This window comes from Microcebus murinus, chromosome 8 (genome assembly GCF_040939455.1).
Source record: "Microcebus murinus isolate Inina chromosome 8, M.murinus_Inina_mat1.0, whole genome shotgun sequence".
In the NCBI taxonomy this organism is placed as follows: Eukaryota; Metazoa; Chordata; class Mammalia; order Primates; family Cheirogaleidae; genus Microcebus; species Microcebus murinus.
Genome location: NC_134111.1, coordinates 80,747,417 through 80,891,595, shown reverse-complemented (window position 1 = coordinate 80,891,595; position 144,179 = coordinate 80,747,417). Strand labels below are relative to the sequence as shown.

Below are 144,179 nucleotides of genomic sequence, written 5' to 3'. Positions count from 1 at the left end.
ACACAACCCAACTCATGTTTCCTCTCATACTTTACCCATTTGGGTTTGTCAGTGTGTACAGCCTTCCTCCTGTTCTAAATCACAGACATCAACTCAGAAGCTTAACTGTAAGTTAATTGTTCCATATGGTAGATGCTGTCTACCAGCTGCTGTTACAGCAACACTAAATACCCAACTGCAGTATGAGAAATCATTTAATACTCTCTAAGTTATATACGGTTCATTTATAGTTTGTGACATTTCCCAAACTCCAGCTCCACCAAAAAAAAAAAATTATAATAATAAGGGTTGAGATGTCCAGCATACATAGAAACATAAAAGTTGTAATTTTTAAGAGAATAAAACTTCTTACCTTTATCTTGTGTGCACACCGTACAACCTTTCTATCCAGACATGTTATTGATCTCTGAAAAGAGGTTTAAGCTCTCTGCATCAAGAATGAGGCTGAAGAGAACATCCTATGTTAGGAAATCATTTGGTTTCATCCGAGAACTATCTGTTCTGTCTACCACCAATGCAGCCTCATTATCTGAAAGGTCCAAAAGCATTTTTATGACCTTATCAGTGTAACACAGGAAAGTCCTTTTGGAATTCTGAGATGTATCTTTAGTTTGACCATGTTTAAATGCAATTTTGAGTAATCAGAGGAGTTCATTCATCTTTGAAGAGCTTTAATTAATTTAACAATTAGAGAGAAAGACTTGGAGAAAGAATTTTAAAATGTCATACAAGGAATTAATATTTGAATCTCTGTCAAATTATTTGGCTTGTATGTAATATTGCTTAAGGCCATGGAGGTATCATATAATTGCTTGGAATTGCTTCTAATCCACCCCACAGAATTGGAAATGCTTCACTGGCAGTTTGATAAAGAATATTACAAGCCAAAAATCAAACTTTCTCTACTGGCTTATATCTAAAGTATGACTTTGTTTGGGGGTTTTTTAATGTTCTTAACTTTTCACTTTGTAAAAACTTCAGACTAACAAATAAGTTGTAAAAATAGTACAAAGAATCCCTACATACCAAAGATTCCTCAAATATTAACATCTTATATAACCATAGTATAATTATCAAAATAAGGAATTTTATATTGATGTGATAACAACTGGTCTAATTCAAAGACTTCATTCAAAGATTTCTAATTGTCCCACTAATGTCCTCCTCTGTTCTAGAATCCAGTCTAGAACCACCCATCTCATTCGTGTCATGTCTTTTCTTTTTCTAACCTGAAACAAATCTCAGTTTTTTCTTTGTCTTTCATGACCTTCACACTTATGAAAGGTACTGGCTAGTTATTTTATATAATATTCCTCAATATGTATTTGTCTGCCATTTCATCATTATAAAATTCAGGTTATGCATTTTTGGCAAAATATCACAAAAGTGATGTTGTGTCTTTCTTGGTGCATTCTATCAGGAGAACATAGTGTCCATTTGTTCCATTACTGGTGATGTTAACTTTAATCACTCATTTAAGACTGTGTAAGTTTTCTAGAGCTGATGTAACAAAGTACCACAAACTGAGTGGTTTAAACAATAGAAATTTATTCTCAGAGATCTGGAAGCTAGAAGCCTAAGATCAAGGTGTCAACAGGGTTGGTTTCTTCTGAGAGATATGAGAGAGAATCTGTTCCATGCCTCTCCCCTGGGTCCCGTTGGTTTGCTCGCTATCTTTGGTATTCCTTGGCCTGTAGAAGCATCACCCCAATCTCTGCATTTTCACATGTGTTCTTCCTGTGTGCATGTATGTATATGTGTCCAAATTTCCTTGTTTTATAAGAGCACCAACCATATTGGATTAGGGACCCACCCTACCCCAGTATGACCTCATCTTAAATTAATTACATCTACAATGACCCTAATTTGAAATAAGGTCATATTCTGAGGTTCTGGGAGGTAAGCTTTTAACATATGAATTTGGGGAGGGAGAACCCAATTCAACCCATACTAGGTGGCATCTGTCTGGTTTCTCCCTCATAAGATTACTCCGTTTAGCTTTGTAATTAATATATATCTTATGGAGAGGTAAATTGAGACTACATGGTCTCAATATCCAGTTTTCTGTCACATTTTCAGTCACTAATTTTAGCATCCATTGATGTTTCTTGCCTGAAGTAATTATTAGTATGATGTTTGCCAAATGAAAATGTTCAGTTTTTACCATTCTTTTATATTTATTCTTTGAGATGCTACTATAACGAAAAGCTTGCTCTTCTCTCCAATTGATTCTTTTAAATTATTTATGTCACTATGGACTCATGGATTTCTGTTTTATTCAATGGACTGTAATCCATTATTATCACTATTTTTTTGTTACTGATTGAGTCATTAGGATCTACTTCAAGTTGGTTCCTATATTCTTTAACAAGTCTCCATCATTTTTTGAGCATTTTCTTATTTTCTGGCACTACAACATGAACCAGACTAATTTTTTACATTCCCTACTCCACCCCTGAAATCAGCCATTTGTCAAAGGAGTCCTGGTTTTTATTGGAGAGTGGTATTAATATTTAGAACTCAGATCTGGGTGTCTCTAGCTTTCATAACTAGTTGATTAGTCCTCTAATTGCCACTCCTCTACTAAGCTATTACTTCTTCCCAGAAGAGTAGCATGGTACATTCATTATACAACACTAGAAGCCTCCTACCCTGAATTTCAATTTACCATTAAAAAAGATAAATTAAGGCAATGCCTCTCTCTTTAAAATAACAATATTTACTAACTTGTTTGGCAAACATGCATATTATAATCATGAGTAAAGTATGAAACGGTGTAAAATGGAAATAACTTAGCCTGTTTGTATAACTCTAGCTTCATCTGTTTGCATCAGAAATGGGATCTTAAGTAAAATTCAAAAAGATTGATTGTCACAGATACTAAAAGGCAAATGTATACTATTTGACCAGGATGCAAGACCAGTGGTAGCCACTGAATTTGTAGACTCTCTTCACCTCTAATTTTCAGTAGCTAGTAAGCATCAGCATTAGATCTTATTGGCAATCCTGACTTCTGGTCTGGCAAGCCCTTTTGAATTAAATATGAAAGTGCTAACCTAATTTCCCAGACATTTGGAAAGTATCATTATCTTGCTGCTTTCTAGTGTACATGGCTGTAATAAATTGCCCCTTTAATTGCTGTCCTGCTGCTTTGACTAGCAGATTGCTTCTGTGAGAGCCCTACAGGATAAAAGCAGGCTTGAGAACTTAAGCTTTGGCAATTTATGACAGAAGCTTAATTATTCCACCATTAATCACAAATGATTTCTGGTTTTGAATCTAAAGCAGGACAGATATGCCCATTTATTCTTAGGTTGCCATGCAGAACTGCAGTGCAAATTACCCTGAGCATCCTGCCCATGTGCATCAATGAAGCTGTAATAGTCACTGCAAAGTCCTTTCTCCAGAGAAACTGTGAGGATCAGAGATAATAGCTTCTTGCTAGTTGTAGGAACTAATGAGATTTTCACTCTATCCTTTTCTGCTGGGAAAGGAATGTGGTATAATTCTCTTTCTCCATATCTTTGCTACTTACAGTGGGCAAGGCGGGGGGAACTCAGCATTATTGGCATCAACTTGGGTTCCAACGTAGATGAACTGAATCAGAATCTGCACTCTAACTAGATCTCTCAGTGCTTCTTATACACATTAAAGATTCAAAAGCAGTGCTCAGTGGGTCTCAGGAAGCTATCAACCAGCTCTGATTCTAATAATGATTATTACCATAGAACAAGTATAACTATTATACATATAATTGTTTTCTGAGAATCTGTATCCCTTAAGAAGGGCACACAGAGAGGGTGATCTCTTCAAAGGCTCAGACCTGAAGGTTTTCAAGGGTTATTCAGCTTTGTCCTCCCTTCTCAGGGCTGGAGACAAGGAGCAGTCCATCACCTAAGGCACATAAAGGAGTGAATTTTTCTATAGCTCCTACTAGAACCATCTTTCTCCATATAATATCTTCCCTTGGTGTTTACCCTGCAGCATTGAGGCTCCTACATTACCAAGACCTCCTGGGCATTTGTGGAGACTGCTCGGGGAGGAAGAGCAACCCTGAACCAGCTTGGCTGAGCTGGGTCTGGAGAGCTGGAAAGGACTGGTGGCTCACAAATCTTCCTGCCTTAAAAGGCATGAATGTCACAGAGCTGGATGCCTGGGTGCATGCACATCAACTAACATTTCCCATTCCAGAACTTATAGTTCCTCTCCATCTCATGTTTTATTTTCTTCCAAGCAAAGGACCATTTTAAACTCACTATAATAGTTGGATATATCTCAGCTTAACTGTGAAGTGGATAAAATAAACTAGTAGATAAAATAAAGCCTATTCTTTCCTACCTCACCAGGACTCTTCCTACTTCAGGATAAGGTCTCTCCTATTGCTTTCCTCCATCCCCCACCAAACATACCCTGAACTTGCACATTTACATTAATGAATACATGTCTGCTAAGTATCAGTGCCTTAAAACAGCGGTTATCAAACTTCAGCATCAGAGTTACCTGGATGGCTTGTTAAAACACAGACTGCTGGACCCCACCTACAGAGTTTCTGCTTCAGGAGCGGGGTCCCAAATTTTGAATTTCTAATAAGTGTCCAGGTGGTGCAGATGCCACCATTCTGGGCACCACACTTTGAGAATCACTGGTATCAAAGTGGCATTCCAGGCATTAAGAGCAGGGTGAGAAATTTTGGAGTAGATGTGTACTATACCAGTGTCTCTTCTATATATCAGGTTTACCTGCTGGTGTCCCCCCAGGTCAGCAAAGGTCTGGATAGTCCAGGTTTTATATAGTTAGGGCAGTGATGTGCAGAAATATTCCTCCCACAACTGGTCTCTTCAACTAGATAACCCTTTTTCTAGCCACTTTATGCAAAGGCAGTAAGTCACTTGTGCAAACACATTTTACAGACACGGAATCTAACAACCACCCTACTACTATTTATGTTTGAAAGTGACACACCCAGTAATATGGATATTTAGTGGTCAAGGTTGGCATGCCAATGGCAGGAAATGGCCACCTGAGTTGAAAGAGCACCATTTGTTTATTGTCTACTTCACCTCTGAGATCCACATATATAACTAAACCATTTCTCACTTTAGCAAAGAGAATTAAGAGGGCTGATATTTTATGTCATCTAAAATTGGTATTTTGAACTGTTATATGTTCATTAAATTTTGTCAAGTTTTCTTTAATAGCATAAGAAATTGTGCTTAATATAAAAAATACAAAGTTACACATGTAATATGAGCGTGACAAAAGTAAGATTGTGTGCATTCATTCATTCACTTATTTAACAATTATTTACTGAATGTCTGGTATATACCAGAAAATGTGCAAAGTTCAGAGACAATAGATGTAGGAAGTCAAGAGTGATATTTGCTCAGTACTAGGATATTACTTTTGTCAGGGATCTGGTACTGCCTGAATTCATTCATCCCTGTAAATCTCCCCTCCTTTACTGGGAAATCTACATACTATGTTATTAATGGCAGTGCAACTGCTTCACAGATTTACTCTTAAAAAAACTGGCTTCATAACTTCATCATTCATGGTCCTGGCAGGAAACTCAGGAAATGTACACAAAGAGTTGAGCTGAATTGGATGAAGGGGCTATCTACAGAGAGGTACAGACTAGGTTAAGGAAACAAGGGAAAGCAAAGCACCCAGGGACCAGCAACAGCAGGAAGCCACCCCTTAGCCTGATGATCCAAGGGAAACAACAGGTATTAATAGAATCTAAGGAGAACTAGAACTTTGTGAAAGGGACTAACTGCAGTTGGAGGAAAGATAGCCAATACCCAAACTATGGCCAAGCTTGGAAAGGATAGAAAATTATTCTAAACTCTCTTTGTTCCATTCTCCAACCCCCTACCACTGATTCCCATTAACTGAATCCAACCAGAAGCCTAAGGGATATAATTTGTAGGATCAACCTCCCGAAGCATAGAGCAAGGCTCAGAATAGATAATTTATACACTTACAGCCTCCTTCCTCCTCAACTTTAAATTATACAAATGGAAAAGAGAGGAATTCCCCTGAGGACAGAATGAGAAACATGCCTTAGTTTCCAAAACATGGAAACTGACTTCCTTTGACAATTCTGCTGCAACAAATGGAAGATGCATCACAACTAAATGGACATCCTTCTCTGGGGAATTAGGTATTACCTAGGAATGTGACAAGCAGCAATGTGCAGTGCAGATATGTAACACAGAGACCATGCTCACTGTAAACCACTGTAAATCAGTGGCTTGACTCAGACTAGAAATCCCTCCTCCCTTAGGAGTTTGGAGCTGGGGAATGCATGAGCACAGGGCTACTGACATGATTAAGGCACATGTGTTCCTCTTCCTGAAGATTAATATAATTAGTTACCTGGGTTTATTTATGTAAAATATATCAGTCATCCAGATTTCAGAAAAAAGAAAAGTATGGCTATTTTTTGAAAAGACACATAGCTCAAAATACATGGTTTTTTTTTTAATTCTCTCTCTAAATGTTGCTGGGCTAAGTTTCTCTTTGGAAATAAAACAAGAATCTAAATAGTAAAGTAGTTTTTTAAATTGTTTATACAATATGATCACAAATTAGGCAAAAGTCTGCGGTAACTATTCAGTAGACTGATTTTCAAAAATAAACAATTTTGAAAACAGCAGAGCTAAGCTGGTCTACATACAGAATAACTAATGGAAAGTGTTCTTTTTCACAATGGGTTCTTGATCCACAGAAAACCATCAGTTATGTATCACAGCCAGTAAATGTAGTAATCAAAGATGAAGCATAAGAATAGAAAATTAACTGATCTTTGCTATTGCCAACTCAAGCATGATGCTACAATTTACTCTCCCAACAACACATTATTATAAGCAAGAATGATGTGGAGTGAGCAAATTTAAAATTCTACTGAAAAGGAAGGGGCTCTGCTCTTGCTCTAGGTCCACAGGTTTAGAAGGATTTTTGGCAGGTAGGAGAGAGTCAAGCAATGGCTTACAAGTTCCCTCCCTTAGAGACCACACTCAGGTTGTAAAGGAAAGTATATATACACAGATGGTTTGTCCTTGATGCCCAGGATGGAGATCATTACCTACTTCCTTTAATTTTGGTGATGAAACTTTGGAAAGAGAAGGAAGACAAGGAGCAGTGGGGAAACTGACCAAAGCAAGCCGTGAGGGGTCTTCCTTTTGACTGTCTCTGGGTCAGTGTCTGATTTGCATCTAAAGCCTCAATTATTTAAAATAGTCTAAGAGTATTTCTAGCTGGGAGGTGAGGCAGTAAGAATGAGGATGAAGAATGCCTCTCTCTCCTATGAATCTTCATCAGACTCCTAGGATCCTCACTGGCCCTCCATCTTTAATCCATGAATTAATTTCTAATAATGGAACCCAATCCAATGGTCTTAGTGTGATTTCCCCAAACTCTTGAAGTCAAGGACTAAGTTTGTAAAAACTGGTGGATCCACTCATCCCCCACCAGAAAGCTTAATTGGTCCTGAATTGTGGAGTGTATAGAAGCATATTAATTTGTCATCAAGGAGCAACTTTTCTCTTCTGGAAGTGCTTTCACATCATTTTCATAGCAGTTTATCTATAATTTAAACAAGAAAACCACAAAGGCATTGAATCTTAGGAATTACTGGTATTAGCCCTGTACACACACGTAACATATTATTACACACTCATAACGCATAGTAGTGAAGTGCTTTTTATTCTTGAGCTTATTAAATACTTTTCTTCAAAGTTTAAAGATTTTGGGGGGGTAGATAAAAATTTTTAAATTTTCTTCATTTCAATTTGGCTACTATATTTTCTCTTCACCTTAATAGCCAAAGTGTAGTTTAATTTCTTCATTTTCCTTTGGTATAAATTCAACCAATGCTTCCCTGTTGTAAGCAAGACTTTGTTCCGGGTCTCTGAAAAATAATTCTGTTGCTTGTTAGGAGCTGAGCAGAGCTAAGCTGAGAGACAGCTAAGCTGCCAGGTGTTGAAGCAGCTGATTAAAGCAATAAGCCCTAAATGAAGGTGTTAAGCCTTAAATCACTCACAGCAATGGTTTAAACAAGAGTCTAAAATTGCAGAAGGCACCAAGTCCTCCTGTTTCATTTTCCCCCATGATTGACGCACCCTGTGAAGGGTCAAGTGGATCCGCACAGAAGTGCAGTCTTCTGACTCTTGAGGGAGTCCCAAACACAAAGCTCCTGCAGTTTTATAAAGAGACCTAGGAAGGAAGGCAGTGGGGCTAGGAATGTAAATGTGCAAAGTACATGCCTGGCCAGAGGGCCTGAGTCATGACTGCAACTCCCTTTGGAGACTGCGATACATTCCCTGTGCACAAGCCTGTGCTCCTGCCTGAAAAATCACACGCACATTTTGAACCAGGAGCCAAACTCCTCATTACTGACGTCTTAATGAAAGTCCACTTTGTCATTTTCCGGCCAGCCCTAATTTTGGTGAGATTCAGCCATTCCTGAATGGATTTCTAGTTCCTCTTTCTTTACATTGTCTTTGACCCAATATTGACAGGGCTAGGGTGAAAATGATGGTAATGATAATAGCCATAGTTGGAAATAAAAATAATGTGTGTTCATAAATGTCAATCTGTTTAAATAATTAAGAAATTGCAGAGCTGGAGAGGAAACGATAACAGGTTCTCTTCCTATTTCTTTGTGTGCCTTCTCATATTTACAGATGAAACACAGACCAAAGCATGGTTAGAAACACTGTTCTAAATATGAGAGACGGGGACCGGGTGGTCATCTGAGTTCTTATACACCAACACGTGGTGTGTGAGGAAGAGATAAAAATCCCTATAAATGTTATAAAAACAGAAGGGCTTTGCCCTTAGACTTAATAGTTAGGGAGATAACATGTGTGTGTGGAGGGCAAAGCCTTAGAAACTTTTCAGAAATCCTAAATCAGTTCATGCTATTTGGGCTACAATCAGATACTTAGGTTATTTTAGCACCGGGTCCAGATGACTTGGATTTAATAGTTTATGAAAGTTTCTGGTCCAGTGTCATATTAGTAATTCTGTTGTATTTAATATGTAATAAATAGATCATTCTGCCTTTGTGAAATGTCAGACATCCTTGCCTGTATTAGTCGGGATAGGCTATGCTACTCTGCAGTAACAAGTAAACTACCAATCTCAGTGGTTTGATAATTGTTATATTTCTGGTTCACATCACAATCTGATTTGGGTTGGTTAATCCTCTTAAACCACTTTATTCCAAGTGGTTGTTCACCAGGTAGCTCCCTTCTTACAACTCTGTAGGTTAAAATCCTTCTCATTCAGCCATCTGGACAAGAGACAGCAGGAAGGCAGCATGTGCACTCTTTACTGCGTCAGATTACTTTGACCCATTCCATTGGTGAGGATGAGTCATGCCATCCCACCTTGGTATGTGGAGGAGCACATGAAACTCTCTGAGCAATAAAACACTCAGCTACCCTCACAGGATCATTTCCTTCCAACGTGGTGCAGCAAAAAGCACTGAAGGGCCTACAAGTAGCTGGTCTACAGTAGCCCAAAAAGAGAACCTGTTTTACATTTTAAAATGTGATTTATAATACAGCACAGTTTGGGTTTGCATTGGGTTACACTGTTTATTCCCCTCTGCCCTTCCTTCCTTTGCTATTGTCTTACATAAATCACGTCTCAGGCCCATTGCTGCTCCTTTGTTCAGTGTTTGCTCAATGTTCTAAAGCCTGTGTGCTCATTCGTGTGTGCATGAGTAAGCAATAAAGTGGGAACAGACCGACACAAAATACAGTGTTGGGAAGACGTAATTACAAACAAACAAAATCTCCTGCCAATCCAGAAAAGCCTCTCCACAAAAGTAGAAGAGAAAGAAAACAGTTTTATTATTGAATAAGCATTTAACCAGCATGAGATGTGCATCACAGGCAATCTTTTAGAGAGGTTGCAAAAACAAAGAATTCTAAACTTTTTATACAGCCAGAAAAATACGGCATCTCACATATACGTCCTCGAGACAATAACTACTCAAGTAAGAGGACTTGACAGCACCGCTTACCCGTAGTTCATATTAAATTCAGCTGCTAATTGGGGTGCCCATTTGTGTTTACTAATTGCCTTTATCCAAAGGAATAATGAAAGTTCTCACGTCACTATCACAGGTAGGTAGTTACAACGTGGAGCCAGCACCCTAAGATAAACACCCATGAAGGTGAGGAGATATCAATAGAAGTTAATCTTCCTTGATATTTACATTTCAAAGAGATGGTTTCCAGGTCCTAGAGAAAGACATTCACCAGCTGAAAAGCTGCCAAAAAGGCTTATTTATCTTTTTAAGAAAATTCCATACATATCAAAAGAGGAGAGAAAGAATGCATAATTAAAGGTTTTCTAAAGTAAACTCTCTTAAAAGAGGAAAGGGAGGAAGCCACTTTCCTTTTTCATGCCAGGGAAAATTCAGGTTTTTTTCTTTTTTAGATTTGTATTTACCATGCAAAAGCAAATGGGATTTTTTTTTTTTTTTTTTTTTTTTTTTTTTTATTTTGGCATATTATGGGGGTACAGATTTTAAGGTTTCAATAAATGCCCATTTCCCCCCCTCCCCCCAAAAGTCTGAGTCTCCATCATGACCATCCCCCAGATGGTGCACATCTCACTCACTATGTATGTATATACCCGCCCCCCTCCCCCCTCCCACCTGCCCAATACCCTATTACTGTAGTACCTATGTGTCCACTTAGGTGCTACTCAGTTAATACCAGTTTGCTGGAGAATATATCTGGTGCTTGTTTTTCCATTCTTGGGATACTTCACTTAGTAGTATGGGTTCCAGCTCTAACCAGGAAAATATAAGGTGTGCTATATCACCATTGTTTCTTAGAGCTGAATAGTACTCCATGGTGTACATATACCACATTTTATTAATCCATTCTTTGATTGATGGGCACTTGGGCTGTTTCCACAGCCTTGCAATTATGAATTGTGCTGCTATAAACATTCGAGTGCAGGTGTCTTTTTTGTAGAGTGTCACTGGATCATTTGGGTAGATGCCCAGCAATGGGATTGCTGGATCAAATGGTAGATTCACTTGTATCGCTTTAAGGTATCTCCATATTGCTTTCCACAGAGGTTGAACTAGTTTGCAGTCCCACCAGCAGTGTAGGAGTGTTCCTCTCTCTCCGCAACCACGCCAGCATTTATTGTTTGGAGATTTTTTGATAAAGGCCATTCTCACTGGGGTTAAGTGATATCTCATTGTGGTTTTGATTTGCATTTCCCTGATGATTAGAGATGTTGAGCATTTCTTCATATGTTTGTTGGCCATTCTTCTGTCTTCTTTAGAAAAATTTCTGTTCAAGTCCTTTGCCCACTTTTTAATGGGGTTATTTGATTTTTTCTTCCTAATTTTCGTGAGTTCTAAGTATATTCTAGTTATCAGTCCCTTATCGGATGCATAGGATGCAAAAATTTTCTCCCATTCTGTAGGTTGTCTGTTTACTTTCATGACTATTTCTTTGGCTGTGCAGAAGCTTTGTAGTTTGATCATGTCCCATTTATTTATTTTTGTTGCTGCTGTGATTGCCTTTGGGGACTTCTTCATAAACTCTTTGCCCAGGCCGATGTCTAGGAGAGTGTTTCCAACTTTTTCCTCTAGAGTTCTAATAGTTTCATATCTTAGGTTTAAGTCTGTTATCCAGCGTGAGTTGGTTTTTGTGAGAGGTGAAAGGTGTGGGTCCTGTTTTAGCCTTCTACAGGTGGCTATCCAGTTTTCCCAGCACCATTTATTGAAGAGGGATTCTTTTCCCCAGCGTATGTTTTTGTCTGCTTTGTCAAAGATTAGATGGCTATATGAGGATGGTTTTATATCAGGATTCTCACATCTGTTCCACTGGTCAATATTCCTGTTTTTGTGCCAATACCATATTGTTTTAATTACTACAGCTTTGTAGTATAGTTTAATATCTGGCATATTAATGCCTCCCATTTTGTTTTTGTTGCCTAGAATTGCTCTTGATATTCGGGGTCTTCTTTGGTTCCATACGAAGCGTAAAATTATTTTTTCTATATCTGTGAAGAATGCTGATGGGATTTTAATAGGTATTGCATTGAATCTGTAGATCAGTTTGGGTAGTATAGACATTTTGACGATATTGAGTCTGCCGATCCACGAGCATGGTATGGATTTCCATCTGTTTACATCCTCTGCTATTTCCTTCCTCAGTGTTTCATAGTTCTCCCTGTAGAGGTCTTTTACCTCTTTGGTTAAATATATTCCTAGGTACTTTAATTTCTTTGTTGCTATTGTGAAGGGAATTGAGTCTTTGATTTGGTTCTCAATTAGATTGTTGTTGGCGTATATGAATGCCTCTGATTTCTGTGTATTAATTTTGTATCCTGAGACTTTACTAAATTCATTGATCAGTTCCAGGAGTTTCTTGGTTGAATCCTTGGGGTTTTCTAGATACAATATCATATCATCAGCAAACAGTGAAAGTTTGATCTCTTCTGCCCCTATTTGGATACCTTTGATTCCATTTTCCTGTCTGATTGCTGTAGCCAAGACTTCCAGCACTATGTTGAATAGAAGTGGAGATAGTGGGCAGCCTTGTCTGGTTCCAGTTCTAAGTGGGAATGATTTCAGTCTTTCCCCATTCAGTATGATGTTGGCTACGGGTCTGTCATATATGGCTTGTATCATTTTTAGGTATGTCCCTTCTATGCCTATTTTCTTAAGTGTTCGTATCATGAAAGGGTGTTGAATTTTGTCAAAAGCTTTTTCTGCATCTATTGAAAGAATCATGTGGTCTTTGTTTTTGCTTCTGTTGATGTGGTGAATTGCATTTATAGATTTACGTATGTTGAACCATCCCTGCATCCCTGGGATGAAGCCCACTTGGTCGTGGTGGATTATTTTTTTGATAAGTGTCTGGATTCGGTTAGCTAAGATTTTGTTGAAAATTTTTGCATCTATATTCATTAGGGATATTGGTCTGTAGTTTTCTTTTTTTGTTGCATCCTTTCCTGGTTTTGGTATCAGAGTAATATTCGCTTCATAAAAGGTGTCGGGGAGGTTTCCGTTCTTCTCGATGTTGTGGAATAGTTTCTGCAAGATAGGTACTAGTTCTTCTTTGTAAGTATGGTAAAATTCAGGTGTGAAGCCATCTGGACCGGGACTTTTCTTTTTAGGGAGATTTTTAATTGCTGTTTCTATTTCAGCTGTTGAGATTGGTCTGTTCAGGGAATCTATTTCTTCCTGGTTGAGCCTAGGGAGGCTGTGTGTTTCTAGAAATTTGTCCATTTCCTCCACATTTTCCAGTTTGTGTGCATAAAGATTTTTGTAGTATTCATAAATTGTATCTTGTATCTCTTTGGGATCAGTTGTGATATCTCCTTTTTCATTCCTGATGGAGCTTATTAGAGATTTCTCTTTTCTGCTTTTCGTTAGCTTAGCCAATGGCGTGTCAATTTTGTTTATTTTTTCAAAGAACCAACTTTTTGTTTTATTAATCTCCTGAATAGCTTTCCTGTTTTCAATTTCGTTTAGTTCTGATTTGATCTTGTTGATTTCACTTCTTCTGCTGGGTTTGGGGTTGGTCTGTTCTTCTTTTTCCAGCTCTTTGAGTCGTTTCATTAGATTGTCTATTTGTGATCTTCTTGCCTTTTGGTTATAGGCATTTATGGAGATAAACTTTCCTCTCAGAACTGCTTTAGCTGTGTCCCAGAGGAGTTGATAACTTGTCTCTCCATTGTCGTTTTCTTCATAGAAGTTTTTTATTTCCGTCTTGATTTCTTCATTTACGAAGTAATCATTTAGTAGGAGGTTGTTTAATTTCCACGTTTTTGTGTAGAAATGTGAGTTTCTGTTAGGGTTGATTTCTAGTTTTATTCCACTGTGATCTGAGAAAGTACATGGTATGATTTCTATTTTTTTAAATTTCTTGAGATTTTCTTTGTGTCCTAGGATATGGTCAATCTTAGAGAATGTCCCGTGAGCTGATGAGAAGAACGTATATTCAGTGGATTTGGGGTAGAATGTTCTGTAGATGTCTGTCAGACCCAATTGTTCTAGAGTTTTGTTTAAGTCCATTATTTCTTTATTAATTTTCTGTTTGGAGGATCTGTCTCGTGCCGTCAGTGGGGTGTTGAAATCTCCGGCGATTATGGAGTTGCTATTAATCCATTTGCTTAGCTCCAGTAAGGTTTGCTTTATGAATCTGGGTGCACCTAAGTTGGGTGCATATATATTTAAAATTGTTATCTCCTCTTGTTGGACTGTGCCCTTCACCATTATATAATGACCCTCTTTGTCTTTTACTACTTTTGTTGGTTTAAAAACTAAATCGTCTGAAATTAGAACTGCCACACCAGCCTTCTTTTGGTTTCTATTTGCTTGGAATATTGATCTCCACCCTTTTATTTTTAGTCTATGTGCATCCTTGCAGGTTAAATGTGTTTCCTGAAGACAGCATATACTTGGCCTGTATTTTCTTATCCATTCAGCCAGCCTATGTCTCTTGAGTGGAGAGTTTAAGCCATTCACATTTATTGAGAGAACTGATAGGTAAGGTAGATTACTGATCATTCTGTTGGGTTGGATGTTGTTGCTATGATTTCTGTCTTGAGCCATTGTAATATCTGGCCTTTAATATCTTTGGGTTTTGGTTGTTTTTATATCCGTGGATTATTATTATGATGTTCCGTGCGTAACGCTGTTTTAAGTACTTCTTGTAGGGCTGGTCTTGTCTTGGTGAATTCTCTGAGCCTTTGCTTGTCTGAGAATGTTTTTATTTCTCCTTCATATATGAAGCTTAGTTTTGCAGGGAATAATATTCTAGGCTGGGCATTGTTTTGTTTCAAAAGAGTGAGAATGGGGCCCCAGTCTCTCCTTGCTTGTAAAGTCTCATTAGAGAAGTCTGATGTTATTCGAATTGGCTTTCCCTTGTATGTCACTTGCTTCTTTTGTCTTACAGCTCTTAGAAGGGCCTCTTTAGTTGATACTTTGGTCAGTCTGATGACTGCATGTCGTGACGTCTTCCTGTTTGCATTGAATCTCCCAGGGGTCCTCTGGGCTTCTTGAACTTGTATATCGAGCTTTTGAGCAAGGCCTGGGAAATTTTCCTCTATTATATCTTCAAAAAGCTTGTCCAGCCCTTGAGTGTTGTCTTCCTCCCCTTCGGCTAAACCTATGACCCTCACGTTAGGTTTTTTCACATAATCCCACAGCTCTTGTAGGCTTTGGTCTTTTCTCTTGTTTCTCTGCTGTATTTCTGTGACTGATTTATTTAATTGGAAGGTGTTATCTTCAAGCTCTGAGATTCTTTCTTCTGCTTGATCTACCCTGTTCTTGAGACTTTCCACAGTATTTTGTAGTTCTCTGAGTTGATTCTTCATCTCCAGGACTTCGGTTAAAGTTTTCTTCACTGTGTCAATCTCTTTGTTGAACCTTTGTTCCATTTCTTGGAGGTTTTTTGTGTTTTCTTGGTGTTGGTTATTGAGTTGTTGTTGCAGCTGGGTGAGTGTTCTTATGATCCACATACGAAATTCCTTTTCTGTCATATTGGTTGCCTGATTTTGGTCGGTGTCCGTTTCTAGGGGGCTGGTGCTCCTCCTTGGGGGTGTGTTTTCCGTTTGGTTCTTTATATTTCCTGAGTTCTTTCGCTGACTTCTTCCCATGTCGATCAGTTGTTGTTTCTTTCCTTAGGTTATTGTTTGGGTATTCACACACCTTGTTTAGTTTCTGAGGCGTTAGGTGGTGCCTGTGGGTGAAATTGGACCACTCCCTGTATATTGAGTCAGTGGATGCCGTGGAAAGGCTGTGCAAGATGCCGCCCCTGTCAGTAGGTGGCGTTTGCTTGGAGGAACAGGCTATGGTGTTGATTTTGAGTCCTGTTATCAGCTCTCGTTCTGGGCGGAGCTGGGTTGGGTAAGCCTGCCCTCAGGCCGTTAGCAGGGGTCAAAGTTCTGTTCTCAGCTTACAGGGAAAGCTGTCAGGGCAGGGCTGGAATGGTCCCGCTCAGCCAGAAAGTCTGGAGGTGGGGGTGGGGCTGTCTGAGACCTGCAGTCTGCAGCAGGCCTCGCTTCTTTCCACCCTCCCCAACTCTGCAGCTACTCCTGGGCCTCTGCCAGCAGGCCAGACCACAAGCCACCAGGCCTCCCCGGACTGTGGTGCCGGCGGGGAGGTTCCCTGCACAGGAACGCCACCTGGGTTGGGCGCACGGCCACCTCCTGGGAGGAGGGTTGCCCTCTAGGACGCCGATCCGCCCCTGGAGGCACACAGCCCTCAGTAGGCTGTTCGCGTATAATCCTTCTGTGCCCGGGGCAATGCTAGCCCTCGGTGCAGGGGATCTGGTCTGCAGGTCCGACCTCTGGGTCCCAGAGTTCAAACTGTATTCCCACCAGGGAGAGGATTTCCGGTCCTAATTCACCCACAGGGAGCCCAAGCTGGATCTATGTCTCTCAGCCTCTGAGTCGGCAACGTTTTCCTGGGAACACGGTGACAGCAGCACCTGGGAGGGCGGGCGGGGTCCCAAACGGGAAGGTCCCGTTCCCTGGAGGTGCCTCCGGCTGGTGGCTGTATTGTCTCTCTGGGCAGCCGCGGGTAGGGTCGGCGGAGGGGAGGAGGAGGCAATATGGCGCCTGTCGCGCGGCTCGGGTCCGTGCACACGGAGGTGCCCGGAGGAAGTTGGGAACCTGGTGCCACGTCTGCTACAGGCTCACCGTTGGCAAGCGGCGGCAGTCTCTGGGCTGATGTCCGCAGGTCTCTCCACCCACTGGGGAGCCCACCAGCAGTCCCGAATGCAGGGGAGGGGGAACAGCAATTCCACCTACTCTTGCCGCTGGTCTCCGGGCTGCTCCGGTGGTCTCAGCCTCCAGTTCTCCTCCGCAGCCTCCTCCCGTGGAGTCTCCCGGGGTCTCAGGTACCCCTCCTTCCGGCCCTTGTCCGCTGTATGCTCGTCTTCTTGCTTCTTTCCTCTAGTTTCTGCTAGAATTGGTCTTTTCTGTAGAGACCCTCTGTCTGGCGGTGTTATTCGTCCGCCATCTTGCTCCGCCCCCGCAAATGGGATTTTGAAGAAATTCATTTCCATTCTATGATGAGGGAGTGGTACTAGAAAAGAAAGGAAAAAAAATGCTGCCTAAAATTAAGGGAGGAAAACCCCTTTCCACTACATAAGAATTTTATTCAAACAGCTTAATTTTATCCTCCTCTTTTGATCAACATTTACTATCTTCTTTTTTCCTTTATCTCTTTTCCTTTTACTCTATGAGGAAAAACATTAAGATTTCCTGAAGAATTGGAACAAGAGTAAGTCCAAAAGGAAGTCAGAGGACTTAGGTTAAATGAAGCACAGGGAATAGAATGTTGTTTATAAGCAACATAAGGGGACCTAAATGACAGTTTACAAGGTAGCCCCCTCCCATATGCTCACTCACTCATCTGTAATAAATTATTAAATTTAAATAAATTATTAAGTTTAATTAAATTATTAAATAAACTATTATTTAATAATTATTAAATAAATTATTAAGTTTAAATAAATTATTAAGTTCCTTCTTAGCCCAATCTTGGACTCATTCACATTTAAAGAAACATCTTTCCAAGGTTTCAAGTATTTGAAATGTAATTTCAAACTATGTCTCTAGATGTAGATTAATAGACATCCAATATATAAGCCATGCAGTATTTTAAACATCCTCTTTTCTCTGTTTTCTTATCCTCTCAAAGTCCAATGGGTGCTCCAGAGTATCTCTCCCTCTCACCCTCTCACTGTCCACATTCTGCCACCAAATCACCTATAAGCCCTATTTCAAAAGCTTCTATTCTTACGTTTTGTTTCTGCCTCTTTCTCCCAGGTCGTATATATGGTGGACTTCTCCAATACACACCGTAGCAGCCCCAGCAGACCAGCCTGGCCCCAAAAACTCACATCACAGACTGTGGCCAGGGTCTCTCCAGCCAGAAAGCTGGGCAAGTGCATGTTCAGACAGCCTCACCCACGGTCTTTAAATGAATCTCCAAAGTCACAAAACCAATATGTGTCAGATCTGGGATTTGGACCCCAGGTTTTTTGACTACATATCTGCTATGACTAAAACTGAAAAGCTTTTCTGTCTTTCTTATCATATATTGTATAAATTTAACACATTAACTGCCACATTAGAAAAAAATTTTTCTTTCCTTGGGTCCACAGTGTTTTATTATGAAAATAGAATAAAAACTTCAAAAACAAAATGATCCTTTCCAATTTAATGAAAAATTTATTTTTATTGTTTTCTGTGCATGAGTTATATGCAGTGCAATCCATGTTTTCGGAATTAAATTGTCAATATTAATTGTAAGGTCATGCTGGAGACTCAGACTTGTGGGGGGAGGGGGGCAATGGGCATTTATTGAGACCTTAAAATCTGTAATATGCCCCATAATATGCCGAAATAAAAAAAATTAATTGTAACAATAAGAACATCAATAAGTAAGATTTTTCATTAACCAACTTCAGGGTTTTGCCTAGGGGGCCACCCATCACGTGACATGTGTGCTACAGCATGGCAGCATGAGTTACCTGTGCACCACCTGGCTCCCAAGATAAAGAGAAATGTGAGTTATATGCTTCACAAGGCCCTTGGCTCAAAACTAGCATGAGTTAAATACAGCTCACATGGCAGTTAATGTGTTAAGAACTGTGCAAAAAAATATAAAAAATGGAACTCAAATCATAAAAATATTACAGGTATACATACATGTGATGAAAACACAGGTTTTAGAGTGTGTTTCTTCTCTTGTAAAGTTCTTTAAACAGTGCTGTATTTTCAACCATATTACAATGAATTAAACTATGGAGTCATATATACTTGCTCTTCCCTGTTTTACATTTTGATGTTACTAGTAATCCTTTGAAAAGATCTGTATTGCTAAAATAAGAATTTAAGAAGAAATGACATGGCCAGGTACGATAGCCCACGCCTGTAATCCTAGCACTCTGGGAGGCTGAGGCAGGCAGATTGCTCAAGGTCAGGAGTTGGAAACCAGCCTGAGCAAGACCAAGACCCTGTCTCTACTATAAATAGAAATTGATTGGTCTACTAACATATAGAGAAAAAATCACCCGGGCATAGTGGCACATGCCTATAGTCCCAGCTACTCAGGAGGCTGAGGCAGCAGGATTGTTTGAGCCCAAGAGTTTGAGGTTGCTGTGAACTAGGCTGACGCCACGGCACTCACTCTAGCCTGGGCAACAAAGCGAGACTCTATCTCCAAATAAAGAAATAAAAGAAATGACAGAAAAACGGCACAATTAAATCTGATATTTACAATCCAAAATTATGTGTGTGAATGATTAGTAATTTGGAATAAATACAAAACTCTCTGTGATCATGAAACTGTAGGGAGTATCACAGGAATCAGAGGATACCAAGAATTTATAGCTAATTTACTCTTTTTAACTTTCTATTACTACATTTGTAATACCTAGCAAGTGGTATCCAACTGAGGTGCAAATCACAATGCACCTAGGGACAGTTGTCTAAATGCCCAGAGTTCTCTGCTACCATGTGAGATTTTAGAAGTACTTCAGGTTACTGCCAAGAGAGGAACCAACAAAAGGCTCAAAACCTAACAAGCAAGACTCACAAGCAATTCTGTGTTCTTTTCCTTAGGACCAAAGACCTGTTTGAGCAGTGCAGTTAACTGATTCATATTATTATGAGCGGTCAAGAGCTCTTCCTGCCAAATAAATAATACCCCAGGTCCTGGATCTCTCTGTGAGGTACAGCTCTTTATAAGCTGCCAGGTAAAAGGGCTCCTCAAATGTTGCTCTCAGAGAGCCACCCTCTGGAGCTGCTATCTCATTCCTGACACTGATTTATGCTTAACCCAGGATGAGGTTCTGCCATTAGGCTTGAGGGAAATGCTGGCAATTATCTATGCCAAAAGGCAACAATTGTGAGAATTTTGTCTTTGTGCAGTTTCTTACATTCCTTACTGTGCAAGGGGACTCCTACAGTTCTCCCCTGCTTCAGACTTTTGTGATGTAGAATATGGGAAAGGGGAAGGAAGGGGCAGAACTGTGGAGTGCAGAGAACAGGGAGAGAGAGGAAAAGTTCTAAATGGCATGTCTGGGCTCCCAAGAGTGGAGGAGGAGAATTAACAGGGAGCAGTTTGAAAGAGAAGCAGCCTCTACAGCAGCCTAAGGAAGTGAGAGACTGTGAGGGAGAGGGGTGGTTTCAGGAGGTATTGCTGAAGGTTATGAATGAGACACGTTTGATGTTCTTTAAGAGAGATGCAAGTCATGATGCATTTCCTTAAACGCAACATTGCTCTGAATGGTCCACATAAAACCTGGGCATAATTCTAGTCGAAGATTATTTTCTCATTGTGCAGAATATAAGGTGTTGATCACTGTACTGAAACACTTCATTAGATTGTGCCCTATGGAGGGGCAGAGAGTGGACCTTAATCTTCTCTTTTATTCCTAGTACAGCTGCAAAGAAGGCAGCTCAATAAATGAGGGAGAAAGAAAGGAAGAGAAGTATGGAGGGAGGGAGGGAGGGAGGGAGGGAGGGAGGGAGGGAGGGAGGGAGGGAGGGAGGGAGGAAGGCAAGAAGGAAAGAGGGAGGGAGAGATAGATGTGAAGAAATATTTGGAGATGAACATGATAGCCCTGAACCAGCAATGTAGCACCTTGGAAAGATCTCAGTCTTCAGTCAGAAGTCCTGGTCAGTTCAGCCTCCCTCTAACACTAATTAGTCATGAGAACAAGAACAAAGGCTCGCTGGTGCTCAGTTTTCCCATCTTTAAATTGGAATAATAACATCTACCCTATTTATTCACTTATTGATTTTGAGGATCAAGTAAGAGGTTTTGAAATTCTCTGTAATTCATATGAGTGTATATTTGGACTAGAAATGCTAGAGGGGATAAACTATAAAGTGCTTTACAAATAGTCATTATACTTGCAATGGGCAAGAGTTAATTTTCAAAGTTTAAAAGGTGGCATAAATGTTGATATTATTAAAAATTGATTATATCCATCAGGCACACTTTATGAAATTAACTTTAACACTTTATGAAATTAATTATACTTTATTGAAATTAGCAGTCTCCTCTGTAAAAACATACATGGCATTATTCTTTGCCATCTTGACTAATATATATGTGTGTGTATATATATATTAAAAATATGTGAATGTATATTTTCTAAAGGTCAATATTACAGTTTCTAATATTTTTGATTTTCTGGTATTCACTAGACAAATGTAGTTTTGCCTGGGAAATTCCCAGGTCCCAGGCTGACTATTGCTTTTGCTGCCCAGGAGCAAACTCCCACTCCCTGCTTACTTCATTTACAGTAATTTAAATATTGTTGAGCCTGATTTTTACAAAATAAAGGGGTAAATTATGTTTAACATTGTTTTACTTTTTTTTAATTTAGCAAAGTTGTCCTAAACATCTTCCATGTTAGTACTGAAGGAGCTCAGAAAATTTCACCCCAAAATATGACTCTTTGGTATAAAGAGTATTTTGAATTAAAGGCCTTGAGAGATCAATAGGCTTTGGAAAAGGCTTTCACTCTTTCCTCATAAAAATAAGACCCACCAAAAAGAACAATTGACTTTTCTGACCTCCCACTTTTCTCAATATATTTCTAGAAAGAAGATCAAGAATGCAATCAAACCTGGCCCACATCATTTTAAATATAACACCTGTCTTCAGGTTAATTTAATTTCCAAAGGGAATCATTTATAAATCAATTTGTTTCCCCCATCCATTCATTCTCCCAAGTATCTATTCATCCTCCATACTAACTACTTATTGCCACTCAACAGAATTACCTATATTCTTCATCTCCCCTTCCCTCTAAAATGAGAGTATATAGACTTCCGGACCCAATTGGGATATTGGGTAATCACTCTGTGATTCTCCCTACATGGTAAATAAATCTCTTTCTCTTATTAATCTACCTTATTGCAAGTTGATCTTTCAGCAAACCACCTAGGGCAAAGGAGAAGTTTCCCCTTACCCCTACAAGATATAGAATTATCTATGTCTAGTTAATGATCAAACAATTTCATTATTGAATGATTCAAATTTAATTAACCAATTCCTTATTGTTGAACTTTTTTATCTTTTTTTACACTTTCTTGTTATTACAAATAATATAACAGTAAACCATATAATAAATTCTTGGTTTGGGATACCTAGATCAATTAAGATACTTCATTTGCAACTAACAGCATCATATACAAAAATATATTAGTTAGTTATCTCTCTTTATAAGAAATTTGGAGGTGGTACATCATAAAACTTCTGGTCAAGGCCTTTTTAAGGCCTAATTTTGAAGAAAGGCCACTTTCTCTTATCTACATAAAGTCCTCATATGAGTTAGGAGTGGCCTTAGAGCAGTATCTGCCACAAACTTCATGGATGGTTTCAAACTGCCATCCTAAAATCATATAACCCCACCCACTACCACCAATGCCATATGAGAATGCTATCTTCTCCACACAGTTGTCAACACTAAGTATTATCAATCTAATATGTGAAAAAGTCACTGTTTAATTTACGTATTTTTATTATTCATAAGGTACATATGTTCTCACATTAATGCTACCAATGTTTCTTTCGTGGTTTGCCAGTTTATATATTGTGATTCTCTACTCTTTGGGTTTTTGTTTCTGACCATCCAGGGACATCACTTACTTTGATTCCTGTCTCCAGCTTCTTTATTCAAGATTATGTAGGGGCCAAGGGGAATTTGGTCCTCTGAAGTTTTGCTGAAAAATCAACTTGCAAAGGACAAGTATGTAACTTACATTTCATGGTTAACAAATGAGGAAACTACTAAAATCTGTCCATTTTTATTTTTTGATATGGAGAATTCTAAGATACATTTTCAGATAACTCATAAAGATGCCTTTTAAAATCTTCCTAAAAGTTTTTGTACTAATCAAATAATGAAATAGGAATTAACTTAATTTGGTTCATTTCTGCAAAGATCATGGAAAGACCACTTTTAGGAAAGTGTAGTTAAATCCTGTAGAAGTATCAAATTCCAAAAATGATAATTTTTATTAGCAGGAATGTTAATGATCTTCTAATAGTATTTTCTTATTAATATATTTTAATAATATCAGAGAAATGAGGTTATTGTAAAGACACACATTTACATGCTGATAATAAGAAATTATTCCTAATCAGGCTTTATTTGTAGTTTGGTAAGTTTTGCTTTGATTTCTCGCAGGGTGGACGGGCTTTGGTAGGGGTAAGAGAACATATTTACAAATACATTATTTTTTAGTGAAAATGACATTGTCTTCATCAAAACACTGGTTATTGACTTGATTCAATATTACTTCCCCACTTTGATAAGTTGATGAACAACTAAACTCCTTTACAAATCCTTAAAAATTGGCCTTTGGTGTAAAATGTATCAAAAATGTGGCTGAAGGGCAAATAATCAAAAGAAGAATTATTCATCAAATGATCGCCACTGAATAGTCATGGACTGCACTGAAGTATAAAATTGCATGCCTGAGTGTGTGTGTGTGTGTGTGTGTGTGTGTGTGTGTGTGTGTGTGTGTGTGTGAAAGGGAGTGTGTATGTATGCAAAGTAAAATATAATAAATAAATTAGATACCTGTTACATTAGCTTAGGCTGCCATAACAAAATACCACAGACTGGGTGGCTTAAACAACAGAAATTTATTTTCTCACAGTTCGGGAAGCTGAAAGTCCAAGATCAGGGTGCCAGTGTGGTTGATGTGCTGGTGAGGGCTCTCTCACTTGCTTACAAATGTCTGTCTTCTCCCTGTGTCCTTACATGTTCGTCTTATAAAGGGCACTAATCCCATTATGGGTGCCCCACCCTCATGACCTCATCTGACCCTAATAGTCCAAATACTATCACATTGGGGATTAGGACTTAAATGTATAAATTTGGGTGATGCAAACATTTAGTTCATAATACATGTTAAAAGGGAATTTTTAACTTTTTAAATAAAATGTCAGATTAAAAAATGTTTTTTCTCAAAGGTACTTTAGAAATGTATTTGATCTGAGTTTCACTTTGTGGTAGGCAGAATTTTAAGATGGCCTTGGAGATTCCCCCACACTCTTGTCTTCATTCACCCTGTATAATCCCTCCCTTTGAGTGTAGACAGAACCTACAAACATGATGGGATTTCACACCCATGACTAGGTTACTAATTAATTGACTTTCAAGAGATCAGATGGGAGATCTATCTAATCAGAGGAGCCTTTCAAAGAGGGTGAAGTGTCAGAAAGATGCTCTCCTGCAGGTCTCAGAGAAGAAGCAAACCGCCCCAAGTTCTACAACTGTAAGGAAATCTATTCTGCCACATAAGCATGGAAGAGAACCCAGTCTCCAGATAGGAACTCAACCTCCAGGCAGCACCTTGACTACAACCTTGTGAGAGCCCCTGAGGCAGAGGACCTAGTTAAGCCATAACTGGATTCCTGATCCACAGACACTAGGAGACAATTAATGTGTGTTGTTTTAAGCCCCTAAATTTGTGATAACTTGTTATGAAGCAATAGAAATCTAATACATACGTCAAATTTAAATGTTAGATTTGATAAGAGTAGCAGCCTAAAGTTGAAAATTTTAAAAGGTTATGATTCCATCAGGAAAAAATAATTACTATTATGAAATGTTAAAAACTAATTTAAAGTTTAGATCAGTCATTTAATGGATATTTTCACCATTGATTAGGCCAAATGGAAAACATCAGTCTCTTTCCATTTTAAATTTTTTAACAAGTTTTTAAATGCTCACAGCAGGTAAAATATTTTAAAAGCCAATTAATAAATCACACTTCATGCCTCTAACTAATCAGCATGGCAATGAACTCATTTTTAGTTAAATGAATTCAAAAGTATTATAGATACAATTGAATATTGAGTAACTAATTAAACTCCTTATAATAACTTTGTGAAACAGGGCATCAGGGAAGATACACCATTCCAGGACTAAAAGAATCAGCTATTTTTGCTAGTAATAATTCTCTTTTGGTGGAATTTACATGAGGATTCTCACCTGGTGGAAGGTCAACCCAAAATGGCAGGCATACTGGACTGAATTATAATCCTACTTCTAATTTAAAGATTATAATTTGTAACAGGTCTCCCTTCCAATAAAGTCAGTTTTAGAATTACATAATTATGCATAATACAGTGCATGTGATAGACATTACACCCTGCAAAGGTTTTTACTTCCTAGAAGACTAGAGTCAATTAGGATCAACAAAGAAGCTAAGTTTGACAGGCTGTCCAGATTCTAGCTGTGACCTAATCACAGGTGTTATTAATGACCCAGCTCTCACATTCCTTAGACAGTTCTCAGAAATGACTCCTGCTGAGTCCATTCAATTTAAGACAGGCTGACTAAGTAGTAATGACACAAAATAATTTTAGAGAGACTAGTCATAAAATAGCACTGTGATTCTGACTTTTTCCTTTTAAAATTTCCCCTCTTACTTTAGTCACTTTTCTGTCTTCGTACTGGCTATGGATGGATTCACATGTGAAAATAAGTCTTTATGATTTGTTCTCAAGTCTTTAAATTACTTGTGATTATTTAATTAATCACTTAAAAATATTTACTTATCATCCATCTTCTCAAGGACTTGGTCAGGTCTGCATGTCTAGGGTCTGCCACAATTTCCCCAGTGCAGAGCAAAACAACCAGCACACAGGAGATATTCCATAACGACTTATTTATGGACTAGTCTTTAAAAGCTGTTTTTCTATTATTCAGTTTTCCATTCTTGCTTTCCCCTGATTTCATCTCTATAAAAAATTTCAGCAAATGGGAGGAAGCACAACAGTGATTTCCTCTGGAACTTAAATTCTTCTAGGTGAGTGGTTCTGAACTAGGAATGATTTTTTAAAAATACTAATGCCCAGGCCTCATTAAATCAAAACCTTATGGTGGGGGTGGGGGGGGAGGGTAGTGAGACTTAGGTATTAGAATTTTTTAAGCCCCAGATAATTCAGCTAGCATTTAGGACCACAGCTCTAAGCTTGTGGTTCTCAAATTTTAGTGTGCCTAGAATTACCTGGGGTGACTGTTAGAAAGTCCTATTTCCTAGTCTCATTGCATAGTGGTAAAGTACATAAATATTGCAACTCTTCTTTCCCTCCACCCCTTTGCCATATAAGTATGTGGTAGCTTCCCACTATGGGAGGGGCATACTTTCCCACCCCTTGGTTTGTTAGGCCACGTGACCTGCTTTGACCAATGGGAAGTTACCAGATGTGGCAGAGGCAGAGACTTGAAAAGCACTTGTGTAATTAGGCCTGCACACTGGCTCGTCTGCCATTGCCATGAGAACAACATGCCTGGCTTAGCTGGCAGGTCTCAGGAGAAGGATGGGAGACATGGAGCAGTGCCACATTAATCCAGCCAAGTGTTCAGCTGACCTCCCACACCCCTACTCCCATATGAGTGAAAAAGCCTAGCCAAGATCAGCAGAGCTGCCCCCCCAATCTTGACCTAGATCAGGTAACCCCCGTCAACCTGTAGATATGTGAGCAAAATGCTCACTGAAATTTTGTGGTTGTTCGCAACATAGCAATAGATAACTGATATACTCTACACAAGAAACTCTGATGTGGTGACTAATCAGGTTTCTTTTGTTTACACTAATACAAAGCTAACCTAAACTCACTTACGAAGAAAATGTTCTGAATTACAAAATGACTAGTATGGGAGTCAAAACAATCCACAAGGACTGAGAGTGTAGAGGGCAGTTTCCATGCAGGGGTAAGAGTTTGTAGCGTTACTTCTACATTTTCTTTGGCACAAAATGTTGATGAGTTTGACAAGAAATGGCTGTCATGGGAAGAATGAAATTCTTCTGTTGCTAAGGAGATAGCAACTGAATCTCAGATGGGAGAGAACATTTAGAAACACATCTAATGCTTCACAAGGATAATTCTTAACCATTTTGAGGGTCACATCCTCCAGGGCAGATTTTCAATGTGAATGTTACTGTGGATCAGCAATGTTTCTAACCCATCTACCTCCGACTTCAAGAATAAGGAAAAAAGAGAAGGAGAAAAACTAAGAAGAGCCATAACATATGTTTCTAAAAGAGAATTCAAGAGGGAGTTTGATCAAAAATATGGCTTTATCTCAAGCCTCAAGAAGCTGCAAGACCTGAAAAAGAGGTTAGCTACAAATGTGTGTTAAAATACATGGTCTGCTAAAGTGCTGAAAGATTTCCAACCTCCCCCATAGTTACATGTCTTTAGAATGAGAATCTGCTGCACCTGGCTCCACATCTCAGATGAACCCTGGGATTTGAGTACTTGGTCTTTATACTGTTCCCTTATCTAGACATCATACCTTCAAGACTTCTCTCTTGGGATTTTGTGGGTTCCCCCCTCCCACCAGCATCATGGGAAGAGGTCCACTTCCCCTTCCCTGGATTTCCCTCCAGACCTAGCTACCCTTTGCTCAGCTCCTATCTAGAGAGTTGTAAGATCAGGCAATTAACTCTACTGAACAAATGAGAAAATAGTTTTGTAGAGGGTAATTTTCCCTCGGATGTTCTTATTTTTATACCTATCATTGGAGATCGTTTGAAAGGATTGGTATCACGTGCGGGATTTCTGCCATCCTCAGTGCAGCGGAGCAAAGCTTGTTCCTCTTCCGCTCTGTTGCACAGGTTGAATTGACCAAAGCAATGGTGATAGAGAAGCCTAGTCCCCTGCTGGTCAGGCAGGAATTTGTGAGACAGTATTATACACTGCTGAACCAGGCCCCAGACATGCTATATAGGAAATCCATAGGAAAGTGATGTCACAAAACTTCGCCAACTGCCACACCAAGATTCGCCATGTTGATGCTCATGCCACTCTGAATGATGCTGTGGTGGTCCAGGTGATAGGGCTTCTCTCTAATAACAACCAGGCTTTGAGGAGATTCATGCAGACGTCTGTCCTTGCTCCTGAGGGCTCTGTTGCAAATAAGTTCTATGTTCACAATGATATCTTCAGATACCAAGATGAGGTCTTTGTTGGCTTTGTCACTGAGCCTCGGGAGGAATCTGAGGAAGAAGTAGCGGAACCTGAAGAAAGACAGCAGATGCCTAAAGTGGTTATTGATGATTCTGGAACTTTCTATGATCAGACTGTTGTCAGTAATGACATGGAAGAACATTTAGAGGAGCCTGTTGCTGAACCAGAGCCTGATCCTGAACCAGAACCAGAGCAAGAACCTGTATCTGAAATCCAAGAGGAAAAGTCTGAGCCAGTATTAGAAGAAACTTCTCCTGAGGATACTCAGAAGAGTTCTTCTCCAGCACCTGCAGACATAGCTCAAACAGTATAGGAAGACTTGAAGACTTTTCCTTTGGCATCTGTGACCAGTAAGAACCTTCCACCCAGTGGAGCTGTTCTGGTTACTGGGATACCACCTCATGTTGTTAAAGTACCAGATTCACAGCCTCATCCAGAGTCTAAGCCTGAATCTCAGATTCCACCATGGAGACCTCAGAGGGATCAAAGAGTTTGAGAACAATGAATAAATATTCCTCCCCAGAGAGGCCCCAGACCAATTCGTGAGGCTGGTGAGCAAGGTGATGTAGAACCCCGAAGAATTATGAGACACCCTGACAGTCATCAACTTTTCATTGGCAACCTGCCTCATGAGGTGGACAAATCAGAGCTTAAAGATTTCTTTCAAAGCTATGGGAATGTGGTGGAGCTGCACATTAACAGTGGTGGGAAGTTACCCAATTTTGGTTTTGTTGTGTTTGATGATTCTGAGCCTGTTCAGAAAGTCCTTAGCAACAGGCCCATCATGTTCAGAGGTGAGGTCCGTCTGAATGTGGAAGAGAAGACGACTTGAGCTGCCAGGGAAGGGGACCGTCGAGATAACCACCTGCGGGGACCTGGAGACCCTCGAGGTGGGCTGGGTGGTGGAATGAGAGGCCCTCCCCGAGGAGGCATTGTGCAGAAACCAGGATTTGGAGTGGGAAGGGGGATTGCTCCAAGGCAGTGAATTGCTCTTCACTGATCTTCACACAGCAGTTCACACCCTAACTCCTGCAGAATGGTGAATTTCTTCAGCCAGCCTTTGGTATCTTGGAGTATGATCCTAGTCTGTTATAAACTGCTTAAGTTTGTACAATTTTACTTTCATTTTGTGTTAATGGTGTGTGCTCCCTCCCCATCTCTTCCCTCTCCTGACCTTTAGTCCTTCACTTCCAATTTTGTGGAATGATATTTTAGGAGTAACGGATTTTTAAAGAAGAAGAAAAGACTGAATTTCCTTGCTTACTTTGCATATACAGACTGGATTTTTTTTAACAGCCATTTCCCCAAAGGAATGTCTTGCTCATTACTGACATTTGGTATGTTTCATTCATTGGAATATTTCTTACTTATTTTCTACGTGTTTCAAAAGCCTGTGAGAAATATAAGATTTGATAAACATTTTGAAGGTGGGAAAAAGCCCAAATTGTTTCTTCTTTGAGAGTCATGACTACCTTCTGGTGTGGAGAAATTGCCATTGGAAAATTTGACAATTTTGATGCTCACTGGTATGGTTAAAAACTGAATAAAAGGTGTTAATAGAGTTTTTTCTTTTGATATTTGATCACAAAACAATTCTAAAACCTGTTTTTACCATTAAAATTTAAATTGTGAGACAGGTTTTAAATGTCTAGACTGCAACTGATATGCTTTTCTTGAACTCTTAGATTTTTTTGAAGTAGGGTTTTTTCATGTTTAATTTGTATTTGTAAAAAAACAAAAAAATCCCCCAAATGCAAATAACAAAAAAAACAGAGCAAAACTGTTGTGTCTTCTGTTTATCTTTGATTCTAGTCTTGACAATTGTTTAAAGAAAAGTAATAAAAACAATCTAGATTTGTGTTATCAGATTCAGAGTATGTGGGGAATTGTAGAATTCCTCTTTCATCACCTTGTATGTCTTCTGCTAATATTTGTTATGCCTTATTCTAAGATTGAGTCTCAAACTGGAATGCCTTTGAAGACAGATGCTTCTATAGAGGTCCTTTGACCTAAATAGTTCAGCATTCGTATTTTTATTTTGGTATTTAAGCAGATTCCTAATCATAGCCCATAAGAAGGAATGTGACATTAATATTGGACTTTGCTGATGTGCTCAAGTATCTGCAATTTTCTTTCATTAAATCATAGCCACGTGGTCTATTTTGTTATGGTTCTCTTTTTATTCTGATGGGCATGCAGTGGGTGCTTCTTAGAAATGGCCAATTTTTATTAAAATATTTCTGGAAGAAAAAAAACAAAAAAAAAGAAAGGATTGGTATCAGAAAATGATTAAGAATAACTGAATCCATATAGAGTGTGCCTTCTAAACTGGAGCAATATTGCTTGTAAGGGGGTGAAAACTGGTTCTTTGGATGAGGCAGGGCAGTGAATCTTATATATTACAATGGTTTGTAATTTACCTAACAAATTATTATTCTTTAGTGTTCTAGGGAAAGATTTCATTCAAATTTAAATTTTTCTCTATATGAGGCTGACAACTTAAAAAACAGGTTGAGAAATTCTAGTAGAGAATAATGATTCACTAAATACAATATAATTAATTTGTGTACAATATCAGTTAACTAGATATCAATACTGACAAATGATAATGACTTTAAATTCTGCATGATTAAGCGTTGCCTGGCTGAAGAATTTGTCCTGATGCTTTTCTTTTACTATCCATAATTTTGTTGATCTTTTATAATCTTTTGTGTTCTTTGATTATCCTGTGCTAAGATCATTGCAGTTTTTATTAGGGAACTTACTAATGGTAGGAAAAAGAGTCTCAGTTTCTGCTTATGAAACTGCTTTAAGTTCTGATTTAGATAAATGACCTAAATACATAGGAATGGCTTTTTCTTTGTGAATCCTTGTAGCTTATTCTCCCTCCCCCCCTCTCTCTCTCTCTGTCATACACACACACAACTCCATTGTATATTTACATTTTTACAAAGATAAAGTCATTCCCTATTTTAGAGCACATATATATATCAGAAAGATGGCAGCCTCTAGGATTCTTCCCTGAAAACAGAACTATATTTGTTTTGTTTTGGTATTTAGTATAGTTGGGGAATCAGATACTTTGATAAATCAAGTATTCTGGTTTGTTGAAACTCCTTGGTCTTTATACTCTTAAAAACTGAGTACCCAAAAGAATTTTTCTCTGTCAATTATATCCATCAATATTTACTATATTAGAAATTAATACTGTGGCATCTAGAAATATTTACTTACAAATCATTGTAAAATAGCAATAGTATTTGTTATATATGCTATACAGATGATAATATTAAATATTTTTCTGATAAATGACTATATTTTTCAAAACAAGACAAAGTTGTCACACATTTTGGAAACAGCTAATTAATGTCTTACTTAACAAAAGACAGCTAGAGGTTCACAACTGCATTTGCATCCCATTTGTTGTGATGTGTTGTTTTTGGTGGAAGTATATGAAGAAAATCTGGCCTCACCAAGATACATAGTTGGAAAAAGAACCTCATTGTCCCTGTGAAAGGGTCTTGGGGGCACTCCAGAGGTCCTAGGGACTCCTTGAGACTAGCCACTCTTAAGCAGGCCAGCTGAAATGGAGAAATTACCCTAGTTAGACAAGATAAAAGAATGTTCTCTACACCTGCAGTTCTGAGTCACCATTTAAGATCCTTGCCAGCATGTGAATTATGTCACTGATGGCAAAATTGGAAGCCCTGTGTTTGTGGTGTTAGTTGGGGGCAATTTTTACATAAAGTGCCCACTGAAGGAGTGGAATAACCGATTGCAACCTGTGCTTTTAAGTTTCACTAACTTTCCCAGAAATGGAAAGCAATGTTGTTACATCTATATAAAAAGAAATTGAAGAAAAGAAATGTGCACAGAAACAAAATAACCCAAGGAAAAGAAAAATATAAGCTAAAAATTGATGCAGTTATTGGACAGTTTTGCTTGTTAGGGAAAGTGCATTTAGGAGCATGATAAAATATTATGGTAGGTTTATGCCAAAACAGATATTTTCAGCCCTCATAATATCACAATTTCCTCTCTGTAATGTGATTTCTGCTAAGAGTGATATAATTAATGAACAGCATCATCCCTAAGAGTTCTATAGCTGATTCAGACTAAAAAGAAAATAAAAAAATTGACATATGCTTAGAAAAATGAGCATTAAAAGCCTTTATCATGTGCCCTATTCTTATGAGAGACTTTCCATTTTCCATCATACTTTAAAATTACATCCTTTCTTGATTTAGCAAACCATTTAAATATCTATTTCATTAAAAAATGTGAGGCTTTTAAAAGATGGAAAATATATTTAGTCTTCCTTCATTTTTATTATAAAATATTACTGAGAAGAGCAACATCAAAATACAAATAGATGTTTTATATGTACAGAACACATATTTATTTGCATACACCTACATAAAAATACACACACACCCCTACTTGATCTTTTTAATCCATCTACAAAATAGTAAGCTTTTATTTACCAAGGACCCAGTAAAGTGGTGATTGGGGTATTATTCAAATTGACAACAAAGATAAGGGAAACCAAGCTAATCCTCACCACCTTGAACCTAATATTAAATATGACCCCTTCACTTCAAAATGGAATTTTGACCACCCCCATATGCTATGCACTGGTGTCAGAGGGTTTGTCAGTGAACCTTCAAAAGGAAATTGTTTTTTCTACATATTGGTGTTAAAAGAATAGATTCACTGCTTCACTAGAAAATGTATCTGTTGTATGTGCTAGTAACATCACATTCATACTTTAAAACTTATCATTAACCATTTTATCAAGAAATGTTCTAATTAATTTTGTATTTTATAAATTCTTGATTTAAGGCAGACAAATTATTACTTATCAATGGAGCGGTGGAGTAACCTGAAAACTAGACGAATGGCTGTATAGGGGCAAACAAATATTTAAAACCTCCTTGTCAAGAAAATAATCCATCACAACCAAGTGGGCTTCATCCCAGGGATGCAGGGATGGTTCAACATATGCAAATCTATAAATGTAATTCACCATATAAACAGAAGCAAAAACGAAGACCATATGATTCTCTCAATAGATGCAGAAAAAGCATTCAACAAAATTCAACACCCTTTTATGATAAGAGCCCTCAACAAAATAGGCATAGATGAGGCTTACCTAAAAATGATACAAGCCATATATGACAAACCCACAGCCAATATCATACTGAATGGGGAAAATTAAAAGCATTCCCACTTAGAACTGGAACAAGACAAGGTTGCCTACTATCTCCACTTCTATTCAACATAGTGCTGGAAGTCCTGGCTACAGCAATTAGACAAGAGAGCAGAATTAAGGGCATCCAAATGGGACCAGAAGAGATCAAACTCTCACTCTTTGCTGATGACATGATATTATACCTAGAAAACCCCAACGATTCAACCATGAGACTCCTTGAATTGATAAATGAATTTAGTAAAGTCTCAGGATACAAAATCAATACATAGAAATCAGAGGCATTCATATACACCAACAACAGTAAAAGTGAGAACCAAATCGAAGACTCAATTCCCGAAGACTCAATTGCTTCAAAATAGCAACAAAGAAAATAAAGTACCTTGGAATATATTTAACTAAGGAAGTAAAAGACCTCTACAGGGAGAACTATGAAACACTGAAGAAGGAAATAGCAGAGGACGTAAACAGATGGAAGAATATACCATGCTCATGGGTCGGCAGAATCAACATTGTTAAAATGTCTATACTACCCAAAGTGACCTACAGAGTCCACACAATCCCTATCAAAATACCATCATCATTTTTCACAGATACAGAAAAAATAATTTTACACATTGTATGGAACCAGAGAAGACCTCGTATAGCAAAATCAATCCTAGGCAATAAAAACAAAATAGGAGGTATCAGTCTACCAGACTTCAAACTATACTACAAGGCTATAGTTATTAAAAACAGTTTGGGACTGGCACAAGAACAGGGAGATTGACCCCTGGAACAGAACAGAGAACCCAGATATAAAACCATCCAACCATAAAACAAAGCAGACAAAAACATACACTGGGGAAAAGAATTCTTATTCAATAAATGGTGCTGGGAAAACTGGATAGCCACATGTAGAAGACCCACACCTTTCACCTCTCACAAAAATCAACTCACGCTGGGTAACAGACTTGAACCTTAGGTGTGAAGCTATTAGAATTCTAGAGGGAAATGTTGGAAATACTCTTCTAGACATTGGCCTAGGCAAAGAATTTATGAAGAAGACCCCAAAGGCAATCACAACAGCAACAAAAACAAACAAATGGGACCTGATCAAATTAAAAAGCTTCTGCACAGCCAAAGAAACTGTCAAGAGAGCGAACAGACAACCCACAGAATGGGAGAAAATTTTCGCAGGCTACACATCTGATAAAGGGCTGATAACTAGAATCTATTTAGAACTCAGGAAAATCAGCAAGAAAAAATCAAATAACCCCATCAAAAAATGGCCAAAGGACATGAACAGAAACTTTTCAAAAGAAGACAGAATAATGGCCAACAAACATGAAAAAATGCTCAACATCTCTAATCATCAGAGAAATGCAAATCAAAACCACAATGAGATATCCCTTAACTCCAGTGAGAATGGCCTTTATCACAAAGTCCCCAAGCAATAAATGTTGGCATGGATGCAGAGAGATAGGAACACTCCTACATTGCTGGTGAGACTGCCAACCAACTAGTTCAACCTCTGTGGAAAGCAATATAGAGATACCTCAAAGCGATACAAGTAGATCTACCATTTGATTCAGCAATTCCCCTATTGGGCATCTACCCAAAAGGTCAAAAGTCACTTTATGAAAAAGACACCTGCACTCAAATGTTTATAGCAGCACAATTCACAATTGCAAAGCTGTGGAAACAACCTAAGTGCCCATCAATTCATGAGTGGATTAATAAAATGTGGTATATGTATACCATGGAGTACTACTCAGCTTTAAGAAACAATGGTGATATAGCACCTCTTGTATATTCCTGGATACAGCTGGAACCCATTCTACTAAGTGAAGTATCTCAAGAATGGAAAAACAAGCACCACATGTACTCACCAGCAAATTAGTATTAACAGATCAACACCTAAGTGGACATATAGGAATAACATTTATCAGGTGTCGGTCAGGGGGAGGAGGGGATGGGTATATACAAACACAATGAGTAAGAGGTACAACGTTTGGGGGATGGACACGCTTGAAGCTCTGACTCGAGGGGGGAGGGGGAACATGGGCAATATACGTAACCTTAACACCTGTACCCCCATAATACACTAAAATAAAAAAATTAAAATAAAATAAAGGCTGCATAATATTCCAAAAAATAAATAAATAAATAAAACCTCCCGTACTGTGCAGTCACTCACTGCTGACAAAGGCAAAATGCCCTCGGTCACTGCCCAGAGATGTAGCAGACCGTGCTGCATGGAAACTCCTTCTCTGAGCTCCCAGAGGACTCCTTTTTTATTCTGTCCAGCAATTCCTCACAATAACTGTTAGTGAAGGTCAAGGCAGGAAGTGGGAAAAGCCTCCCACATATTGTAACAGGGTACCAAAATTAAAAAATACACTACATTTGGTATTTTCTCAAATTGTTTTCCATATGAAAAGATTAAGTATTATCCAGATAAAATATTTTAGACCTGAATATTTTAGATGGAAAGTCTGAATATGGCCCCACCTGTTTTAAAATGGAACACCTTGCAACCTTTTGGAGGCCACACTGCAGGCTAGCTCCAGAGCTGGACTGCAACAAGTCCTCTGGCTCCCAGCCCTAAACAGGTTCCATTTAAATGCGATGAGTTCCCTTATTATCTAATTTCATTCCAGATGAGCAAACAATTATCAATTGTCACAAATTATCAATGTGAACATTATTTATCAATAATCTATGGATAATGAACTTTAAGTCCTCCCTGTTCACGTTGTAGACATCAATTTTGTGATGGTAATGTGAAGTTATGATGAGGATACATGAGAAGCACTAAGCAGCTAGCACAAGGCAGTTCCTCAGGAAACAGTGTTATTTGTTGTTTACACAAAAATATGTAGTTTGATTTATAGATAGGATCCAATCATGTTCATATAAACAATGATAAAAGAAGATAATATTTTCTATCTCAGCAGCAACTCCTTTAACCCTTGAGTTTTCATGTCCAGTTTAGAACTCTGAACCCAGTGAGAATTCAATAGAACTGATTAATGCAAGATGATCAAAATAGTGTCTTATTCATCAGTATGGACAGACTGATTCAGGGACTCTGAAACAGGCACTGCTTGGTCACATCTGTTACATTTAAATATATGTCATATTTTATTCCCCACTCATCTCAGGCCATTCATTTCACCAAGGTTTGATCAACTTCTTGAATGAAGGGACAACATGAAAAATAGAAACTGATCAGTTCTCATTAGATCCTCATCATTCTGAGATGTCTTAACTTAATCCCATTTCTCTGATCCAGGGAAAATAACTATTTTTTATAGATTCTTAATGTCACTTATGTGAATACACACATATATTACACTATTCTGCATTAAAATCTTTTCTATATTTAACAGCATCTTTTAAAAAACATTAACATTATGCACATTTATCTATTGACGACATACTATTTCCCAATATAACGTCATTGTAACATGCTCCAGGTGCTTCAGATTTTTAAATCATGCAGAAATTTTAAAAACTAATCACAGACACTGTGGAGATATTCTGACTGATTGTGACCACTCTTAATTAATTTGAATGTATTTCTATATTAAGCTTTTTGGTTCAATTTTCAATTAAATCACTACGTATTTACCATGTTTATCTCTTGACGCTAAATTTGATAAAGTATGTATGACTTCATTATCTACCAGTTTCATTCACAAATGCATAAAAGCACACACTATTGCTTACACATACACACACACACACACACACGCACACAAACACAGTAAAAATGAGGGAAAAGAAAATGGTTTATGCCTGCTTCCTTTGTATTTGAATTTAGCTCTTACTAACTTAGGGTCATGGCTTCTTTCCATTACTATAATGATGATGTGTTCTTTTTATATAACTCTTATAAGTACATGGACTTTTAATATGAGATATTACTAAATATGGAGAGTAAAATGATGCACCTTGACACATCCCAAAACCTCTTCATCACCAAGTTCTTAACTGATATTGAAATCACCATTCAGTTTTAATATAGGATTATACCTACTCTAGCATGAATTACATGTCATTTTCATGTAAATTATATATCCCCATCCATCTTCAATTCTAAATACATTAGCACAAATTTCAATTCTTCACTTTAATGTAGCTTAAGACACCTTTTAACTTACTAATTACTGTGACAGTGTCTTTATAAAAAGAAAACATGCCTCATCTTCTTGCCTGTTATCCTTGAGGGAAGGCTGTGTGAGAGATTAGTACAAACCATGCAGTAACATATTTCTTGAGTTGCAATTCTATGTCTCACTATATTCATTTCCTCTCTTCAACTAGTTTCCATTTGGATGTTAAAAAATAGATGTTTTATTGTTTACATAGCCATTTTCACTACTTTTTCTTCAAGAGAATTGTGGTTTTAAAAAGTTGCCATGGTTACACAGGAGTCAGTAGTCAGTTGTGTGTGTTTTTTTTAACTTGCTACACACCAAATAATGATTAAAAAAAACTGAAATTTACAAAATGGGTAGATCCTTAATCTCAGTATTTTCAGGCAATGAATGAATGTTTCTCTACAAAACAGATGCAATAGCTTGCCATTAATTTTACTTCAGCAGAAGTTTCCTATTTGACAATGCTTATCCTAATTCCTACTTCTCTTAGAAAGCCCTTCCCAACTGCCAGAAACCTTACATGCTATATGCACTAATATAAACCACAGGAAAAAAAAAATGTATTTAAAGCCCAGAACCAGAGTAGTGCTCTGGGGGAGGGGAAATTGAAAAGAAATAGATATGAGGGAATTTTCTGAGGACATGGTAATGTTTTATTTCATGATAAGGGTATAAGTTACACAGGTGTATACATTTGTTAAAATTGTACATAGATTTCTTTAAAAGATATGTCACTCTTGAAAGCAAATAATATATTGTGAGATTTATGATATATGCAGAATTTGACTTTAGAAAATACTAACAAAAATAATTTAAAAATGTGTATTTTTAAAAAACCATAGTGTGTATATTAATTATCTGGTGTATTAAATACTTAGATTACCATATTCCACAGCAGAAATTTTGATTAATTAGGTCTAAGATGGAAACTAAGAATTGGCATGCTTAACCATCACAGGTGCCTCTTATGATGATAGTTCACTGGCTCACACTTGGGAAATAATGGGCAGAAAAAAATTCTAAAGAGGGGGCCAAGGAGAAATAAGTCAGATTTCTGGCCGTTGGTTTAACTAGTGATCAATGTGAGGAGATGGACTTCATGCTTAGAGCACTGAGCAGTCACCACAGAACTGGAGAAGTTCATGAGGTTCTAGAAGTTGTGAGTGAAAAGAACTTCCAAAGACTATGAGGTTTTCTAAAATAGGAATTTAGAGTTATCCATTCCTTCCTTTGCTGTATCACAGAGTCTGGCACATAAAAGACATAAGTGTTAGTTGAATGATTAATGTGTGAATGAAGTAGGAATCCATCAGGGTTAAAATAGAGGTTAGGATTTGTTCACCAGAGAAGTATACCAAACTCACTTCTCCAGTCACATCTTTTCTTGTTCTTGCTCATTATCTTCAAATAATACTGATTTTCATTATGTTTTTTAAATTTCCAAACTCTTTCATGGTAAAGAATTTTGCCCTTATCGTGCCATCTGCCTCAAACATATTTCTATACCTGGATTTTCCCCCATTTTTTGTGTCTCAACTCAAAAGCCACATCGAAGACAGAGGCCTTCCCTAAACTATGGTATCTCACGCATCTCCCCCAGCATTGCCTTTGATTATGTCACCCTATTAATTTTCTTTACAGTAGCTAACTCAATCTGGAATGATCTCATCTATGCAGCACTTCATTTCTTTACTGTGTACACTGTCTTTTCCCAAAAAATACAGTCATTAGGAGAATAAAGACCCTGTCTATCTTGTTCACTGCTTTAATCCTAGCTCCTTGAGCACAGCCTGGTATATGTTACATATCTGTTGAATAAATAAAATAAACTTCTAAATAAAATGTGACATATTTCTATATCAAGATCCTTTTGGTTGAAAATTACAGGAAAACTTCAACTGGCCAAAAAAGAAAAGTTTATGGGTTTTATCATTAAAAAGTTTACATATGAGGTGGGGGGATTCATACCTCAAACAACGTCACCAGGATGCACACATCATCTTTGCCTCTTTGGGGCTGGCTTCATTGTCAAGCTCTGCATAATCACAGCTTCAGGCACCTATCTTAACAACCAGTCCAGTTTGAGAGAGCACATCTCTTCCCCAGAAGCCCAGCCTGTTTCCCCTGGGTTATGGCCTCATCACCAGCCCTGTAATTGGCCAGAGGGAAGGGAGAAGCTGCTTGACTAAAGCCTAATGAGTCCCACCGGGGAGTTACATATGGCGTCAATCACACCCAAATCCTGAGAACGGGAGAAAAGTGGTTTCCCAAAGTAAATTTGGAGTATTATTACCAGGAGAAGGGACAGAAGTTGGGCAGTAAACACAAGATGGTCTCCACAGTTTCCTTCTGCTAATTCTTTCATTGCCATCAATCATAGTTTGACGCAAACCTATCCTTTATTTGAATGTCATTTGACTTTACAGAGTTCTGCTATTTCTGGATCGGATTAAAGAAAACAGAAAGGAGTGCAGAGGCTATGTTACTTAATATCCCTTCATAGTTAGGAATATTTCTACAGCTCCTAACAGCTGGTTGCTACTCTGTCTGAATGCCTCCAAAAACAGGGATGGCACCACCTCTATCAAGGCTCATTCCTCTCTTTAACAGCCTTGAATCATTCAAGTGTGACTCTTTTCTTTTAACTGAAAACTAATACATAGGAAGTCTCAGTGTTACAGCCAGCAGAGCCCTGGAGAAATGGGTTACTCAGCAGGCAGGGAGGTTCACTATTGGCGTTTTAGGGGAGCAGGGGTGCCAGAACCATGGCAAAGAATCTACGCTTGGAGGTAATGTCCTCTGTCTTTCCTTCAGCTCTCATCTTCAGTTTCTTAAAGAGCTCTGATAGCCTGCTTTTCATAATTGTGGACAGATTTGCTTTATCAATTAAGGAACTCTTTCCTGTTGAAGCCACTTTATCACTCTGTCTCAATTTTCTCATCTGTGAAATGGAGATAATAATAGTATTTACTGCAAAATGTTGTCATAAGTACTGAGTGTGTGCATATGTATACACACTCAAATAATATAATTAGAATATTTCCTGTATGTGCTAACTAGTATTACAAACTAATTTACCCAGACAGTGGTAGTCACAGATATTTTGTAGAAAATAAGAATTGTTTTGCATGGAATCATTTCAAAAGTAAGCAATATTTCCAGATATTAATAGATCACACATGGTGAGTACTAGTAATTCAAAAGGTTCTTTCAGTAGATGTATTTCTTCTAAAATGAATAAATAAATTGACTTTATGAGTCAATTTTTGTACTCAATGAGCCTATTACCTGATAATACCAGCTATCAGAATCTCAGCTGGCAAATTCGTCTAAGAGAATTTAGTCATAAATTGTATCATACCCACATAAGACTAAATTCTAAAAAGCCATAGGGAGAAGGTGAGCAAAGCCTAGTAAAGGCACAATTCTTGTTAGTGTTGCAGCTGTCCTCTTCACCAAAGGGTGGTCTACCAGCCAGAAGCACAGGTGTGGTTTGGCCCCAATTAACGTGCATCATATGTACTGCAGAGATGTTGGAATTATCAGGGAATGTAAAACAAAAATGCTTAATATGCTATGGGCTCTAATGAATAAAGCAGACAGCATGCAAAAACAGGCAGTGTAAGCACAGACATGGAAAGCCTAAGAATGAACCCAAAGAAATGCTAAAGTTCAAAAACACTGTAATAGAAACAAATAATGTGTTTAATGAGCTGATCTGTACACTGGATAAATAAAGAAGGTCTGAGCTTGAGGATACAGCAATAAAAACTCCAAAACTGAAAAAGAAAGAGAACAAAGACTGACATGAAAACATAACACATCTAGTAAGACTGATATCTAAAAAATAAAATAAAAAATAACACAGTATCTAAGACCTGTGAGGGGACAACTACAAAAGCTGTAATATACACATAATGGGGTTACTAGAAGGAGAAGAAAAAGAAAAAGAAACTGAAGAAATATTTGAAATAATAATGATTGGGAATTTCTCCTAAATTAATGTCAGACACCAAACCACAAATCCAGGAAGCTCATAGAATAAAAAGTAGGATAAATGCTAAAAATAAACAAAAAACCCTCTATACCTAGGCATATCATGTTCAAACTACAAAAAAAAAAAAAAAACAATCAAAGATAAAGAAAAAGTCTCAAAAGAATCCAGAGGGGGAAAATCGCCTTACCAATAGGGAAGCAAAGATAAAGATTTAGTCTAACATGTCCTCAAAAATCATGTAAGCAAGAAGAGAATGCAGTGAAATATTTAGTGTTGAGAGGGAAAAAACCACCAAGCTAGAATTCTGCAAAAATCAAAAGAAAATGAGAGTAGCTATATTAAATTCAAACAAAGTAGACTTCAAAGCAAAAAGTTATCAAGGATAAAGAGGGACATTAAATAATGATAAAAGGTCAATTCTCTAAGAAGACAATAATAATTCTTGACATATATGCACGTAACAACTGAGCATCAAAATATGTGAGGCAAAAACTAATAGGCCTGCAAGAAGAAACAGATAAATCCACTTTTATAGTTGAAGACTTCAATACTGCTCTACCACAAAATCAGTAGACATGGTTGAATTCAACAACACCATCAATCAATTAGATATAAATTACATTGGTAGATTAATTCATCTAACAACAACAGAATACATATTCTTCTCAACCTCACATGAAAAATTCAACAAGGGAGACTGATGTTTGGGTCATAAAACACACCTTAACAAAATTTAAAGAACAGAAATCATACAATATCTGCTTTCAGACCACAATTGAATGAAACTAGAAATCAATAGTGGAAATATAACTGGAAAATCCCAAAATACATAGATATTAAAAACATACTTCTAAATAACACATAGATTAAAGGACAAATCTTGAGATATTAAAAAGTATTATTAACTAAATAAAAATGAAAGCACAACTTATCAAGATTTGTGGAATGCAGCAAAAGCAGTACTTAAAGGGATATTTATAGCATTGAATGCATACATTAGAAAAGAATAAAGATCTATAAATCATCTAAGATTTTATCTTAGAAAATTAGAAAAAGAAGAGCAAATTAAATCCAAAGTAGACAGAATAAAAGAAATAATAAAAATTAGAGCAGAAATCAATGCAATTGAAAATAGGAAATTGATAGGGAAAATCAATAAAACCAAAACCTGGTTCTTTGAAAGGATCAATAAAGTCTATAAACCTCTAGCCAGGTGAACTAAGAAAACAAATTATTAATATCAGAAATAAAAGAGAGGACATCACTACAGATGCCATAGACACTAAAAAGATAATTAACAAATCTGTGCCCACACATTTGATAAACTAGATGAAATATACTAGCTCCTTGACAGACACAACCTGCCAAAACTCACACAAGAAACAGACATTTGAATAGGTCTATAAACTATTAAAGAAATTGAATCAATAATTAATAACTTTCCAAAACAGAAAGCACAAGGCCCAGATGAGTTCACTGGTGAATGCTACCTAACAGTAAAAGAAGAAATTATGCCAATTCTCTACCATCTCTTTCAGAAGATAGAAGCAGAGGAAATACTTCCTAACTCATTTTTTTTTGAGGCCAGCATCATTCTAATACCAAAACCAGACAAAGACATTACAAGAAAAGAAAACTATGGAGTAATATCTCTCATGAACATAGACACAAAAATCCTCAAAAAAAAAAAAAATAGCAGCAAATCAAATCCAACAATGCATAAAAATAATTATAAACCACAACTGAGTAGAGTTTATACTATGTATGCAAGATTGGTTTAACATTCAAAAATTAATTAATGTAATTCATCACATCAATAGGCTAAAGGAAAAAATCACATGATTACATCAAGAGATACAGAAAAGACACTTGACAAAATCCAACACCAATTCATGATAAAAACTCTCAGTAAAGTAAGAATAGAGGAGAACTTCCTTAACTTGATGAAAAAAAAAAATCTACAAAAAACCTAGAGCTAACGACATACTTAATGGTGAGAGACTTGAAGTTTTCCCATTAGTATCAGTCAAGGCAAGGAAATTCCCTCTCACCACTACTTTTCAACATCATACTGGAAGTGCTTGGTAATGCACTAAGACATGAAAAGCAAAGAAAATGCATACTATTTAGAAAGAAGGACTGAAACTATCTTTATCCACGGACAGCATAATAGTCTATGTAGAAAATCTTAAAGAATGAACAATAACAAAAGCTCCTGAAACTAATAAGTGGTTATAGTAAGGTTGTAGGATACAGGTTAATATACAAAAGTCAATTGCATTCGTACATGCTAGTAATAAATAATTGGAATTTGAAATTAAAAGTATAATAACATTTACATTAGCACCTCCAAAAATTAAATACTTAGGTTAAGTCTAACAAAATATATACAAAATCTATATGAGAAAAACCACAAAAATTTAATTAAAAAAATCAAAGAACTAAATAGATGGAGAGATATTCTATTGTTGTGAATAGGAAGACTCAATATTGTCAACATGTCAGTTCTTCCTGAATTCATCTGTAGATTCAATGCATTCTCAATTAAAATTCCATCAAGTTGTCTTATAGTTATCAACAAATTCATTCTGAATTTATTTAAAAAGAGACAAAAGACCCATATTGAAGGAGAAAAAAGTTGGAGGACCCACACTACCCTACTTCAAGACTTACTACAAAGCTACAGTAATTGAGACAGTGTGGTATTATTGGTGAAAAAAATAGACAAACAGATCCATAGAAAAGAATAGAGAGCCCAGAAATAGACTAACATAAGCAGATTAAACTAATCTTTGATAAAGAAGCAAAGGCAATACAATAGAGAAAAGATAGTCTTTTCAACTACTAGTGCTGTAACAACTGGACATCCACATGCAAAATATAAATAAATAAATAAATCTAGACACAGACCTTATACCCTTGACAAAAATTAACTCAAAATAGATCACAGCCCTAAATGTAAAATGAAAAACTATAAAACCCCCAGAAGATAACATAATACAAAGCCTTAATAACATTATCCCACTGCTATTAATTCAACTCCAGACCTTATCTGGATATACCAGTTTTAACATTAATCTCCTCTTTCTGTTCCACGACTCCTCTGGTGTAACACACTGCATTTAATTGTCATGTCTCTCCAGTCTCCTCCTACCTATGACAGTTTCTCAGTCCATCCTTTCTTCATGACCTTGACAGTCTTGAGGAGTAATGGCCAGGCACCTTGTAAAATGCTGCTCAGTCTAGGTTCATCTGTTGTTGTTGTTGTTTTTTTCCATGCTTAACCACTTCGGTACGGCGCTCACCGGCCGCAAAACCTTGCCCACAGCCGGCACTCACAGTCTGCGCGATAGTTTGTGCTGTGCATTGACAATGAATCCATTTTGCTCTTGTGTGATGAGGAAAGCTTTAAAGCACTGAAAGCTTGTTTTACTTTACAGGCAGCTTTACTTGTAATGTAAATCAGAATAGGTAACATGTACATATATGTTTTCATTATGTTATTTTTAAATGTTCACAATTTTATTTTGATAAATGAAAAATTAGAAAAGTCTTATCATGGCTGTTGGCTAAAGCCGCTGTGCTCATTCATCTGTGGCTATCGACTATAGTCGACGCTGGTACTGAAGTGGTTAAACTAGAGTAAAATGAGATATTTTAAAGGAAATAGCCTTTGTTAAATAGTCCTATGTTAAGAAGTCATTTTCTGTGTGGTCAAAAAAACAAAACAAAACAAAAAAAACTGTGAAAACCTTCTTGGTTTATTCTACCCTAACAGACCCCAAAACAAGATCCAGCAAGATTAAATTACACATTGCAGTTTTTGAGATATATGTAGATTTTAGGGAGTTATTATGATTTAATGAAGTATTTTTTTCCAAGCTACTCAGATCTGAATACGTTAGATGCCCCGGTAGCCAAGCGGAATGGAACCAGAAGGAAGTGCCTCCCGTGCTCCTCTAATTAAGCTGAATTGAGATACCTGCCTTTTGCCTGCTCAGGTTGGCATTTCTCTGAGACATGGATTTGTGTTGCAAGCATTGGAAATATGTCAACAAGGATCTGCTGTATGTCCTAGAGATGTGAAAAAATGTATGCAAACTCACACTTTATGTACTAATTTTATTTCCCTATTTAGCCATTTAAATCATTAATAAAATGAGCCACATAAACTCTCAACATAAAATGTAGTTTTGGAAGAGATTAGAAGTCTATGGTGGCATTGAATTGAAATGTTAGTAGCATTAAATTAAAAGTCAGTAAGGGATAAGAATATTTGCCCATTTACCTGGCTACTGCAACATTTATGGATACTTTTATTTCTCTGTGTAGTTTTTATAATAGTGCATAAATGGAAACCTACATAAAAGCTATCTTTAAATGCCATCAAGATGAGTAATCTAAAATTGTTCAGAGTCATTTTAACAACAATACGTGGGCAAATTTCCATGGTCTCATGAAGCAGCTTAAAAACAGGAATTAAATCTTTACATCTAGTTATTTATTTTTGGATGGGAACAAAAGGAGAATTTAGAATTTATTTTTTATTCTGAGAGTTATGAAATACTGGGAGATAAAAATGCTTTTATCCAAAACTATAATCACGTTTTTATTACTTTTCACATACCTATAATTAGTGGTAATTCTACCATCAAAATAGTTGAAACTAATTCCTATTTATTTCTACTATTAGGCTCTTCATAAACAAAAAGTAAAAATAATAAAAACCACATGGGTAAAAGAATGATCAGGGGTTTAGAGTTAAACAGACTAGGTTTAAATCCTGACTCGGCCACTTCGATCTGGAGCAAATCATCTAACCTCTCTAATTGTTTTTATGGTTTGGGGATGGGGATAATGATGCCATCCTGTGTTACAATGATTACATGATAAAACATACTGAAAATACTATGTTCAGTTCCTAAGCCAAAGTAAATGTACATCAATTGTTTATCTGTGTTACTCCTAAGCAACCATAGGGAGGCCACTTTTTTTAACCCAGAAATGCTGTGGATGCGCAGGCAAGAGCTTTACTGAACAAGTGATTCCCTGTGTGTCTTGGAGAGAAGGCTTGAGGCTGGGGAAATAGGCAAAGCAGGTCTAAAGAGAAAAGACTAATATCCAACCCACAAAAACAAGAAGTGTATAACTCTTTAGAAAAGATGAGAATGTCTTCCACAGATTTTGAACAAACTCAAACCATATAAATATTTACAATTCCAAGATAAAGCAATTGCTGGAACATGTAAATTACAGTTCAATAGCAAACTAGACAACTTCCTTTTACATGCAGCCATAAAATACCATAAAAAATGGCAAAATAATTGATCTCCATGAAACAACCGTCCAAACAGCAACAATATAGCTTAACTTTAATCAACCATTAGAATTCTTCTCATTTAGAAAATTCATATGAATCTCTGTAATAGTTTTCTATGGCTGTCATAACAAATTACCACAAACTTGGTGGCTTAAAACAACACAAATTTTTATTTTACAGTTCTACGGGTTAGAAGTCCAATAAGTGTCTCACTGGGCTAAAATCAAGGTGTCAGAAGGTTGTATTCCTTTCTGGATGCTCTAAGGGAGAATCTGTTTTTCTGCCTTTTCCAGCTTCTGCAGGCTGCCCGCATTCATTGGCTTACAATTCCCTTCAGCTTCAAAGCCAGCAACTTCAGGTCTAGTCCTTACATTACATCACTCTGACTTCCTCTTCTGCCTTCCTCTTCTACTTTTAAGGACATCTGTGATTAAGTTGTATCTATTCAGATAATCCAAAATAATTGTCCTATTTTAAAGTCAACAGATTGATGAGCAATCCTTAATTCCATTTGGAACTTAAATTCTCCTTTGCCCTGAAACCTAATATAGTCACAGGTTCTGGGGATTCAGATGTGGACATCTTTGGGGGGACATTATTCAACCTATCACAATATCCAAGGGAGATCACCTCTGAATTATGTAATATTAATCCCCATATATAAGTAATATATCGCAACTCATACATACCTCATTGATTTTATTCCAAAAGTTCAAAAACGGTTGTGTTTTGTTTTGTTTTTGTTTTGTTTTTTGTTTTTTGACAACTTTAGAACCTGCAAAGCAAATATGTTTCGGATGTTATTTAATAAGTAAGGAGTAATAAAGAGTTACATAGCCAAAATGATTCCTCTTTACATTAGGCAGTGAGAATTGGTTATCTCTAACGTCAGCCTTTCTTTTGGCCACAGGAAAAACATGGTATGAACATTTATATCCACATAAATAAGCCATATAAAGCTATCTTCACACATCCTTGTAACCTATCATACCATCCAAATATCTTGCATCTAGAACTTGCTGTATTTCCAAAAGGAAACATATCTGTTGCATTAGCAGCAAGTACCTTGGAGTGATGACTCAGAAAGTAAGGTTTTGTACAGTGTGATTGGGATCTAGTATGTGAATACAGAAATTGTGTTGGCCTTTCCTCTTCATAGGCTCATTTTTCCTCTTAATAGGCTCATTCAAACACAGGAATTGTTGATATTTCAAGCTTCAGTTAAACATCATTATACCTAAAGATATTTGGCTGCTTGATTTCATTAGAAAAAACTATAAACTATAGGGGCTATGACTCCTCAAGCATATTTTAGAGAACTATTGCTTAATTCTATGTAAGTGCACTGTCTAGGTGAGCTGGCACAGATCAAATGTATCCAGTGCCCAGGCAGGTAAAGGAAATAAATGGACAGGGCCAGGTGGGCACTGGACAGACTTGAGCCCTTGACCTGTCTATAAAGGTCAACCACCAATCAGTCCAGCTGATGGCTGTCTCATGAGATCCTCGGATATTTCTGTAATTCAGAAAGTATAATTTTATGTGAAGCTGCTCAAATTTTAAATGTTGGCAACTAAATAATATGTTTTCAAATCCCTTGGCAGTGCAAATAAAACATAGCTATGAACCAAACATAGCTCAGCGCCAGTAGTTTGCACCTCTGGATCCAGATCATCTAATCCTCGATAACTACCCAAGAGTTTACTCAATAAAATCAACAGATTCATATAATTTATTGTCCAAGCTGTCTAATTGGATGCAAGCATCATCAAAACCTGGAAGGAAAAATATGTACATATAAAATGAGATTAATCTGGGTATGGTGGCATGTGCCTGTAGTCCCAGCTACTTGGGAGGCTGAGGCAGGAGGATCCTTTGAACTCAAGATCCCTTGAGCTATAAGCCTAGGTGATACAGTGAGACACCATCTCTTTAAAAAAATGAGATTAAGAACTGCTAGCTACCAAGGAGTTCTTTGTTCCTGGAAGGAATAGATTATGCCTTGCTCTTTTTTATGGCCCATCACATAACATAGTATCTGTCCCATAATAGACTCTAAGTAAAATGTTTATTGAATTAGTGAATGAATAAACTTTAAGGAAAATCTTCATAACACTGAGGTCTTTATTCATACGTGTTAGTGTGAAGAAATAGTGATCTAGCCTTAGACTTGGGAGTTGGCTTAGAAAGTAAGAATTCTTTATATTTTTTATATTATCAAAGTATATCTATTCTAACAATTCCCTGTTATACTGCAATAACTAATAAGACCTTTTATAATATAATGGGACAAAATGAGATTTAACTTAAAAAATAATGTAACAACCTAAACCAAGTATTTGTAAGGAATTTTTATATTACAAAAGTGCTTTCAATATGTGATTTCTCTTAACACAGAACAACTCTCTGAGGTAGACAAATATAGTCTTCATTGGAAAAAATGAACTATAAAAAAAGTTAATCTCTGCCTCAGCCCATAATGGTTCTCTTCTAATAGGGAGGCAGCCTGGGGACGTAACAATATAGGATTGAGTCAGATGAATTATCTACGCACAATGGCACCTTCATAAACAGGAAGGGAAGGAAATAGTCTACACTGTGGCACAGAAGAAAAAGGAAAGAAAAAGTATGGAAAGGAGTGTCATATTTTTCAAAAGGGTTTATAGATATCAGAGCGCCTTATTCATCATGACACTATTGGCATATTGGTTAAATCATTCAGCAAAATAAGATAGATCAGCTTGATCTGTGTCATTTTACCTGGAAACATGTTGCACTGATACTTTTTATTTCCTACATGTATGTCTTCGCCACTGGAATGGAAACTTCATGAGAGTCAAAGGCTGTTACATATTACAAGTTCCCAAAATACAATCTACCCAGAAGGAATTAACTGAATTTATTTTTTATTGGTTAATGGGCTACATATATATTGGTGACAATATGGCATCATGATTAAACACATGAGAATTAATATCTTACCAGCCTCTGAGTGGAAGTTTTTCCAAGTTCTTGGTGTTCGTTGCAGAAAAGAAATTTCAGCCTGCACCACATAAACCATGCAAGAGAAAGCTTTATCGACAGTGAAAGTATTAATACGCTCTCAGGAAAGAGAGCAAGCAGGCTGGAAAAGAACAGCTGCCCTGAGAGAAAGTGGTCTTAAGTCTTTTGTAGTCTTACTATTAAAATTTAGGGGAGGAATACTCAAGGTCAAGGGGTTGGCTTTTACTAAGACTTTGGGTAGTAATTCCTAGAATTGGGTTTCCTCCCATTTTCATACTTTATATGGTTGCTTCAGAACTATCATGGTGATTTCAAGGGCAGAGAAATTTTAAAACCACAATGTAAATGATATTGTAATTAGCCAAAGTTCCTGTAAGGTGGCAGAGATAGCAGATAAGAACTGGTCAAAGCCAGTTCTTGCCTGCGGTTATCAGCCCCTTTTGTTTAAAGGCTGTTTTACTTCTAATTCCTCTATCCGATCTCCAAGCACTTGCATCTAGTCTCAGCCCTATCTCCTAGTCTCCTACTCTAACAAATAGATCTGTGTGTAAAACCATGCTCAGTCAATGACTAGCTGTGCAATTTTGGGCAAGTTACTCCACCTCTATGAGCCACGCTGTTGTCTGTGAAAAGAGTGACAGTTATAAGACTTACTCCGTACGTTTGTATTGAGGATTAAGTAAATTAATGCTTATAATAACCTAGCAGGATGCCTGTTGATACATGACATGAACTCAATAAATGCTTGCAAAACTGCAACATACTGAAATTTCAAGTCCAGTAAAGTAAGAAAGCTAAATGCTGATATCTGTACATTTGAAGAAGGGAAGTTTGCTTGGTTTTCAAAAATAAAGTGGGATGCTGAAAGGAAATTTTAAAAAGTAACCAGAAATGTATTTTTAAAGCAAACTTTTAATTTATCCCACATGCCATGTGTAATATTATGGTAACAGATCAAACAAGAAAAAGATACAGATGCAGTGTGATTTACTATCAATATAAATGATTACAAATAAAATCAGTTGCAGACACAGGCTCACTAATTGAGAAAACCTTTCTACATGTCATGGTTTACAAAGGAGTGAAGACCTGATCTCTGCTCACAAAGGGGACATCCAAAAGGAAGGCTATGTGAAATATTCTTTTTTGAGAGACTTTCCTTGCTCCTAGAAACAAGTTTAATTGTCCTAAGTTCATTATTTTATCAATGTCCATCCAACTAATTTTCCAGTGCATACTTGTTTTTAGATCTTTTATCTTTCAACAAACATTTTTCATATCCTAATTGCTCCCTATGCACAGGCAAAACGAATGCAGTGATAGTACATTAAAGTGAGAAAGACAAGAAGAGAGTGCTCATTTCTTAAAAGGAAAATGACACATACTAAATGATTTTTATCCTATTTAGGGTGACATTTATGACAGAAAGCTGGAATCAAGCAACTGAAACCTTTTTCACCCAAAAGTAGCAGAAAAAAAGAAAAGAACAATCACAGAGCAAGTACCATACACGAATCTAGAGGAGAACCTGACGCCAACATAAGGTGATAAACTACTCCGTTGACATTTCCCTTTTTGTGTCTTTAGGATTTATAAGAGCCAAACTCATGGAGCACATAAACTTTTAAATAACACCCTAACCCTGAACTTTCAGCCTTCAGGCTCAAGCGGAGGAATGCCAGACAACCTTTGCTCACACAACCAAAGGGACCAGCCCGTTCGAGCCACAAGAGTTGATTCAGAAAACATCCTCGGTTTCTCTGCATCCTTCAGTGTCTAGGTTAAACGCCACAGGCCTGGAAGACGCCTCCATTGGAATGCCATTGCCCTGCTCCCCGCAACCTTCCTTGGTCTCCTCGTGGATGGAGTGCGGCAGGCAGTCCTGCTCCGAGTTACTCCCGACGTAGCCGGGCAGCGTCACGTGGCTGTCGGGCTGCCTGCCCGCGCCCCTGGCCGCCCTGCCGGACACGAGCACCATGCGCGCGCTGGCCGCCGCCTGCGACTGGCTGCTGGTGCTGTGCGTCACGGTGGTGAGCACCGAGCCGTACCGGTGGCTGCCGCACGGCGGCGTCCTTTTCCAGTCGACGGAGAGATTCCACCGGCTCCACATCTTCTTCACCTCCGCCTGAACCTAAGCCACAAGAAACAGGTGCATCAGGAACCACAGGGGCACCTGCAACCCCTGTTAGGAGGAGGTTCGCCTTGACTTCAACGATGGTAATAACCACGGATTGAAGTTCCTCTGTGTGCCAGGGAATTTACATATATATTCCCTCGCAGCCTCAAAAACCTTCATGATAGGTTATTATTTTTGGAAATGAGCAAACTGAAGATGAGAGAGAGGTAAAGAAATTTATCCATGGTTAGAATTTAAATAGAAGTTGACGCGCAGCTGATAGAAATATATGACTTATGGGAGAGAATAAAAGAGGACTCCAGGTTGGAGGAGAAACAGATATTACAGATAGCACCAGACTGTCGCTTGCACATGACCTTGCACCAAGAGACCTGACCAAACTCTCTAGCATGGCTCCACGCAGCATGAGGCCTCGTCCCTAGCTAAGGTGATCCCGGCCCCCTTATAGTGCCTGCCTGATGACACTCAATGCCACCAGAGAAATTTACTATTTGCTCTAGGTAGCACACACCTGATGACAGGTCTGTGACCACTCCCCATCCCCCTTCTTAGGACATTTACCAGAAAGGGGCTCACAATCGTAAACATGTAGCTCTTATAACTCAGAAATGTCTTTCTCAAGGGCCTGAGAGCCATTTCTTTAAAATGTATTATAGATATCAGGAAGGGTAAGGCCCCAGTCTCCCTATCTCTGTGGAAGGACAGAACCCTAACTTAGACACCTGCCTGCTTGCAGACGCAGCTGGCCTGTTCCCCTTCACACGGACCAACGCTTTGTACTTCTTTCACTTCTCTGACTCTACTGAGCCCCTGCACTGCCCCCTCCCTCCCTCTTCCTTGAAAATGCCCACATCACCTCTGCCCAAATTGGAATGAGGCTCTGCTCTTTCCCCTACTTGGCAGTAGTTACCGAGTGACACCAGCTGAGGCTGAGGGATAGAAGGCACTCAACTTGAAACCTGAATGCCAAGCTATCAATTTGCATAGGCATACTGAAGGAGGAAAAATGAGGAAAGAAGGATCGTAGATAGAAAAGCAAGCACTGCAAATGCATTCTGAACAGGGTGGGGCTCTTGTTTCCATTGCTACTAGTGAAGATCCATTCTACTTCTATTGCCACTTTCCAGAAGGAAGCTTATTTGGAAATTCCTTGGGAAGCAGTGGAAACTGGTAAGCTGATGTCACCTGAAACGACAAACTCCTCCTATCTGTTCATCTTGGCAAAAATCAACATCTGGTCTACTCACCTCTTCTGCCAAATAAGGTAAAAGCAATACAGATGTAAATCAGGAAATTAAAGAGTTACTACTAAATTTAAGCTCTTTCTCCAAGAACTGGACTAGCACACCACAATGTCCAAACCCTAAACATAGTCAGAAGCAGCAGCTGGTCTATAGCAATCACAAGTAACCTTGTGCTTCTGGGACTTGCAGCAAGTTTAAAATTTGAGAGACGAAAGGTAGCAACTCATCCAACAGAAGGACATATTAAAAGTTACAAGGTAAAATGTATTATTATACAACATGGTTACTTCTCTCTGGCCAACTCCAAAATAAACTGATATTGTCCCAGCATCATCTTGTGGTTTAAAAAATATCAAAATATTCGAATGGACTTGTCACAGGGAAACATATTTGAGTTTCTTACATTCCACTTGAAATGGAATGTAAGTTTATGTATTAATTGGGATATGAGGTTCCCTGTCCATCCAAGTATTGATTTGTATTCCAGCAAGGTGTTTTTAAATATCAGAACTTACAACTGAGTTGACATTTAAAAGTGCTAGAAGAAGAGCTTAGATTATTTGCACTAATTCTTGCTTTCTCAAAATAATAATATGATTAAAATAGCTCCCTTCTCCCCATCTTTTCTGTCGTATAAATCCTGGGAATTTAAAAAACATTTACAAGCTTACTCAGAGCAAGACCTGTGGGATGTCCCAGGCTCCTACAAACCTACCTCTCCATTGCAGTAGCAGTAGATGATAGACACAAAGAAACCCTGCAGAACACACAAAAAAGAATGTTAGTTCACTGACAACTCACGAAGCTCACAGCACCAGTGTCTTGGGTCAAAATGTATATGTTGAAAACTGGGTTTTTTAATGATTGTTTCAGAAAATTATACAAGTTCTTATCTTCTAATGTTTCCAAATCCTTAAGTTTACATTTAATTTGATTGAGATCTTTCCTTGGTGTCAGCCAAACCAAGCAAGTCACTGAATAAAACACTCCAAGATACACAAAGAACACATTTCTTTTATATTAGTTTCATTTATGTTGTCACTCAAGGATCACATAATGTCCATCCCCTGCTTGGTCAAAAGAGATATTTATGAGCTGTGAATGCTAAAAACTACAGGCATAGAGTCTTATATGGTAACTACATAAAGAAACTTTGTTTTCATTCATTCAAAAATATTTACTGAAATTACACAGTATGGTATGAGCTGCTCAGCATGACAGGGTTAAACAATGTAACAAGACAGACAAGGTCTCTGTTATAGAAGGGAAGAAACATGGATTAAAATATAAACAAACAACCACATGAGAAAAATGCAAGATGATAAGGGTAAGGAAGTAAAATAAGTGATGTTAAAAGAGAATAATGGAGTAGATATATTAGATGAAGAACTCAAGAAAGACTTCTCTGAGGAAGTGACATTTAAACTGGTTTTAGTGACAAGAACAAGAAGCCAGCCATGTGAATATAAGGGAAAAAGGAAACAGCAAGTGTGAGCCCTTGAGGTAGAATGAGCTTGAGGAATAGGCAGTGTGGCAGGATAGTAGGGCTCTAACTTAGTGGGCTACATGGAGCATGGCGTGAGACAAGGAGAGAGGTGGACAGGCTCCATGCCATGCAGGGCTGTGTAGACAATGGCATTTGAATTTCATTCTGAGTGCAACAGGAAGCCTTTAGATATTTCTGGCAAGTAAGAGACATGATCAAATTTATATTCTTAAGATTCTTCTGACTATTGTAATATGGACTAGATTTAAGGCAGCAGGAGGCAGCAGCAAATGAGTAAGCAGGATGAAGAGTAATGCATGTGAGAGAGGATGGTACTCACATTTCAAATGAGATACAATGTGTGGCAGCAACCTCTTTTTTATCTCCCTTACCCATTCCCCTTTGTTGTCCTCTTCCTTGCCTTCATCTTTTTTTTTTTTTTTGCCATTCCAGAATCTTGTTTATTTTTTTTAATTTCAAAATTTTTATGGGGGGTACAAACATTTGAGTTACATCTATTGCATTTGCACTGCCCAAGTCCCTTTCATTTATTTTGCATACACACAAGCAGAGGTCCCTGCTCTGTGTGTGTTACATATTTTACAAGATGTTTCATTATCTCTCCACCCAGGCTTGTCTGTGTGACAGACAGCTCCAGAACTGCTCCAGCTGTGAGCAGAGGATTAACCTGAACTCTGTAAGACAGAAAAGCACGGGCATCATAGAATATCACCTTCTCATGGCACATCAAAGCCAGAGAAACACGTTGCTGGGGAGAAAAAAACAAAGCAAATTACAAGAATCAAATGACTAGGCGCCACTCTTTACCTGAAAGGAGTTGAAGAAGAGCTCACAGTGCATGCGGATCTCCCACCCGAGCCCAGTGAAGGAGTGGGGCAGGCACACGAACACAATGTAATGCACTCCAAACACTAGGACCAGCACCAGCGTGGATTTGGCCAGTTTCCTGAGAAAGAACGTCAAGCCTTTTTACTAATCAACTAGAGTGCCCTTCAGTAGCAATAGCTTGCTGGAAAAATAAAGCTTCTCTGTCTCTTTGGATCCCACCACTGCTACTACCTTTTCCCCCTCCCTCCTCTTCCCACCACTTTTATATTAAATCAGGTAGTTTATTCTCACTTCCCATAATTATTATCCCCTAAATCTTTCTAATCTACTTTCTACTCTTCTTGCTTAAAGGATATTCTTTGCCTAAAATTGTGAGATGTCTTTTTTTTCTGTCCTGTCGTCTTTAACTTCTACATCTGAGACTTATTCCAGGTTAACTGCCTTTACTTTTATAGGAACACTTTGGCTTTTGTTCATTTTAAAATCAGTTACTCCCTTTTTTCTTCTTACATTTGGCTCTCCATTTATCACTGCTTATTCTTGGAGACATTTCATATTTTCTTATGAGCTGCATGTGGTCAATTCCTCTTGCCTTCTCTGAATATTTTCTGTCAAATATCTCAAAGTATTGATAATTCTCTTTTGTCTAGTTTTTTTTTTCATTTTTACAAACTAAGTAGTTTGACATTATTTTTTCTTAACTGCTTCTTTATACATATTTTCTTGTGTATTTTAAGGAATCCCAGGCTTTCCAATATAATGAGTTTATTTTACATGGCCCTCAACGATCCCCACTGCCCTTGATAATCTTTTCCTTCTGAGTGTGGACAGGACCTGGGACTTCCTTCTGACCAATAGGTTACAGCAAAGAAGAAGGCATCCCACTTCTGTGATTACGTTGCTTAATGCTGTAACTGTCCTCTTGCTAGACTTGCTCCATTGCTTGGTTCAATGAAGCAAGCTGCCATGTTGTATGCTACTCCATGGAGAGGCCCACGTGGCAAGGAAAGGTGACATCTGGACAACAGCTAGTAAGTAACTGAATCCTGCCAACAATCACACAAGCTTAGAGATAGCTTCTTCCCCAGTCCAACCTTACAATAAGACTGCAGCCCCAGTTGACATCTCAATTGCAGCCTTGTAAGGGACCCTGAAGCAGAGGACCCCATGCCCAGATTCCTCCAGCCGTATTTATTTATTTATTTATTTTTCTTCTTAGAAACAAGCTTTGAAGATGAGTAGAGATCACACTGGACTAAGAGTATGAAGAACTTGATGAGGGTTCCAGACTCAACATTAACTACCTGTAGGATCATGATTTAGTGTTCTTATCTGTAAAATGAGGAAATAGGGCCCAGAAGTTTATAAGAACTCTCATATTCTAGGGATCATCTTTTACATATGTACACTTTCCTGTCATGACCCTACAGTGAGCTAGAGTATCCCACAAAATCACACTGAAATGCCAAATTTAAATGTCTGGAGTTGCACATTTGCTCCATGTCATTCTCCCTTGCCTGCCTTATCTCTCACTAGTGCCCTGACCGTCTGCTCCTCTTGGCTTAGGGCCACCCACTCTGCCTCACATACTTGCCCTTCAACCCTGTGAGCTTCTTCCTATGCTGTTCCTATCCTCATACCTTGTACCATAAGTTACCTACAGTCCATTCGATTTGAAAATTCTACCTTAACTCCATTACTCTCAAGGCAGCATTCCTGATAAGCAGTGGGTTTCTCCAAGCTAACTAATCCTTTCAGCTTTTAGAGTTCCTTGGGATATGTGTGTTGTCCTCCAGATTTCTGACTGGTGAGAACCCTCCTATCATTGCCTACAGGGGGCAGATCATTTTGAGCACCTTCAAGGCATTGTAATTCAGTCTAATCAGATAAAGGAGACAGCATTAACTGCACTGCAGAATCTTGGAAGTCTTGTCTAACATCACTCTGAAAAGAAAATTACATGTCCTCCTTTAAGATGAAAGGGTAAATCCCCCGGGAGACTGTTCTCAAAATCAAACTAACTTTCACTGTTCCTACTGTGTATGGCTAGGAGTCAAAAAAACTTTGTAAAAACAAAAAATAAAGCAGTGTAACACACTGTGAAACCATACCAAATGTAAACATTTAGGGACAGCTTGGTTCAATGCAGAGTAAGAAGAAGTTGCCTCGGGCAACAAAAATTTAGTGGGTATCCTGCTAGCTCAGCCATCTGGGTTTTTTCCCTCTTTGTCTATGACTAAGCTCTTTACAACTCTGTAGAAATAAAGGTTAAATTGCAGAAAACAGATAGTAATTATACTCATTTTCTATTGCTGTATAAAAAATTGCCACAAATTTAATGGCTTAAAACAATACTATTTATTATCTCTCAGTTTCTATAGGCCAGGAGTCCAGGCACATACTCTGGGTCCTCGGCTCACAGGCTCACAAGGCTGAAATTAATGTGTTACCTGGGGCTGCATTCTCATCTGGACCTCAGGGTTCACTTCTAAGCTCATTCTGATTGCTAGAAGACCTCAGGTCCTTGCAGTTGCAGGCTGTCTGCTGGCTGTTGGCCAGGCCTCACTCAGTTCCTGCAGGCTGCTCTTAGGTTCTAGCCAGAGGCCCTCATAACCTCTCAGATTACTTCCTCTAAGCCAGCTGGAAAATGTCTCTCCAGGCTGCCAGGATGGAGTCTTACATAACATATCGTAATCACAGGAGCGACTATCCTATCACCTTTATTTGCCATATAATATAAACTAACTACCCACACTCAAGGCAAGGGGTATGGTGGGGGATAATACAAAGCATGTATACCCAGGGGCAGGAATCTTTGGGGCCATCTTAGAAATATGCCTATCACAGCAATGCCAAGAATTCCTATCCATAGAAACATAAATTCTGTCCAGTGAAATGCCACTAATTATAACCCTGTGGATGTTGATAAGTTTTGCTAGTTTACATCCATTTATAAATTCAATTCCTCATTCATTATCTGACTACACATTGAGTTCTATTTTGAATCAGTTGTAATATCATTTCCTTCATTAACTAATGAGTTAACTAAAACATTTGAAGTATATTCATTTATATCTGTATGAGTTATGATTATTTCTTCTTTTAAAATGTATCCTTCCATGGCAGCAAATGAGTTATAGTGGCATGTGCCAGGCAAATATATACATGGGTCATCTGTCTGTCTATTCACTTATTAAGCTGGACTTTTCCACTCAGTTCAAATTATACAGAAATCCTAGGCACTGATTTTTTTTCAGTGTCCATCTGGTCTCCCATGCACATTGTTTGTACATCTTTACAGCCTGGCTATCTGAAAATGCACAGCTGTCCAATGAGATGAGTCAGGAATGTACCAACTGATAGTGGTCTTCTTTCTGGCTTGCTGGAAACATAGTGATGGCTCAGTGTCCAAAGCCATAAGAGTAATACAAAGGAGTCAAATGGTTTGGAGACTCAGCGTCCTGTTTAAAAAAATAGGTTCCCAGGTCTTGCAGAATCTCTCCCAAGGTGATCTCTCCCCAGGTGAATAGATCTGGGAAATCTCTGATTTTAAGAGTCAATTTAGCTTAAAAAAATACTGTTTCTCTTAAGCCTTTCTTGATCCCTCCTGGCCTTTTTTCCCTTTTTTTCTATACACATGGCATTTTTATGGGCATCTCTACTGGTACCTTCTTCACTTTATTAAATCAGTCCCTAGATTTGTCTTTCTCCCCAACTTTCATCACCTCACACCCTCCCCATTACATTGTGGGCTCAAGGAGAGCACTCAGCAAAAAAGCTATTGGCTATTAAGCACCATGCTCCTGTTACATCCTATGCTGGTTGCCTCATTTTATTCTATTAATAACAACCATGTGAGAGATCTATTATTATCCCATTACTAGGTGAGGAGAGAGGCTCAGAGAAGGAAAGTACTCACCCAAAGTTACACTGTAAAGTGGTGATTCAGCCCTAAAATCTGTCCTTTTTACTAACACTGCATAATAAATATTGGTTGGATTTATTCTAAAAATAATAAACATTAATATGGGTTTTTTGTCTAACATTGACTAGAAAGTCAAATTAGCCAAAACATTAAATATTCTTTTACATTGAATCTTGCACTTTTGTATCTCTTATGTTTTTCCAGTCCTGGCAATTTTTCTTTACTTTGCGAAGGAATTAAGTTGTAATCTAAAAAAAAAAAAAAGTCTCTGTTTTTAAATCCAACAGATTATTTCATTTTCTTCACATTGATCTTGTTTTAAAATAACTGATTGTAAACGATAGTTATACACTATGTCACCATTGGGGGAAACTAGTTGAAGGATATACAAGATCTCTATTTATTATTTTTACAACTGCATGTGAATCTACAATTATCTCAAAATAAAAAAGTTATTTTTAAAACTGTTTGTATTAATTCATTTCAGTTTTAAACCACCATATCAACTAAGGGATTTCACGTACTTCTCAGAAGTCTTTGTGTGTGAGCCCATGCTTATCTGGAGAGACTATCTCAGCTCTGAAAGTAGTATGTGTGGAAATATGCTTAATAACTATTTTGGGTGCTACCATTTGGAAATATATTTTTATGGTTTTATCTTAGCAAGAATATTTTAACATTTGTGAGGCAAAGTAATAACAGAATGAAACATAAGTTTAAATGTACAAAAACGAGTTGATGTGAATTTAAATAGTCAATTAACCCTCATAGTAGGAATGTGCCTGAGACAGAGGCACAGATTAATTTTCCTAAGTAAATTTAAAAAGTGAGATGCTATTTAAACTTGATAGTCTAGGGCCTCAGAAACTAAATACTGAATTGAATTCCCAAATTTATTCCAAGTAGGTTCCCACATTTTTCTCTCACTACATTTTTATCTGTGGCTTACCTCTGAACATTATTAAGGATACCAAATATGTTTCTGCTGTGAAAAAAAAATGCATTTGGCTGAAAAATACTTTCCCTGATTTTTACTAGTCTTGACGTTTCTAATTAACCACTTCAAACTGTAAAAACTTCTGGGCATCAAATTATGTAAAAGTTATTCTGAATAGTAGATGATTTCAATCCCTGATAAATTATTTTCTTCAGTTATTCTGAGAAATAAGCCCCCAGAAATTAACTCAAAATACTATCTGTTCTATCCATTTTTAAAAATAAGCCACACTTCGTTCTCTCCAAAATTTTTCATATCTCTTGGGCAACATTTTGCTAAAAGTGTAAGTTCACATCATTCAGAACTATAGAAATAAGCAGCATTTCTTAAGAACTAGAGAAATAAGTAACTTCCAAACACCACTGTGCTTTTTCACCTCATGAAGACAAATGAAAGGTTATTTACATTTTCCATTGTTCTATCATCCTTTGTCCTTTGTCTTCACCAATGAGATGTGGCATGAGACAAGCTATAGCATAGGCCCTTCACTATAAACTCTTATGCACGATTTATATTACAGTACTATGGCTTGCTGCACATTGAAAATAACTGCAGCTAGCAACTGCTGATTTGTTACTACTGTGCATCCTATTTAGACTCCAGGCCATTCCTTCACTCTTTGCAACTCAACAGTGAGTGCTACCTTTATAAATGATAGAGAGGAATAAATCAATGAAGGACATAGAGAAGATTTGTGAGAGAGAATCAAAATGCTAACTATGATTTCTTTCTTTCTATATCTGCGATAGCATTTTGTAACAATCTGAGGTGGAAAGAAAGTTACCTGCTTTGGAATTATGAAGCAAAATTATATGTTCCTAAAACATATATGCTTTTCTGATAAATCACACAATTGAACCAAACAAAAATATACATTTATAAATTGATCTCTTAACCACTTCGGTACAAGCGTCGACTATAGTCCATAGCCACAGATGAACGCGCACAGCTGAGCATCGACTGTAGCCGACAGCTGTGCTATGAATGTGCACAGCTGAGCGTCTTTAGTCTATAATTTTGAATTGATTTTCTAATTTTTCATTTATCAAAATAAAATTGTGAATGTTTAAAAGTAATGTAATGAAAACATATATGTATATGTTGCCTAATTCTGATTTACATTACAAGTAAAGCTGCCTGTAAAGTAAAACAAGCTTTCAGTGCTTTAAAGCTTTCCTCATCACACAAGAGCAAAACAGATTCGTCGTCAATGCACAGCACAAGCTATCGTGCGGACTGTGAGTGCCGGCTGTGGGCAAGGTTTCACGGCCAGTGAGCGCTGTACTAAAGTAGTTATTAAAGACATTTCAGATCAGTTGATGTCTGTTCTTTAAATAGTAACCAAAACATTTACTCTGGTGGTTGCATGTCCCAGAATTACCTGTATTGTTTTCTTGCATCATGCCCAACTGCATTGGTCTCCTAAATTTTGGTAGCCACTTGATTACTGGATATATGTGTCCAGTTGGATAGACAGCACTGTTATTCAGAATGCCCAAAATGATCATTTTGAGAAATTGACACACTCTTAAGATAGTTTGATGATGATCCAAAATATTTAGTTTATCTTTTTCTTCAGGAAAGACTGAAGAATGGACTGAACTCTCTCAATCAGTTCATTTGAAAGTTCTCAAAAATTTATATTTGGTAGGAGCCAATTTGATGAAAAGATTGAAAACAATATAGCAAATTTCTTGGTTTTCTTGATTTTGGAAAAAATTCTTGATTTTTTCAGTTATGGCATATTTTTAGAACACTGATAAAATTGTCTGCCAAGATTATCAACAAGAGATTTTTTGGGAGTTCATATATGGTTTGTGGAAAACTCCCATCTGCTAAGAACAGATTTAAAAATATACTAAAATTTAAGCACACTGGGTAGATTTTGGGTTACTTTTATTTTCCTAAAACATATATGCTTTTCTGATAAATCACACAATTGAACCAAACAAAAATATACATTTATAAATTGATCTCTTAAAGACATTTCAGATCAATCAATGTCTGTTCTTTAAACAGTAACCAAAATATTTACTCTGATGGTTGCATGTCCAGGAATTACCTGTATTGCTTTCTTGTGTCATGCCCAACGGCATTGGTCTCCCAAATTTTGGTAGCCAGAACTCTAACTGTATTCAGAAACAGAATAAAATTTAGCTGAAAGAGAAGGTAAGATTACAAGGAATTATTAAGGTAGTTTTTAAGATATTTATAAAAATTTACATAAATTGAACATTTTCTATTCAAAGACCAAAAATTATCCAGTCCATAACTGTGAATGAGGGAATCTGAGATAAGCTATTGGAAGGCTAGTGATGCTTAATTTGCCCTCATGAAAACACCAAGATAAAAAGTTTCAATAGCACTGGAAATACCAGAGGATGATCTGCCAGGATCCACGGGGACTTTCTAACCCAAAGTTCAGAAAAAGCCCTGTGGCAGACTGGCAGGACAAGGAAAATAGCTATTATATAAATGTAATGGATTGCTCTTTTTGAAATGAATTCCCAGCTCTTTCTCTATTTTAGGGAGAGGAATAAGAGAGTTGTTTGGGGGATACTATCTCCCCTATGATGTTCAAAAACCATTGGGTAAAGTATATAAGGTTTTTAAAAAGGCAACAAAAGGTCCCCAATGTAGGCAATTAAATTGATTTTGAAATTTTATAGGTGTGGGTGCTGCTACAGACAATCAAGCTCTGGCTTTTAAAAGGCAGGGGAGTATTGGTGAGATATGCTTTTATGCTTCTAAGACCCTTAAGGATTGGTGAAGAGATCCAAAATGAAGAAGAAAAGGTCTCCAGGTCTGGAGTCATAAAGAGATGGAAACCTGAACCCCTTGAGTACCTTCATTCAGGGAGATGCCTGCTGTCTAGAAAGTGCTACCACTTAGGAAAAACAGAAATGTAGATTGCCAAGAGTGGGCATGTGCCAATGCCAGAGCAGGAGCCAGAGAGAGGACTCACTGAGTTCTGCATTCCTGAGGATAACTTGTCTTGCATATTCCTCAATCATTTCTGGGACTTAGATATTGAAAGATTTGTATGTCTCAGTCATCAGCCCTGACCCTCCATCACCCTCTTTGCCACCTACCATTGACTACCTTGTAAGCACCTCTCAACAATTTCACAGCTTTCTATAGGAACTGAGGGCTGGGTCTTGAGCCCCACACCCTGCAGGAAGGACAAAGGTGTCCTGGGAGCTGATGACAGGAGAGGGATGTTTCCAGGCTAATAATAGCTGCCATTTATTGAACACTCTCTAATTTAAAACCTCATATGAATATGAGACATACCTTATTATTTTTATTATGTCCATTTATTATGGGTGAAGAAACTCCACCTCAAAGAGATTATTTGATTTTACCTGGGCTACTCAGCAATCAGCTGGAATTTGAACATGTGTGTCTGAGTCCAGACTGTGAATTCTTAACAACTATCTGATATTTTCTCTTCAAGAGGATAAAAAAATACAAAACATGAGAGTTGAGAGTTTTCACCTACTATAACACTTGACTCACATACACAGAATCCTTTTCAATAAAAAGGCGGGAAGCTGCTTGTCTATCACATGGGTGCGGCTTTCTAAGTGGCCAAATTTATTTCATGCCCCATTAATTCCTCTCTCCCTAAGACACAGTCCCTGGCAATATAACGTAACTGGGGTAAAGATATGGGGAATTGATGCTGTGGAACTACTGTGTGAAGGACTATGTGGTAGTATCTGAAGTTGGAAGAGCTGTGGGGGCAATGCCAGCTGGGGATTGTCATTTGTCATTCCCTATTCCTGGAAAAGGAAGAAGTATAGATGGTTTCCGGACAGGCCAATCTTAAGTTCCACCGTATTAAAATGCCCAGGACCAAGCACTCTGTCCTCAGGTCAGTAGATCATACTAAACAAACACTGCAACCCTCCAGAAACTTAACTAAAGGAAATAAACACCAATCAGTCCATCCATTTAATAACTGAGAAGATACGTTCAAGGGCAACCAACTGGATTATGGAAAGAATTAAGAAAAATTAAGACTGACTAGAACTTGCTGGGTAAGTAAACTTACAGGATAAGTAAACAAAATCACACACACGCATGCACATACACACAAACTGATACATGCAACAATAGCTGGATGAAATTCTAAATAATTATTCTGAATAATTTAGGCAAATATAGACTATAGGTTAATTAGAACCTAAGTTATGGACAACTTGCTATTCTGAATGTTTTACACAAATTGACTCTTAGTCTTTGCAACAGCTCAACGAAATAGGCATATTATTGTGCTCATTTTACAGATGAGGAATTGGAGGCACAGACTATGCAAAGTATGCCTGGCCACAGAGCTAGCAAGTGGCAGAATGCTGATGCCACCCATGCAGCCTGGATCCACAGTGTGTAATCTTAACCACAGCACATACTGCCCATAAAATAGAGCTGAGTTAATAGCATGTTGAGGTGAAGGCAGAAATGATTTAAGAGCAGGATGGATTAAAAGATTGTAAGAAATCTAAAATATAACCAAGTCTTAAAATCAATATTAGAAATAGCAAAGAGTAGATCTGACAGAGCAGAAAAATGAATTCAGCAATTTAGAAGATACCTGAAGAATCCTTCCAAGTGGAGGGAAAAAGAAAAAAGGATTGTATGATGATGTATATATACGATGCTTATATGGAGGGCATGAAACTGGGAGTAAACATGCTGATTATTTCGCTTTCTGAAGAAAATATGACGAATAGAACAAATCAATAAAGACTTAAGAGAAAAAATCCTAACTAAAGAAAAATCTCGAGTCTGAAGACAGAAAAGTGGCATTATATAAAGGCCAAAGGAATAAAAGAGAACAAGACAAAGAGGAAATTTCTGGTGAGATTTTAGTAGTATTAGTAATAGTAGTAGCACTAGTAGTAGTACTATTAGTAGTAGTAGTATTCTGAAGGATGAAGACATGGTTCTAAGAGATAATCATCAGAGAGTCCTTGCATAGCTCATGCAACATTCTTGGAGAGAAAATTTTGCCTGAAGTTCTACTTTGAGCAAACTACAGATAAAACAAAGAAATGAAAAACAGAGAAGGTGTGGAATAAAATGACCATTAGTAAGCATTAAAGCCAATAATACATAGAATGAATTTTGTGTAAATAGGGTTTTAAAGATGTAAATATAGAAATTAGATCCTTCCTCAATTAAAGATGCAAATAAATTTAAAGATATATTTGAAGTGAACCACAGAAGAATTAAGACAAAGAACTCAAAATTTCAGCCATGATCTCTCTGGCTCCTCAGGCTACCGTATCTCTGAGAACTGGGTCCTGGAGTTCCCTTTGCCTGGCTCCTTCTCCTCACTCCTCCCACTCACTGTCCCTTACCAGGTCAGTTGTCAGTTTCAGACTGGATGTCACTTTCTCAGAAGCACCTGTCACATTTAAATGTTTGCCTCACACACTAAGCTTAAGCTGTGTGAGGAGAAGCAGGTATCTCTCTCCTCACTCTCTCATCTCATCATTGCCTGCAATGCTGTTGGTGTTTGATCAAGATTTGTTAAAAGAGTGAGTGAATAAATGAGTGAGTGAGACATGCACACTCCAAACGCTACTTATATTGGGGTAAATCAGCATATCCCCCTTCAATGTAGAAATTTTACTTCCAGATGTGTCTCATAAAAGATATAATCAGAAAAAGAAGTCAAAATGTAGGTATAGGAATGTTGATTATTATGAAATATTTATAAAACCATTTCTTTACAGTTGAAATTTTCATCTATGCCCCTGGATACATGCCAGGGAAGGGTGCCTTCTCCCCAGTCCTGATGTTTTCCTTTCAGGGAAAGAGACTCAAGTGATATGCACATCTTTTCTCCCCCCACCCCTTTATTCACTCCATCGCTGGAGGAGAGGGATTGAAGTATCTGATGAGTAAATGTGGGAAGAGATACTGAGTTTGCTTGACACAGCCCATCCTTCCTTATCTTGGGAGCTTGCAAGTTTGCATCCTCCAGCTCAGCTTCCAGCAGCAATAAGGGTTTAGTTTTAGTTCTCCCTCTCTCCCTTTGCTTTACATCTCAACTTATTTAGAGTCAGGGCAGCAAAAAGAGATACTATGCATTAGCTACTCTCAGAGATTCTCTGAATACATCAAACCTTCTCACCATAGAGTGGCTTATTTTTCAATATTATAAAAATAAGAAATTTTTTGCTTTGCTTATTTGCATATTGGTACCAACTATGGAACTTTTAAATAATAGGTTCATAAAATCCCTAACCTATAGCAAATACTATAATTTGATTGTGTAACGGGTATACAGACAAAATATATACCTCATTTTTTATCAGTTGGAATTCAATTTATAACTTAGGGACAGCATCTGTGGTAAATGTTAAAGCTTTGATTTCATTTGAAGTTTTATTTCTGACTATTTAGAAAAGGAAAGGAGTTTCAACATATGAATTCTGGGGACAAAATAAAAAGAAAAGGAGTTCTGAAAAGGAGATTTTTCTCTGGGGAAGAATCAATCTGGTATTTGTGATTGTGTCAAAGATCAAAGATTAAATTTTATCTATTTTTCTTAAAATTCCTTCTTTACCAGTCATCCCTCTCATCTCCACCCCTTGTTTTTGTTGATTGCACCTCCTTTAGTAATGATTGGGGGAAAATGAATCAATGATCCAACTGCGGCTGACAAGCATGTACCTTGTTTGTCTCCTTTTCATATTTTAAAAAGCATACTGGATATGACATTTTTAAAACTTATCACCTAGAGTTTTTCCTGAAGCCTTTTATTAGAAGTACCATCTTATTCTTTCTGCTAGAATTCCCTAACATATCCTTTGACAGGTATGTGGAACAAAACATTTATAAGGAAAAAAAAAAAAAACAGAAAATCTTGACCTCTCTATTTAATGCACTCTAAGTCTTATGCAGCCTCCTCAACTCACCTGCTTGGTTAGTCATTCAAATTAGATCATCACTCACACAATGAGCAAGCCCATGACAAACACTGCAGACTATTTATTGAACAAAAAGATTAGTTCCTAACATGGATGCATAATGGTAATGTGAGGCCTGGTAAAGTAAACATCTAGAATCAAATAAATATTTACCAATAAAAAGTGACCCCCAGATGAACATGCTTGAAGCTCTTACTCGAAGGGGGAGGGGGGCATGGGCAATATATATAACCTTAACACTTGTACCCCCATAATATGCTAAAATTAAAAAAGTGAGCCCCAAAAGAAATAATCACTACTGCCTTCATATTTTTCCAGTACCCATCAACATCTATAATGCAAACCCTAAGCTCTCCCCATTACATCCATTCTTTATAGTTTATTTAAAGGTCAAAATCTCTGCAATAGTGTTGTCAGATTAACATTGGGCAAGATATCCCCAAGAGGCTTCTCAACTTGAACTTTTTTTATTCTATGGCTTATTTTTGAGGAGTTTCCCTGAACTACTGCTGAAAACAAGCATATAAATTCTAATGTCTCAATGAGTGATCAATCCTGATTTCCAATTTCATTTTTTTCTAATGCCAGTTGAGGGTTACTTTAAAGACTGAGTTTTAGATTTTCTATTTTATTACTCCCATTCTATAAACAATAGATGTATGTACTATAAGAAAAGTGACTCTAAAAGAAATTTTTTATTCAAGTATAAAAGATATGTCATTAAATTAGTTACATATTTACATTTTTTATGACAATATTTATCTTTTCTTGCTTCCTTAAAAAAGTACTTCAACTTATTGTGCATTCACATTTTAATTTCAGCTAGGATGAAGCAACCCATTGCACAAGGAAATATTTTGAGCCTTTATGGCACCTCCAAAGGAATGGATTTAAATGAATGGCATATGTAGGATTGACTCCCATCAAAACAGCAAAACCCCATCACCCTGGCCAAGATCACCAGCTGCTGCTGCAGTTCTGGTCTCCCTTTGTCGTTCACATTAGCATCTGACAGCTGTTTATAGTTGTTCCCATTTTAATGCAATTTTTCCACTCCTATCTCTTTCTTTGGAAGGCTACATCAAGAGTACAGTCTCTCACATAGATGTCAGAGTCATTCAGACAGCACTATGCACTTAAAGATGATAATTAATATCTGTCTTAAATAGACACTCATACCTCCAAACTAATTCATCTAATCCATCTGCCACATGCCTCCAGTGTTTTCTTTTCGAAACCCAAATCTAATCAGATTACTAACTGCTTAAAATCTTTCAATGTTTCACCATAATTTAAGGAAAATTCCAATGTACTTGAAATGGAATATGAGTGCAATCATGATTCCACTCCCATCCAACTTTACAGTCTGATCTGCATTTTCTGCAGATGCACCCTTTGCTCCAGCCACAGAAAACATGACATGTCCACTTAGCATGTGCCAATCTTTATGTCAGGAAAACCCTTCTCCTCTCTTAGCCTATTAGGTGATTTCTCTTCTTCCTTCATACTTTTGATTCAAATCTTGCCTTCTTGGTGTTTCCTTTACTAAGCCCTCCAGACTGTGTTTGGTGCCTTTTCTTCCCTATTCTTAACTTCATGATGGCCATAGAAAGACTTAGACAAGCCTGTATTACTGCTACATGAGCCACCATTTCTGTTACTACCACCTCTGCTATTACCATGCCACTGCTACTACTGGTATCACTATTAGTATTGCTATTACAAACTACTGTTTATTGAGTACTTTTCATAGGTTGCACTGTTTTATTTAGTCATCATAATAATCCTGTGAAGTAGATATTAGCAAGTCCAATTTCCTTTTTAGAAAAGTGCAGCTAAGAGAGGCTAAATCATAGCATAGTCAGCAACTGGTAAGAATTAGTAACAGGATTCATATACTTGTTCACACAACTACTAAGCATAGTGTACACGCTACAACAAGTTGCATCTCTTCCACTAATGAGCTATATATATGTCCTTGGGTATGAGTGTCATTGCTTGTAGACTAATCCACCAATGAGACTCAGTAAAATCTAAGAGCTCTGCATCTCTAAAGTCCTATGATTCTAAGCCAAATACCTGTCTTTGTGCCAGTATCGCCAGTCATACCTACAAGTGTAACAATAATATTGATATACTTATTTCAGTTATTTATGAAGGAACTATATTCTAAATGATTGTAAGGTATTTAAATGTAAAAAAATGCTTTAAAATTTTCGCATGCTTATCAAAAAATTTTCTTACGATTCACTTTAAGTCATCTTACCAAATATATATATGTGTATTTTTCATTCATTCAATAATTTCTAGGCACCAATAAGCAGCAGACATGCTAGAAAAATAAAAGAGTAGCAGATGATCCTTCCCAACAAGGGGCATGAAGGGAGACAAAGCCAATAAGTAAAATGCAACATGGTATGCCTGTAAAGCACCGGATCATACTAGCCATAGCTAGACATAACTAGCCTCCCATGACCCCCACTGGTTACACTGGTTAGGACTTTTGCAGTAATTTCAGAGATTTCATTGTTAAAGAAATTTGTCTAGTTCAATGTTCTCCAAACAAGTCACTTAGGCTGCCACCACCATGATTTTACCCAATTGACATTACTTACCTACTATTATTTACTTAATACCTTTCTTCAAACAATCCACTTTCATTAAATTATTAAAATCTAAATTTCATACCATTAACCATAAATGCAGAACCAGCAGAAGTTTCTATAAATAAGATACAACTGTAAAATAAATACCATGGAAACAAAAAGTCTCATGAAATTTTATCCAGATTGGGTTGCCTGTCCTGATTCTTCCCCTTCACCAAAGAAAGACACCACACACATTAGAGTTAGGTTAAAGACCAGTACCAAAATGAAAATTTCTTTTGGATGAATGAAGAAGGGTTGGAAGGGGACTGACATTCTCCATATGTAACTCAGTGTTGCTTAATGACTTTGCATATACTACCTAAATCCTCTCATACATCAGGGTGTGTGCCCCTACTTCAGGAAACACTGATCTAGCTTAAATCCCATCACAAGAAAGAGCAAAACCTGTGGGCTCTGGAACCAAACTGCCCAGGGCTTGACCCCGGCTTCAGAATCTTCTAAATGTGTAACCTTAGGCAAGTTATACAACCTTTCTTGGATTCAAACTGGGAACAATGAAAATATCTACCTAAAAGTTGTTTGAGGGTTAATGTAAAAGAGATTCTGAGATATTCCTGAAGCAAAAAGGCACTCAAAAAATTTATTCATAGAAATGATTAATAAAAAGTAGAAGATTAACTTTGTCATGGGACATAACAAAGACATTTTTTAGGCTGGGCACGGTGGCTCATGCCTGTAATGCTAGCACTCTGGGAGGTCAAGGCGGGCAGATCGTTTGAGCTTAGGAATTCCAGACCAGCCTGAACAAGAGCGAGACCCCCAACTCTACTAAAAATAGAAAGAAATTAGCTGAACAACTAAAAATATACACATAAAAAATTAGCTGGGCATGGTGGTGCATGCCTGTAGTCCCAGCTACTTGGGAGGCTGAGGCAGGAGGATCATTTGAGCCCAGGAGTTTGAGGTTGCTGTGAGCTAGGCTGACATCATGGCACTCTAGCCTGGGCAACAGAGTGAGATTCTGTCTTAAAATAAAAAATAATAATCATTAAAAAAAAGACATTTTTGGCAAAGATAAAATTTGAGCAGGACCTAGAAAGACAGTTTGATTACCTATCAGTGGATGCTGGGTGAAAGTATAACTGAATGATGAAGAGTAACAGAGGATGAAGGAAACACTTAAATAAGGGCAAATAACCAAAGTTTCTCTGTTCCTTTTCCCTAACCTGCAAATTCAAGATCTCGGGTTTCTGCTACTACCAAACCATTCTCCACCCCATAATACTGGCATCCTCAAGGCCATCTCATAAGCGTCCAAGAGCAATTCTGCTCAATTTCCCCATCTGTACTTTTATGTCTGTGGGTTTCTTTCTTTTCAGCTGTTACAGCTCCTCCTGGTTGACATCAGTGCAAACACAGGTCCCTGAGTCTCAGGGGCAGTGCCCTGGTGTGGTCAGGATTTATTGAATCTGCCAACTTCACCTTCCCACTTCTTCCAGGCCTGCTGCCCTGCCTGCTGCATTTCCTGCTCTTCGGGCTGAGCATCCTGTGCCTTCTAATGATGCTCCAAAAGGCCCAGGACCAAAACAAAGCTTCATGCTCTGTTGTTAATTGGGAAATGTTTCTCTTATATTTTAATTTACATAGAAGAATTTAAAAATTATTCTCAAATCAGCATCAAGAGGTACAGGAGAATAATAAATGGTTACATTTGGAGATATTTATTTTCAGAACAAAATTCAATATTTTCCAATAACTCTAGTTCTTTTAACATAATTTTAACACATATGAACAAAACAGAAAAAAAAATAACAGTGCTACAGTTTTAGATCCTATAACTCCAAAATCAAGCGGTTCTTTCCAAATTTGTACCAAACCTGTGGCTATCTCTAAGATCCAGTTCTCTTGACATGATTTTCATACTGCTCATACTTTACAAATTCCTTTATTCTCTTAAATTTTGCCTCATATCACTTAGAAATGCTAACCATATTTTAACAGATATATAAACATACAATTAATAGAATCTATACTATTATAATAGTCAAATCCAGAATTATGTAAGGGACCAAATTTGGATTTAAAATTTTGGGCAAATTATTTTTTGATAGCACACATGGAGCATATCTACTTACATTAGACGATGCCACATGCAATGAAAGACTAAAAAACAAACCTTATGTACTAAAGTTAACATATTTTTTAAAACTATAAATATAGCATATAAATGAAAAGATGTTTCCATAAATTCAAGAAATAGTTTGAAATGTTTTAAAATGCAAGTTAAAAAGAATGTGGCCACAAAATAGAAGATCTGTAATTTTACTTGCTTTGTGCTCTTATTTTACCTCTTCCCTCTTCCCAGTTTCCCAGGATATCTACTGGGTATGCATGTTTCATTTACAATATCCTTCAACAAGTATTTATTGAGTAGCCACCATGTGCTAGGAAACTTGCTAGGCACTATGAATATAGATTTTAAAAAAACAAAAACAAAAAAACATGGCTCTTGTTCACATAAACCTTGCAGTTTGGTGGGCAAGACGGACATTGAACAATCATAAGCATCATACATTGTGATGATATTTTTTTTTTTTTTTTTGGAAGCATTACCTTTTGAGATTGTGATGATATTGAAAAGAAAAATCCTCACTGTGCTGTGCAGACTATAACAGGTGATCTAATTTAGATTAGGGAAGAGATCAAGGAGGTCACAATGAAGAAGTGGCAATTAAAGTGAAAAATAGAAGGAATCACATCCCAGCCTTCCAGGTATACAGTGGGGCATATGGAATAACCCTGAGTAGGGCAGAGGGGGACAAGTTCAAGGAACTGGCAGGAAAACCACATAGCTGAGGCATAGTGTGTGAAGGGGCATGGACATGAGGGAGGAGGAACCTTCTCTGGATTATTAGGGATCTTAGATTTTATTATAAGTGTATGGAGTTCCTTGGGTGGGGACATTGATGTTGAAGTTAGAATCCTAGCTCCATCACATGATAGCTGGGTGACCTCAGGCAGTTTCCTTATTTACAGTGATTGTGAGAATTAGATAAACTGCCGTATACAGTAGGCTTAAAACAGTGCCCAGCACATAGTAAGAACTATGTCTTGTTCGTTGTTGTTATTATTAATATTACCTTCATCCTTTCTGGCTTCATGACACAGAACAACTCAGACCAAAGAGTGCCACACTCTGAACACAGAGATTAAGTTCTGGGCTCATTTTTTCCTTTTATAGGCTAAAATGAGGGATGTGGGCCTCATGGTCCCTAAGATATGTAAGACACTCGAGAGTCTGAGATCCTGGAGGAAAATACATATGATAATTTTGCTAGAAATCACTGCAAGACCATTTCACGTTCAAATTAACTCAGAGATTTCAGCTTCTGCTTAGTGTAAGGCCAAATACAAATTTAAAATAAGAGGCTTAGTTCTCCTTGTTGAAAATGAGGGTAGAGATTTCCCTCCCCTCCTTTTTCTCAGAGCATTTACCTTGGAAAACTTGTAAGTACTTTCTCATCTCTTTGAAATGTATATAAATCCTTCTGAAGATTAGATAGGCCTTTTGTGAGCTTTATGACCCTGAATGGCTTTCTCAAAGACCTGGGAACCATCTCTTTGAAATGCAAACATCAAGGGAAATAGCAACCCCCATCTGCCGGTTTCTATGGGAAGGCAGGAGCCTAACTTCTGCAGGAGCCTATCTTCCACGTGCAAAATTACCTCCTGCCATAGAGAGATGACAAGTTTTTCTTTCCTGCTGATAAAGCTAATTAGCTAATACAGATGGTCACACCAATTACCAGGTAAAGTTAGGATGAATCATGCATATCAAATGGTATCATCAAGTTCTCTTACCTGAGGACTAGTTATTGTTTCTCTTGAAAACAATAGGTATATAAAGGGTTGTATCCTTGCTTGGTTAAATAAAAGGGTGAGATTTCTTTTTGTCTTTGCAATTTCTTAGCAGATTGAAAGTAATGCACATCACATCTAGTTTAATAATTTACTACTAAAAGTGTTTTCTTTCTCTACTAACTTTGTGGAGAAGATTTCTGGGTTAGGAGAATATTTTGTTTTACGTTATATTTCCCTAATAGTATAAATCTAAAACAAAACAAAACAAAACAAAAACCTTACTCCCACCCTTATGACAAAGAAATGCTGGATAATCTGAAAAAAATAAAACTTAAAACTTTTTAAAATGCACTGGAGAGCCAAGTTAGAGGATGGTCACTTAACCCAAAATCCAAGGAAAGCTTGGCACCTCCAAAAAGAGATGGAGTGTGAGCACTTGCTTCCCTGGGGCAGGTGCCAAAAGCTACACAGAGCTGGTATGAAGAATTCAGTTAAAATGTTTAACAAATTTCACAATGAACTTTCCAAAAAAAAATTAAGAAAATGATCCAATTTACAATAGCAACAAAAAGAATAAACTACTTAGGAATAAACTTAACCGAAGAGGTGAAAGACATTGATAATTGACATTGAAAGACATGAAACATTGATGAAGGGAATTAAAAAAAACACAGATAAATGAGAAGACATCCTATGATCATGGGTTGCAAGAATCAATATTGTTAAAATGTCCATATTACCCAAAGTGATCTATGATTCAATGCCATCCCTATCAAAATCCCAACAGCGGGGTTGTGGGGTGGAGGATGGGCAAGATGATGAACTAGAAGCAGCCCATGCACGCTGCACTCAAGGAGAGGATTGAAAATTGCAGGTGGATGCTCACTTACAGATGGACCCTCTAGGAGAGAGCACTGTGAATCACCAGAGAAGTGGCAGGGGGCACTCAGAGTGAAGGAGAGGGAGACAGGGTGATCCACTAGGCAGGATTGGAGGAGGTGTCCACACGTGGGGAAGGACAGGCAGAGAGAACCCTGGGGCTCCATTATCCCCCCGTGGACACTGCAACCCAAGCTGTGAGGTCACCCCCACCACCACTGCAGACCTCTAGACTGATCAGGGAGCAGCTTGGAGTCTGTGTAGTGATATTTCACTAGAGAAGGCACAGCAGGGACCCAACGGCCTCTGTTCACAGGTTGCTACAACTGATGCCATTCTGATCTCTCAGGTCCAAAGCACCTGGCCGACACAGAGCTTGGCTTTGATGCAGTCCCCTCCACATCCCCCTGGCCAGGCTAGGGAGGGATCAAGGAGGACAGATGCTCTCATGTACTATGTGACTGGCAGCTCAGCACCCCTTCCTCCCGCAGGGGATTTGAGCAGAATGGGTGCCTCAAACGCCAACTGAGAAGCCCTGCTGTGACTGCCTCACTGGGACCTGGGCAGGGGAAGAACCTCCCCTGAACTGCCGCCTGGCCTCACACCCCCGCCTCTGAGGCTCTCACGCTGCCACTGGGCCCCACGGCCCCACCCATGTGGATCCCACCCTGCTGCCTGGCCCCATCCCCATGGCTCCCACCCACCGCCAGGTGGAAACCATCCCAATAGTCCAATGTTCCACCAGAGACCTGCTAGCCATTAGCCACCATCACACCTGGACCCAGGTGAACTGAATGCCCACAGCCCTGACACCCATGATCACTGCCTAGGTAGCCTTGCTTGTCTGCCACTGCCACTGCCACAGGGACCCAGGCCGAGCAGTTACCTATAATGCCAACTTCTGTGGAGAGAGACTTGCCCAGCTCCCTGCTGGAGCTTACAACAACAGCCTGGGAAACAACACATTATTCGACACAAAGATCATTCGGCTTAGACTGTGACAAGCAGAAGGGAATGGGACAATACAGAACCCCTGAATTATAGGCTCTTTCCATCTGCTCCTCTCCTGTGGGCTAATCTTCTAGAGTAGTCACAAAAGTGCCATCTAGGGACCTTTCCTTCTTCTCACTAAGTAGGAGAGTTCTCAGCAAAGGGAAACAGATGTCCTGCAAACTTATTTGCCCTGAGCTGAGAGAAGAGGTTTCAGATGAGAAGAAACCAGCAAAACAACTCTGGCAACATGAAAAAAACAAGCTAGTTTGACACCCCCAAATGATCACAATAGATCTACAGCAATGGATTGCAACCAAAAGGAAGTCGTCAAAAAGTCAGAAATGGAATTCAGAATATGAATGGCAAATGAGATGAACAGGATTAAAGAGAAAGTTGAAAACCAACACAAAAGAAGCCAAAAAAACTTTCAGGACATCAATGAAAAAAATTAAAAAGTCAGTAAAGAGCTAGACAACTTAAGAGAAGATATAACAGAACTTAAAGAAATGAGTTATGCAGGGAATTTCAAAATAAAGCAGAAAGTTTCAACAACAGGCTAAAAAATTTAGAAATAGAACTACCACATTATCCAGCAATTTCACTTCTGGGTATTTACCCAAAGGAAATAAAATCAGTATGTCAAAGAGATACCTGCATTCCCATGTTTATTGTAGCATTATTTGCAACAGCCAAGATATGGAATGAACCTAAATGTCCATTGATAGATGAATGAATAAAGAAATTGTGGTATGTGTATGTGTATATATATATGTGTGTGTGTGTGTGTGTGTGTGTATACACAGATAAATGAGAAGACATCCTATGATCATGGGTTGCAAGAATCAATATTGTTAAAATGCCCATACTACCCAAAGTGATCTATGGTTCAATACACACACACACACACACAATGAAATACCATTCGGCCTTAAAAAAGAAGAAATTCCTGCCATTTGCAACAATATGGATGAACCTGGAGTACATTATGCTAAGTGAATTAAGCCAGGCAAAGCAAGATGAATAGTTTCTGAAGATCTAATGCACAGCAATGGGACTGGAGTTAACAATACTGCATTCATTATATGCTTGATATTTGCTAAGAGGGGAGATCTAAAGTACTCTCACTATAAAAAAAAAAAAGCCAATTATGGGTTGGAGCAAAAGTAGAGAGCCCCTGGGAGCCACAGACACAAGGAGATTCTTTACCATGGGCCTCACTAGGTGCTAAGGAGAGAGGGGAGGGTTGGGGGGAGAGGACAGACAAATCATGCGCTGGTGTTGCAGAGCTTTCCCCCATCTCTACATCCTCGTGCAGACCCAGTGGGAGGAGACCTAGGGTGCTGGTCGGGTTCAACACAGGGGTGCTAACTTACTGTCTGCCTGGTTTGCCAGCAAGTCATTGGGAAGACCACGAGATGATTTAAGAAGCAGGTTTTTTATTCAAATACTTATTTAATTCAGGAGCTGGACCTCACACAGCAAGCAAGAAAGTGAAAATGAAAACAAAAACATTAGGTTATACTTTTCTCACCTCGTGCTTTATTGTGTTTGAATAGAAGGTGAATCATGGAATGGTTTACCTGGAAAATTACAAAAGTAAAAGCTTAAGAACGTTTTCAAAATCTAAATATCTATTTCTTGATTACAAAGTAAGGCCTTCTAATACCAAAAAATAGATAATACTAAAATGTTTAATGATAGGGTAAAAATAACCTCTAATCCTATCAACAAAAGGTAACAATTACACTATTTTTGGTAGATGACTTTACAGCCTTTTAAAACAGTCAAACCAATGGCATGCCAGGCTTTATGAGACACTGGGAGAGAGGACATTCTGCAATCAGAGGGCCTCTGCATGGCCCGAGGACCCCTCATGGTGCCACCCTGGGAGACTGTGGAGTGTGGGAAGCCAGATCATGCTTGGGGGACCTCTCAGGTCTGAGCATCCACTTACAGATCTACAAGGCACAAGTGTTAGTTACCATTATTGCTGTCCAGAAACTGACATTGTCTTTATTACTTTATGGAGACATTTTTTTAAGATAATGTGTTGGGGGGCTGTCTGCCTCAGTTGTGGGCAAGGCATTAACACATGAAAAATAAAAATGATAATAGCTAATGCTTATAGTGCTATGTGCAAGCCACTGTTCCTAATGCACTTCTGTGATTAACTCGTGTAATTTACACTGTTATTCCCACCTTACAGGTGGCACAACTGGACCCTGAGTTTAAATAACTTGTCCAAGGCCAGCCTGCACAATAAAATTTTAGCCTGCACACTCGACAAAAGGGCAAGTCTAGGATTCTAAAAAGGCAGCCTGACCCCAGAGTCTGTGCTTTAACTACTGTGACACTCTAAGGTGCTCAGAAATGGCCTGTCTGAAAAGCTTGGCTTGAAGCTGGGACCTGATGGAAGAACGGACATTAGGCAGGTGACAAGCAGGGAGAACAGCACAACAGACATACAGAACAGCACGTGCAAAGGCCTCGTGGTGGGAAACATGACATGTTCACGGAACTAAAAGAAAGCCATTGCGTGGAGCCAAGGCAGCAGGGAGGGAGGAGGTGATGTGATGTGATGTGAGATGAGGGAGGAAGAAGGGCCCAGGTCAGGGAAATGGAAAATGTATTCCTCGTGTAAAGGGAAAGTACTCAGAGTTCCACACCCCAGTTCCTGGTCTCTTTTGCCTCCCAACTCTCCAGACCCACGTCCTGCCCACTTGCCATCCTTGTGGCTTAAACCCCCACCCAGTAGACACCTGTCATTATCTGGTTACCCTGAGGCTAGCAATAAAGATCAATTGTTTCAATAAAAAATTGATAAAGATTCATTGTTTTAATGAAAAATGTCCTATGATTTACTTTTCTCCATTGTCCTTTGCTTCGGTTCCTAATAATTTTACAATGATCCCTTGAATTTTAATTTTAATAGGATTTTATTTTTTTATCAAATGAAAAATCAAACTTAAGCATTATATAGAAATGTAGGTAAGTTTAAGAGCATTCATTAGTATCTCTTATTTATCAGTCCCAGTACAAGGCACTGAAGATAAAAAAAATAATAAGATATAGGTTGTTCCCTTAAAAAAGAGAATAGTAAGATATGGAGGAGCAAACATATACAGGAGGAACTAGAAAGGAGGAAAATAAAAGGCTTAGAAGTGTAGATAAGGACACAGCACCAATGGATAAAAGGGAAATCAGAGTAGCTCATTTTTATCTTTAAGTTCATTTCTATCCTTTCAGAGATATAGTTGTAGTTCTGGGCTGGTTTATCCCTAGGTTAATATAGCAGCATTTCATTTACATTAAAAATTAAAACAATAAGAGTTTACAAATTAAAGGCATTGATTCATTTATTTACAATCCAATTTTGAGCTTCTCCTAGGACGTAGAGAATTGGGTCTAATTTGTTAACAGGATGTTTGCAGCAGGGGTACAAATTGGCTTCTCTAAGTGTTCCAATTTTGTTTTCCCCTTTAACTATTTACTTTAATGGGCTTCCAAAATGAAGATTCCTTTTGATCTCTTCTATTTGTCTTCCTGCATTTTTCCTATGAGTTAAATAAGCTTTTATCTGACTATTTGGATAATTGTACAAAATCTCAACCGCATTAATAGCCATCCTTCTGGATCTAACAAGCCAATATGCTGACAACGTGGGTGACTTGTTGTTCTAAAGAAAACAAAACGGGAAAAATAAGAAACTTGAGAACAAAGAAAAACATAAAAATTAGTTGGTAATCAGGTTACTAAATTACTTTTAAGTGATTTAACATTTAATATTGGGACATTAATCCTCTTTTTGAGATGCTTACAACCTGCATTGCATACATGAACACCAGGAAAACACAAGGTGGTATAATTTCTTCAAATCAAGAGAAGTTAATGTATGCTGTAAAGTCTTCAAGGATGATCAAAAGTAAACATTTAGGTGAGTTTTGTTAGACTCAAAGACGTGTGCAATTTTGTTTTCCTTTGCAACCTAGCTGCACTATACAGTTGAAATATTCCAGGCAGATAAGGTCCAATGCCACGTGCATTGCCGACTAGCCTTTTTTCCTATTACCTACTGACAGAATTCTGCAGGCTATTTCTTGGTATGGGACCCACCTAACCCCTTAGGGGAAGTATGCCAAATAAAAGCTTTAGGTGGTGTTTTATGATGGATCATACTGTCATCCTTCTTTCTCAGTAATTTCTCTCTTCTTCTGCTACTCCATCTTTCCCTCCCTACCCCCCAACCTACAACCAGGTGATCAAAACATTAAAGTGGAGAAATAATATAATGGATGAGAAAGGAAGAAAGATTTAGGGTCTTCCAACTCCCTAAACATATTATATAAATGCTCATGGGTATTTTGAAGGCTCAGAATTGTCCCCAAGTGCTAGCTGATTAAAGAAAAGGGATGTGCTTTCTGCATTGAGTCTCAGTGTCAGCCACAAATAAGGGTCTGATCCCAGACCTAGACTTTCCCAACAGCTTTTGCTGTACACATAAAAGTTTCCCAAATCTACTGTAGAATAAAGTAACAGACAAACTTTCCCTGGGTTTTAGTAGCAGTTTTGTTTCATTTTGTTTTGTTTTTTAACTATACAAGATTTTAAATTTACCCCAATAGCTGCTAAGATTGGTGCTTGATAAATCCACTTGATGTCTCCAGCACTCAGTTCCCAGCACCTAAGATATAGAAAAAAGGAAAAAAAAAATTTTCATGAATAAATTGGCAAAGCAAATGGGTAGTGAGAATTAAGTAGTATTTTAAGTTTTACCAAAAACTCCAACCCCAAATTCCTGATTAAGAAATAAAGAAACAAACAGATAAAAAAAAATTTTTTTAAATGCCCAAACCAGTGAAAAAAAGATGTAATGGGTACTGGTTTTCACAGTATTAGCTACCACTTGTGGACAAGTAAAAATTTATAAATATTAGTGAATTACTTTTATAGTGACAAGAGTTAAAACCATGTTTCCAGAGCCACAAAAAAGTATAGTCTTCTAAATATGTTGCAATTGATACATCACTTTTATTTTCATTAGCAGGCAAGAATTCTACCACTGAACCACCAATGCTTGACTTTTAGTTTCATTGGAATGGGCCTTAATAATTAACACTTGGTAATAGAGAAAGTCCTCTTTCTTTCAGAAATTACAGGAATTCTATTTTATATCTCCTTCAATTGTAGAACACTGATAATAACACAAATTATTCTTATCCATAGCCTGTCTTGGGAAACCTAGCAGCAGAGGTTGAAAGAAAATCTTTTCTAGTAGTGGTCCATTAGTCTTCCAAACATTTAATGAGAGCACAGTAGAGCCAAGCTTTCAATCTGCTTGATACTAGCAATACTGAGTTAAAAGCCACAAGTTCTCCCTTTAATGAATTTTAGATAGAGTTGAGGAGACAGATGGTAATAGGCTGAAAAAAAAAAAAAAAAGGAAAGAAAGAAATGCCATAGAAAACTGGATGCGAATGATTCTTGTCCATAGAAATGAAAATTAGCTGTGTTCAGTGGAATATAATTAATTAGTGTTCTGTGAATATTGACTAGTTTTTGCATTTATGTATACATTTTTGAGATTCATTTTACTGAATATAAACATGTGGTCCTTTGATTTTTCCTTTGAACAAATTATAACATCTTACTACTTCCCTCATTAACTGAGTTAAAAAAAAATCTTTGACAGGTGTTCATATAAGATCCATGATTTTATCTTTAATTTAAAAAGTTTGCTTTTAACAGCAACTAATAAAAATACTATTTGCCTATTTCTTACATTTATTTTCTGCTTCTTTCCCACTCTAACTAGATTTAAGTTCTACATGGGCAGGGATCACTGTTGTTTTTGTGTTCTGATGTATTACAAGTGCCTAGAATAATATGTAGGTAGTCAATAAATATTTGTTAGATTGAATTGCCATGAACTGAATGCAAAGTAAGTTTGACTCAGCCTAACCCAATCTGGTTTTACTGATAAAGGTCTTACATTAGAATAAACAGCACAGGATTAATTAAAAAACAAAACTAGTTCCACCTGAAATTTTAATGTATCACTTTAAACACTTTTTTTAAATTAAAGATACATTTACAAAATACCTTCAGTTTCTTTCTCCTTAGACAAAACCCAGCATTGCTTGTGGCAGTTGTAAATGATATAAAGAAATTTGGGAGATAAAATGATAATTTTTTAATTCTAGAAAAACTTATCAAGAAATAACCTTTCATTAATGAGCAAGTTATGGATAATGTTATTTCAACTATTCCTTAAAGGTAAAACATTTTCAGTACATACCTAATAACTATAATTTTTAAAGTTCTATGTATCGGCAATATATTTTTATTTTTAAAATCAAACTATACACAAAGACAGACATTGAGATGTCTCAATTCTGCCCGTGTTTCTGTTTACTTCTGTTACTCTACTCATCTCCTTTTAGATAACATCTTTTATTACCTTATTTCACATACTTCCAATGTTTCTTTATTCATATACAAATATGAATGTTATATTATTATTTTCCTCTATCTTGCAAAAATGTAATGTATGCACTGTTAAACAACTTGCTTTTTCCTTTTAAAGGAGTATCTTTTATTTCTTTACATATCAATACCAAGAGAGCTCAGTAGCACAGCATTCAATCAGGGTATATACTACAGTCAAATCAACCAGAACTCTACACAAAAGTGTAATTGTGGTCCAGCCAAACAAACTGAAATCTATTAATATGTATTCAATGGATTTGAAGTCTGAATAACATGGAAATCTAAAACATAGTGATTTTACACTTTGCATATTATTGAACATTTCCTAGCATGATTTACATGCATCTATTTTTCACATGATTTAACCACGCAAGAAAGACAAGGGGGTGGGGAACCTGCGGTCTTTGGGCCCCATGTGGCTTTCTGGATCCTTGAGTGCAGCCTTTTAACTGCATCCAATTTTTACAGAACAAATAAAGGCATTTGTTCTGTGAAGTTTGGATTTGGTCAAGGAACTGCACTTGGGGATCTGGAGGGCCACATGTGGCCTTGTGGCCATGGGTTCTCCACCACTTAGAACACGTATCACGCTACCCTAAAAAAGCTTTCTACTATAAGGAAGGTAGCATATGTTGTGTGACTATTGATTCACTAACTACAAGGCTTTTGGATTCCATAAATTTTCTTTTCGGTTTCTGACATTTGGTAATATGATAACGATCTTCTTTCTTAGCCTCAATGACATTTCATCATGGTGTCTCCTAACACACTGGGATTCAATTAAACAATTCAAGCTCTATAAAATACTTGTATTTGGAAGCAGGTCAAAACCAGTTACCTCTAAAAGCATGAAAAACTTGACTTAAATGATTTTCAGTGTCAAAGTTTCAAATGTGCCCTTTGATATGAGAAAGTAAACTGAGACTGAGATTTCAGACCTTTTTAAAGAAAATGCCATTAATGCTTGTTTTAAATTAACTTTTCAATGTCCTAGCTCACATGGTATTTTTAATGTGTCCCAGAAACTATTCTCTGTTCATATTTTTTTAAATAAATTTTAACACTCTAGAAAATGCAGTTCTGTATGGTAGAGCACGAAGCTCAAAGGTCTGACTAGAGAGTAGGACTTCCTACAGCCAGTGTGGGAAACAGGTGCGCTGTTTTGTACTGACTGCATACTACCTTCTCTCCGCATCTCATAATCAGTAAGAGTAGAGAAGGTGAGAGAAGCCTGGCCCTGACAGCCTATGCAAATGTCCTAAAAACGTCAGAGAGCATCTTTTCTTAGTACTTTCCATTGCAGGCCCCACTCACCTTTGCTACTGATGGTGAAACAAAAACATAGCAAAGAAGTTGTGAGCTTCCCCATTCGTTAGCCTCTCTTACCTCCTTTAAATGAGGCAAGGAGAAGATTATAAGGTATCATGTAAGGTATTTTTGCTTTTGTAAATAAAAAGAAACAAAAATACTCACTTTTTAATTTCATTTGTCCAACCTAATTAATTATCTTAGCCTACTTTAGTCAAATAACAATCTTGGTAGAAGTTTAGAACTGGAAGAGGCTTCCTTTGTATACTCAATAAAGTTTAGGTTATTTTTTAAAACTAGGTCTTATCTCCTTATCTCTAAATGGCCAAGATGCACAGAAAATCAGACTTCTGGCATTGAAAAGCTGGCTCAGAAAAAGTTGAGTCTCAAATGTAAGAGACATGAACATGGAGCCCATCTATCCTTTGGAGATACTTAATATCTACTCTCTTCACCTGAATGTTGTGACATGGCACCATATGTAGCACAGATTACAGCCAAGAAAACCCACAAAAACTTCCTGTCTGTAGAAAATCTGAATTTCATAAGAAATTGAATCAGGCTATTTTGAAATTATGCCAGATAAGTAGTAATACAGTTTAATTTTATGTGCAAAATCAAATATAAAATAACCCCTTCATCCAATTATCCCAGATAAGGGTACTGTAAAATTCAAAAATTTATTCTGAGTAAGGCAGGAAGAATGAAATATTTTGCATAATGGAGTCACGTGATTTAACATATATTTAATTTTTTACATGAATTTAACTGTGTTAGTGCAATGTTTAGTATCAGTTATATTTTACAACATACTATATGCGCAATGAATCATTTGCCTCAAAAATAATAAACATATTTCTTATTTTTTCAATGAAAAGACTTATTATTATTAATGCTTTAAGACAGTTTATGATCACTATGAAAGAAAACAAGATAACTAAGAAAACTAATTATCTAATACAGTATAAATTACATTGTGAACTTACTTGCTTTCTTGCTGTGCTCAAGACCTAGAATATCTGTAAATGAAGGAATGAGTCAAAATTCTGCTCAAGGCTGAGGGTGAGCTTTGAGAATATGCCCTGATGTCTCTGGGTCTCATTTTATTTATCCTAAAATGAGGAGACTGGACCACAAAATGCCTCAGGTCCTATCATCTCTGAAATTCTGAATCTAGTTTATATACTTGCACATCTCAGAATAATTATTACAGCATGACTTATACCTCTTTACTGACTCAACCTCCCTCCCACAGAAATCAAATAGCAGATGCTGTAAGTTTTCCTTAAGATTTCCAATATCACTGTGTAACAATATTGATAACAATGTAGATAAAATTAAGAAATCCAAATAGCATAAAGGGATAAAAGCAGTAAAAATGCAAAGCCAATGCATTTTAGAACTGAGGGAAGTTTATGAATGGGGAGCTCTGAAGCCAGTACTAGGGATGCTGCACCTGAACTCTGTACAGTTAATACTTTCAGGGACAGTGAGTGGCAGGTTCTTTCTAGAATTCAAATGCTCACATAGCGTGGCTTTTTTTTTTCTTTCAGTGCAGACAGATAAAATAGAAATACCTGTTAACCCAAAACAAATATATTGCCTGAAATTAAAAAAGGCTCCCAGGAGCTAATAAAAAGGAAATTTCTATCATGAAATATACACAACCTCTGGTTATTAAATTATATTCTGTTAACATAGAAGAATGCTCAGCATTACTGCCTACATAAATTAAAGCTGTCTCTCTTTAAATTGCCTTTTTATTTACCATAAGTGTAGTAATCTGCTCAGGCTGCCAAAGCAAAATACCATGGATTGGGTGGCTTAAACAACAGACATTCATTTTCTCAGTCTGTAGGCTAGCAGTCCAGGATCAGGGTGCCAGCATGTCCGTTTCTGGGGAAGCCTCTCTTCCTCACTTGTAGACAGCCTTGCTCACATGACCTCTTCTTTGTGTGCAGGGAGAGAGAGGGAGAGCAAGCTCTCTGGTATCTCTACTTATGAAGGCACTACTCCTTTCATATAGGGCCCCACTCCTAGGACCCCATTTAACCATAATTGCCTCCTTATAGGCCCTATCTCCAAATATAGTCACAGTGGCAGGGAGAGTTCGCACATATGGATTTAGGGGAGACAGAATTCAGTCTATAGCAATAAGCTTGACCATGAGAGAAAACAACAGGTACCTGGATGCTTTTCCACTTTCTCTCTTTCTTTCTTTGACTCATCATTACTAAAAATAGAAATAGTATGAAAAAAAATGAATGTTTCAGTGCCCATTCATCATATAGCCCCTCAAGATAAACACAGACAGCTGGGAGCTCTGACCAAAGTCCGTCTGAGCCAATTGAAAGTCTTTACCAGGCAGCCTGCCCTGCAGTCAGCCATGGAGCAACAGATAGAGGTAAAGGTGACTTGAAGTCTATCAGACATGTACGAGGAATGGAGGGAGATAGGCAGTCAAGATTTTCTTCTATTTATATACAATGACCAGGCCTTAAAAATTGATTCTTTGCCCACCCGAAGGTAATAATATTTAATGTTTGAAGTTAGAGTTTACAAAGCCCTTTTATTATGGGCTCACAAACTTAGTCATGGCCGAGAATATTATTCTCATTTTTCAGATAGGAAGACTGAGGCTCAGGGAAACTGCCACAACAATGAATGGAAGAAAAATCACATCTCCTAATAACTCACAATTGTATTAGCCCAAACTTTATCATTGCTCAAGAGATACTTATCAAATGGAGAAAAATAGCCAAAGGGATCCGTAAGAATTGATGGATATGCATTGGAGAATTCTCTATTGTGAAACAGAGAATGTCACTCATGCCCATTTAAAATTCACAGTTTGTTGGAAAAAATAAGACAATTATACATGTACATTAAGAAAAATAGATGGTAGATAAGAATGGATAATTTTATAATACGCATACTAAAATGCTATAGGAATTTGATAAGGAACATTTTACATGGTGGAAGAGTAGATTTCAAGCATACTAAAGAGGTAGAGCATTTGTAATTTGGGGGCTTTTTCCTGAACACTGTGAAATACCGATATATTTAATTTTATCATGTGAATGAGAAAAACATGTGCCAGTAGACAGGACTGTATGTATGAATTACAAATAGACAAAAAAGTGAATTGTCAAAAAGTCCATGGTAGGTGATAGCCTATTTCTGATTTAACAAACAGAAAGAACTCTAGAAGTGGTAAAAAGACAAAAGGCTAGATATAGTGAAGGTAAGAAAAATACTTCCAGTGTACTATGGACATTGTCTACTGCAGGCTCCTAATTATCAGATGTGTTAAATCAACTGAAGAGTGAGAAGCTAACAGTAATATTGTGAAAGAAATCCTCTACAACTCTCTTCCTCCACAGATAATAGAAATGCCCCTTATTTCAACAGAAACATCCCCTCTGCGCACAGGTATTTACTGGGTGCCTTAGGGCCCAAATGTCTGAGATCGAATTCCTTCTCTACCACTTATGGCTGTGCAACCTTGGGCACAACTTCTCTGGCCTTGGTCTCATGGGGTTGATATAAGGTTCAATTAACTTAATATGTGTAAAATTATAAAGTACCTGGAATGTAATCAGCACTCAAAAATGCTAGCTGCTATTTTTATTACTACCTTCCTCCAGTTTTTCCCCCAGGTTCTGGCAATGATCTTTATAAAATGCAAATTTTCTGTCATCATCACTGAACAAAGACTAAACATCCTAATGTGGCCTATAAGGGTCTATAAGGTCTATAAGGCCTGTAAGATCCCACTCTTCATCTCTCCTTCATCTCTCCAGCTTTAGCAGAATCAGGGCTCTATCGACTTAACAGGATAAAAATCAAAATAGCATAAACTAGATTAATGGAAGGATAAGTCCTGCTTTCTAATGGAATAACAATAAACAGAAATGTTATTTTTATTGTTTAATCAAACATTACCTGTAAGTACAAATTAGTGAAATTAATGAAACAATTAAAAGAATAATATTTGCTAATGGGTATGTAGCACTTACTACCAGTATATTCCAAACATTTGCATACATTATCTCATTTAATCTTACAGCAACAACCCTGCGAACAGTAGTATTCATTTTATTGGCATTTGACAGAAGAGGAAACTGAGGCTCAAAGAGGCTAGGTTGCACATCTGCTGTCACAGAACCAAGAAGTGGCAGAACAGACCTGCCAGACCCCTGCCCGAGCTCCTCCTCAGCACACTCCCTTTTAGTGCCTCCTCGCTGCCAGGCACTGTGCTAAGTGCCTTGTATGTACCAATGCTATTCATACATTCTTATGTCTGTTTCATAAATGAGGAGCTGATACACAAGGAGGCTACAGGTCCTTCCCACTGTCCCAAAACTAGCAGCAGCTGACACAAGATTTGAATTCTAGTCTGTCAAAATCTAAAGGGAGAGTTCTTTGCCACCACCCAGCATCGTTGCTCTGTACATTTTTCCCCAGAGAAACCAGTTTATTTATGTATTTTTTAATTGACACATTGTAATTGTACTTTTAAATGCTACCTTAAATTAGGCCCATGCTACCTGGAAGAGCCTAATGATTCACAAATAGCGATGGATTCCACTTCTAATGTGCATTTCTTTTATTTTATTGCATTTTATTGTATTTATTTTAAAAATATTTAAGTCTGCTATAAAAGATAAGAAAACAAATGGGATGGATGAAACCCCTAATTTGCATTAAATATAGATAAGCGATTAGCAAGTAGTACATGTGTGTTAAACATAGGTACTAAAGATACATGAGGCAACTGGGTACAAAGCGCTCATGATATATGAAATATACAAGAGCCACAAAATATCCCTGATACATAGGAAGTGCTCAATATTCTTGAGGTCTTAATTCAGCCACTGATTGGTGAAACCCATTCCCACATGTACTTTCCTCAAGAAATGCAAATAAAACCCAGAGCTGCTCTGCAGGCTTACTGCGAATCTACAGCTGCCGGCCAGCGTGCTTGCCCCTGCATCTCTCTGAGAGAGCAAGCCTGTGTCGCTGGCCCAGCACCTCCTGTCTGTAGGTCCCCTTTCTACAATGTCATCTCTAGTCCTCATAACCACACCACTGGGGGAAAGCTGAAGTGGTGTGGAAAGAGACAGGAGGTATGAACATTACCTACTCCAGGAATCAGGTAGTATGGCCCTTCCACCTGCTTGCACTACACCCTAAGTGGGTTCCTCCACCCATCTCTTTCCCCTTGCTTCATACACTGCTCTAAATAGCTTCCATAAACCGTGGAGTTCAAGCATCTTAATCTGGTCTGTCAATCTTTCCATTCTATGACCTCTGGGATAGATGGCTTGCAGGCAATATATTGCAGGCTACCGTTGCATCAAAGTAATTTCCCACATGACATCCCTAAAGGGCAATGGAATCGGGAACAGCAGCAAGTGTGAATCCTGAGCAGGAAGTCTGACAAATCTGAGGCTCTCTCTTTGCCACTTCTTTTCCACTCACCTTGCATCAGCCAGGGCTGCTCGTGCCACAGCCCAGGCAGCGACAAATGCCGCTGGAAACCCTGTAATCAGAAAAGGATTGAGAAGGATTATATGTCTTTTAAAATTAACAGTTTTTTTTTTTCTCGTGTTCGCCACACATAAGAATATACTAAGAGCATCTGAGAGAGAAAAACAAACATGAAAAATGTTGATATGTGAACCAAAAAAGTCTACTTAAATTTCATCTTGTCAGTTTGAGAAATGAGTGAGAACACTGATATTTGTTTCTGAAAGTGTGAAGATGAAGCTGGGCCATTTTCATTTGAGGATAGTAGGGTAAAGCCACATTTGGAGGAGACTGAAGTTCCCGGGGCCAGAAGTAGGCAATGGTTGGTGCATTTGACTTTGACTCTCACCACACTGACAGCCACATGCTTTCAAAGAGTGAAGCAACAAGAGGGACTCATGAGAAGCTGAGGGATGCAGCTATTTTAAAAAATTAGAACTTTTCATTTGTAAAAGCAGAAGGCATGGAGAGGCTACATAGAAAGTTATAAAATCAAGAGATTTTGGCCTCTTCTTTTTTGGCTCATATTGGCTCAAGACAGAAGCATTTGCATGCATTAAAAACTTAACAAAGGTCACAAACCACTGAGATGTGTAAAAAAAAAAAAAAAAAGAAAAGAAAAAAAAAACTTAACAAAGGGTGATCAATATGTTAGTTTGATGATATTGAGCATGAGACATTTGTCCTTCATAAATGATAAACACCTTCTATGCTTGCAACATCAAATCCATTATACTGGTCATGAGTCCTCTGCCCTCTTAGTAAAAACTGACTGTTCAGTTCATGTAGTGGATTAGACTCTGACATCACAAAAAAAACCCTCATAAGCCATAACTATTATGGAACACTCCAATACGGAACTGAAACACTTAACAGATGACTTTTCATTATGAGGCCTTTACAAAAGATGTTAAAATAAAGGCTCTATGGATACCATAAGGAAAGCACTTCAGAATTTAGGAAGCACCTTACAAAGAGAGGACAAAAACATTTTAATCTAGAGTAGAACATTTTTTATCAAGCACAATATTAAATTCTTTACCTTTTAAAAAACACATTTGTAATCTTTTAGATATTCCTTCTTAGCAACAAAGTGAAACAAAAAATAGGCTCAGATGAAGAAAATTTTCAGAAAAAGATGAAAATAAATTTATACCCATAATAAAGAATTTCATAATGAAGAATTCAATTTCATAATAAAGAATTCAAGATGGTCACCAAGGAGACCATCTAAATAACTGAATTCAACCTCAGTCTGCCTTTATGATTCCCTTTAATTTTATGATTCTATATTCCAATTTTATTTACTGTTTGTATATAATTATTTTTTTAATTTGCTCCAGTTCTGAGTTCTAGGAAATTTTTGTAAAAACAGATCTACCTAATTCTAGTTATTTCTTAGGTTCTGCCTGCATATTCTCTCTATCCATCTGTCTAACCACTCATGCGTTAAGCATTTATTAAGTGCCTATTTATGTGTGGAGGATTGTTCTAGAAGAGATAAACAATGAACAAATAAATAGACAGTATCTCCATTTTCCTGAAACGTATGCTCTGGTGAAGAAGGAAAAATTAATAAAACAACTTTAATTATCAATTAGTGCTATGAATAAAAAAGAAGAATGACACAATGTAAGGAGAAGGAAGAGTTGCTTCTGAGAGGATGGCTAAGAAAAGCCCGACATACATCCCCCCTTGGCTGTTTTGCTGTCTTACTTATCTTCAGCAGTGTCTGTTCTTGATCAAAATTTCACATTTTATCATTTTTAGATCTGTATCTTCCTTTACAATCTCCTGATCAGACAATTTCCTGAATGATGTTCTATACAATATTGATTAATGGTACTTGAGTTGGCATTATGTTTTAGATGAAAATTATATCAAATATATTATATAGGCATCACATCTTAATGAAATTGCTTTTCTCATCTTCTTAGAAGATTCTTATGCACAAGACTAGCATAGAGACAACCATGGAGGAATAAAAAATGGAAAATCACTTCGGGGCTCCTTAAGAATTTTTGATCACCAATCTTGGTATATAATGTTATTAAATAATTCAGAACACATAAATACAGGAAAATATTTGGAATTTGAATGTTATTTTAAATGTAAATGTTAACTTAAGTAAACTTAATATATAAATTTAAATGTTACTCAATATATGCATTTACTGAAAGTTGAGTTATTTTCATAGGACATGTCAGTAAAAATAAATTTTGTGAAGAACAGGTTCTATAAATTTAAAATTTTGAATATGATACATATAATCAGGACAGGCAAACAGACAAACAGACAAACAAAATAACCTTAAAAAATAAAAAATAACCCAAAGGGTCAGAATGCATGCTTCTTGTATGGGGAACTTTAACGCATATCTCTGTATTTAAACTATATTCATTGCTAAATGGATGATCTATAAAATGAAGATTTCAAGTCATGATGCTTATCTATTTTTTTGTCATTCCAATGCCAAAATTTTTGTTACCATATTAATAAAATTTGTAGAGAAAGATAAGAAACCCATACTTGTGTATTAGCTCACTATTTTGTATTTTGTATTTTCTTTTTCATAGAAAGTTTTGAAAACTAATTTTCCTGGGTTTCAGGAGGACAAACTCCTGACTCTAAGGAATGACAAACTGAATGATAAAGCCCAAATAGAGCTGATGAGGAGGCCTGCACCAGTTAGCTACCAAACCAAAAATTAAATAGAGAAAAAAGAACTTATTACAAGTATGACCAATGATGGAGAAATTTAAAAATATATATATAACTAAAACAAACAAATGTCCACACTCATTGTTCTACCAATGCCTTTACCAACTTCTAGTAATTATGTAGGTGCACAGATATAATTTTGATTTGAAAGTAAAAGGGCCCTAAAATGTATCTTTTTTATTTTTAGTAACTGCTGATCAAAGATAAGAGAAAGCCTTAAAACAGATGAGCTGCCTTCAGAAATAAGACTTTATTTGTGATAATTACTATTTCATAATTAATGAAATGTAACAATAAATTTATCCTTTGTCTTCTTAAACGTTATTAATTAGCTAACAGGAAATTCAATATTCCTTATTCACATTTTAAATGTTGAAAAAATACTAAGGCAAAACAGGCAAAGAAATATTCTTATTTTAGAGGGGAAAGAAAACCTTCAAATTTCATCTTGAGCTACATAGCAAATTTTTTTTTATGCTGAGCACCTCATAACTTAAATATTAAAATAGAAATTGAGATCTGCAATTGTTCATCTTCAGACTCTTTTCAATTTTAACTACATGTAAGTTTTAATTCCTCTTAATTTTTTTTTTTTTTTGAGACAGGTTCTCACTATCTTGCCCTGGGTAGAAAGCAATAGTATTATCGAGCTCACTGTAGCCTCAAACTCCTAGGCTTAAGTGATCCCCCTGCCTCAGCCTGGGAGTGGCTGGGACTATAGGTGCACACCATAACATCCAGCTGATCTTTCTATTTTGAGTAGAGATGGAGTCTCGCTCTTCCTCAGGCTGGTCTCAAACTCCTGAGCCCAAGGGATCCTCCTGCTTCAACCTCCCAGAGTGCTGGGACTACAGGCATGAGCCACCTCGCCCTGCCTTCCTCTTAAATTTTAACAAGCAATTTATTTTCTCTGTGTCATGTTGAGTTAGTGCCTAATGCAGTAATCACTCTAGTACTGATAAGTCATTTCTGGTATGTGAGCTCAATATCTTTTTTTTTTTATAAATTACTTATGCCAAAAGTAATTTGAATGATTTCCTTCTAAAAGACATGGTAAGTCCACATAATTAGTCTGTAATTTGCAGTTGTTAAATGCAGTCAAGACAGTCCTATAAATTCCTTTCTAACATTCTCATCATATGACCTAGAAATACAAATCAAAGATATGTCATTATAGCTTAGAAATTCAAAAATAACAATTGTTAATTTGAAATTATTGATAAAGCAGAACACTGACATATGACATGAACATAGCAGTTCTAAATGTGTCTGGCTAACAAAGTGTTCTCTTATCTTTCCTGCAAAGAATCCTGTCAAGAACCTGGCCTAAGAACACTAACTATAAATTCAACTTGAAAAGTGTATTACTAAGTGAAGTATCCCAAGAATGGAAAAACAAGCACCAGATATATTCTCCAGCAAACTGGTATTAACTGAGTAGCACCTAAGTGGACACATAGGTGCTACAGTAATAGGGTATTGGGCAGGTGGGAGGGGGGAGGGGGCGGGTATATACATACATAACGAGTGATATGCGCACCATCTGAGGGATGGTCATGCTGGAGACTCAGACTTGTGGGGGGAGGGGGGGAAGGGCATTTATTGAAACCTCAAAATCTGTACCCCCATAATATGCCAAAATAAAATAAAAAAAAATAAACACACTTCAAATCTGAAAAAAAAAAAGAAAAGTGTGTTACTGCTAGGAGGATTAGAGACTCGATCTTAATAATTTTCATCTAAAAATAGAACAATGAAAGAAAAAGAGGGGAAAATAATGATAAGAGGGATTATTTCAGGAAAATGGCTGCAGGAATGCTCATGATGGACATGACAGAAAGTCCTCAAAGCTTACAAGGAAAGGTAATGCTTTACCCCAGCCTATCAAGATGAAGCCCCACAGGTATTTCGTGTCCGAAAAAAAAGCCACAAAGATTAGACTATGCAGGTAGAGACCTTCCACCAGGATCCAATAGTAGTTTGTAGCCAAGAAGTAAATAAACATCACAACAGCAATCTTGCACCCGATCTGTTACAAATAAACCAGAATTGCATCATGTTAGAACTCTTCACTGTACTGGATGCCAACATTAGACCATTAAAAATCAATTCTTCAGGTTGTTGGGTTTTTTTATATATAGTCTAAAATTTCTCCTGTACATAGAATGGCCAAGACTGTTGAGAGACCAGAACAAAGTTATCTAATATAGTGTTTTTTAAGACTATAATTTGATTCTATTTTTAAATAAGTTTTTTTCTCTTAGAAGTTACAAAAAATCACTTTCTTAATTCTTTCTCTTTATATAAATAACATATGATCATCAGAGAAAATTAGGAAAGTATAGAAAAGCACAAAGAAGAAAATATTACCCATATTCTACCATGAATTTATGTTATTGTGGTCTTTTTTATGCAGCTATTGCTGTAAAACAAACTTCTCTAAAAGTTAGTGACTTAAAACAATAAACATTTAACATGTCTTATAAATCTAGGGATTAGCTAGATGGTTTGCTGATCTGGGCTCAGTGCATCTTGACCAGCCTCACGCATAGAAGTCTACTCTCAACACCATCACTTCCACTTCTTTCTATTGGGTAAAGCAAGTCATAAAGCCAGTCCAGAATCAGAATTAGCAGGGAATACAAAGTTACAGGGCAAAGGCACTGACACAGGGTGTTAATTTGTACCATCAAGACAATAAATCCACTATATCTAATTTCCAGATATACTGCTTCAATGATCTAATTAACTGAATAATTGGGTGACTCTATTTACTAACTAACACCAAGACATTTAAGAGCAGAATCAAATACCACAAAATTTTATATTGTAACAAGGCTTTGAGTCTACAATAAAGGAACTAAATATTGTGGGGTTTTAAATATCAAGTTTCTGGTTTTACTGACGGGTTTTTACTTTTGAAAGTGGTAAGCCATGACAGTTTCTATGGTCCATATATCAAATGCCATTCCCGTCATGTGTTTTTGGCAGTTTCCATTCCAGAATGTTCTTGAGGAAAGAACCCAAGCACTTTTAATCATCTAAAGTGATGAGTGCTTAGACATGACAGAACATAATTGAGGGAACAATCATGACTATACAAATTGGTAGTCTATTTTAGTTCATAGATAAAGTAAGCAAAAACAAGTTAATGTACATTTAGTACACTGTAAAATTTTACTTATTTGTAAAGTTATAAAAATCAGTAACAAGAGAAAATGGTGAAAACACTTACATATTGTGATTTGTCTATAGTAGGTGCTTCAAAGGAATTTTGTAGGTCATCCTGCATTATCAGGGACTGCAGCTCCTTTACCCCTATGTGAGCATGGACCACTCTGTCTTTGACAAAGATGCTTGTAGCTCTCAGCATGAAAGATACAAATAAGTGCATGTGGATATAGTTCCTAGTGCAATGCAATCGTCTAAGGAGAGAAACATCATTCAGTATTTAGATCTGCATAAAAGGAAATGGGGAAAGACACCCAGTATCCACTACTACCACTACTGGCCAGCCTACCCTCTCCCCAGGGATTGGTTCCAGGACCCCACATGGATACCAAAATCTGAAGATTCTCAAGCTTCTTATATAAAATAGTGTAGCATTTGCATATAAGCTATACATATGATCTCATATACTTTAAATCATCTCTAAATTACTCATTATGCCTAATACAATGTGAATGCTATATATTAATAAATTCTTATGCTGTATTGTTTAGAGAATAATGATAAGCAAATAAAGTCCGTACATGTTTAGTGCAGATACAGACACCCACTTTTTGTCCCAAATATTTTTGATCTGCAGCTGGTTGAATCTGGAGATGCAGAACCTTCAGATACAGAGGGCCAACTATATTGGTTGATCAAAGTTTTTTATTGATTCAGATTAAGCTGAATGGAATTGGACACAAGTTTAAGTATATAAAAAAATCACAACAAAAGCAATAAATACTGTTTCTTTATGTGCTGACATCAGATAATTTTGAAAATTATTTAAGATGATTTTTTTTTGTCCAATGAAGGCAAAATCATCTGGGAAAAGTGAAATAAGTCATTACATCCTGAAAGAAAATGTTTGTAGCTCATTCAACTCTACGTTGTACCATTTTGCAAACAAATATACTACAATGCAAACCTATTGGCTTAAAAGTTTAATACTGCTTTGATGCTTTTTTAAAAAATTATTATGTGGTTAATGGGTACAAAAATATAGTTAGATAGATAGAATGAATAATATTTGATAGCACAACAAAGTGACTATAATCAACAATAAGGTAGGGTATATTTTTAAATAACTAAAAGATGCTTTAAGTTTTTAAATGAAAAAAACCCTGAATTTGTCATTAAAAAATGAACTCTCAAAAAATATAATAACATTAAGCTGTATTCAAAAACTTACATTTGGGAAAAATATTTGGAGGCACAGATTGTGAGACCTCTATGTCTTTTTTGAATAGGAAACAACTCGTCCCTTCAGCCAGAAGGGACGGGGAGTCACTCACCTGAAGTAACCAATGATTAGAATAGCCACAGCCAAGGAACCAAAGGAAACAGAGTAGCCAACAGTGTACATTACAGAGAGACGTTCAAAGAATTCTTGCTGTAGGGGAAGAGTCACATATGTTTTAGAACTATTTCACCAGGAAACTTTTTTGAGCTTTTTTGAGTAATTTACATGTAATAAAATGTACAGATCTTACATGAACATTCTGATGTGTCTTGACAAACTAAGTTCATTTGTGCCCCTTGTTAGTCCAAAAACCACCCACCATCCACCCCCAGGTAACCACTGTTCCAATTTCTATCATCATGGATTAGTTTTCTCTGTTCACATACTTTATATACTTCTTGCCTGTTCTTAGATATCTTACAATTATATAGTATAGTAAAAGCTCCTTTTGTCAACATACTGTCCTTGATACTCATCCATATTGTTACATGTATAAATGGTTTGTTCCTGTTTAATTTTTGTTTTATTTTAAAATAATTATAGAATCACAAGAAGTGGAAAATGTAGTAAGAAAAGATCCCATGTACCCTTCACCCAGTATCCTCCAGTGCTTACATCTTACATAATTTTACTAAAATATTAAAACCAGGAGTTTGATATCAGTGCAATGTGAGTACTTACAGTTCTATGCCATTTTATCATACATGCACATTTATGTAATGATCGCTGTAACCAAGATACCGAACTATTTCACCAGCACAGAGTGCTCCCTTGTGCTGTTCCTTTGCATTGCCACCTCCCTTACTCCTCCCACCATCCCAAGCACCTGGCAACTATTAATCTGTTTTCCACCTCTATTATAATTTTTTCATTTCATAAATGTTATATAAGTGAAATTACATAGTATGGGACTGTTTAAGATTGGCCTTTTTCACTCAGAGTAATACTCTTAGGATCCATCCAAGTTGTTACACATGTCAATAATTTGTTCTTTTTGTTGCTAAATAGTATTCCATAGTACATACATAACCAATGTATCTGTGAGGGAGAAATAAAGGCTGTCCCAGGCAAGCAATCACTGATGGAATCTGTGAAGACCAGACCTGTTCTGCAGGAAGTACTCAGACCTGCACTACACACTGAAAAGCGCAACAGACACCCACCAAATCAAAAACACTCAAGAGTTAAAGCCCAGAACCTAGATTCCACAATAGCTCAAGACAAACAATATGGCTCAAATAAAACAATAAGAACTTACCCAACAATATGAACAGAAATCTACCCTGAACATTAATCCTCTCAATAAATGCGAATGTCTTGAATTGTCCTTTGAAGAGACATAGACTGACTGAGTAGATAAAACATTATAAGCCAGTATCCGCTATCTCTAGGAAATGCATCTAACCCATAAAGACACTTTCAGACTCAAGGTCAAGGGTTGGAGAACAAAGTTTCAGTCAAATGAAAACCAAAAGAGAGTGGGAGTAGCAATTCTGATTTCAGGCAGCATAAGTTTTAAAATAGCAAAAGTAAAGAAAGACAAAGATGGTCACTATATAATGGTGAAAGGAAAAATCCAACAAGAAGATTAACAATTCTTAATATCTATGCACCCAACACAGGAGCACCATTGTGAATGATCCTTTAAATGTGCTGTTGATTCAGTTTGTTAGTATTTTGTTGAAGATTTTTGTATTTATGTTTATCAGGGATATTCAGGCCATTGTGTTTTCTTTAAGCAAAGAAAGATAAAGATAAAATCTATTTTAATCTATTTTATTATTTTAATCTAAAGATAAAATAAATATAGCAATAAATATGCCTAGATATATAGTTTTTCTTTTTAGTCTTTCATTTTTATCCATATATTTGCCTATTTTGGTACTCCTCATTCCTTCCTGCCAATCCTTGCTTCCATGTGGAATACCCCAATTGCAATCACGGCAAAAGCAAAAATTTTAAAATGGGATTTGATTAAACTAAAAAGTTTCTGCACAGCTAAGGAAACAATCAACAGAGCAAATAGACAACCTACAGAATGGGAGAAAATATTCTCAAGCTACACATCCAATAAAGGACTAATAACCAGAATTTACAAGGAACTCAAGCAAATCAGCAAGAAAAAAACAAACAACCCTATTAAAAAGTGGGTAAAAGACATGAAGAGGACTTCTCAAGAGAGGAAGGACAAATGGCCAATAAACATATGAAAAATGCTCAACGTCACTAATCACTGGTTAGAATGGCATTTATCAAAAAGCTGCCGTGGATACAGAGAGAGAGGAATGCTTATACACTCTTGGTGGGACTACAAATTAGTACAATCTCTATGGAAAACACTATGGAGAGTCCTCAAAGAACTAAAAGTAGATGTAGCATTGGATCCAGGAATCCCACTATTGGATATTTACCCATAGGAAAAAAAGACTTTTCATCAAAAAGACACCTGTTCTCAAATGTTTATAGCAGCACAATTCACAATTGCAAAGGTATGGACTCAAGATGTCAATTCATGCCCATCAATTCATGAGTGGATTAATAAAATGTGGTATATGTATACTTGGAGTACTACTCAGCCATAAAAAAGATGAATTAATACATTTTGCAACAATCTGCATGGAACTGGAGACCATTTTCCTAAGTGAAGCATCTCAAGAGTGGAAAAGCAAACATCACATGAACTCACTATTTAATTGGAACTAATCAATGAGCACATGTGCACAGAGGGAAGTAAAACTCAGTGGAAATCAACCAAGGGGGAGGCAGGTGGAGGGGAGGGGCAACTAAAGGGTTTTGTGAACACTATTTGGATCACATTCTCTTTCTCTTTACCTCTAATTTCACATGTTAGACAGTTATATATTGTCTCACATGTCTCAAATGGTTCAGTTTTATAATTCATTTTACTCTCTTAGTGCTTCAATTGAGTAATTCTATTGATCTTTCTTCAAGCTTATTAACTCTTTATCATGCTATGTTCCATCTGCTGTTGAGGCTATCAGATGAATTCTTCATTTTTATATTGTAGTTTTCAGTTCTAGGACTTCCTTTTGGTTTCTTTTTAAAATTTTCATTTCTCTGCTGATTTTTCCATCTGTTTCATGCATCTTTTTCACTAAATCAACTAACAAATTTTAGTGGTTATTATTAACACATCATCTGCAAAGTCCAACATCTGAATCATCTCTTCTTCTACTCTTATTTTTAATCTTGATTTTGGGTCCCTGTGTTGTAATTTTTTATTATGCTATAGGCATTGTCAGTAAAAGAATGCATTATATTACTGCCCCCCCCCCCAAAAAAAAAACAGCAGGCCTCTTCTCCGTCAGACTGCTTGGGTAGGGAGGCTGAATTACTCCATCATTAAAGTAGGGCTAGGATTTGTTCTAATTTTTCTTTGATGTTTGGATTCTTTTTATCCTGTGTTTAGGTTTTGAGAATGGAGTATGAAGGCTTTTCCTTCAGCAAACGTTGAGATCTGAAAAGCAGCAGCCGCCAGGAGCCATTATATGGGTTTTAGTTCACCTGGCAGGTCTAAAGCCACAGAAGAACTATACCCTTTTGAATTATCCATCTTCTTTTTTTAGTTGCTGGGCACTTCACTTTGCTGTCTAGCTCTTCCTCAGTCCTTCTGCATCTCAGGAGATTTGAACTTAGCCTGTTGTTCTGCCACAGTCTTCAACTAGCAACTGCCTTGCTTTAGATGAAGGCTCCATGTGCCTAGGAGAGATCTTTCTCAGCTCTCCTTTGCCAGGTGGCTGCCTTGCTCTCAATGGGACCTCTGCATCTCTAAGGGGATTTCTCTTGGCTTCCCTGCTCTTCCCCTGGCCAAGGGGATGCAGCGGTCATGCACTTAGTGAGGGCCCCACGGGCCTCAGGCCTCGAGTGATGTCTGTCAGCTCCTCAGTTCTGATCCATGCCTTATGCAAACTGTTGCTTTTCACTCTGTGAGAGCCCTATGCGCATCTGGAGGGATTTTCTTAGCACTCCCAGCACCTCCAGCCTTTGGCATGCTGCCTCCATTCATTTGGTGAAGGCCCCATGGGAAAGGACTGGCTGATGACAATAGCTCACTGTGACTAGGGCTCACTCCTTGGAGTTCTAAGCCCTATGCCAGCCCTTGTCTGCTAAAAGTTGGTTGAAAATCTTGACTCTTCTTTTTATTCCCTTCTATGATCTGGTCGCTCTCCTTCTACTGTGGTCCTAGGGATAAATGCAGCCATGGGTCTCTTCTCTCACAGGAAAGGCTTGCCCATTTCTGGAATTTAGTTCATGTAGATTTCTTGGCATCCTCAGCTCACTGATGGATTTTCACAAATTACTGGTTTTGCATCTTACCCAACTTATTCTTATTGTTCCAACTACCCACATTCTGACTGGAAACAGAAGATATTGTCTCTTGTTCCTTTTTTTAAAATGTCATTTACTACATGTTATTTTCTGTTGATAAAATATTAAAATTTTTTATAGAAAATATTTGGATAATGTATAAAATATAACAGAAAAAGGAAAAAAAAACTCCCACATTCTCACCACCACCAACAACAAAAAAAACAGTTAGTACTTCATGTGTTTCTTTTCATTCTATTTCTATGCATCACTTCCTATTGTTTTAATCATCTTCGTTCTTGATTTATACACAAGTTTATTCCTGAATTTTTTTCAGTTAATTGTATGACAAAAAAATTTCCCAAAGCAGCAAACTCTTAGCTTATTTAACCAGCTCTTCATTGGAAATTTAAATTCTTTGAAATTATTTGTTCAATAAACATTTTTTCCATTCAGTTCTCCCATTCCAAATCCTTATGCTTGATCTTAGAAGTAAAATTATAAGATCAAAGGATATGACCCCTTTGAGGTTTTTTAATATATATTGCTAAATTGGTTTCCCAAAGTGCATCTAGCCTTTAGACATGAGATATAGTATATGGTAATTTATACAGTATGCTACTGTCTTAACTATCATATACTAAAAACTTTAATAACCTTGTAAACTATCACTAGATTTCCTTCTCTTATTTTTATTGAAATAATTACCTCATTTTGCCAAGCCAATGATATGGAAATTATTTAAAGACAAAAATAATCTGTGCTCAAAAATATCTAAGTCTTATATTCCCAATAGAGATGTGTCATTTATTCTAAATACACATATCTTTAGTTTTTTGCTTTTCCATCCTTATAAAAAAGTTTCACTATAACCATTAATAATTTATATCTCATAAATAATATAATTTCTCCCTACAGTATATCAAAACTTCAGGAGATATCTAGTCTTCTTATTAGAAGATATCTAGTTTTCTTGAGTTTTCCCAAATTATTGCTTAAAGGTTTTAAACAATAGAAAGCGCATTTTGTATTTTTGATTAAAGTGATAAAGTTAAATTATTTATGCTAACTCAAATTTTTAATTAACTTTTAAATAATTTTATATGAAGTAATACATATCTTTGGTATATTAACCATCTTTTGGTTATTTTGATTCTTAGAATATACAGTAATCACAAAGAATGGTTATAAAATAGAGTTCAGTATAAATAAAACCATAATTTAATTTAATGGTCATTTAACAACTGTGAAAAACTTGTATTTCTCATAATTTAATGCAAAAATAAAAATATAGAGCACACTAAAATATCAGTGAATGCTTATTTTTGTCAATGAGACTGAAATTATTAATATTTTGAAGCATTTTATATTAACTTAGTGTTGGCATTAGTGAGTTAGAAAGTATATGACAATCTCCTCATATTGACTAATTTTATCCAAGAAGCTTTCAATGATAAAACACAAAACTGAAGGTCTTTCAGCAAATTACTCATTAGAAGGGGTAGTGCTTTGTGTTACAAAAGAAGAACTTGAAAAAGGAAGTTCTGACTATTCATGCAAAATTGAACAAAGAAATCTTTAACTCACCACTTCTCCCTCTCTACTTCCCCACAAAAAATCACCAGGCATAAAGACAAATGTCTATTTTGGGGAGAGTTTATGTAGGATGGACTGTTCTCATAAAAATCATTTATATACCAATTTATCATATTCACTAAGCATCATATATCATCATGCATTTTTGCTCATGAGGTCTCAGTGAAGTGACTTTAAGCACAACTTTGAAAATACCATATACAACTTTAAAAATAACTCTCTAGAATTTCTCGAAGTTTACATATGATTGCTATGCTTGAAACAGTGCTGATGTGAAATCAGGACGTCAGGGCTCTGCTTTAAACCCTGTCATCAGCGAGTGATGTCATTCTGACCAACACTTAAATCTCTGGTTCTCAGTTGACTCATATCTGTGAAATTAAGGTATTGTGCCGGAAATTTTATAAGATGCCCTCTGCTCCTCTTTAATCCTACAACTCTAATCTTTCATATCCTAATGTAATCACCTGCTGGCAAATCTTATGAGATGGAAAATGCACCTGTGAAGTGCAGGGGTCCTTCAGGATTATAGAGATTAGATGTAACCATTCTAGGTAACTAAGAAGAAATTGTGACTCATGTTGCTGACTACCTGTTGGGATTTTTAGACATAATATAATATGGCATAATATAATGTAATAAAAACATAACATAATGTACTATAATAAATACACATACAGATATAAGTATATATGCATGCATTAATATCTCAGCCAGGTAACTCTAGCCTAAGGAAATTACCAGAATGTTTCATATGCATCTGAAAAGATCCCAACATTGCTTTTATCTTTTATGATCCTCGTGTCATAGAATAAAAGGGTTTATATACATATATAATAATAATTAGCAATCGAGACTTGCATAGAAATATTATTCTACTTTCCCTTAGGGTTCACAAATACAAAAATTCCATTACCTTTCCTATGCTGATATCTGGCTGCAGAAAGTGAAGGCACTCTGAGTAATTGGCCCATGTTTTATTTAAGCTGTGCATATAATCCCATGTTCCATTGGGGTTACAGTGTCGGAAAGCAACTCCTGTAAAGACATGAAAGACTCTGAGATTACACAGTTCATTTACAGCCTATAACAAAGACAAATAAATAAATTTGTTTCAAATTAATCATTTCAGAAAAATTCAATACCTTTATGATTGAAGTCATAAATGTAAGGGGGACATGGGACAGCCGATATTTTCCCTACTGTTCCTCTGGGCCAACAAATGAGTCCATCCCATTCTGGGAAACAATTACCTTCTGATGAGGAAAAACAAGTTTAAAGCAAATAAACAAAAATCAAGCAGAGAACAGATGCATTCAAAATACAAAATTTCAACTCACTGCCTGTGGCGAAATATAAAACAAACTGGTAGTTTTGGAAACTAGAATAGGATAGATATGATGCAAATGTTACAAAATTCATCTTCCTGACCTCATCAAGGGCTCATTAATAGCAGCATTTGATTTGTATACATTAAAAATATTCAAATTATTTCAGTATACTAGTTATAGCAGTTATAGTAATTAATGTATAAGAAACATTGGAAGTCATTGTGAACAAATTCTGTAATAAAGTTCTTCCAACTACCACAGCTGCAGCTACATTTTTATCCTAGATTTTTAAAATTGCTGTTAAAGAACATGATACACAAGGCTGGGCGCGGTGGCTCACGCCTGTAATCCTAGCATTCTGGGAGGCCGAGGTAGGCTGATCATTTGAGCTCAGGAGTTCGAGAACAGCCTGGGCAAGAGCAAGACCTCATCTTTACCAAAAACAGAAAGAAAGTAGTTGCACAACTAAAAATATATAGAAATAATTAGCCAGGCATAGTGGCATGTGCCTGTAGTCCCAGCTACTCAGGAGGCTGATGCAGGAGGATCACTTGAGCCCAAGAGTTTGAGTTTGCTGTGAACTAGGCTGACGCCACGGTACACTAGCCCGGGCAACAGAGTGAGAAAAAAAAAAAAAAAAAAAAAAGAACACGATACACAAAACATTGCACTTCACAGGTAAGGTTCAAGATTCAGCTTTACCTTTTTAGCAGTAATTTTAATAATTACTTTGAGTTTAAAACTCATCTCAAAAAAAAGAAAATTCTCCTAAGCTCTACTCCCCTCAAGATGAGCCCAGAACCCCGTCACTTCTCACAACCTCCCCTGCCACCAGGACACTCCAAGTCACCCCATCCGCAGCCTGAATGAGAGCAGCAATCTCCAACAGTCTTCCTGATTCCATTCTTGCCTTCTGCGGGGCAGTTCTCTGGGTGACACGGGAGAGACCCAGTTCTCCTGCCCCTTTTGCTTATGTTACAGTTCTCAAGAATAACCATAGAATAATTCGGAAACAAAGCATCCTGAGGTAGAGGGGGAACTGCCTGGAGCAGCCCCGGCTTTGTTGCTGCCCCCTCCCCCCTCAGAAACAGTATACCTTCCAACACTTTAGCCCAGTGCATCGCGTCTTCCCTGAGGTATAGAACCTCGGGTGGGCTGTTTTCTGGGCCACCAACCCCACGCCCCCACGCCCGGCCCCTCCAACCCCGAGCCCCCAGCAGTAGGCAAGTGGGACATGCACAGTGGAGACGCCGTCTACTTTGGGCAGCTTTCCTGAGCCTCGAGAGACCTGCGCCCAGTGACTCCCAGGCTTCTGTTGTCCCTTGCTGCCTGTCTGTAAGGAATAAACCTGCTTCATGTAACTTGCTGTGAGCATAGGTGTTCTGCTTCGCCACACTCAGGACAAGTTGGTAACGAGTGCACACTGAACCTTCTTCACACTCTCCTTTCCTTTATTCTTGACACAAGAGCCTAAAATCTTCCAACAGCACCCCATCTCAAAAAGCCTACATTTCTACAATGTCTGAGAGCCCTATAGGATCTGCCCTCTCTCCCAGCTCGTCTCACTTGCCTTGTCTCCGTCTCTGTCCCTAACTCACTGCGCAGGCCCAGTTCACTCTTCCCGGACTTGGATGCCATGCCCCTGCCAGCCTCAAGGCTTTTTCTCTTACCTCCTTCAGATTTGTGCTCAAATGTCAACTTCCGAGTAAATGCTTCCCATTTAAAAGTGCATCCCGAAGCACTCCCTAATCCCTCTTCCTGCTATATTTTCCCCTGAGTTCTCATCACCTTCTAATATTAAATCTTATTTTATTATTGCTTTCTCAAGCCACAGGATTTAAGAAACCTCAGGGTGGGGATCTTTTGTCTATTTTGTCTCATGCTTTGGCGTGTTCCTGGAACAGCGCCTGGTAGGGGCTTAAAAGATATTCAATGTCAATACTCCATGCCCTTCAGGACTACTTTCCATTAGTGATGAACTGAATGTCAGGGAAGACAGCCTGTCAGCCAAGTTATACCCCAGCTTCCAAAAAGAAGATGCCTTCAGTGAATGCTGCATTAGTTTTCTATTGCTACTATAACATATTACCACAAACTTAGCAGGTTAAAGTAACACAAATTTATCCTCTCACTATTTCTATAGGTCGGAAATCTGGTTGGCTCAGCCGTACTTCTGCTTAGAGACCACAAGGCCAAAGTCAAAGGCTGGGCATAGCTGCATTCCTTTCCGGAGACTGTAGGGTAGACTCCATCTTCTTGCACGTTCCGGCTGATGGCAGGATTCAGTTCCTTGCAGTTGTGGAACTGAGATCAGTGTTTCCTTGCTGGCTATCAGCTGAGGGCTGTTCCCAACTTTTAGAAGCTGCTTGCATTCCTTAGCTCGTGCCCCAACCTTCCATCTTCGAAGTCAGCAAGTCAAGTGGAGTCCTTGCATTTTGAATCTCTCCTCCATTCTCCTTTTCTGTCCCAACTTTGACTGATTCCACCTTCCTCTTCCATTTTTAAGAACCACCCAGATAATCCAGAATAATCTCCCCATTTTAAGGTCCATAACTTTAATTTCATCTGCAAAATCACTTTTGCCACATAACATAGCATACAGAGGCATAACACCAGGTATTAGGGCGTGGACATCTTTGGAGGGCCATTTTTCTGCCACTACAAGTACTGGCCATTATAACTCTTTCAATTTTTTAGTTACCAGTTACATGAACTGTAGCTGAGTATTTTTGTTCTAGCTAATGTTCATATTGTCACGTTGTTTGCTCAGTTTTGAATAGTCAACATAATAGAACCTCACACAAACACTGATTTCCACAGAAAAGAATTCAGCATAAACTTGAAATTAATTTCTTAGTATCCACCATATCACACTGACACAAATACTTGATTTGCTTCATGGACCACTGAAGCAATAAGAGAAAATGTCTTTCCTCGCCCACTCTTTTCTTGTAGAAGAGAACATTTTCTCAGAAGCAGCCTCTCTTTGCTCATACAATAAAAGCCTGTGCTGTACATATCACAAGCAATGCAGGGACCCATCACATTGTGCTTCTGGTGGACGGCTCAACTTGCCTCTCTTCCCACCATTAACTGCTTTTTGTTTGTTTTCCTTCTGGTTTATACAGAGTGGGATGACTCAATCTCTCCCATTGCATTCGGTCAGGGGACCGCAGCCTTCCATTTACTTTGTCATTAACAAGTCACATGCCTTTATACACCTGAACTGTCTAATCAATATGTGCCTGATATCTGTTGTACAAGCCACATAAATTGGACCTGGAGACACATTCTTGTTTTCCTGTTAATAGTCCCTCTAAAATGTATGCTGTTATGTCATGCGCTATTTTCTAATAAGAATTAGTTTCCAGATGGAATAAGGTCTTCATATAAGTGTAAAATCCAGTGGCCAGTTTATCCTATAATTATGCAGTTTAAAAACTGTTATGGAAAAGATTTTTTTCCTCATGCTCTAAAAGGGACAGTTTTCTAGTTTCCTATAAGGAAAGCACCCCACAGACATAGCCCCCAAAATTCAGAAAACCAACACCCTCCCCAAAATAATGTATCTGTAGACCATGTTCATTTCTCTGGTGGCTCTTTGACAAAAAGAATGATGAATATTCACAAAAGACTGAAAAATTGGGGAAGCCATGACCTTACACAGAAAATACAGAGATCTTAATTAGCATCCTCTTTGATCATCATTTCCATCCTATGTGAGTAAATACTTTTATTATTTGGCAAGAAACTAATTAATTGACTAATGGCTCACCAATCTCCCTGTATAAGTTAGCAACATTAATTATAACTCTGTAATCCTTTGTGTGTGCCATGACAGTCTAATTATTACTGAAGCTTGTCAAACCACAATCTTTACACAGAACAATCAAAAATTTAGAGAATCTAACTTTTTCTCTTTGCAGTTCTTCAGTTACTTGTAACAAAATGTGATCAAACTTGGAAGTAGAACCAGGATCAATAATATTTGGTTTGTTTTTTAAATACTTGAATAATTTTATAACTAAGTATTTCCATTTATAGTTTCATTTTCTTCATAAACATTAGGAAAATTTTATGTTATTTTTATTATAAAAAATTTTCAGAAATAAAACAGAATATTATAATATATCTGTTACCTAGAATTGAGAGATGTTAATGTTTTCCAATATTTATTTCATCTAATTTATCTTTTGCTATGCTATCTTAAAATATAGACAGCATAACAGTTCACCCCTAAATATTTTGATATGCATCTCTCAATTTTAGAAGAATTTAAAAGTGAAAGTTTCTTAAATTGGCTAGTGAATTCAAAAGGTTATTCTAGTTTTTTAAAAGTTTAAAGTGAATAACATTTGAGTCAATTTATATAATGAGACATTTTCATTGGCAGGTAGACCAACTTTGATCATATTTAATTATATCCTATTTGTATGGAGAAGAATCTCAAAGTATTTTTCTCTTTTAATATTTATTCATCTACATGATTCACATCTTCACAAATTTTAGATGTTACATAAGTTTACGACCAGTTAATATATTCTTTTATGTGTAATTCATATTGCATATGACTGATTCACACTTGCTTACCTTTGTCCATCCTATTCTGTCTTCTTGGAATTTCATTTTACTTTTTCCTCCACACATCTAATTCCTACTACTTTAATTTTTTATTTCAAAATATTAAGGGGGTACAAGTTTTCTTATTACGTGGATGCTTAAGTCAGGGGTTTTAGTATGCCCATCACTATAGTATATAGTAATATACATTGTACCCAATAAGTAAGTGTTTATTCCTCACTCCCCTTCTGCCCTCCCCTCTTTTGAGTTTCCAATGTCCTTCACACCACTATATGACCATATGTAGCCATCATTTAGCTCCCATTTGTTAGTGAGAACATATGGTGCTTGTTTTTCCTTTCCTGAGATACTTCACTTAGGATAACAGTCTTCAGTTTCATCCAAGTTGCTGCAAAAGACTATTTCATTCCTTTTTATGGCTGAGTAGTACTCCATGGTGTATATATACCACATTTTCTTTATCCACTCCTCCCACTGATGGGCACTTAGGCACTTAGGTTGCAATATCTTTGCAATTGTGAATTACGCTGCAATAAACATTCAAGTGCAGGTGTTGTTTTTATAAAATGACTTCTTTTCTTTTGGGTAGATACCCAGTAGTGGGACTGCTGGATTGAATGGTAGGTCTACTGTTAGTTCTTTGAGGAATCTCCATACTGTTTTCCATAGAGGCTGTGCTAATTTTCAGTCCAACCAATGGTGTATAAATGTTCCTTTTTTACCATATCCACCCCAACATCTATTGTTCTTTGATTTTTTTAATAATGGTTCTTCTGATAGGGGTAAGATTTTTTTTTTTTTTTTTTTTTTTTTTTTTTTTTTTGAGACAGAGTCTCACTTTGTTGCCCGGGCTAGAGTGAGTGCCGTGGCGTCAGCCTAGCTCACAGCAACCTCAAACTCCTGGGCTGGAGTGATCCTTCTGCCTCAGCCTCCCGGGTAGCTGGGACTACAGGCATGCGCCACCATGCCCGGCTAATTTTTTATATATATATCAGTTGGCCAATTAATTTCTTTCTATTTATAGTAGAGACGGGGTCTCGCTCAGGCTGGTTTTGAACTCCTGACCTTGAGCAATCCGCCCGCCTCGGCCTCCCAAGAGCTAGGATTACAGGCGTGAGCCACAGCGCCCGGCCGTAAGATTTTTTTAATAATGGTTCTTCTGATTGTGGTTTAAATTTTGGTAGCTCATTGTGGTTTCAATGCAGAAATACTGCATTTCTATAATGATTAGTGATGTTGAGCATTTTTTCATATGTTTGTTGGTCATTTGTCTATTTTCTTTTGTTCTGATCCTTTGCCCACTTTCTAATGGGATTGCTTGTTTTTTCTTGCTGATTTATTTGAGTTCTTTGTGGATTCTAGATATTAGTCCTTTGTCAGATGCATAGTTTGCAAATATTTTCTCCCATTCTATAGGTTGTCTATTTACTATGTGGGTTATAACTCTTGCCATGCAGAAACTTTTTAATTTAATTAAGTCTCATTTATTTATTTTTGTTGTTACTGTATTTGCTATTGAGGTCTTAGTTATAAATTCTTTGCTTAGGCTCATGTCTAGAAGAGTTTTTCCTATAGTTTCTTCTATAATTTTTGTGGTTTCATGCCTTACATTTAAGTTTTAATCCATCTTGAATTAATTTCTGTATAAAGCAAGTGGTAAAGATCTTTTTTAATTCTTCTGCATGCAGCTATCCAATTTTCCCAGCACCATTTGTTGAATAGGGTGTACTTTTTCCAGGGTATGTTTTTGTCTGCTTTGTCAAAAATCAGTTGGTCATGGCTATATGATTCTATTTCTGGGTTCTCTATTCTGTTCCATTGACCTATGTCTCTAACTTTACATCAATACCATGTTGTTACTACTGTAATTTTAAGATGAGATGATTATTCTTCCAGGAAGCTTTCCCTGATCCCTCCCTGGTTAATTAAGATGCTTCTTCAATGGTTCCATAGTTTTGAATACCTCTGTTGTTGGAATCACACACCATCCTGGAAGATGTCTACCTTCCTTACCAAATCATCAACCCCACAGGGCAAAGAGAGAATTTTATTCATGTTTTTCAGTGCTTACTACAGAATCAGCACATTGTGGGAACATAAAAATATTTGTTGAACTGTTATAGGAATACTGAAGATGACAATATTGGACAAGGTAATCTCTGAGATATCTTCCAGCTCAAAATTTCATGAGATTTAATGGAAAATAGTTCATTAATCCCTCATAGATAATAATCCTTCCAAATTCCTTCATGGTGATGCTTCTTCTTCTTAGCAGACTTGCATATCTGAGAGATCAAGGACAGTGTTCTTTAGAGGTAGCATGTGTGATTCCCTTTTCAGACATTATTAGACTAGCCATTCAAAAAACTCCCTCTTAGTACAAGACACCTACAAAGGCTGGATTAATATAAAAAATATTCTTTCTTAAACATGACTTAGCTGTCTATAAAGTAAAGGAATAAATCTGGGCCAGAAATACAGGGAAAACACTACATTTGGGGCTTACCTTAGAGGCCTCTACTGATCTGTTGCCTTAAAGCTAGGGTTTTGATGATGTCCAGGTAACAAAAGATGAGCCTGAGGCCTGATGAGTTTGGGAAATTGGACAGGAAACACCTATATAAGGTCAGTATTCCTAAAAAATGATCCCCCCTTAGTAGGTGGACAAGAAAAGAAACCGTCCCTCATAGAGAGATTGCCTTGTTTCACTTTTGGCTACATTTAGGGTTGGAATAGGAAACAGTGGGGAAATTCTTCTTCTCTAAAAATTTCTAACCACAAACCCACACTCCTGTGTAGTATAAATTTAGTTTAATGTGGACTTAGATCAATAGTTCCTCTTGACATCTTGCAGAAGGAAACACAAATTTTCTCTGGATGAATGCACTTTAAATGAGGACTTTATAAGTTCCTCATCATAAATCATTAGACATGTAAGGAAATAAGCCACCATATGTGGTAGTGAGCATTTACCAGAAAAGTCTGTGGATATTAGAATTATCAAAAGCAGAATACAAAACATGTCTAGGAATATAAGAAGACATTCAAAGAATATTGAAAGTATAAGGGACTATCAATTCAATATGTAGATTTCAGAAAATAAGAAGAATAATCAAAATGAATTCATGGATGGATTAAACAGCTGTTAGACAAAGCTGAACAAAGAGTTGGAAAACTAGAAAATAGATTTGAATAAATTACCACAACAGCAGTAGAACAAAGGAAAAGAAAATATATAAGACATGGACACACAAAGGGTAGTATGAGAAGGTCTCACATTTGTCTATTTAAAGTTCCAGGAGGAGATAACAGACAGAATGAAGGAGAGCAAATTTTAAAGACAAAATAACATTTCCATCACAGATCTTCAGATTCAGGAAATCCAATGCATCTATACCAAGATACAGAGTAAAAATGCAGAATATCAAAATCAAAGAGAAGTTCTTAAAAAGAGCCAGAGAGAAAAAGCTAATCAGCAACAAAGACTAAGAACTGATTTATCAATAATATATATGCAAATTAGGAAAAAATGCAATAATATATTCAGGTGATAAAAGTAAATAATTTTTAACCACAGTTCATAAGACCAGAAGTATTTTTCACAATTGAGACTGAAATAAAGACATTTTTCAGACAAAAAAAAAAACCTGAGAGCACTACAAGTACATTCTAATGTAAAGAAATTTTTTGTTAAAAAAATAAATAAATAAGGCCGGGCGCTGTGGCTCACGCCTGTAATCCTAGCTCTTGGGAGGCCGAGGCGGGCGGATTGCTCAAGGTCAGGAGTTCAAAACCAGCCTGAGCAAGAGCGAGACCCCGTCTCTACTATAAATAGAAAGAAATTAATTGGCCAACTGATATATATATAAAAAAATTAGCCGGGCATGGTGGCGCATGCCTGTAGTCCCAGCTACCCGGGAGGCTGAGGCAGAAGGATCACTCAAGTCCAGGAGTTTGAGGTTGCTGTGAGCTAGGCTGACGCCACGGCACTCACTCTAGCCTGGACAACAAAGTGAGACTCTGTCTCAAAAAAAAAATATAAAAAAAATAAATAAATAAATAAATAAATAAAAGATGTATTTCAGAAAGAAGAAAAATTATAACATAAAATTAAGGTAAAACTAAAACCTTGTAGGACAATAGCATATAATTTGGAAGCAATTAAAGCATCTCAAACTGCTCATATATTTTGGAAGGAGGAATTTATCTATAAACTTTAAATTTTCTTAAATTAAATACATATAAAAATGTAGGATAACCACTAAAAGAATTAAATATATACCTTCCAAACTAGTTGGCAGGGAAAGGGGGAATGAAATAAGGAAAAGTCTCAATCAATCCAAAAGAAAGTTGGCATGAAGGGAGTTGAAGAGAAACATAAAAAGAGCTGGCAAATGAAATGGGAAGCCCAAATAAGATAGTAGAATTAAATTTAAATTCTGTAGTCTAGCTGTGGTAGCTCACAGCTGTAATCCCAGCACTTTGGGAGGTTGAGGTGGGAGTATTGCTTGAGGCCAGGAATTCAAGACCGGCCAGGTCAACATAGTAAGACTCTATCTCTACAAAAAATCAAAAATCAGCTGGGCATGGTGGCATGCATCTGTAGTCCCAGCTACTTGGGAGGCTGAGGCAGAAGGATTGCTTGAGCCCAGGAGTTCAAGGCTGCAATGCGCTATGATCACACCACTGCACGCCAGCAAAGGTGGTAGAGTGAGACCTTGTCTCAAAGAAACAAAACAAAACTCTATTTTAGTAATCATAATTAATGTAATTAGGCTAAACTCTCGTTATTAATAATTGACAAAGATTGTCAGAATAGACAACAAGAAAAGGTCCCCATGTCCTGTTCATAAAATATACTCCTGAAACATAAATATACAGAAAAGTTTAATAAAAGAATGGGAAAATATTAAGAGTTGTTGTTTAATGGATATTGGTTGCACAACAATGTAAATATACTTACCAATATTGAACAGTATATTTAAAAATAGATAAGATGGTAAATTTAATGTTATGTGTATTTTATCACAATTAAAACAATTTTAAAGGATTGGAAAAGACAGACAAGGCAAATACTAACCAACAGAGAAAGAAACTAGTATTATTTATTCAATAGTTTTATTTTTAATATAATAAGTTAAAATTATATACTTTTTAATATTTAAAACAAAAGTATCCTAGAGAGGGCTATTTCATATCAACAAAATGCTGAATTCACCAAGAAATATACTACTGCTAAACTTGTATAAACCTAGTAACATATTTTCAAAATATATGAAGTAAAAATACTGTCTTCATATTGTCAATAAAAATATTGTCAATAAAAAATTGACAAATTCATCATCATAGTAGGATATTTTAAGATACATATCTCAGTAAATAAAAGGTCAAGCACATAAAAAATCATTATGCATACAGAATATATGAACCACACAACTAATAAGCTTAATCTAATGGACACTATAAAACACTATACTCAGAAACTGGAAAGCATACATTCCTTTGAAGGCTGTATGGAACATTTATCAAGATTGACTACAGTACAAGCCATTAAGTCTCAATACATTTTTAAAAATCAGTATCATGCAGACTAGATTCTCTGATCATAACCAATTGAGAAATCAATCATAATTTTTTTTTTAGTATTTAGAGACTAGTATGAAGCAGATATCAAACTGCATATTTTATTATAGGGATGTAACTTCAGGAACATTACTGCATTTAGTAGGGAATTCAGAGAGCTCAGTGAACAACCACTTCTCACTTGAATTTGGAACTAATTGAGAGATTTCATAGTCAGGCCAATGGAGATAAAATTATCATTTGATCAACAAAAAAAAAAAAAAGGTTTTTTGAGAATATGGCTTAGGTGTGGGCTTGCTTATTTACTGCTCTGAATTAAACTTGCTACCTAAATCTGCAGGCAATATCCACAGGGTAGAGCCTGCCCCTCTGGACTTAACTGCATGGTCAAGAGAAGACCAGTATGCATACTTTCTACAGGCAGACAAATCTCAAGGAGAGCTCTGAGGAAGAGGCTGATGTCCACATGCTCAATTGCTATTCCCAAATTCAGTAATGGAGCAAGTCCCACTCCTTCCATAGGGAGAGATGAACAAGTGGGATAAAGGGATTAAAAGAATGTTATTCTGCTACATATCTCTCCACATGGAAACATGGAATCACCAACAAGGACCTTCCTAACACAAAATAAAGATGGAAACTTGCAGTCTTTGGGAGAAGGAGACACTTTACCTCCCTCCTGGGGTTGAGCTGTGATGTTGAGTTCACATTGCACTTTAGCTTTTAGCACAAGGACAATCTGCTCCTCTATAGTAACAGTGCCATCATAATCCATCTGTAGAAATAAACAAAATACAAACATTCTTAGCATTTAAAAAAAAAAAGCCAGGATGTAAGCTTTCGTTATTTCACCTTCTAATACAATTGAAAATGAGTTTTAATATTGAGCTATCAGAAATAGTCCTTTATCTGGCCGGGCACAGTAGCTCACGCCTGTAATCCTAGCACTCTAGGAGGCCAAGGCGGGCGGATTGCTCGAGGTCAGGAGTTTGAAACCAGCCTGAGCAAGAGCAAGACTCCGTCTCTACTATAAATAGAAAGAAATTAATTGACCAACTAATATATAGAGAAAAAAATCAACCGGGCATGGTGGCGCATGCCTGTAGTCCCAGCTACTCTGGAGGCTGAGGCAGTAGGATTGCTTGAGCCCAGGAGTTTGAGGTTACTGTGAGCTAGGCTGACACCACGGCACTCACACTAGCCTGGGCAACAAAGCAAGACTCTGTCTCAAAAATAAAAGAAAGAAAAAGAGAAATAGTCCTTTATCTGAATCAAAATTCAAAATCCATCAAGATTTTATTTATTTTTTTATTTATTTTATTTTATCATATTATGGGGTTAGAAATATTGTTAGGGTTACATATATTGCCCCTGCCATTCCTCCCCCCACCCCCTGCCTTACCAAAACATCAAGCGTGTCCTACCCCCAGGTGGTGCGCATCGCACCTATTTTGTAAGTATAAATTCTTCCCCTCCTGCCCCTCCCATCTGCCCACCACCCGATAATTGTTTTTTTTTTTTTTTCTTTTTTTGACCTTTGGGTTGCATTGTATATCTTTGCCTTTCCCTAGGAAGGGTTAGAGGTATTCCCTCCCCCTACACACAATGCTCGCCACAACCCTAAGATGTGTATCTCCCCCTCCCCCAAACCCTGGTGGGCACTATCATCATTTGAGCACCATAGTTTTAATCAGCCAGTACCAATTTGATGGCGAGTAGATGTGGAGCCCGTTTTCTTGATTTTGTGTCATCTCACTTTGGATAACGGGCTTAAGCTTAATGCAGGATAGCATAAACAGTGCTAGCTCACTGTCATTTCTTAAAATTGAGTAGTATTCCATTGTGAGCATATACCAAATTTTAATTATCCACTCATGAATGAACAGACATTTCGGTTGTTTCCATGATCTTGCAATAGTGAATTGTGCTGCCATAAACATTTGGGTGCAGATGTCTTTGTAGTAGAATGTCTTATGCTCTTTTGGGTAGATGCCCAACAATGCTATTGCTAGGTCGAATGGTATTCCTATATCTAGCTGTTTGAGGTATCTCCAAATTCTTTTCCACAGAGGTTGCACTAATTTGCAGTCCCACCAGCAATGTAGGAGTGCTCCTGTCTCTCAACATCCTTGCCAGCATTTGTTGTTTTGGGATTTCTTGATACAAGCCATTCTCACTGGTGTTAGATGGTGTCTCATTGTGGTTTTGATTTGCAAAATCCATCAAGATTTTAGAACAATCTTATTTTTACTTGATTAACCAAAAGAAAGAAAACCTCATACCAGAAAACGTGAGGAAATTTTTAATATAGCAAGGTAATTATATTAAAGATAATATAATTACAAAAAAATAACAAATATTGAAAATTTCCTGGAATGTTATGAAGACCCAATATTTTATTAATTCTCTCACAATATGTCAGTTATAACACATAGAAAGAGAAGTGAACTAGAAAACTAAATCTAGATCTACCAAAAAAATTACCAGTGAAACCTTCACTCAATATCTTTGGGCTTTGGTTTGTTCATCTATGAAATAAATGGGTTATCGCAAATGGTCTCTGGTTACCTATTTGCCTTAATACTGGGACTCTCTAGTGGTAAGATATGCACCAACATATTCATTGTCCATTCAATCAATATTTGTTAATAAGTTTTATATAAAAAGTAATGTGCTTATATTACGGTGAAGACTTTCATGTTCAAATATTTGTTATGTAGTACATTTTCTTTAAAGAAAAAAAAAAACACCGCATGAAAAAGAAAATCCCAACTATATAGAGAGAATAGAAAAACTGCCCTGGCTGAAGCCTACAGAAGGCAATTGCAGAATCATAATGTCCCACTAACTTGGACTTTGCTTTATACCTGCTCCTGCTCCAAAATATCACAGGGTTTCTCAAAGCATTGCCAGAAAGCTACTATTGAGGAATACAAAGAAGTATAACAGCATTTAATAAGACCCCAACACACATGCTTCTCTACACTGCATACCATGATTTCACTGGATATCTAGATATGCATTCCCACCTTGGAGCATGTTTCTAACATATCAAGTGAATTACAAGTGCTTGCTGGATGAAATCAAATAGATTTGGCTTTAATACCACCAGCAATGGAAACAAAAATCCCATTATTAGAAAACTTTGATTTCAGTGAAATACATTTCAAATGTGTTTGTTCAAATCATGGTGCTTGCATCACCTGAACCTGATGCCTGTGAAAATGTAGATTCTTAGGCTGCACAGCAGACCCAGTGAATCAGAATTTTATTTCTGAAGATGAAGACTGGTAATCCTCATGTTTCGCAGGAACCCCTGATGCTTCTTGAGTTTACCTTAGAATTTGAAAACCAATATATTTGAAGGTATGAGATGATGTAAAGATTATTTTATCAGCCAAGACCCAATCACAGAAGCAGAACTAAGATATTAAGGTAGATTATAGAGGAGAGAGAATAAAGTGTTACAAGGATTTGATTGTTAAATCAAATGAGATGATAAAACCAACAGATTTACCTAAGTGACAAACTCCTAATAATACAATTCTTTGCAACTATCAAATCATTAATATCAGGCTGCAAAGACACATATTCTCTAGAACCATGCTTTAAGGTAAGTGGGAAAACAAGCCTTTTTATATTACTAAATAAGACATTATGGTCTGAACATAAGAAATAGAAAGATGTTTGTATCATTAGCCACAGGAAATACACTTAGAGATTATTGATAATTATGATTTTAAATGACCCATAAAATGACAGGCTGTTGGGTTAAAATAAAATGTAAGATATCAAAAGAAAATTTACCATAAGAACTAGTTTTAGCATCAAAAATTATCATCCCTGAAAATTTTGAGTTTATTATTTTCTAATATATTAATATTTATAGTACAAACAGAAGTTCAGTGAATAATCAGTTATATAGTTTTGGAGATTTCTGTGCTATATTCATAGCTCGGTGCCCACATTATTTTAATGATTTTTATGAAAGGAAAGAATAAGCAAAAACTAATTTGAGGGGTTAGAATACATAATGGAATTTTAGCTATCAGGATAATGCAACACAGACTCTGAGCTATAAGTAGCTATAATAAAAGTGAGCCTAAAATCTCAGATAACAAAAAGAGAGAATGAAATGGAAACATGAGTCATCTGAGTGGGCATGACAGGAAAAATTGACTCCTTCCTATTCATTCCCTAGAAACAGTCACATAACATTCAAGTTTTTTGTTTTATTTTGTTTTCCTGGCTGTTTTATTTTTCAGTTAAATAGTTACTTTCTTTTACTTCAATCTTAGAAAAAACTGGGTAAGTTGTGACCAAGTTTGAGAACTGTAAATTTGATTCTGAGAAATTTGGCTTCAATGATTGAACATGAACATTTCAAGTCATCCCTTGTACCATTTTTACTTGAACATATTCATTTTTGTTTCCTTTTGTGACGATGTAGCCTTTCTATTGGAATAACCTCTTCAGAAACACAAGCATCTTATAAACTACAGCTTCTAAAGATATCTTGCTCTAAAAAAAAATTTAGCCAGTTCAGCCAGGAGCAAGTTTTATTAGAATGTGCTAATTCATGATCTGTTATAAAATGATCTTTAGTCATTTCCAGTAAGAGCAAAAATGTTTGTTTTTTATATCTCTTTGTCTTCTTCCTTTGTTACAGGTCCAAGCATTCTTTATCATTGAGTGACATTAAAATGACAGTGTGCTTAAAACAGAAGAGCAGTTTTATATTCAGTGTCTATTACTCCAAAAGCAATAATTGCATCCAAAACAAAAATGTTACATCTGTTACAGAAAAATGGATGTTAGTAATTTTTTTCTAGGCAAGTGATCATTTACAATTTGAAATAAAATGTTGAATTCTAGTCTGTCACATATTAGACTGCTAACAGAAGCCCTAATTTTATAATGTGCATTTCATTTGAAAGTCTCTAAAGTTGTCATTACAAATACTAATTGTTAATGTCAGAATATGTAAATTTTCATAATTTCAATATTCACATTTTATTCTATTTTCAAATAAACATAAATACATAAATTTGATGTATTTAAAAAGAAGCATTCTGGAACTTCCACTTATGGTGTAGAGGTACCTTCCCTTATTCCTGCCAGTAAGGACAACTAAAAGCCCTGGATGTTATATATAAAATGAATATAAGAAGATTCTGAAAGGTGGAGAGAAGATAGTAGAGCAGCTAAGGACCTGAAAAACAACATGGTGGTAAATTCCCTGGGTTTCCTTTTTTCTTCATATATCCCCAACTTGGAGTAGTCGGAAACTCTGAAACACCAGCAGGCACAGATTAAAAAAAAAAAAAAAAAAGTCTCAAGAAAAGCCTGCTCTATAGCCAAAGAAGGAAAAGTGTAGCCTGACAAGATAGAAAACTTCTAGGCATTAATAGTGTGACCCAAGCCAAACACCACAGAAAAAAACTGCAGTCCACACAGCAAAGGCCAACAAGTTTTCCACTTCAAGTTTTTCAGACTGTGGGTAAGAATCAACTACACACCGTATGACTGAGTTGGTAAATGCTGTACAGGGCTGTGCAAGCTGACCTCCCTTGTCAGTAGGTGGCGCTTGCCAGAAGGAACAAGCTGCAGTGATGTTTTGGGGTCCTGTGACCAGTTCTAGCCCTTCAGGAGAAGCATTCAAATGTCAGGTGGTGGGTGGAAGCCTGGAATTTCCATGTGAGTCATGTAGACTAAAATATAACCATATGAAAACTAGTAAGAGAAATTCAACTAGAAAACTAAGAAAGTAGCCCCTATAAAGAAGACACAGAGGAAAAAATTTTAAATTGAGATAATACCTTTTTTAAAAAATCACTAAGATACCTACTATCAATGTATTCAGACCAACTATGATTAAAAGGAAGAACATGAGAAATGCTGAGAAGAATAATTTGTCCTACAGTTAAAACAAATGTGTTTTTAGAAAATAGGAAAAAAATAAACTAAATTCCTCACATGAAAATTACAAAACAAAACATGGGATTAGCAATTCATTAAAAATTATAGCCTTGAAAAAAAAAAACCTTGCTTTTGTCCTTATTTTAAGGAAAAAAACAAGTAGCTTTTTAAAAAAAGGTCATGAAAAAGACTTCAGATTGAGACTCATACTACTAATAATACTTGGTTCTAAATGAAAAATACTACTAATAATAAAATTAAAATTTCAGATATTTTCCATTTAATGTGGGCAAAAAACACATTATTTATATCTGAAATATAAACTAGCAATTTATTTTCATTTATAATATAAAGTGTTTTAGGAAAAGTTTACTCCTCTCAGTATTCAAAATTAAACAGGAATTATTTTTCCATACCTGGCAATTATTAATATAATAGTAATGTGAAATAAAAATGTAATCTCACTGAACTAAAGCTCAAATAGATTCAAATTTTAAAAGTATGAAAATACCTAAACTTTTTTAAAGTTTTAAATTTTTGTTATTTTGCAATGATAGATTTACTTTTCCTAACATTTAAAAAAAATCTAGCTTTCTATCAATATAAAAGTATTCAAATGATCACAACAGAGTACCTTATATCAAAAAAACAAATTCACATGATATGCTCCTAACACTCATAAATTGCAATCCAGAAAGAGGTAGTCTCCCAGAAACAGAAAGAATTTCTTTCTTTTTGTCACCTCCATTCCTCATATATAATCTTTATTTTATATCATTTATGTGGAAATATTATCACAATCTGACAAGTAGATAAGAAAAAAAAATGTTTTGCCCTTCCAGAGCTCATCAAGTAAATGTATTCAGTCTTCTTAGTATGTTTTTGTTTTTTTGTTTGTTTTGTTTTATTTTGTTTTGTTTTGAGACAGAGTCTCACTCTGTTGCCCTGGATAAAGTGCAGTGGTATCTTGATAGCTCACTGCAACCTCAAACTCCTGGGCTCAAGCAATCCTCCTGCCTCAGCCTCCCAAGTAGCTGGGACTACAGGCACATGCCATGATGCCTGTATAATTTTTCTATTTTTTATAGAGATGGGCTCTTGCTTTTACTCAAGCTGGTCTCGAACTCCTGACCTTAAGATATCCTCCTGCTTCAGCCTCCCAGAGTACTACCATTACAGGCATGAGACACTCTGCCCAGCCTAGTATGTTTCTTTTTAACCTTTTCTGAAGTATTATCTATAGGCTTGGAGGCCAATGACACAGTGCCATTGTAAGATGATTTTGTTTCACTTTTCTTATCACACGATGAACATTACTGCTGCCAGCCAAACAGCAATCAACTCAACGTATCCTCAAAAAGAGCAAATGTCATAGAAGTCTGTGTAATCATCATAGCTACCTTTGTGGCCATGATAAAGATGGTATAAAGGAATATAAGATTATGCTTCGATATTGCCAGATGTTTGGTGTGCTGAAATGTTAAGATAACTGACCCCAGCCGGGTTACCTTGGAAGGGCAGGACATCTTCAGCCATTCAAGACCTTCTGGTTTCCAATCTCCTTTTACCAAACTCTCAAAATTTGTGATAATGGTACCACCTGCACTATTTTCCAAGTTCTAGTCACTTCCTCATTCCTGCAGCTAGGAGCTGAATAGGTAAAAGTGAATAGCCCTGGGAAACTAGGTCTCATGGGCAAAACAATATAGTACATCAGACTGAAGACGCCAGTAACACATTAGTGTGGTTTGCAAGAAACCTCAATGGAGGCTCTGCAAGCAGTATACAGGATAAAATTTCTCCACCAAAGCAGTGGAGCATAGCAGTAAGCCAGCTTGAAATAGGATTCTTCCATGACACCGCTGCTGCTCCCGGCTGATGCTTCAGAGCCATCACAGACACTAGATGGTGGGTGATGTCAAAAAAGGGGAACATGGGTGTGTGGGAAAAGGCCAGAGCCAGCTCATCCCACTGACGATCCATAACCGCTGCCAACCACGGCAGCTGAAGCAGCCTCGCCATACACTGTGTCTTTAGGATTGGTTTTAAAGGACATTTTTGAGGCTTCAGGAAAGCCCCATGAATTTCTTTAAAGATTCTTCCAGCTTTTAGAGATCTCTAAGCTTAATTAATCAACATGAAAATTGTGCTTATGTTTTGCTTACATGACTACAAAAAGCATCTAGATATTGTGTTACAGACTTTCTTCATCTAGGAAATAAGATGCCAAAATATATGTTGAGAGAAGTTCCACTTTGTTACTCATTACATGCATGCGTGCCTTCCTGAAAGCATTTTCTCTAGTAGTATAGGCAGAAGGATATGCAAGCTTAGACATATCTCATCCCCACAAAATTGGTTTAAATGAATTGTTAAACAATCTTTGCTATTAGAAAAAAAAATCTATTTAAAAAAACCAAAAACTTTGTCTCATAGAAAATAGAGGTAGCCTAACTATATAAGTAATGGAAGTGAACAGTATTATAATTATTCTCGCTTAGGAAATTTCAGCCAGTTTGCAATTTGAATAAATGCTTCTATAAAGGAGAAGCAGAAGTTTACCTTCAGAAACTTTGATTACATAAATAAGTCTATTCTAATCTTGTCACCTAAAAATTTGGCCAGAAAATATTAAACAAATTTTTCTGTTTGCTGAATATTTTAATTTATTATCAATCCATATCTTATTATTAACAAGAGTAGTTTACTTATTATTAATTATAAAAAATTTTAAAAAGACAAAAAAATTAGTAATGATGTTACATCTATGAAAAAACTAGAGCAAATATCATACTTAATGATAAATTTTTTATATTTCAGCCTATTCCAGGGATACCAATGTTTAGGTTACATATATTGCCTTTGCCCCACCTGAGTCAGAGCTTCAAATGTGTACATCACCCATATATTGCACATGGCACCCATTAGGTGTGTATATAGCCATCACCTCCTTCTCCCTCCTACCTGCCCGACACCCGGTGAATGCTATTACTATATGTGCATTTAAGTGTTGATCAGTTAAGATCAATTTTATGATGAGTACATGTGGTGCTTGTTTTTCCATTCTTGTGATATTTCACTTAGTAGAATGGGTTCCAACTCGATCCAGAATAATAAAGGAGGTACCAGCGGGGGAAAAAAAGAAAAAAAAAAGGTGCTAGATCACCATTGTTTTTTGTGGCTGAGTAGAACTCCATGGTATACATATACTACGTTTTATTAATCCACTCATGTATTAATGGGCACTTGGGTTGATTCCACATCTTTGCAATTTTGAATTGTGCTGCTATAAACATTCTAGTGCAGATGTCTTTTTACAGAATGCCTTTTGTTCCTTTGGGTAGGTGCCCAATAATGGGATTGCTGGATCAAATGGTAGTTCTACTTGTAGCTCTTTGAAGTATCTCCATATTACTTTCCACAGAGGTTGTATGAGTTTGCAGTCCCAGATAATTTTTTTTTTTGGCATATTATGGGGGTACAGAATTTAAGGTTTCAATAAATGCCCATTTCCCCCCTCCCCCCAAAAGTCTGAGTCTCCATCATGACCATCCCCCAGATGGTGCACATCTCACTCACTATGTATGTATATACCCGCCCCCCTCCCCCCTCCCACCTGCCCAATACCCTATTACTGTAGCACCTATGTGTCCACTTAGGTGCTACTCAGTTAATACCAGTTTGCTGGAGAATATATCTGGTGCTTGTTTTTCCAATCTTGGGATACTTCACTTAGTAGTATGGGTTCCAGCTCTAACCAGGAAAATATAAGGTGTGCTATATCACCATTGTTTCTTAGAGCTGAATAGTACTCCATGGTGTACATATACCATATTTTATTAATCCATTCTTTGATTGATGGGCACTTGGGCTGTTTCCACAGCCTTGCAATTATGAATTGTGCTGCTATAAACATTCGAGTGCAGGTGTCTTTTTTGTAGAGTGTCACTGGATCATTTGGGTAGATGCCCAGCAATGGGATTGCTGGATCAAATGGTAGATTCAGTTGTATCGCTTTAAGGTATCTCCATATTGCTTTCCACAGAGGTTGAACTAGTTTGCAGTCCCACCAGCAGTGTAGGAGTGTTCCTCTCTCTCCGCAACCACGCCAGCATTTATTGTTTGGAGATTTTTTGATAAAGGCCATTCTCACTGGGGTTAAGTGATATCTCATTGTGGTTTTGATTTGCATTTCCCTGATGATTAGAGATGTTGAGCATTTCTTCATATGTTTGTTGGCCATTCTTCTGTCTTCTTTAGAAAAATTTCTGTTCAAGTCCTTTGCCCACTTTTTAATGGGGTTATTTGATTTTTTCTTCCTAATTTTCGTGAGTTCTAAGTATATTCTAGTTATCAGTCCCTTATCGGATGCATAGGATGCAAAAATTTTCTCCCATTCTGTAGGTTGTCTGTTTACTTTCATGACTATTTCTTTGGCTGTGCAGAAGCTTTGTAGTTTGATCATGTCCCATTTATTTATTTTTGTTGCTGCTGTGATTGCCTTTGGGGACTTCTTCATAAACTCTTTGCCCAGGCCGATGTCTAGGAGAGTGTTTCCAACTTTTTCCTGTAGAGTTCTAATAGTTTCATATCTTAGGTTTAAGTCTGTTATCCAGCGTGAGTTGGTTTTTGTGAGAGGTGAAAGGTGTGGGTCCTGTTTTAGCCTTCTACAGGTGGCTATCCAGTTTTCCCAGCACCATTTATTGAAGAGGGATTCTTTTCCCCAGCGTATGTTTTTGTCCAGATAAATTTTTAAAATCAATCCCACTGAAGGCCGGGCGCGGTGGCTCACACCTGTAATCCTAGCTCTCTGGGAGGCCGAGGCGGGCGGATTGCTCGAGGTCAGGAGTTCGAAACCAGCCTGAGCAAGAGGGAGACCCTGTCTCTACTATAAATAGAAAGAAATTAATTGGCCAACTAATATATATATAAAAAATGAGCCGGGCATGGTGGTGCATGCCTGTAGTCCCAGCTACTTGGGAGGCTGAGGCAGCAGGATTGCTTGAGCCCAGGAGTTTGAGGTTGCTGTGAGCTAGGCTAACGCCACGGCACTCACTCTAGCCTAGGCAACAAAGCGAGACTCTGTCTCAAAAAAATAAATAAATAAAATAAAATAAAATCAATCCCACTGAAGCAAGAAACAAGATAAGATGTACATAATAATTACTACTATTCAATGTTACACTGAAAGTTCTACCTAATACAATATGATAAAAAGGAATAACAGGTAAAAATATTGGAGAAACTGTTATTATTCAGTAATAAACTTGGCAAGTATTAATAAAAATAATAGATATTCTCTATGCTAGTAATAACTGATTAGAAAATATGATAAAATTATGATGATGATGACGACAACAACTAACGCTTGGCTAGTATTTACAGTAAGCAAACCCTGGCTAACACTTACAGTATTATGGCTAATACTTACAGTAAGCAAACTCTGTGACAGGCACTACACTAAATGCTTCTCCTGAGTCCTCATGTAATCCACACACCAACATAATGAATTTAGTATTAGATCATCCCCATGTTTCAAATAAAGAAACAATTTTTTTGAGATATTAAGTAACAGAGAGTAAGAAACAGAGTCCAAATTCAGTTCTGATATCAAAGCCCATAATGTTGACCACTTTGTATAGTTCTCTCTTACCCCAGAAAGCTATGATTTACTTTGAGAGTCTATAAAGGTCCATCAGCCAATGGAATAACTGATAAACTCAACAGTTAGCCTGCTTGCTTATCAGTTACTAAGATAAGAAAGCTCCAGAAACACACACTCTCTTAGAGACATGCTTACCAGCAACATTCGTCTCTCTGCACATCTTTGTGACCACAGGCAGGTTCAGATGCATCATTTGTACCCACCTCTGCCCCTCAAATCAGAATACAGTGACATTTATAAAATTAAAAGTGGAGTAAATGATTAGAGACTTGAATTTCATGTGAGATCAAAGATGATGAATTTTCTTGGAATGAAAGAGATACTAATTAGCTTATTGAAACATTTTTGGAGAACCTACCACCCAAAGGCACTATGCTAATTGTCACAGAGCTCCAAATGGTTTAATAATAGTCCCTTTCCTGGTGAGTTTATAATCCAGCAGTGATTTTATAGGAAAAAAATCTGCATGCCCTTTTTAAAACAAGTTGGCAAGCTCTTTTAATCCCATTAAATGCTCATTGAGAATATTGTTCACACATGTGGTTGCAGATTCTCTACAGAGATAATATAAAGACTTTTTCTTTAAGATCTTTTCTCCAGACCTTTCCTTAAACTCCATAATCCAATATCCAAACATCTACTATCTCACATTCAACTTATCTAAAAACATCTCATTAAACCTTCCTTAACCCATTCTTCCTTCAGTTAAGTGCACCTTCTAAATCTCTCTTGAATGCATCTACTCCCTTGCATCTCCACTTGTCCGAGAACATATCAGTGATTACCAGGATTGTTGCAACTATCTTCTGATTAGTTCCTCTGTCTTCAGAATGACGTTTTCAAAGAGGGAGATAGATATTAATCAAGTGTTCATATTAATAAATGTAATATTATAACAGCTATCATCATTAGAAATAAAGTGTCCAATTGCTACCAGAAAAAAGTTGAGTTCTAAAGAGGAAGCCATAAGGAAAAAAAGGAAGAGGAAATAGCCTTCCAAAATTCTCACATACATACACACCCCACTTAAAAGCCTTCAGGGGCTCCCATTCATGTTTAGAAGTAATCTCAATCTAATAATCATTCCATTAAAAAGGCTTCACCTAATCTGCTAATAGAAGACGACAAAAGAGCTGACATTTTTATTATCAGACACCTTAATGCTTTTATTTGTCTGTATATTTTTAAATACTCATATTCTATGAGTAAATGGCATTGGAATGCTTATTCTATGAGTAAATCCCATTTTACAGTGGAGCCAATGGAGATGCAAAAAGATGAAATAAACTGCCTAAAGTCATATAGCTGTTAAAAAAATTTAAAGAATAACCCAGAGAAAAGACAAAAACAAAACAGAGGATAAAGAAAGGACATGGATAAGTTCTAGTAGATGACAAAACCAACTGAAGCTCAAGACAGGAAAATAAATGGAATTCATGAATATTGATAGAAAATGGTATATTTTTATTCACAAAGAATTGAGGAACTTCTGGGGAAGCAAAATCTAATCCCTGTGCATTGCCAAGAAAAGTCATATCTAGTTTTCTTCAGTAACATCTAGGTTTCTTCAATCTCACTGCTTCTGGTCTACTGGGACTAAAGAGACTACCCATAATTAATGCAGCCAACAAGAAGCCCAAACCCTCAGGGATGCAAGGCTTCCTTATAACTAGAAGACAAATGGAAGCAGTCCTGGCATTCAACAGGAAAGAAAGAAAACAAACCATCTCTCAGATCTTTAACTTCAATAGTGCTTGTGGCAATAAGCACAATATAGAGATAATCAGCAGTAAAATTTCAGTGTGATTTTGCCAAGCACAGTCCCCTAGCTTATTATCTTGGAAAAAGCTGCCTATGTCCTAGGACTGTCCTCATTTTTCAATCTACCAGTAATGGTTCATTGGTAGTGCCATCTATTATCACCACAATTTCCAATTAAAACATGACTTGAGATACAGTATAGGTCCACTGGATTTATCAATTTATCCCCTTTTATCCCGCTACCCCACTCCTACTTCTCTACCTCCCATAGCATAAGCATTTATATGAGATACACACACACATATCTTCTCTAAATATGTTTACACATGTATTACTGTTTTATGTGCATGTATCTTAATGTATATAAATGGTATTATGTCATATATCCCATTGTTTCTGTGTCATATCCTGCTTTTACAATCTCATCCATGCTAATTTGTATACACTTAATCCATTGCTTTTTATTGCAGCATAATACTCCATCATAAACACTCAGATTGTCCCCAGTTCTCTAACACCACAGGATTGCTGCAATGATCATTATAGACATGTGGGAGAAATTCCTTGGGATGTAGACCCAGGAGTGGACACTGCTGAGACAGAGGGTGTATATAACATCCCTAAGCAGTGCCTACCTGATCCCTGCAATGAAGGCACCACTAGGAGAGGCTTCAGAGGTAGAAGCCATAGTGTAAGTCATAGATACACTACTTCCTAACTGTGTGAGTTGAGTATTTTATACAACATCTCTTGGCCCCATTTTCTCATTTATAGGCAAATAATTACAGTGCCTATCTCATAAAGTTACTATGAGAATTAAATGAGAGAATAAATTATTTAGCACAGTAGTCTGCGCTTAGCAAGTAAATAACATCACTGATTATCATTTTTCCCCACCCAGTAAGAGAGTCCTGATCTTCCAGCAGGCTCTGAATCATCATCTGGAAGTCAGTAGAGTTCACCCTTTTCAGAGGGGAGAATGCTAGGACCTGACCATTTTTCCATAGCATGAGACTCCTCTGATGGGTAACGTTTGCCCCAGGGCACTCCAATGAGTTGGCCAAAACTTGGTCAGATTTGCTTGCTGTCCAATCCTGCTTCCCCACCATTCCATCTTTCTCAAGCATTATCCCTTCCCCAATACACTCCTTGCATCCTGCACCCCTAATTCCATCTCAAAGTCTGTTACGAGGAGGATCCACTGACACAGTAAAGAAAATACTAAATGGACCGGGCGCAGTGGCTCTCGCCTGTAATCCTAGCACTCTGGGAGGCCGAGGCAGGAGGATCGCTCAAGGTCAGGAGTTAGAAACCAGCCTGAGCAACAGTGAGACCCCGACTCTACTAAAAATAGAAAGAAAATTCATTGGCCAACTAAAATATATAGAAAAAATTAGCCAGGCATGGTGGCACATGCGTGTAGTCCCAGCTACTCAGGAGGCCGAGGCAGGAGGATGGCCTAAGGCCAGGAGTTTGAGGTTGCTGTGAGTGAGACTGATGCCACGGCACTCTAGCCTGGGCAACAGAGTGAGACTCTGTCTAAAAAAAAAAAAAAAGACAAGACAAGAAAAGAAAATACTAAACAAGTGCTTCTTGTTAGCATGTGATAATCTGACTTTAGGAATTAAAAGAAAAATGCACTGCTGGGCTCTATAATGACAACTGATGTATGAACACATGGGTTTTGAACCGTGCACTGAGACAAAAGCAACATCTTTTTTTTTGAGACAGAGTCTCACTTTATTGCCCAGGTTAGAGTGAGTGCCGTGGCGTCAGCCTAGTTCACAGCAACCTTGATCTCATGGGCTCAAGCGATCCTGCTGCCTCAGCCTCCCAAATAGCTGGGACTACAGGCATGTGCCACCATGCCTGGCTAATTTTTTGTATGTATATTTTTAGTTGGTCAATTAATTTCTTTCTATTTTTAGTAGAGATGGGATCTCGCTCAGGCTGGTTTCGAACTCCTAACCTTGGGCGATCCACCCGCCTCGGCCTCCCAGAGTGCTAGGATTACAGGCATGAGCCACTGCAAAAGCAACATCTTTAGAAACCAAAAACCATAGTGATCCTTAAAATAACTAGGGAGCACTAGTCTATATTGTCTGTTTTCTGAGGTGATCCAACATCTATTGCATACTAAACATTTATCCTATATAAGTTTGGATGAGTTCCCTTTGGTGTTCTGTCAATATCCCATAATTTTTTTAATATGTGTATTAGCTAGGAAATATATTCATCATTAACTGGGTACTCTAAAAAATAAACAAAGCCAGGTTCATTTTTCATAAATACTCTCTCATACCTGAGATAATAAAATCAACAGCTGACATTTGGAGTAAATAATACCCCGAATGTATTTAGTCTCTACTATACCTCCAAGTTAACTAATGGAATTTCAGAGTGGAGAATGACCATAATCAAAAGTAATAAGCCAAGAATTATAGAATTAAAAGAATCTTGGTTTAATATGACTCTTTTGAAGATGAAAAAACTTGAAGGTCAGAGAATGTGTCAATATGTCAGTGTAAATCCATTTAATTTAACCTGGAGATTTTGTTTAAAATGGCAAAAATTTTGATGCATGTAATATATTACCACAAACTATAATTTTATACCATTCTTAATCTATAAGCATAATGGAAATTAGTGTAAAGCATGATTCTCAACCAGGGGTGATTTTACCTCCCAAAATACATTTGGCAACATTAGAGACATTTTTGCTTGTCACAGTTGGGGGTCGCAGTCGGGGGTGAGGGGTGCTACAGGCATCTAGTGGATAGAGGAGTCAGGAATGCTGGTAAATATCCTACAATACATCAGACCACCCCCCTAGAACAAAAAATTATATGGTCCAAAAAGTCAATAATGCCAAGGTTAAGAAACTCTGAGTTAAAGTTATTATAGAAAAAGTGTCTCGTGTCCTGATTGTTTTATTAAAAGGAAAAGGACTTTTCTCTCCATGAACTCATGGTGATTTTTTTTCTTATTGTACTAAATAATATCTCCCCATTTCCTTGGAAAAAGCAATCTAGAACTCTGAACAAAATAAATGGTTAATTTGCCTCTTACACAAGGAGGCAGTGTGTTTAAGCATATTATTCAAATGTCTTATGAGATAGAAATGTAGCATGTACATTTGAGATTATCAGAATTCTATTAACTGTCGTGGAAATTTATCACCAATTTTTTTCCAGGCATTCATATTCCTTCTGTTGGTGAATTTTTTTCAGGTTTAAGTGTTCCCTACTTTTAAGCATCCATTGCTAATCTTATTAGTCAATGTATGACACACAAATTGTTTTATTTTTAATCGAAATAAATCTACATGAAGCGTTCTGGTCATTTTAAGTAAGGACCACTTTTAGCAGGGCACCTATTTGCTAGAAATCCCCTTTAAGTTTGAATTTATGTGGTCATGACTATGACGGATTTAAAATATTGCACCTTTAGAATAACTGAAATTTAAACTGGTCAGATGAAAGCCAAGAACGTAGTATTAAGTTTAGATAGTATCGGTACATAAACCAATGCCATAATTTTCTCACAGCGAAAGAATTTTTTTAACAGGCCTTCATTTGACGGTCTAGGTGCGCCCCCCACCGAACCGGAGAGAAATAACCTTGATTCGGTTTAAGTTCGCAGAGCCCTTAAACTGCGTAACACCCACCACTACACACACGCATCTTTCTAGCTCATCTGAAAAAGATGACCGTAAACCCTACGTTTTATTTGACTCAAAAATATGTGCATGTTAATTGCGACTTGCACATTCAAGAGGCTCTATTTCTGGGTGAAAGGCTGCCCAGAAAATCTCTAAGCAATATAAAATCTCTAAGCAATATAAAATCTCTAAGCAGTACACAAATGACAACCACCACGTTTTCTTAACATTAGCAACTGAGCTGTACTTAATATGATATTTTTATTCTATTTAGTCTCCTCGCTTTAATGGAACGTGATTCTGTATCAGAGAGAGCCAGTTACACTTTCATACAGTGATCACAATCTATCCTACAAGTTCAAGTTCTCAAAAGCAATAGTAAATTGCCAGCAGACAAAAATAATTTTGACTAATTAAATGGGGATTACGGAGTTTAATAGTAAAAAAAGTTCCTTCACCTTCCGGTCTCGCATCCTGATCCAGAAGCCCGTTCAGAAATATCCCCTTAGTTTGCAGACGTTAAGATGTTGGCCAGAACAGTGCCGGCCCCAGGACCCCACTCACCTAAAGCATTCATCTTTGCAGCTCCCCTACATGCCTGTCAAACCTGCCAGGTGCGCTCGCGCACACCTTCGGCTCGGTCCGGCGAACGCGGGAGGCTCCGGGTAGCAGGTGCCGCGGGGCACTGGCTCTTACCTGGGCTCGGGCGAGGACACAGCTGCTGAGCATCAGCCATCCCCAGACGTGCAGCGACGCCCCCAGCCCGGCCATACCCCGAGCGGCTGGCACGAGATGGACGGACCCTCCGCCCAGAGCCGGGGAGAAGCTTCCAACTCCCAACTTAGCTGGCGCGGGGCAAACTTCTGGCCAGGAACCAGCGCAGCTGGAGCGGCGGGTGCCCGGGCCACCCACCGCGGATGCGCGGGGTCTGCTCGCCGGCGCGTCGCGCGTCTCGGTGCCCGGGTGCTGCGGCGTCGCGGTTCAGGGTTGGTCTAGCCTTCCGGGGAGAGCGGCTCGCGTCCCGGGCTCGCCGCCCACGGTGGGGAGGGGAAGGCTCCCGCGCCCGCGGTTCTGAGCGCGCCCCGCGTGGCCGCAGAATCGCCTGGCAGGCGCTCACGCTCCCTTCTCGGAATCACTCCGTCCCGCCGCGCAGGAGGCCAGGGGCAACGGATCCGGAGGGGTTGCTACCTTACGCCACCCCCAAGGTGCAAGATCTGCCCTCCTCTCCGTCCTGGATCCCAGTGCCCTGTCTCTAGGGGCGCCCTGGGACCACGGAGAGGACCGAAAGTTCCCTCCAGTCCTTACGCGCGCTGAACATCAGCCAACCGGATACAGGACAGTCAAGTTCAAGGCTGTCAAGGCCAGGCCGGTCCTGTATCTGCGGCTGTTCACTGAACAGTTTCTACAGCCCTCTAAAGTTCTCTGATTCATTTTCTCCTAACCACTATAATAATTGCGTGGGAGGTGGAGGGAGATGAGAGAGATAGAATGTATTTTGTTTTCTGGGTGAACATTTCTTTGTATAGTATTGTGAGTTTTAAATCCAGGCATTAAAGATAAGTAATATTCTTTGACACTTTGTGTGTGTGGATGTGTAAACACCTTCATTTGGGCCAAAGCCCGTTCCTATATTGTCTTTAGAGACATAATTATAAAGATGCCAGAGTCCTTGATTTACAGACATTGAGTCTCCCAGGGTCTGATACTGTTGGGAAGAAATAATTCCCAAAGTTGAAGCACAAAAATTCGCTAACCTCCTCTTCACAATGATCTGAGATTTCTCACAAATAGGCTTTCATTTGCTGCCAAAATGAAAACTAGGTTTGCTTTTAAAATGTATACATTATTGATTGCTGGCCAGCTCTAAAACACTTCAAAGAGGGGGCATATTTCTATTTCTATATGTCTGGAAACATTCACTCATCTCTATTTTAATGGCATTGTTATATTACGTATATGTATTCTACACAATCTTGTGCTTTTATAAAATAGCAGCACCTAAATTATATAACATAGGCGCTTGCCTGCAAAATTATCCAAAAATGTTCACTGTCCACTAATTCCATCACAGATTTACGGTTTTTGTTTTGTTGTTGTTGTTGTTGTTCTAGGTTTTGTTTGGAACCCTTTGTCAAAATAGAACTGCCTATAGTCACTATTATCCAAAATCTTCAGTTCGATTAAATGATTTAGAATTGTTACCTGTTACAATTCTATATTCAAGCAAGAAGGTAACAGTAATAACAGTGATAGATAACATGTATTCAGTGCTATATTACATTCCGTTACTCTTCTAAATACTTTACATAAATAATATTGACATAAACTCTGAAAGACAAGTATTATTGTTATGATATTAATAGATAAGGAAATAAACATGAAGTATTTGCCCACAATCCAGATATTCTGTTCCTGTGGCACTGCTGATCATTTATTGTCCTATTTGTGCAACAGTGTTACTACATGTTTTGTTTTTTTTTATGTTCCTTAGGCTTCACAAAACCAGAAACACTTTTCTACCCAGTTTTTCTTTTTATTTCTTTGTTCCATCTCCCAAAAAATTGAGACTAATTTCCTGTGCATTATAGCAGGAGTTTTGAGCCAGGAGTCCTTTCATCCTCTGCCTCAGGGAATCTGGCAATGTATGTCTTAAGACATTTTTGGTTGTGTTGCACTTTTGGCATGTAGTGGGTAGAGGCTATGGATGCTGCTAAACATCCTATGATTAATAGGACAGACCCTGGAAACACAGAAATATCTGGCCCACAATGCCAATAGTGCCACAGTTGAAAAACCCTGCATTACAACAAAAAGGGTACCCAAGACTACCAGTGATTTACTAACTAAACATTCAATAAAATAAAATAGTCCTATACGCTGGAACTCACAATCAGTTTTTGTAAAACGTATGCTATTCAAGTGGTCCATTCACACACACAAAGGTATAAATCTACAGGCTCCAGACTGAAAGTATTCCAAGCCTTGAAGATATTAAACTGAGGTAAATTGAAAACATTAGGTAAAAAATGATTGCACAAATTGCTGTGATATCATCAGGATATCTGTGGCTCTTGCCATAAAATATATAACTTCTTATATAATATAATGGGTAAATTTGGAATAATTAGTTAACATTATTTACAAGCTGATAACTTTTTAAAAACAAATTTTTATGCAAAGTTGATGGATTGACTTACCCACCAAATTTCTTTCAAAGGACATCTTGTGAATCCTTGAAATCAATGAAAGGCAGGGGACAGGTCTGGTCATCTCCAATTACAAATGCAAAATGGGATCTTGATGATAAAGAGATTCAATCCCGATCAAATCATAGTCCCAAGAAAATTGGTTTATTTCTGGCAAAGTTTTTTTTTGTTTTGCTGTTGTTTATTTGTTAGTTTGTCTTTTACAGGTGCACTATGTCACATGCTGATTGCCGATTGCCGGCACCGTGATCAGTTGGCATGCTTGGTAAAATGGGCTCTACCTGTGAGACCTGCTGAATTACTATAATGATTATTCTCGAACATGTATTTTAATGGAAATAACTGAATATTGTCTTAAAATAAATGTTTAAAAATTAATTTTTTTGTTAAAATGATATGCTCAAATTTAAGGCTTATTTTGAATATTTGCAAATTAAACCCATTATAGTCTTTGTGAAGCTATTTCCCTATACCCTTGCCTTACCTGGTATTTTTCAGTCTTGACAACTTAGAAAAGATTATGTCCGATTATTGTTTCAATTTTGAATTTTACTTTATTAATAAGTTTGGCTATTTTATATAATTATTGGCTGATTGTATTACTTCTTTTTAAAATCTCCTGTTCTTGATTCTTGAGGGAAGAAATTAAGTGGCACACATTCTGAAACTGGATAGCCTGGGTTTTAATTCTGATTCTGCCACTTGCTGGCTGCATAACCCTGGGCAAATTATGCAATGGCCTCTTTTAGTCTTAATTACCTCTATTATATGGGAAATAAGAGAATCTCCTTGTCTTCATCATCTCCAGATGCTATAACAAAATACCACGGACTGGGTGGCTTAAACAACAAACATTTATTTCTCACAGTTCTGGAGGCTGTAAAGTCCAAGATCAAGGTACTGGCAGATTCAGTATCTGGTGAAGACCCACTTCTTCACTGACTGCTGCTGTCTTCTCACTGTAGCCACACATGGCAGAGGGGGTGAGGGATCTCTCTTAGGTTTTTTTTAGAAAGTCACTAATCCCTTATAAAAGGCAGAGCATCATGACCAAATCACCTCCCAAAGGCCCCTCCTCCTAATATCATCACCTTGAGGGTTGAAACTTCAACATATGTATGGGGGGCAGATAAAAATCGTTCAGCCCATTGCACTTCCTCAAAAGTTTGTTAGAAAAGTTAAATGAGTTTAACCTTTACAAACATAAAATCCAGGGGAAATGCTCAATAAGTGTTAGCTAGTATGATTAGTAGGCATTATCAGATAATGATTATGATGATGGTGGTTATTTTGGTTTTGTGACACCATTGTCTATAAAAATGAGCAAAGGACTATGGTGAGTTTGAATGTTCCTTCTTTTTTTTGAAACAGAGTCTCACTGTGTTGCCTGGGCTAGAGTGCCATGGCATCAGCCTAGCTCACAACTTCAAACTCCTGAGCTCAAGCAATCCTTCTGTCTCAGCCTCTCGAGTAGCTGGGACTACAGGCATTTGCCACCATGCCTGGCTAATTTTTTCTATTATTTTTAATTGGCCAATTAATTTCTTTCTATTTTTTTAGTAGAGACGGAGCACTCTTGCTCAGGCTGGTTTCATACTCCTGACCTTGAATGATCCACCTACCTCGGACTCCCAGAATGCTAGGATTACAGTTGTGAGCCACTGTGCCTGGCCTGAATGTTCCTTCTTAATGTAGAAAAGCACTGTCTATATTTAGAATATTAAATCTTTTCCTGACATAATTACCAAAATGTTTTTCAACTTTGTTTTTGGCCTACTTGGGACAGAAGTTTTTTTAAAAAATTTATATATCTAAACCTAATCAGTCTTTTATAGTTTCTTCCTTAGCTTTTGTGCCAAGAAAGAAATTGTATACTAAAAATTAGAATATCTTTTCATCAAATCTTTTTTCTAGTTCTTTTCTACTCCTTCATACTTTTATATTTAACATTTTAAAGTATCAATTTTTATGTCATTTTAATAATTTCTCCAAGTACCTAACCAGCAAATGCAGCATCATTTATTAAAGAATCCATCTTCTTAATGGGAAAGATAGTTTGAAAGGAGGTGGAGGATGAAAGTTTGCTAACGCCTCTAAAATCATTTCAGTTTTATATAAGGCTTCTCTGCAAGAAGAGGGTTAGAAATTAAAGCAGGGTTTGTAGATGGTTTAATAGAGCATCTCTCCATTTTATCTGGAGTGGAATCCCATTCATCAAACCCAGATGTCAAAAAACCCTTTCAAATAGTTGGCAATGTTTCCCCTGAGTACCTGACTTTTAGATTTGGAAAGCAGTAAGAAATTAGGCCTCCAAAGCTCAATCCTGAGGCCTTTAAGTCAGCAGATAAGGGCATGGAAAAGCCTGGCCATTTAAACACAGGTATTAGTCAAGGTACATCAGAAAGTAAATGGTGCTCCATGAGGTGATGGCTTCTGTCTTGACTCCAAACTGATGTGCAATGGTTCATATGCAAGTGGCTCACTCTCCGTTTAACCTGGGAAGGTTGTTAATAATAACAGCTTATCTCACAAGTTTGGTGTGAGAATCAAATGAGGTAATGAGAATGTCAAAAAAACTGCTATCAGTTGTACATACAGAATTATACAAATGACAGTAAGCTTCATATTTGCAGAATACTTTCATATACACTATCACATTCAATTTATAATTACTAATATGCAAAGCCTATTATAAAATACTCAGCAATTAATTTGCAGCTTAAAGGAAAATAATGAAAAGGAAGCAATAGCAAATCTTAAAGTTTACCTACTGAGGATTAAAGAAAATAATTAATAAACTCAGGGCCCATCTCAGTCAAGATAAATCCTAAAGAAAATTAGGTAATAGGACAATTACGTGCTTGCCACCATCCCATTTCTTTTCTCATAAATCTACATCTGCCCTACTTGTTAAATAACCAGTGTGCTGCCTTTATTTCTTGAATAATTAGATGAGAACTTCCTCCCCTATAGCTACTAGCAGCCGCACTCAAGCTTGTCCTCCCAAGACTCAATGTTCTTCTGCCCTCTGTTCTCTCTTTATACTCTCTATCTGTAGAGGTTTTAAAACTTGTCCCCAGAATTCTTTGACACATGCTACCCACTGAGAGGTAGGGAATTTATGTGTCCTCCCCATGGTTCTGGGCTCTGTGACTGCTTGACCTATAGAATATAATGGAAGTTAACCCTGGCCTTAAGAAACTGATACTTTCCAATTCTAGGCTCTAGGACTCCCTTCAATCTGGGAATTTAGCCACCGTGCTGAGGAAGTCCAAGACGCCCACAGAGAAGCTCAACAGAGAACACTGAGGACCTCAGGTATCAACCCTAACTGATGTTCCAGGCAACAACCAGTGCCAACTAATAAGCCATATGAATGAGCCATGTTGGAAATGGATCCTCTAGTCCCAGCTGAGCTGCCTTAGCTGATGCCAAGTGAAGCAGAGATGAGCCGAGCCCAAATTTCAGATTTCTAAGCTTAATAAATGGGTGTACTTACTTTGAGTCATTAAGTTTTGGAGTAGCTTGTTAAATAGCAATAATCACTGAACATCAATGCAACATTAAATTCCTTTGCCTGTGGTATGAATATGTCATGTAACTGCTAACATAGGCTATGAGAACGCTTTTATTTCCTTAATTATTAGATCACCTGTGACCAGGATTCAATTCTGCCCAAATGCTAACTGGACAGGTAACCCTTTCTGCCCTTATAACTCCACTTTGTCTTTCCAAAATGATGTGTTTTCAGAGTTGATACATTCTTCTGTCAAGAATTTCCAAGAGCTGTGACTCTATTTTAGACATGCCATAGGATCATAGGATATTTGCATTTGGAAAATCTTTCAACTCCTTGCTAATACTTAAATCATCCCTACACATCTATAGCCATATTTCCTCAATAAAAACAACTCTAATGATGAAAATCTTACTACCTCAGTAGGTAGTGAGATTTACATGGAAAATATCTGATTGAATTAACCAATATCATGGATTACATGGCTATAATTGACTGGCTATAACAATAACGCACATTTTTTAGTATTCTACATTTTACAAATTCCTTTCATAAATCTGTATCCTGCAAAATATTTGCAACAGCAAAATATCCTAATCCCCCAAACAACCCTAAGAGATAGGTAAACTAAGATTCCCATTTTAGTGGTGGTACCCATTTAAATGAGGAAACAACTCTGAAAGAAGCTAAGTGACTTGCAGAAGGACACAGGGCACCAATAGAAGACTTCAGCTTAGGTCTTCTGTTTCCACATTTATCACTTTTCCTACTATCCTATCTTGCCCTTATATAATGTGCTTCAGCATTTGTATAAAACTCCACAGATGTACCAAGTGCCTCCTCTGTTCATTTTGTCATTTCCCCCACAGAGATAACTTCCCAGTAGAATCACATTTTTCAGAGAGATTCTTGTTAAATGCAAAGATTAGTCACATTTTGGGCAGTATGACATATCTACAGGTGATTTATGCTGAGTCTTTCAGCACAGGGAGGCATATGCTCCCAAGAACGTACCAAATAATACCAAAAAAAAAGAAATTTAACCTACATAAGAAAAGTAATGACCCTTTAATTTAGCAATGGATTAGGAAAGAATATTGAAATTTTCAATCTAGTTATTTCTTTATCTCTTAAAAAAAATTGCAAGAAGCCTTGAAAAAAAATTGATTAAGAATTTTTGACTTAGGGAACTATAATATTTTGTTGGCAATTTATATTAGGTACTTTCTAGATGCAAAAGTTCAGGGTAAGAAGTAAATATTGATAAAAACAAAGAAATAGAACATATTGGTTTTGCCCTAAAGAATTTATAGAACACCAATAATATACTTAATTTAAATAAATAAATAAGAATTTATAGGACAAAGCAAAATGTCAACATAGACAAAATAATGTATTATAAAAATAGCTACAAGCTGCAGAGTGAACAACTGATTAGTTTGGGGCTAAGGTTACTTGAAGAAGGCTTCCATGACAGGGGACGATTTGCAAAGCTTCTCATTTCATGTGTTTTAATGGTATGAGCTCACCAAAAGCTGGGTGTGTTATATAATGGGCAAAAACAGAAAGAAACTGCCTGTTGATAAGAATGGTAAGGTGAGGAAAAGTAGCAGGAGCTGGGAGTCCCTGAAAGCTGGTTAAGGTGAGGAATTTGGAATAGAATAGTAGCCGGTCATACACCACTGGAAAGTTGAACCAGAAAAACATTTTTGTAGGGAAATGTGTTCTGTTTGCTCTTATAGAACAGATGCAGTGGAATGAAACAAGAGAGCTGTGCAAGAGGACAACTTGTAATGATGACACACCAGGGTCTCTGTTAGGCACCAGAGCTTCAAAGAGAATGCCCCTGCCCTGTCCCCAGCATGTCCCCAGTGCATTCACATGACACAGCCTTGGAAACAGTGGAAGTCCTCTTAACCCTATGTGAGTGAGAGAGGATTTCCAGAGGAAACATCAGACCTGTGTGTGAAAAATGGCTTCATGTAAACTGATGGAGGACGTGGAAGAGGGCACTCGAGGCAGAGAAGAAAACATGCACAAAGGCAGACAGACATGGATAGATGGATGAAAATAGTAAGAAGGAAAACACATAAGAAGGAACAGAGCTGAGAGAAACTTCAAAAGAAAGAAACTATTAATAGAACCTGGCCATTGAGTGGCATGGGAAGGTAAAAGGGATGATGAGGCTAAAAAACAAAACAAAATCAAACTTCTTTGCAAGTCTTGGGGACCTAAAGGAGACTAGTGTTGATAGCAGTGGAAGGGCAGGAAAGGGACAGACACTAATCTGAACCCTCCTAGTGTTCATTTTAGGTAGCATTAGATCGTACAGGTGGCAGGTGGGGGAGAATTTAGAAACTGAAGAGAATGTGAAATTGGAGACTGGGGCTAAGACAAGTGCTGTAAACAGATTTAGGAACAGCCCAAATACAAGTGGAAGGTGAGACTGTGAAGAAACTCAATGTGTGTGAGAATATGAATGTTTTCCTCACAGAATTCATACATGCACATCCTGTATTTCCAAGCCCAGCACAATCCTACTGGACACCTCCCTTTAGACATTTGGAGTACAATTAATGAATAAGCATGATGTTCATAAACTAGGTCTACTGATTCCTATGTATCATATCCAGTTGGTTTCTATTCTGAAACTATGAGGTAAACCCATGTGAATATATATTGAGACCTACTATGAAATTTGCTTTTATTTTCTTTTTTTGAGACAGAGTCTCGCTTTGTTGGCCAGGCTAGAGTGAATGCTGTGACATCAGCCTAGCTCATAGTAACCTCACACTCCTGGGCTCAAGCAATCCTTCTGCCTCAGCCTCCCGAGTAGCTGGGACTACAGGCATGTGCCACCATGCCCGGCTAATTTTTTCTATATATATTAATTGGCCAATTAATTTCTTTCTATTTATAGTAGAGATGGGGTCTCGCTCTTGCTCAAGCTGGTTTCGAACTCCTGACCTCTAGCAATCCGCCCGCCTTGGCCTTCCAGAGTGCTAGGATTACAGGCGTGAGCCACCACACCAGGCCGAAATTTGCTTTTATTTTCTACCCGAACAAAACTTTGATACTTGTACAGAAAAGTACAAGAGATATAAATACATCTGATTAAATACTTGTCTTCAAACATCTTTTCATAAAAAACTATTAATTGAATATAACAGACATAAATCATATTTCCAATAAAATATAAATAGACTTTAAAAATTAAAAAACAGGCCGGGCGCTGTGGCTCACGCCTGTAATCCTAGCTCTTGGGAGGCCGAGGCGGGCGGATTGCTCAAGGTCAGGAGTTCAAAACCAGCCTGAGCAAGAGCGAGACCCCGTCTCTACTATAAATAGAAAGAAATTAATTGGCCAACTGATATATATATGAAAAAAAAAAAAAAATTAGCCGGGCATGGTGGCGCATGCCTGTAGTCCCAGCTACTCGGGAGGCTGAGGCAGAAGGATCACTCAAGCCCAGGAGTTTGAGGTTGCTGTGAGCTAGGCTGACGCCATGGCACTCACTCTAGCCTGAACAACAAAGTGAGACTCTGTTGCAAAAAAAAAAAAAAAAAAAAAATTAAAAAACAAATTATTCTTAGCAATTATGTACTGAACTCTTGCTGACACAATTTGTAAAACATTTAGATAAAATTAGGGTATTATCTGATTTTCCATGTCTAATATTATTTTCTATGAATTAAAATAAATCAATGGGATTTATATAAAAAGTTATAGATAATATAACAAACCTAATACCAAAATAACCACTCATATAATTTATTCAGAACCATCTCTTAGTGGTCTGGATAATGTTGCTATTTTTACTATCTTACCAGGTTGAGCCAGACATCTAAAAAAGACATCCTAATAAGAAATTCAAATAGCTCTTACCACTTCTAGAAATATAAGAATATTCTCCTGAAGGGGATATCCTTTTATTGTAGGTAGTCCCAAAGAGATATACTGTTGACTAATTTAATAACTGGGCATATATTTTTGCTGGGTACTTCCTGGAATATTTTAACATATTACAAAAGAGAAAATATCTACTAAAGTTAATTCTATCACTTACATTTTTAGATATTTGGACATTACTATTTGGATTTCATATTTTATTTTTTTTCAGTAAAAAAGTACTCTACCAGCCTCTAGACATATAACCACTACCATATAATATTTATTTTAGTAGGCTATAAACAGCAGCATTATCTGCATAACAAAACAGTTCAAATAGCTAAAAGAAATAACTTGGGCTTTAGGAAGAGTTTAATTTTCCAGGTGATATAACTGGAGACCTATTGAAATAATGTTGTATCTTCTATTGCATTATTAATGAAGGTTTAAGGCCCCAGAGACAGGATAAGTATCAACATAAAGGGCTGGAGCGATACCAGCATAGAGGTTTGCAGCTCTGCTCTATGGAAAAGGTGACCAGCAGGCCTATAAACTTCTCTGTCAGGGAGGAAAGAAAAACCTCAAGCAAATCTCTCTGGAAACATGCTATATTGGTGGTCCCCAAGACCACCACCTTCAGGCTTGATGATTTGCTAGAAAGATTCATAGGACTTAGAAGCTGTTATGCTCATGGTTACTATTCATTACAGTGAAAGGATACAAATTAAATTCAACATAGGGAAAAGACACATGGGATGAAGTTCAGAAGAAAACAGACACAAGCTTCCGGTATCTTCTCCCAGTGAAAACACACAGATGCACTTAATTTTCTCAGCAATGATGCATGTAAACTTGCGCAAAATGTTGCCAACCAGGGATGCTTACCTGAGCTTTGGTGTCCAGGGTTTTTATCACCTGCTCAGACTCCAGACCCACCTAAACCCTGCCCCAAGTTAAAACAGGCATTCGCCAGAGATCACATTGTAAGCATCAACTTCCTGGTCAAACTGGTAAGAGCATGGCCCAGCACTTCAGGCATGCAAAACCATTCTTATCCAGCAGATTATGCCAAGGACTTAGAGTTCGTCTCTGAGGAGCCACCAAAAGGCTAGTCCTGAAGACTGGCTTTACTTGGGAATGTGAAACCCAGAATTGCTGAGTTAACCCTTTCCTGCACACATATTAATGATCAGATTCCTCAGTATACATACTAATGGTATTTACTAGGAATAGAAAGACAATGGAGAGTCTACATGTATAATATGTTTTCATATAACAAAATTTACAGATTTATGGATGAGATGGCTTGCTAGAAAATAGGGAGGGGGTGATTATGCAAACAAGGGACTATGAAGAAGAGATGTTCCATAACTGAAATTATTCCTTTTGTTTAAACAATGTCTCTGCATATATTACTAAGAAAGAAACTTGTCTGCTAAATCTAAAAACAAAACTCATCTACTATGTGAGAAGAGTGTTATTTTGGAAAGCTGTGCTGAATGGTCTCAGACTTCTCCAAGAAAAGACTCATTTGTGCTTGGTGTTTGCCCAATCCTTTGAATCCTTAGGCAAGTTTGGTGCTGGTTAGGAGCTAGAATTTAAGAGAATCTAATATGATAATTCCAGCATTTGTGCTATCAAAAGAGACATTGGAAAAAAAATCACACACAAAAAAGAGAGACATTGGTAGATGAGACAACTCTTCTCTGCCTTAAGATTCAAATGGCACAAAATCAAGATAGTAAATAAATTAATTAGTAATATATACAACTTTGGGGAAAAGAAATATCCCTTTAAACAGTTTTAACAGAAGGATGTAATTACATTCCCAAACCACATTCACACAAATGACTCTAGTCAGCCTAGCCATGATTCATTACTTCTTCTCAAGGGTCATACACAGCCTGGAGATGGGGGAAAGGTACTATTTCAGAGTCTACACTTTGACAACAACCTGAAAACTAACCTGAGCTAAATTCCATTTATAGCCTAGAAACTAAAAAATACGTTTAATTATCAGTCCCCCAGTGCATGTGCTATCTTTTGGCGTTTATGAGAGTTACTAAACTGTTATGGTTTCTGCAAATATAACTGGCAATAATACACAATTTATTGAGTTAATTAAGCATAATAATTGTCAAGATCTAAAATAATGAGAAGGAAGAATTCTAATGAAATGCTGCATAATGCCATAGAGCTGCACGAAATGTAGATAATCTGGAGACTTTTCTCCAATAGATAGTGTGTGTGTCCTTGCTTTTAATGTATAATTCTATAAAGTATGGCATATTCCTAATGTTCACAGTAATGGGAAAATTATTAAAAATTTAGTATTTTCCAGTACCTTGAATGTCTAATACTCTCTATTGCTTAAATTCAGATGTAATGAAAACATCTTCACAATATGGGCACCCTATTATTGCTAATTAGAATCTCTTGATTCTAAGAAGTGGGCAAAGATGTTAATGCTAAGTTTACTTTATTCAATTCAACATATTCATGAAATGCTTAAATAATCTTCCATTGCTTTCTTTTTATTGATTGATTGCAGTGATTTGGAACCATTACTTTCTATTTGTGCTATGCTCCAAGAAGTTCGGGCTACAGGGTATTTGCTGCTTACATCCCTGAGTGCTTATTGAGTACCAACCTCTGGATTAGTATTCTCTCCCCTGGTGTAGTTTCTAGCTAAAACTTGCCTTTGAAGCTCCTGTAGGTAGAATTATGACACCAAGAGAAGCAGAAGTTCAGGTATACAGGCCACTGAATTGGTATGTCACATATCCTAATCATTTGACCATGGTCTCTGACGGTTGTCTTTCTAAAGTTATATTTATTTCCCCATGTCTACTCCACCTTATAATGATTCTTATCTCAACATGTCTGTTCCAGAGAACTCACTATTACTTGGTGTTTTGAACCACACAATTCATAATGATTATTTTATGCAACAATAGAGGATTTCAGGGGTTACAATATCTCTGTACCAACACAGAGCAGGTAGACAGGAAGATAAATATGTCCTA

At 37.2% G+C, this 144,179-nt stretch overlaps 1 protein-coding gene and 2 pseudogenes across 1 annotated transcript; 1 reads left to right on the top strand and 2 right to left on the bottom strand.

Annotated features, from left to right (window-relative positions):
- Nucleotides 1–27,681: 27,681 nt before the first annotated feature.
- On the top strand, nucleotides 27,682–29,576 carry LOC105864314 (ras GTPase-activating protein-binding protein 1 pseudogene; annotated as a pseudogene).
- A 21,070-nt stretch (nucleotides 29,577–50,646) lies between these two features.
- Nucleotides 50,647–131,410, bottom strand: PTH2R (parathyroid hormone 2 receptor). Its single transcript, XM_012752107.2, has 13 exons — nucleotides 131,239–131,410; nucleotides 114,209–114,311; nucleotides 103,187–103,297; nucleotides 102,958–103,079; nucleotides 96,169–96,266; nucleotides 94,899–95,088; nucleotides 93,539–93,692; nucleotides 88,895–88,955; nucleotides 80,231–80,297; nucleotides 62,393–62,487; nucleotides 55,388–55,526; nucleotides 53,789–53,830; nucleotides 50,647–51,823 (listed from the first exon to the last, which is right to left on the bottom strand). Exons 1-13 carry the CDS (start codon nucleotides 131,311–131,313, stop codon nucleotides 51,431–51,433), a joined length of 1,650 nt encoding a protein of 549 aa, XP_012607561.2. The 5' UTR covers nucleotides 131,314–131,410; the 3' UTR covers nucleotides 50,647–51,430.
- Nucleotides 120,607–121,438, bottom strand: LOC142872281 (trimeric intracellular cation channel type B pseudogene; annotated as a pseudogene).
- Nucleotides 131,411–144,179: the final 12,769 nt, after the last annotated feature.

Bases quoted from the DNA above. Each gene is read 5' to 3' on its own strand.
- PTH2R (XM_012752107.2), bottom strand. From the start codon at position 131,313: ATGGCCGGGCTGGGGGCGTCGCTGCACGTCTGGGGATGGCTGATGCTC. The intron at 95,089-96,168 runs GTGAGTGACTCC...TTCTCTCCTTAG, and splicing joins CTAATCATTGGTTACTTCAG to ACGATTGCATTGCACTAGGA. The intron at 55,527-62,392 runs GTAATTCCTGGA...GTTCTTTCTCAG, and splicing joins GACACAAGAAAGCAATACAG to GAAACTGGCCAAATCCACGC.